The sequence below is a fragment of the Cetorhinus maximus genome, chromosome 3 (genome assembly GCF_964194155.1).
Source record: "Cetorhinus maximus chromosome 3, sCetMax3.hap1.1, whole genome shotgun sequence".
In the NCBI taxonomy this organism is placed as follows: domain Eukaryota; kingdom Metazoa; phylum Chordata; class Chondrichthyes; order Lamniformes; family Cetorhinidae; genus Cetorhinus; species Cetorhinus maximus.
Genome location: NC_135881.1, coordinates 146,540,662 through 146,684,840, shown reverse-complemented (window position 1 = coordinate 146,684,840; position 144,179 = coordinate 146,540,662). Strand labels below are relative to the sequence as shown.

The 144,179-nt window shown below is 42.7% G+C and overlaps 1 protein-coding gene across 1 annotated transcript; it reads left to right on the top strand.

The window, feature by feature from the left end:
• Positions 1 to 43,989: 43,989 nt before the first annotated feature.
• ice1 (KIAA0947-like (H. sapiens)) lies at positions 43,990 to 140,234 on the top strand. The gene is made up of 19 exons (XM_078539096.1): positions 43,990 to 44,412; positions 61,937 to 61,995; positions 63,334 to 63,368; positions 65,563 to 65,581; positions 66,466 to 66,577; positions 66,915 to 66,991; positions 67,084 to 67,121; positions 70,150 to 70,232; positions 75,642 to 75,678; positions 75,771 to 75,830; positions 79,751 to 79,831; positions 86,067 to 86,467; positions 90,043 to 95,208; positions 108,441 to 108,609; positions 114,501 to 114,661; positions 121,391 to 121,581; positions 122,547 to 122,653; positions 132,182 to 132,280; positions 136,862 to 140,234. Exons 1-19 carry the CDS (start codon positions 44,164 to 44,166, stop codon positions 137,056 to 137,058), a joined length of 7,341 nt encoding a protein of 2,446 aa, XP_078395222.1. The 5' UTR covers positions 43,990 to 44,163; the 3' UTR covers positions 137,059 to 140,234.
• The last annotated feature ends 3,945 nt before the right edge of the window (positions 140,235 to 144,179 follow it).

The window sequence follows — 144,179 nt, the reverse complement described above, 5'->3', positions numbered from 1 at the left end:
GGCCTGCAGCAGGTGGACAGAGAACCAACGTGAGGGAAAAACCTACTTCATTTTGTCCTCACCAGTCTAGCTGTCCCAGTTGCATCTGTCCATGATAGTCTTGCTGGAGTGACCACCACACGGTACTTATGGAGAGGCAGCCCCACCTTCACTGTAAGGACACGTTCCCTCATGCTTTGTGGCACTACAACAGTGCTGGATGGGATAGATTCAGGTCAAATCAAATCTAGCAGCTCAAAACTGGGCATCCATGAGGGTGTTGGCCATCAGCAGCAACAGAATTGTATTCAACCACAATCTGTAATATAATTGCCTGACATAAAACTCACTCTACCATCAAGCCAATGCATTAATCCTGGATCAATTAGCAGTAGAAGAGAGCATGCTAGGAGCAATACCTGGCATACCTAAAGCTGAGATAACAACCTGGTAAAGCTGCAACACAGGACTCCAAACATGTTAAACAGTGGAAGCAGCATGTGATAAACAGAGCTAAACAATCCCACAACTAAAGGATCAGATCAAAGCTCTGCAGTCCTGCCACATCCAACCATGAATGGTGGTGGATAATTAATCAACCAATGAGAGGAAGAAGCTCCATGAACATCCCCATCCACCTTGGTCCCACTCTAGTAAAGACCAACCTTGCAGCCCTGATGCCACCTCTGGAGGGGTTCCCCTCCCTCCTGCCTCACTTGTGGCAATTGCCTAAGCTTACCTGCTTGGGCCTGGCAAGAAAGCAACTCTAACCCACCCGTGAGTGTGTTTCCCTTGGTGTCTCAGCAGCAGCCACCTCTGTCACTACTGGCGAGGCTGTGGAGCTGCCTGCCCTCTGATTGGGCAGGCACCATGGAGGCCTGCCCAACTTTCTTAATTGGCCGTCTCCCCCACCTCCCCCTCCAGAGGCGGCATTGGGGCCACAAGAGTGATCTTTACCACTGACAGCGCCCTCCTCGGGCCCACTCTGGAAAGCTACTTCCTTGCAGCTGACACGGCAGGGTGATACCGATCCCCTGCTAACAAAATGACGGCAGCCTGTGAAAATGACCCATAATTGGGCCTTTGTGTAGACTGGCTGCCTGCCTTCGGAGTTGGCAGGCAGCCCGAACCACTGCCATTCCTGCCACTGAGAATCTTTCTCAGCTGCAGGACTGCATCAGGGAGCTGTTCCAATGTGGCTCCCAATCATTTTACCAGCCCACCACCCACTCCCAGCCCCACCTCCTTGCCCGCCCCTCGAGGACCAGCAAAATTCTGCCCGTGTATACAGAGGGACCTGGGTGTCCTTTTACACGAATCACAGAAACTTAACATATAGGTAAAGCAAACAATTAGAAAGGCAATGATACGTTAGCTTTTGTTACAAATGGATTGGAGAATAAGAATATAGAAGTGTTACTAGAATTATATAGGGTACTGATGAGGCCACACCTGAAAAACTATGTGCAATTTTGGCACTTTTAGCCCACGGGACATCTTAAAGTGCTTTACACTCAATGAAGTACTTTTTCAAGGGTAATGTAGGAAATGTGGCAGCCACTATGCACATAGCAAACTTATGGCACTACGATAATGAACAGGTAATCTGCTTTGTGATGTTGATTGAGGGATAAATATTGGCCAGGGATAACTCCCCTCCTCTTCTTCCAAATAGTGCTACAGAATCTTTTACATCCACCCGAGTAGGCAGAAGGAGCCTCGGTTTAACATCTCATTCAAGAGACAGCGCTTCCGAAAGTGCAGCACTCCCATAGTACTGTCCTGGAATGTTTGCCTTGATATTTGTGCTCAAGCCCTGCAGTTGGACTTCAACCTGGAACCTTGTGGCTCAGAGGCAAGAGTGCTGCCAACTGAGCCACAGCTGATAGAGGTAAAGGAGAGAGGCACAGTTTAATCATGAACAATCAGCATAGATTTGTTAAGGGGAGGTCATGCTTGACTAACTTGATGTAATTTTTGAGGAGGTAATACGGAGGGTCAATGAGGACAACGGATTTGACGCAGTCTATAGGCATTTTAGTAAGGCTTTTGACAAACTCAGATCCTGGAATAACTGACTAACCATGCAGCAACTCTGATCCAGGAGTAAATCTGACTGATTCTGGAGTAACTCTGATCCTGGAGTAACTATGAATGATCCTGGAGTAACTGACTGATCCTGGAGTAACTCTGATCCTGGAGTACCTGATCCTGTAATAGCTGACTGATCCCAGAGTAACTGACTGATCATGGAGTAACTCTGACTGATCCTGCAGTAACTGACCGATCATGGAATAACTCTGATCCTGGAGTAACTCTGACTGATCCTGCATTAACTGATTGATCCTGGAGTAACTCTGATCCTGGAGTAACTCTGACTGATCCTGCATTAACTGATTGATCCTGGAGTAACTCTGATCCTGGAGTAACATCAGTGATCGTGGTGTAAATCACTGATTCTGGAGTAACTGACTGACCATGGAGTAACTTTGATTCTGGAGTAACTGAGGCTGATTCTGGAGTAATTCTGATTGATCCTGGAGTAACTCTGACTAATGCTGGAGTAACTGACTGGTCCTGGAGAAACTCTGATTCTGGAGTAACTGTGGCTGATTCTAGAGTAATTCTGAATGATCCGGTAGTAACTCTGACTGATCCTGGAGTAACTCTGACTGATCTGGAGTAACTCTGCTGTTGGACAGACTGATACTGGAGTAATTTACTGATCCTGGAGTAACGCTGACTGATCCTGCAATAACTCTGCTCTTGGAGTAACAGACTGATCCTGGAGCAACTCTGCTCTTGGAGTAACCGACTGATCCTGGAGTAACTGATTGATCTTGGAGTAACAGACTGATCCTGGAGAAACTGACGGATCCTGGAGTAACTCTGACTGATACTGGAGTAATTCTGACTGATCCTGAAGTAACTCTGCTCTTGGAGTAACAGACTGATCCTGGAGAAACTGACTGATCCTGGAGTAACTCTGACTGATTCTGGAATAACAGACTGATCCTGGAGTAACTCTAGGATCAGTCTGTTACTCCAAGAGAGGAGTTACTGCTGGATCAGACAGAGTAGCTCTGCTCCTGGAGTAACAGGCTAATCCTGGATTAACTCTACTCCAGGAGTAACTCTGATGCGGGAGTAACTCTGATCCTGGAGTAACTCTGATCCTGGAGTAAATGACTGATCCTGGAGCAACTCTGCTCTTGGAGTAACCGAATGATCCTGGAGTAAATGATAGATCTTGGAGTAACAGACTGATCCTGGAGAAACTGACGGATCCTGGACGAACTCTGACTGATCCTGGAGTAACTCCGACTGATCCTGGAGTAACTCTGCTCTTGTAGTAACAGACTGATCCTAGAGTAACTGACTGATCTTGGAGTAACAACTGATCCTGGAGTAAGTGACTGATCCTGGAGTTACTCTGACTGATCCTGGAGTAACTCTGCTCTTGGAGTAACAGACTGATCCTGGAGTAACTGAGTGATCTTGGAGTAATAGACTGATCCTGGAGTAACTGACTGATCCTGGAGTAACGCTGACTGATCCTGGAGTAACTCTGCTCTTGGAGTAATAGACTGATCCTGGAGTAACTGGCTGATCCTGGAGTAACTCTGACTCATCCTGGAGTAACTCTGCTCTTGGAGTAACAGACTGATCTTGGAGTAGCTCTGCCCCTGGTTTAACCGTCTGATCCTGGAGTAACTCTACTCCTAGAGTAACTCTACTCCCGGAGTAACTCTGACAGATCCTGGAGTAACAGACTGATCCTGGAGTAACTCTGCTCCTGGAATAACTCTGATCCTGAAGTGATTCTGATTGATTCTGGGGTAAAAAACTGATCCTGGAGTAACTCTGATCCTGGAGTAACTCTACCAATCTTGGGGTAACTGACTTATCCTGGAGTAACTGATTGATCCTGGAGAAACTCTGACTGATCCTGGAGTAACAGACTGATCCTGGAGTAAGTGACTGATCCTGGAGTAACTCTGAATGATCCTGGAGTAACTCTGCTCATGGATTAATAGACTGATCCTGGAGTAACTGACTGTTCCTGGAGTAACTCTGACTGATCCTGGAGCAACTCTGCTCTTGGAATAACCGACTGATCCTGGAGTAACTGAGTGATCTTGGAGTAACAGACTGATCCTGGAGTAAGTGACTGATCCTGGAGAAAATCTGACTGATCCTGGAGTATCTCTGCTCTTGGAGTAACAGACTGATACTGGAGTAGCTCTGCCCCTGGAGTAACCCTCTGATCCTGAAGTAACTCTAGTCCTAGAGTAACTCTGCTCCCGGAGTAACGCTGACAGATCCTGGAGTAACAGACTGACCCTGGAGTAACTCTGCTCCTGGAATAACTCTGATCCTGAAGTGATTCTGATTGATCCTGGGGTAACAGACTGATCCTGGAGTAACTCTGATCCTGGAGTAACTCTAACAATCTTGGAGTAACTGACTTATCCTGGAGTAACTGATTGATCCTGGAGATCCTGGAGTAACTCTAACAATCTTGGAGTAACTGACTTATCCTGGAGTAACTGATTGATCCTGGAGAAACTCAGACTGATGCTGGAGTAACTCTGCTCTTGTAGTAACAGACTGATCCTGCAGTAACTGACTGATCTTGGAGTAACAGACTGATCCTGGAGTAACTGACTGATCCTGGAGTACCTCTGACTGATCCTGGAGTAACTCTGCTCTTGGAGTATTAGACTGATCCTGGAGTAGCTTTGCCCCTGGAGTAACCATCTGATCCTGGAGTAACTTTATTCCTAGAGTAACTCTACTCCCGGAGTAACTCTGACAGATCCTGGAGTAACAGACTGATCCTGGAGTAACTCTGCTGCTGGAATAACTCTGATCCTGAAGTGATTCTGATTGATCCTGGGGTAACAGACTGATCCTGGAGTAACTCTGATCCTGGAGTAACTCTGCCAATCTTGGAGTAACTGACTTATCCAAGAGTAACTGATTCATCCTGGAGAAACTCTGACTGATCCTGGAGTAACTCTGCTCTTGTAGTAACAGACTGACCCTGGAGTAACTGACTGATCCTGGAGTAACAGACTGATCCTGGAGTAAGTGACTGATCCTGGAGAAACTCTGACTGATCCTGGAGTAACTCTGCTCTTGGAGTAACAGACTGATCCTGGAGTAACTGAGTGATCTTGGAGTAACAGACTGATCCTGGAGTAACTCTGCTCTTGGAGTAATAGACTGATCCTGGAGTAACTGACTGATCCTGGAGCAAATCTGACTGATCCTGGAGTAACTCTGATTCACCCAGGAGTAACTCTGCTCTTAGAGTAACAGACTGATCCTGGAGTAACTGACCGATCCTGCAGTAACTCTGCTCTTGGAGTAACAGACTAATGCTGGAGAAAATGACTGATCCAGGAGTAACTGACAGATCCTGGGGTAACTGACTGATCCAGGGGTAACAGACTAATGCTGGAGTAACTGACTGATCCTGGAATAACTCTGACAGATTCTGGAGTAACTCTGACTGATCCTGGAGTAACTCTGCTATTGGAGTCACAGACTGATCCTGGAGTAACTGACTGATCCTGGAGTAACTCTGACTGATCCTGGAGTATCTCTGCTCTTGGAGTAACAGACTGATCCTGGAATAACTCTGCTCCTGGAATAACTCTGATCCTGAAGTGATTCTGATTGATCCTGGGATAACAGACAGATCCTGGAGTAAATCTGATCCTGGAGTAACTCTACCAATCTTGGAGTAACTGACTTATCCTGGAGTAACTGATTGATCCTGGAGTAACTCTGACTGATTCTGGAGGACCTCTGCTCTTGCAGTAACAGACTGACCCTGGAGTAACTGACTGATCCTGGAGTAACAGACTGATCCTGGAGTAAGTGACTGATCCTGGAGAAACTCTGACTGATCCTGGAGTAACTCTGCTCTTGGAGTAACCGACTGATCCTGGGGTAAATGAGTGATCTGAGAGTAACAGACTGATCCTGGAGTAAGTGACTGATCCTGGAGAAACTCTGACTGATCCTGGAGGAACTCTGCTCTTGTAGTAATAGACTGATTCTGGAGTAACTGACTGATCCTGGAGTAACTGACGGATACTGGAGTAACTCTGACTGATACTGGAGTAACTGTGACTGATGCTGAAGTAACTCAGCTCTTGGAGTAACAGACCGATCCTGGAGTAACTGACTGATCCTGGAGTAACTCTGACTGATCCTGGAATAACAGACTGATCCTGGAGTAATTGACTGATCCTGGAGTAACTCTGACTGATCATGCAGTAACTCTGGTCTTGGAGTAACAGTCTGATCGTAGAGTGGCTCTGCTCCTGGAGTAACAGGCTAATCCTGGAGTAACTCTCCTCCTGGAGTAACTCTGCTGCTGGAGTAACTCTGATCCTGGAGTAACTCTGATCCTGGAGTAACTGACTGATCCTGGAGTAACTGACTGATCCTGGAGCAACTCTGCTCTTGGAGTTACCGACTGATCCTGGAGTAAATGATTGATCTTGGAGTAACAGACTGATCCTGGAGAAACTGACGGATCCTGGAGGAACTCTGGCTGATCCTGGAGTAACTCTGACTGATCCTGGAGTAACCCTGCTCTTGGAGTAACAGATTGATCCTGGAGTAATTGACTGATCCTGGAGTAACTCTGACTGATCCTGGAATAACAGACTGATCCTGGAGTAATTGACTGATTCTGGAGTAACTCTGACTGATCCTGGAGTATCTCTGCTCTTGGAGTAACAGACTGATCCTGGAGTAATTATCTGATCCTGGAGTAAATCTGACTGATCCGGGAGTATCTCTGCTCTTGGAGTAACAGACTGATCCTGGAGTAGCTCTGCCCCTGGAGTAACCCTCTGATCCTGGAGTAACTCTACTCCTAGAGTAACTCTGCTCCCGGAGTAACCCTGACAGATCCTGGAGTAACAGACCGATCCTGGAGTAACTCTGAACCTGGAGTAAATCTACCAATCTTGGAGTAACTGACTTATCCTGGAGTAACTGATTGATCCTGGAGAAACTCTGACTGATGCTGGAGTAACTCTGCTCATGGAGTAACCGACTGATCCTGGAGTAACTGAGTGATCTTGGAGTAATAGAATGATCCTGGAGTAACTGACTGATTCTGGAGCAACTCTGCTCTTGGAGTAACCGACTTATTCGGGAGTAACTGAAGGATGCTGGAGTAACTATAGCTGATCCTGGAGTAACTCTGCTCTTGGAGTAACAGACTGATCCTGGAGTAACTGACTGATCCTGGAGTAACTCTGACTGATCCTGGAATAACAGACTGCTCCTGGAGTAACTCTGCTATTGGAGTAACAGACTGATCCTGGAGTAATTGACTGATCCTGGAGTAATTCTGACTGATCCTGCAGTAATTCTGCTCTTGGAGTAACAGACTGATCCTGGAGTAGCTCTGCTCCTGGAGTAACTGGCTAATCCTGGAGTAAGTCTACTCCTGGAGTAACTCTGATCCTGGAATAACTCTGGTCCTGGAGTAACTGACTGATCCTGGAGTAACTGACTGATCCTGGAGCAACTCGCCTCTTGGAGTTACCGACTGATCCTGGAGTAACTGATTGATCTTGGAGTAACAGACTGATCCTGGAGTAACTGACTGATCCTGGAGTAACTCTGACTGATCCTGGAGTAACAGACTGATCCTGGAGTAACTCTGACTGATCCTGCAGTAACTCCTCTCTTGGAGTAACAGACTGATCCTAGAGTAGCTCTGCTCCTGGAGTAACAGGCTAATCCTGGAGTAACTCTACTCCTGGAGCAACTCTGATGCTGGAGTAACTCTGATCCTGGAGTAACTGACTGATCCTGGAGTAACTGACTGATCTTGGAGCAACTCTGCTCTTGGAGTAACCGAATGAACCTGGAGTAAATGATTGATCTTGGAGTAACAGACTGATCCTGGAGAAACTGACGGATCCTGGAAGAACTCTGACTGATCCTGGAATAACAGACTGATCCTGGAGTAATTGACTGATCCTGGAGTAACTCTGACTGATCCGGGAGTATCTCTGCTCTTGGAGTAACAGACTGATCCTGGAGTAGCTCTGCCCCTGGAGTAACCCTCTGATCCTGGAGTAACTCTACTCCTAGAGTAACTCTGCTCCCGGAGTAACTCTGACAGATCCTGGAGTAATAGACTGATCCTGGAGTAACTCTGCTCCTGGAATAACTCTGATCCTGAAGTGATTCTGATTGATCCTGGGGTAATAGACTGATCCTGGAGTAACTCTACCAATCTTGGGGTAACTTACTTATCCTGGAGTAACTGATTGATCCTGGAGAAACTCTGACTGATCCTGGAGTAACTCTGCTCTTGTAGTAACAGACTGATCCTGGAGTAACTGACTTATCTTGGAGTAACAGACTGATCCTGGAGTAAGTGACTGATCCTGGAGTAAATCTGACTGATCCTGGAGTAACTCTGCTCATGGAGTAATAGACTGATCCTGGAGTAACTGACTGATCCTGGAGTAACTCTGACTGATCCTGGAGTAACTCTGCTCTTGGAGTAACCGACTGATCCTGGAGTAACTGAGTGATCTTGGAGTAACAGACTGATCCTGGACTAAGTGAATAATCCAGGAGAAACTCTGACTTATCCTGGAGTAACTATGCTCGTGGAGTAAAAGACCGATCCTGGACTAACTGTCTGATTCTGGAGCAACTCTGCTCTTGGAGTAACCGACTGATTCTGGAGTAACTGAAGGATGCTGGAGTAACTTTGGCTGGTCCTGGAGTAACTCTGCTCTTGGAGTAACAGACTGATCCTGGAGTAACTGACTGATCCTGGAGTAACTCTGACTGATCCTGGAATAACAGACTGCTCCTGCAGTAACTCTGCTATTGGAGTAATAGAATGATGCTGGAGTAATTGACTGATCCTGGAGTAACTGACTGATTCTGGAGCAACTCTGCTCTTATCTTAGACTTATCTCTGACTTATCTTGGAGTAACAGACTGATCCTGGAGTAAGTGACTGATCCTGGAGTAAATCTGACTGATCCTGGAGTAACTCTGCTCATGGAGTAATAGACTGATCCTGGAGTAACTGACTGATCCTGGAGTAACTCTGACTGATCCTGGAGTAACTCTGCTCTTGGAGTAACCGACTGATTCTGGAGTAACTGAGTGATCTTGGAGTAACAGACTGATCCTGGACTAAGTGAATAATCCAGGAGAAACTCTGACTGATCCTGGAGTAACTCTGCTCGTGGAGTAAAAGACCGATCCTGGACTAACTATCTGATTCTGGAGCAACTCTGCTCTTGGAGTAACCGACTGATTCTGGAGTAACTGAAGGATGGTGGAGTAACTTTGGCTGATCCTGGAGTAACTCTGCTCTTGGAGTAACAGAATGATCCTGGAGTAACTGACTGATCCTGGAGTAACTCTGACTGATCCTGGAATAACAGACTGATCCTGGAGTAACTCTGCTATTGGAGTAACAGAATGATGCTGGAGTAATTGACTGATCCTGGAGTAACTGACTGATTATGGAGCAACTCTGCTCTTGGAGTAACCGACTGATTCTGGAGTAACTGAAGGATGCTGGAGTAACTTTGGCTGATCCTGGAGTAACTCTTCTCCTGGAGTAACTGGCTAATCCTGGAGTAACTCTACTCCTGGAGTAACTCTGATCCTGGAGTAACTGACTGATCCTAGAGTAACTGACTGATCCTGGAGCAACTCTGCTCTTGGAGTGACCGACTGATCCTGGAGTAACTGATTGATCTTGGAGTAACAGACTGATCCTGGAGAAACTGAGGGATCCTGGAGTAACTCTGACTGATACTGGAGTAACTCTGACTGATCCTGAAGTAACTCTGCTCTTGGAGTAACAGACTGATCCTGGAGTAACTGACTGATCCTGGAGTAACTCTGACTGATCCTGGAATAACTGACTGATCCTGGAGTAACTCTGCTATTGGAGTAACAGAATGATGCTGGAGTAATTGACTGATCCTGGAGTAACTGACTGATTATGGAGCAACTCTGCTCTTGGAGTAACCGACTGATTCTGGAGTAACTGAAGGATGCTGGAGTAACTTTGGCTGATCCTGGAGTAACTCTTCTCCTGGAGTAACTGGCTAATCCTGGAGTAACTCTACTCCTGGAGTAACTCGGATCCTGGAGTAACTCTGATCCTGGAGTAACTGACTGATCCTAGAGTAACTGACTGATCCAGGAGCAACTCTGCTCTTGGAGTTACCAACTGATCCTGGAATAACTGATTGATCTTGGAGTAACAGACTGATCCTGGAGAAACTGACGGATCCTGGAGTAACTATGACTGATACTGGAGTAACTCTGACTGATCCTGAAGTAACTCTGCTCTTGGAGTAACAGACTGATCCTGGAGTAGCTCTGCCCATGGAGTAACCATCTGATCCTGGAGTAACTCTACTCCTAGAGTAACTCTGCTCCCGGAGTAACTCTGACAGATCCTGGAGTAATAGACTGATCCTGGAGTAACTCTGCTCCTGGAATAACTCTGATCCTGAAGTGATTCTGATTGATCCTGGGGTAACAGACTGATCCTGGAGTAACTCTGATCCTGGAGTAACTCTACCAATCTTGGGGTAACTTACTTATCCTGGAGTAACTGATTGATCCTGGAGAAACTCTGACTGATCCTGGAGTAACTCTGCTCTTGTAGTAACAGACTGATCCTGGAGTAACTGACTGATCCTGGAGTAACTCTGACTGATCCTGGAGTAACTCTGCTCTTGGAGTAACCGACTGATTCTGGAGTAACTGAGTGATCTTGGAGTAACAGACTGATCCTGGACTAAGTGAATAATCCAGGAGAAACTCTGACTGATCCTGGAGTAACTCTGCTCGTGGAGTAAAAGACCGATCCTGGACTAACTATCTGATTCTGGAGCAACTCTGCTCTTGGAGTAACCGACTGATTCTGGAGTAACTGAAGGATGGTGGAGTAACTTTGGCTGATCCTGGAGTAACTCTGCTCTTGGAGTAACAGACTGATCCTGGAGTGACTGACTGATCCTGGAGTAACTCTGACTGATCCTGGAATAACAGACTGATCCTGGAGTAACTCTGCTATTGGAGTAACAGAATGATGCTGGAGTAATTGACTGATCCTGGAGTAACTGACGGATACTGGAATAACTCTGACTGATACTGGAGTAACTGTGACTGATGCTGAAGTAACTCAGCTCTTGGAGTAAAAGACCGATCCTGGAGAAACTGACTGATCCTGGAGTTACTCTGACTGATCCTGAAGTAACTCTGCTCTTGGAGTAACAGACTGATCCAGGAGTAACTGACTGATCCTGGAGTAACTCTGACTGATTCTGGAATAACAGACTGATCCTGCAGTAACTCCTCTCTTGGAGTAACAGACTGTTCCTAGAGTAGCTCTGCTCCTGGAGTAACAGGCTAATCCTGGAGTAACTATACTCCTGGAGTAACTCTGATGATGGAGTAACTCTGATCCTGGAGTAACTCTGATCCTGGAGTAACTGACTGATCCTGGAGTAACTGACTGATCCTAGAGCAACTCTGCTCTTGGAGTAACCGAATGATCCTGGAGTAAATGATTGATCTTGGAGTAACAGACTGATCCTGGAGAAACTGACGGATCCTGGAAGAACTCTGACTGATCCTGGAATAACAGACTGATCCTGGAGTAATTGACTGATCCTGGAGTAACTCTGACTGATCCGGGAGTATCTCTGCTCTTGGAGTAACAGACTGATCTGGAGTAGCTCTGCTCCTGGAGTAACTGGCTAATCCTGGAGTAGCTCTACTCCTGGAGTAACTCTGATCCTGGAGTAACTCTGATCCTGGAGTAACTGACTGATCCTGGAGTAACTGACTGATCCTGGAGCAACTCTGCTCTTGGAGTTACCGACTGATCCTGGAACAACTGATTGATCTTGGAGTAACAGACTGATCCTGGAGAAACTGACGGATCCTGGAGTAACTCTGACTGATACTGGAGTAACTCTGACTGATCCTGAAGTAACTCTGATCTTGGAGTAACAGACTGATCCTGGAGTAACTGACTGATCCTGGAGTAACTCTGACTGATTCTGGAATAACAGACTGATCCTGGAGTAACTCTGACTGATCCTGCAGTAACTCCTCTCTTGGAGTAACAGACTGATCCTAGAGTAGCTCTGCTCCTGGAGTAACAGGCTAATCCTGGAGTAACTCTACTCCTGGAGTAACTCTGATGCTGGAGTAACTCTGATCCTGGAGCAACTCTGCTCTTGGAGTAACCGAATGATCCTGGAGTAAATGATTGATCTTGGAATAACAGACTGATCCTGGAGTAATTGACTGATCCTGGAGTAACTCTGGCTGATACGGGAGTATCTCTGCTCTTGGAGTAACAGACTGATCCTGGAGTAGCTCTGCCCCTGGAGTAACCGTCTGATCCTGGAGTAACTCTACTCCTAGAGTAACTCTGATCCCGGAGTAGCTCTGACAGATCCTGGAGTAATAGACTGATCCTGGAGTAACTCTGCTCCTGGAATAACTCTGATTCTGAAGTGATTCTGATTGATCCTGGGGTAACAGACTGATCCTGGAGTAACTCTGATCCTGAAGTAACTCTACCAATCTTGGGGTAACTTATTTATCCTGGAGTAACTGATTGATCCTGGAGAAACTCTGACTGATCCTGGAGTAACTCTGCTCTTGTAGTAACAGACTGATCCTGGAGTAAGTGACTGATCCTGGAGTAACTCTGACTGATCCTGGAGTAACTCTGCTCATGGAGTAATAGACTGATCCTGGAGTAACTGACTGATCCTGGAGTAACTCTGACTTTTCCTGGAGTAACTCTGCTCTTGGAGTAACCGACTGATCCTGGAGTAATTAACTGATCCTGGAGTAACTCTGACTGAGCCTGGAGTAACTGAGTGATTTTGGAGTAACAGACTGATCCTGGACTAAGTGACTAATCCAGGAGAAACTCTGACTGATCCTGGAGTAACTCTGACTGATCCTGGAGTAACAGACTGATCCTGGAGTAACTCTGCTATTGGAGTACCAGACTGATCCTGGAGTAATTGACTGATCCTGGAGTAACTCTGGCTGATCCTGGAGTATCTCTGCTCTTGGAGTAACAGACTGATCCTGGAGTAGCTCTGCTCCTGGAGTAACCCTTTGATCCTGGAGTAACTCTACTCCTAGAGTAACTCTGCTCCCGGAGTAACTCTGACAGATCCTGGAGTAACCAACTGATCCTGGAGTAACTCTGCTCCTGTAATAACTCTGACCCTGAAGTGATTCTGATTGATCCTGGGGTAACAGACTGATCCTGGAGTAACTCTGATCCTGGAGTAACTCTAACAATCTTGGAGTAACTGACTTATCCTGGAGTAACTGATTGATCCTGGAGATCCTGGAGTAACTCTAACAATCTTGGAGTAACTGACTTATCCTGGAGTAACTGATTGATCCTGGAGAAACTCAGACTGATGCTGGAGTAACTCTGCTCTTGTAGTAACAGACTGATCCTGCAGTAACTGACTGATCTTGGAGTAACAGACTGATCCTGGAGTAACTGACTGATCCTGGAGTACCTCTGACTGATCCTGGAGTAACTCTGCTCTTGGAGTATTAGACTGATCCTGGAGTAGCTTTGCCCCTGGAGTAACCATCTGATCCTGGAGTAACTTTATTCCTAGAGTAACTCTACTCCCGGAGTAACTCTGACAGATCCTGGAGTAACAGACTGATCCTGGAGTAACTCTGCTGCTGGAATAACTCTGATCCTGAAGTGATTCTGATTGATCCTGGGGTAACAGACTGATCCTGGAGTAACTCTGATCCTGGAGTAACTCTGCCAATCTTGGAGTAACTGACTTATCCAAGAGTAACTGATTCATCCTGGAGAAACTCTGACTGATCCTGGAGTAACTCTGCTCTTGTAGTAACAGACTGACCCTGGAGTAACTGACTGATCCTGGAGTAACAGACTGATCCTGGAGTAAGTGACTGATCCTGGAGAAACTCTGACTGATCCTGGAGTAACTCTGCTCTTGGAGTAACAGACTGATCCTGGAGTAACTGAGTGATCTTGGAGTAACAGACTGATCCTGGAGTAACTCTGCTCTTGGAGTAATAGACTGATCCTGGAGTAACTGACTGATCCTGGAGCAAATCTGACTGATCCTGGAGTAACTCTGATTCACCCAGGAGTAACTCTGCTCTTAAGAGTAACAGACTGATCCTGGAGTAACTGACCGATCCTGCAGTAACTCTGCTCTTGGAGTAACAGACTAATGCTGGAGAAAATGACTGATCCAGGAGTAACTGACAGATCCTGGGGTAACTGACTGATCCAGGGGTAACAGACTAATGCTGGAGTAACTGACTGATCCTGGAATAACTCTGACAGATTCTGGAGTAACTCTGACTGATCCTGGAGTAACTCTGCTATTGGAGTCACAGACTGATCCTGGAGTAACTGACTGATCCTGGAGTAACTCTGACTGATCCTGGAGTATCTCTGCTCTTGGAGTAACAGACTGATACTGGAGTAGCTCTGCCAATGGAGTAACCCTCTGATCCTGGAGTAACTCTACTCCTAGGGTAACTCTGCTCCCGGAGTAACTCTGACAGATCCTGGAGTAACAGACTGATCCTGGAATAACTCTGCTCCTGGAATAACTCTGATCCTGAAGTGATTCTGATTGATCCTGGGATAACAGACAGATCCTGGAGTAAATCTGATCCTGGAGTAACTCTACCAATCTTGGAGTAACTGACTTATCCTGGAGTAACTGATTGATCCTGGAGTAACTCTGACTGATTCTGGAGGACCTCTGCTCTTGCAGTAACAGACTGACCCTGGAGTAACTGACTGATCCTGGAGTAACAGACTGATCCTGGAGTAAGTGACTGATCCTGGAGAAACTCTGACTGATCCTGGAGTAACTCTGCTCTTGGAGTAACCGACTGATCCTGGGTAAATGAGTGATCTGAGAGTAACAGACTGATTCTGGAGTAACTGACTGATCCTGGAGTAACTGACGGATACTGGAGTAACTCTGACTGATACTGGAGTAACTGTGACTGATGCTGAAGTAACTCAGCTCTTGGAGTAACAGACCGATCCTGGAGTAACTGACTGATCCTGGAGTAACTCTGACTGATCCTGGAATAACAGACTGATCCTGGAGTAATTGACTGATCCTGGAGTAACTCTGACTGATCATGCAGTAACTCTGGTCTTGGAGTAACAGTCTGATCGTAGAGTGGCTCTGCTCCTGGAGTAACAGGCTAATCCTGGAGTAACTCTCCTCCTGGAGTAACTCTGATGCTGGAGTAACTCTGATCCTGGAGTAACTCTGATCCTGGAGTAACTGACTGATCCTGGAGTAACTGACTGATCCTGGAGCAACTCTGCTCTTGGAGTTACCGACTGATCCTGGAGTAAATGATTGATCTTGGAGTAACAGACTGATCCTGGAGAAACTGACGGATCCTGGAGGAACTCTGGCTGATCCTGGAGTAACTCTGACTGATCCTGGAGTAACCCTGCTCTTGGAGTAACAGATTGATCCTGGAGTAATTGACTGATCCTGGAGTAACTCTGACTGATCCTGGAATAACAGACTGATCCTGGAGTAATTGACTGATTCTGGAGTAACTCTGACTGATCCTGGAGTATCTCTGCTCTTGGAGTAACAGACTGATCCTGGAGTAATTATCTGATCCTGCAGTAAATCTGACTGATCCGGGAGTATCTCTGCTCTTGGAGTAACAGACTGATCCTGGAGTAGCTCTGCCCCTGGAGTAACCCTCTGATCCTGGAGTAACTCTACTCCTAGAGTAACTCTGCTCCCGGAGTAACCCTGACAGATCCTGGAGTAACAGACCGATCCTGGAGTAACTCTGAACCTGGAGTAACTCTACCAATCTTGGAGTAACTGACTTATCCTGGAGTAACTGATTGATCCTGGAGAAACTCTGACTGATGCTGGAGTAACTCTGCTCATGGAGTAACCGACTGATCCTGGAGTAACTGAGTGATCTTGGAGTAATAGAATGATCCTGGAGTAACTGACTGATTCTGGAGCAACTCTGCTCTTGGAGTAACCGACTTATTCGGGAGTAACTGAAGGATGCTGGAGTAACTATAGCTGATCCTGGAGTAACTCTGCTCTTGGAGTAACAGACTGATCCTGGAGTAACTGACTGATCCTGGAGTAACTCTGACTGATCCTGGAATAACAGACTGCTCCTGGAGTAACTCTGCTATTGGAGTAACAGACTGATCCTGGAGTAATTGACTGATCCTGGAGTAATTCTGACTGATCCTGCAGTAATTCTGCTCTTGGAGTAACAGACTGATCCTGGAGTAGCTCTGCTCCTGGAGTAACTGGCTAATCCTGGAGTAAGTCTACTCCTGGAGTAACTCTGATCCTGGAATAACTCTGGTCCTGGAGTAACTGACTGATCCTGGAGTAACTGACTGATCCTGGAGCAACTCGCCTCTTGGAGTTACCGACTGATCCTGGAGTAACTGATTGATCTTGGAGTAACAGACTGATCCTGGAGTAACTGACTGATCCTGGAGTAACTCTGACTGATCCTGGAGTAACAGACTGATCCTGGAGTAACTCTGACTGATCCTGCAGTAACTCCTCTCTTGGAGTAACAGACTGATCCTAGAGTAGCTCTGCTCCTGGAGTAACAGGCTAATCCTGGAGTAACTCTACTCCTGGAGCAACTCTGATGCTGGAGTAACTCTGATCCTGGAGTAACTGACTGATCCTGGAGTAACTGACTGATCTTGGAGCAACTCTGCTCTTGGAGTAACCGAATGAACCTGGAGTAAATGATTGATCTTGGAGTAACAGACTGATCCTGGAGAAACTGACGGATCCTGGAAGAACTCTGACTGATCCTGGAATAACAGACTGATCCTGGAGTAATTGACTGATCCTGGAGTAACTCTGACTGATCCGGGAGTATCTCTGCTCTTGGAGTAACAGACTGATCCTGGAGTAGCTCTGCCCCTGGAGTAACCCTCTGATCCTGGAGTAACTCTACTCCTAGAGTAACTCTGCTCCCGGAGTAACTCTGACAGATCCTGGAGTAATAGACTGATCCTGGAGTAACTCTGCTCCTGGAATAACTCTGATCCTGAAGTGATTCTGATTGATCCTGGGGTAATAGACTGATCCTGGAGTAACTCTACCAATCTTGGGGTAACTTACTTATCCTGGAGTAACTGATTGATCCTGGAGAAACTCTGACTGATCCTGGAGTAACTCTGCTCTTGTAGTAACAGACTGATCCTGGAGTAACTGACTTATCTTGGAGTAACAGACTGATCCTGGAGTAAGTGACTGATCCTGGAGTAAATCTGACTGATCCTGGAGTAACTCTGCTCATGGAGTAATAGACTGATCCTGGAGTAACTGACTGATCCTGGAGTAACTCTGACTGATCCTGGAGTAACTCTGCTCTTGGAGTAACCGACTGATCCTGGAGTAACTGAGTGATCTTGGAGTAACAGACTGATCCTGGACTAAGTGAATAATCCAGGAGAAACTCTGACTTATCCTGGAGTAACTATGCTCGTGGAGTAAAAGACCGATCCTGGACTAACTGTCTGATTCTGGAGCAACTCTGCTCTTGGAGTAACCGACTGATTCTGGAGTAACTGAAGGATGCTGGAGTAACTTTGGCTGGTCCTGGAGTAACTCTGCTCTTGGAGTAACAGACTGATCCTGGAGTAACTGACTGATCCTGGAGTAACTCTGACTGATCCTGGAATAACAGACTGCTCCTGCAGTAACTCTGCTATTGGAGTAATAGAATGATGCTGGAGTAATTGACTGATCCTGGAGTAACTGACTGATTCTGGAGCAACTCTGCTCTTGGAGTAACCAACTGATTCTGGAGTAACTGAAGGATGCTGGAGTAACTATGGCTGATCCTGGAGTAACTCTGCTCTTGGAGTAACTGACTGATCCCGGAGTAACTCTGACTGATCCTGGAATAACAGACTGATCCTGGAGTAACTCTGCTATTGGAGTAACAAACTGATCCTGGAGCAATTGACTGATCCTGGAGTTATTCTGACTGATCCTGCAGTAATTCTGCTCTTGGAGTAACAGACTGATCCTGGAGTAGCTCTGCTCCTGGAGTAACTGGCTAATCCTGGAGTAACTCTACTCCTGGAGTAACTCTGATCCTGGAGTAACTTACTGATCCTGGAGCAACTCTGCTCTTGGAGTTACCGACTGATCCTGGAGTAACTGATTGATCTTGGAGTAACAGACTAATCCTGGAGAAACTGACGGATCCTGGAGTAACTCTGACTGATACTGGAGTAACTCTGACTGATCCTGAAGTAACTCTGCTCATGGAGTAACTGACTGATCCTGGAGTAACACTTACTGATCCTGGAGTAACTCTGCTCTTGGAGTAACAGACTGATCCTGGAGTAACTGACTGATCCTGGAGTAACTCTGACTGATCCTGCAGTAACTCCTCTCTTGGAGTAACAGACTGATCCTAGAGTAGCTCTGCTCCTGGAGTAACAGGCTAATCCTGGAGTAACTCTATTCCTGGAGTAACTCTGATGATGGAGTAACTCTGATCCTGGAGTAACTCTGATCCAGGAGTAACTGACTGATCCTGGAGTAACTGACTGATCCTGGAGCAACTCTGCTCTTGGAGTAACTGAATGAACCTGGAGTAAATGATTGATCTTGGAGTAACAGACTGATCCTGGAGAAACTGACGGATCCTGGAAGAACTCTGACTGATCCTGGAATAACAGACTGATCCTGGAGTAATTGACTGATCCTGGAGTAACTCTGACTGATCCGGGAGTATCTCTGCTCTTGGAGTAACAGACTGATCCTGGAGTAGCTCTGCCCATGGAGTAACCATCTGATCCTGGAGTAACTCTACTCCTAGAGTAACTCTGCTCCCGGAGTAACTCTGACAGATCCTGGAGTAATAGACTGATCCTGGAGTAACTCTGCTCCTGGAATAACTCTGATCCTGAAGTGATTCTGATTGATCCTGGGGTAACAGACTGATCCTGGAGTAACTCTGATCCTGGAGTAACTCTACCAATCTTGGGGTAACTTACTTATCCTGGAGTAACTGATTGATCCTGGAGAAACTCTGACTGATCCTGGAGTAACTCTGCTCTTGTAGTAACAGACTGATCCTGGAGTAACTGACTGATCCTGGAGTAACTCTGACTGATCCTGGAGTAACTCTGCTCTTGGAGTAACCGACTGATTCTGGAGTAACTGAGTGATCTTGGAGTAACAGACTGATCCTGGACTAAGTGAATAATCCAGGAGAAACTCTGACTGATCCTGGAGTAACTCTGCTCGTGGAGTAAAAGACCGATCCTGGACTAACTATCTGATTCTGGAGCAACTCTGCTCTTGGAGTAACCGACTGATTCTGGAGTAACTGAAGGATGGTGGAGTAACTTTGGCTGATCCTGGAGTAACTCTGCTCTTGGAGTAACAGAATGATCCTGGAGTAACTGACTGATCCTGGAGTAACTCTGACTGATCCTGGAATAACAGACTGATCCTGGAGTAACTCTGCTATTGGAGTAACAGAATGATGCTGGAGTAATTGACTGATCCTGGAGTAACTGACTGATTATGGAGCAACTCTGCTCTTGGAGTAACCGACTGATTCTGGAGTAACTGAAGGATGCTGGAGTAACTTTGGCTGATCCTGGAGTAACTCTTCTCCTGGAGTAACTGGCTAATCCTGGAGTAACTCTACTCCTGGAGTAACTCTGATCCTGGAGTAACTGACTGATCCTAGAGTAACTGACTGATCCTGGAGCAACTCTGCTCTTGGAGTGACCGACTGATCCTGGAGTAACTGATTGATCTTGGAGTAACAGACTGATCCTGGAGAAACTGAGGGATCCTGGAGTAACTCTGACTGATACTGGAGTAACTCTGACTGATCCTGAAGTAACTCTGCTCTTGGAGTAACAGACTGATCCTGGAGTAACTGACTGATCCTGGAGTAACTCTGACTGATCCTGGAATAACTGACTGATCCTGGAGTAACTCTGCTATTGGAGTAACAGAATGATGCTGGAGTAATTGACTGATCCTGGAGTAACTGACTGATTATGGAGCAACTCTGCTCTTGGAGTAACCGACTGATTCTGGAGTAACTGAAGGATGCTGGAGTAACTTTGGCTGATCCTGGAGTAACTCTTCTCCTGGAGTAACTGGCTAATCCTGGAGTAACTCTACTCCTGGAGTAACTCGGATCCTGGAGTAACTCTGATCCTGGAGTAACTGACTGATCCTAGAGTAACTGACTGATCCAGGAGCAACTCTGCTCTTGGAGTTACCAACTGATCCTGGAATAACTGATTGATCTTGGAGTAACAGACTGATCCTGGAGAAACTGACGGATCCTGGAGTAACTATGACTGATACTGGAGTAACTCTGACTGATCCTGAAGTAACTCTGCTCTTGGAGTAACAGACTGATCCTGGAGTAGCTCTGCCCATGGAGTAACCATCTGATCCTGGAGTAACTCTACTCCTAGAGTAACTCTGCTCCCGGAGTAACTCTGACAGATCCTGGAGTAATAGACTGATCCTGGAGTAACTCTGCTCCTGGAATAACTCTGATCCTGAAGTGATTCTGATTGATCCTGGGGTAACAGACTGATCCTGGAGTAACTCTGATCCTGGAGTAACTCTACCAATCTTGGGGTAACTTACTTATCCTGGAGTAACTGATTGATCCTGGAGAAACTCTGACTGATCCTGGAGTAACTCTGCTCTTGTAGTAACAGACTGATCCTGGAGTAACTGACTGATCCTGGAGTAACTCTGACTGATCCTGGAGTAACTCTGCTCTTGGAGTAACCGACTGATTCTGGAGTAACTGAGTGATCTTGGAGTAACAGACTGATCCTGGACTAAGTGAATAATCCAGGAGAAACTCTGACTGATCCTGGAGTAACTCTGCTCGTGGAGTAAAAGACCGATCCTGGACTAACTATCTGATTCTGGAGCAACTCTGCTCTTGGAGTAACCGACTGATTCTGGAGTAACTGAAGGATGGTGGAGTAACTTTGGCTGATCCTGGAGTAACTCTGCTCTTGGAGTAACAGACTGATCCTGGAGTGACTGACTGATCCTGGAGTAACTCTGACTGATCCTGGAATAACAGACTGATCCTGGAGTAACTCTGCTATTGGAGTAACAGAATGATGCTGGAGTAATTGACTGATCCTGGAGTAACTGACGGATACTGGAATAACTCTGACTGATACTGGAGTAACTGTGACTGATGCTGAAGTAACTCAGCTCTTGGAGTAAAAGACCGATCCTGGAGTAACTGACTGATCCTTTAGTAACACTTACTGATCCTGGAGTAACTCTGCTCTTCGAGTAACAGACTGATACTGGAGTAACTGACTGATCCTGGTGTAACTCTGACTGATCCTGGAATAACAGACTGATCCTGGAGTATCTCTGCTATTGGAATAACAGACTGATCCTGGAGTGATTGACTGATCCTGGAGTAACTCTGACTGATCCTGTAGTATCTCTGCTCTTGGAGTAATAGACTGATCCTGGAGTAGCTCTGCCCATGGAGTAACCCTCTGATCCTGGAGTATCTCTACTCCTAGAGTAACTCTGCTCCCGGAGTAACTCTGACAGATCCTGGAGTAACAGACTGATCCTGGAGTAACTCTGCTTCTGCATTAACTCTGATCCTGAAGTGATTCTGATTGATCCTTGGATAACTGACAGATCCTGGAGTAACTCTGATCCTGCAGTAACTCTACCAATCTTGGAGTAACTGACTTATCCAGGAGTAACTGATTAATCCTGGAGAAACTCTAACTGATTTAGGGGTAATTCTGCTCTAGTAGTAACAGACTGATCCTGGAGTAACTGACTGATCTTGGAGTAACAGACTGATCCTGGAATAAGTGACTGATCCTGGAGTAACTCTGCTCTTGGAGTAACCGACTGATCCTGGAGTAACTGAGTGATCTTGGAGTAACAGACTGATCCTGGAGTAAGTGAATGATCTTGGAGTAACAGACTGATCCTGGAATAAGTGACTGATCCTGGAGTAACTCTGCTCTTGGAGTAACTGACTGATCCTGGAGTAACTGAGTGATCTTGGAGTAGCAGACTGATCCTGGAGTAAGTGACTGATTCTGGAGTAACTCTGACTTATCCTGGAGGAACTCTGCTCTTGCAGTAATAGACTGATCCTGGAGTAACTGACTGATCCTGGAGTAACTCTGACTGATCCTGGAGTAACTCTGCTCTTGGAGTAACAGACTGACCTGGAGTAACTGACTGATCCTGGAGTAACACTTATGACCTTGGAGTAACTCTGCTCTTGGAGTAACTGACTGATCCTGGAGTAATTCTGCTCTTGGAGTAACAGACTGACCTGGAGTAACTGACTGATCCTGGAGTAACACTTATGACCTTGGAGTAACTCTGCTCTTGGAGTAACAGACTGACCTGGAGTAACTGACTGATCCTGGAGTAACACTTATGACCTTGGAGTAACTCTGCTCTTGGAGTAATTGACTGATCCTGGAGTAACTGACTGATTATGGAGCAACTCTGCTCTTGGAGTAACCGACTGACCTGGAGTAACTGACTGAACCTGGAGTAACACTTATGACCTTGGAGTAACTCTGCTCTTGGAGTAACAGACTGACCTGGAGTAACTGACTGATCCTGGAGTAACACTTATGACCATGGAGTAACTCTGCTCTTGGAGTAATTGACTGATCCTGGAGTAACTGACTGATTATGGAACAACTCTGCTCTTGGAGTAACCGACTGATTCTGGAGTAACTGAAGGATGCTGGAGTAACTTTGGCTGATCCTGGAGTAACTCTTCTCCTGGAGTAACTGGCTAATCCTGGAGTAACTCTACTCCTGGAGTAACTCGGATCCTGGAGTAACTCTGATCCTGGAGTAACTGACTGATCCTAGAGTAACTGACTGATCCAGGAGCAACTCTGCTCTTGGAGTTACCAACTGATCCTGGAGTAACTGATTGATCTTGGAGTAACAGACTGATCCTGGAGAAACTGACGGATCCTGGAGTAACTATGACTGATACTGGAGTAACTCTGACTGATCCTGAAGTAACTCTGCTCTTGGAATAACAGACTGATCCAGGAGTAACTGACTGATCCTGGAGTAACTCTGACTGATTCTGGAATAACAGACTGATCCTGCAGTAACTCCTCTCTTGGAGTAACAGACTGTTCCTAGAGTAGCTCTGCTCCTGGAGTAACAGGCTAATCCTGGAGTAACTATACTCCTGGAGTAACTCTGATGATGGAGTAACTCTGATCCTGGAGTAACTCTGATCCTGGAGTAACTGACTGATCCTGGAGTAACTGACTGATCCTAGAGCAACTCTGCTCTTGGAGTAACCGAATGATCCTGGAGTAAATGATTGATCTTGGAGTAACAGACTGATCCTGGAGAAACTGACGGATCCTGGAAGAACTCTGACTGATCCTGGAATAACAGACTGATCCTGGAGTAATTGACTGATCCTGGAGTAACTCTGACTGATCCGGGAGTATCTCTGCTCTTGGAGTAACAGACTGATCTGGAGTAGCTCTGCTCCTGGAGTAACTGGCTAATCCTGGAGTAGCTCTACTCCTGGAGTAACTCTGATCCTGGAGTAACTCTGATCCTGGAGTAACTGACTGATCCTGGAGTAACTGACTGATCCTGGAGCAACTCTGCTCTTGGAGTTACCGACTGATCCTGGAACAACTGATTGATCTTGGAGTAACAGACTGATCCTGGAGAAACTGACGGATCCTGGAGTAACTCTGACTGATACTGGAGTAACTCTGACTGATCCTGAAGTAACTCTGATCTTGGAGTAACAGACTGATCCTGGAGTAACTGACTGATCCTGGAGTAACTCTGACTGATTCTGGAATAACAGACTGATCCTGGAGTAACTCTGACTGATCCTGCAGTAACTCCTCTCTTGGAGTAACAGACTGATCCTAGAGTAGCTCTGCTCCTGGAGTAACAGGCTAATCCTGGAGTAACTCTACTCCTGGAGTAACTCTGATGCTGGAGTAACTCTGATCCTGGAGTAACTCTGATCCTGGAGTAACTGACTGATCCTGGAGTAATAGACTGATCCTGGAGCAACTCTGCTCTTGGAGTAACCGAATGATCCTGGAGTAAATGATTGATCTTGGAATAACAGACTGATCCTGGAGTAATTGACTGATCCTGGAGTAACTCTGGCTGATCCGGGAGTATCTCTGCTCTTGGAGTAACAGACTGATCCTGGAGTAGCTCTGCCCCTGGAGTAACCGTCTGATCCTGGAGTAACTCTACTCCTAGAGTAACTCTGATCCCGGAGTAGCTCTGACAGATCCTGGAGTAATAGACTGATCCTGGAGTAACTCTGCTCCTGGAATAACTCTGATTCTGAAGTGATTCTGATTGATCCTGGGGTAACAGACTGATCCTGGAGTAACTCTGATCCTGAAGTAACTCTACCAATCTTGGGGTAACTTATTTATCCTGGAGGAACTGATTGATCCTGGAGAAACTCTGACTGATCCTGGAGTAACTCTGCTCTTGTAGTAACAGACTGATCCTGGAGTAAGTGACTGATCCTGGAGTAACTCTGACTGATCCTGGAGTAACTCTGCTCATGGAGTAATAGACTGATCCTGGAGTAACTGACTGATCCTGGAGTAACTCTGACTTTTCCTGGAGTAACTCTGCTCTTGGAGTAACCGACTGATCCTGGAGTAATTAACTGATCCTGGAGTAACTCTGACTGAGCCTGGAGTAACTGAGTGATTTTGGAGTAACAGACTGATCCTGGACTAAGTGACTAATCCAGGAGAAACTCTGACTGATCCTGGAGTAACTCTGACTGATCCTGGAGTAACAGACTGATCCTGGAGTAACTCTGCTATTGGAGTACCAGACTGATCCTGGAGTAATTGACTGATCCTGGAGTAACTCTGGCTGATCCTGGAGTATCTCTGCTCTTGGAGTAACAGACTGATCCTGGAGTAGCTCTGCTCCTGGAGTAACCCTTTGATCCTGGAGTAACTCTACTCCTAGAGTAACTCTGCTCCCGGAGTAACTCTGACAGATCCTGGAGTAACCGACTGATCCTGGAGTAACTCTGCTCCTGTAATAACTCTGACCCTGAAGTGATTCTGATTGATCCTGGGGTAACAGACTGATCCTGGAGTAACTCTGATCCTGGAGTAACTCTACCAATCTTGGAGTAACTGACTTATCCTGGAGTAACTGCTTGATCCTGGAGAAATTCTGACTGATGCTGGAGTAACTCTGCTCTTGTAGTAACAGACTGATCCTGGAGTAACTGACTGATCTAGGAGTAACAGACTGATCCTGGAGTATGTGACTGATCTTGGAGTAACTCTGCTCTTGGAGCAACCGACTGATCCTGGAGTAACTGAGTGATCTTGGAGTAATAGACTGATCCTGGACTAACTGACTGATTCTGGAGCAACTCTGCTCTTGGAGTAACTGACTGATTCTGGGGTAACTGAAGGATGCTGGAGTAACTATGGCTGATCCTGGAGTAACTCTACTCTTGGGGTAACAGACTGATCCTGGAGTAACTGACTGATCCTGGAGTAAATCTGACTGATCCTGGAATAACAGACTGATCCTGGAGTAACTCTGCTCTTGGAGTAACAGACTAATCCTGGAGTAACTCTACTCCTGGAGTAACTCTGATCCTGCAGTAACTCTGATCCTGGAGTAACTGACGGATCCTGGAGTAACTGACTGATCCTGGAGCAACTCTGCTCTTGGAGTAACCGACTGATCCTGGATTAACTGATTGATCTTGGAGTAACAGACTGATCCTGGAGAAACTGACAGATCCTGGAGTAATTCTGACTGATACTGGAGTAACTATGACTAATCCTGAAGTAACTCTGCTCTTGGAGTAACAGACTGATCCTGGAGAAACTGACTGATCCTGGAGTAACTCTGACTTATTCTGGAATAACAGACTGATCCTGGAGTAACTCTGACTGATCCGGGAGTATCTCTGCTCTTGGAGTAACAGACTGATCCTGGAGTAGCTCTGCCCCTGGAGTAGCCCTCTGATCCTGGAGTAACTCTACTCCTAGAGTAACTCTGCACCTGGAATAACTCTGATCCTGAAGTGATTCTGATTGATCCTGGGGTAACAGACTGATCCTGGAGTATCTCTGATCCTGGAGTAACTCTACCAATCTTGGGGTAACTTACTTATCCTGGAGTAACTGATTGATCCTGGAGAAACTCTGACTGATCCTGGAGTAACTCTGCTCTTGTAGTAATAGTCTGATCCTGGAGTAACTGACTGATCTTGGAGTAACAGACTGATCCTGGCGTAAGTGACTGATCCTGGAGTAACTCTGACTGATCCTGGAGTAACTCTGCTCATGGAGTAATAGACTGATCCTGGAGTAACTGACTGATCCTGGAGTAATAGACTGATCCTGGAGTAACTGACTGATTCTGGAGCAACTCTGCTCTTGGAGTAACAAACTGATCCTGGAGTAATTGACTGATCCTGGAGTAACTCTGACTGATCCTGCAGTAATTCTGCTCTTGGAGTAACAGACTCATCCTGGAGTAGCTCTGCTCCTGCAGTAACAGGCTAATCCTGGAGTAACTCTACTCCTGGAGTAACTCTGATCCTGGAGTAACTCTGATCCTGGAGTAACTGACTGATTCTGGAGTAACTGACTGATCCTGGAGCAACTCTGCTCTTGGAGTAACCGACTGATACTGGAGTAACTGATTGATCTTGGAGTAACAGACTGATCCTGGAGAAACTGACGGATCCTGGAGTAACTCCGACTGATACTGGAGTAACTCTGACTGATCCTGAAGTAACTCTGCTCTTGGAGTAAAAGACTGATCTTGGAGTAACTGTCTGATCCTGGAGTAACTCTGACTGATTCTGGAATAACAGACTGATCCTGGAGTAACTCTGACTGATCCTGCAGTAACTCCTCTCTTGGAGTAACAGACTGATCCTAGAGTAGCTCTGCTCCTGGAGTAACAGGCTAATCCTGGAGTAACTCTACTCCTGGAGTAACTCTGATGCTGGAGTAACTCTGATCCTGGAGTAACTCTGATCCTGGAGTAACTGACTGATCCTGGAGTAACTGACTGATCCTGGAGCAACTCTGCTCTTGGAGTAACCGAATGATCCTGGAGTAAATGATTGATCTTGGAGTAACAGACTGATCCTGGAGAAACTGACGGATCCTGGAAGAACTCTGACTGATCCTGGAATAACAGACTGATCCTGGAGTAATTGACTGATCCTGGAGTAACCCTCTGATCCTGGAGTAACTCTACTCCTAGAGTAACTCTGCTCCCGGAGTAAATCTGACAGATCCTGGAGTAACAGACTGATCCTGGAGTAACTCTGCTCCTGGAATAACTCTGATCCTGAAGTGATTCTGATTGATCCTGGGGTAACAGACTGATCCTGGAGTAAGTCTGATCCTGGAGTAACTCTACCAATCTTGGGGTAACTTACTTATCCTGGTGTAACTGATTGATCCTGGAGAAACTCTGTTCTTCTAGTAATAGTCTGATCCTGGAGTAACTGACTTATCCTGGAGTAACAGACTGATCCTGGAGTAATATACTGATCCTGGAGTGACTGACTGATCCTGGAGTAACTCTGACTGATACTGGAGTAACTCTGCTCTTGGAGTAACCGACTGATCCATGAGTAACTGAGTGATCTTGGAGTAACAGACTGATCCTGGCGTAAGTGACTGATCCTGGAGTAACTCTGACTGATCCTGGAGTAACTCTGCTCATGGAGTAATAGACTGATCCTGGAGTAACCGACTGATTCTGGAGTAACTGAAGGATGCTGGAGTAACTATGTCTGATCCTGGAGTAACTCTGCTATTGGAGTAACAAACTGATCCTGGAGTAATTGACTGATCCTGGAGTAACTCTGACTGATCCTGCAGTAATTCTGCTCTTGGAGTAACAGACTCATCCTGCAGTAGCTCTGCTCCTGGAGTAACAGGCTAATCCTGGAGTAACTCTACTCCTGGAGTAACTCTGATCCTGGAGTAACTCTGATCCTGGAGTAACTGACTGATCCTGGAGTAACTGACTGATCCTGGAGCAACTCTGCTCTTGGAGTAACCGACTGATACTGGAGTAACTGATTGATCTTGGAGTAACAGACTGATCCTGGAGAAACTGACGGATCCTGGAGTAACTCCGACTGATACTGGAGTAACTCTGACTGATCCTGAAGTAACTCTGCTCTTGGAGTAAAAGACTGATCTTGGAGTAACTGTCTGATCCTGGAGTAACTCTGACAGATTCTGGAATAACAGACTGATCCTGGAGTAATTGACTGATCCTGGAGTAACCCTGACTGATCCGGGAGTATCTCTGCTCTTGGAGTAACAGACTGATCCTGGAGTAACTGACTGATCCTGGAGTAATTGACTGATCCTGGAGTAACTCTGCTCTTGGAGTAACAGACTGATGCTGGAGTAAACGACTGATCCTGGAGTAACTGACTGATCCTGGAGCAACTCTGCTCTTGGAGTAACCGAATGATCCTGGAGTAAATGATTGATCTTGGAGTAACAGACTGATCCTGGAGAAACTGACGGATCCTGGACGAACTCTGACTGATCCTGGAGTAACTCTGACTGATCCTGGAGTAACTCTGCTCATGGAGTAATAGACTGATCCTGGAGTAACTGACTGATCCTGGAGTAACTCTGACTGATCCTGGAGTAACTCTGCTCTTGGAGTAACTGACTGATCCTGGAGTAACTGAGTGATCTTGGAGTAACAGACTGATCCTGGAGTAAGTGACTGATCCTGGAGAAACTCTGACTGATACTGGAGTAACTCTGCTCTTGGAGTAATAGACTGATCCTGGAGTAACTGACAGATCCTGGAGTAACTCTGACTGATCCAGGAGTAACTCTGCTCTTGGTGTAACAGACTGATCCTGGAGTAACTGACTGATCCTTTAGTAACACTTACTGATCCTGGAGTAACTCTGCTCTTCGAGTAACAGACTGATACTGGAGTAACTGACTGATCCTGGTGTAACTCTGACTGATCCTGGAATAACAGACTGATCCTGGAGTATCTCTGCTATTGGAATAACAGACTGATCCTGGAGTGATTGACTGATCCTGGAGTAACTCTGACTGATCCTGTAGTATCTCTGCTCTTGGAGTAATAGACTGATCCTGGAGTAGCTCTGCCCATGGAGTAACCCTCTGATCCTGGAGTATCTCTACTCCTAGAGTAACTCTGCTCCCGGAGTAACTCTGACAGATCCTGGAGTAACAGACTGATCCTGGAGTAACTCTGCTTCTGCATTAACTCTGATCCTGAAGTGATTCTGATTGATCCTTGGATAACTGACAGATCCTGGAGTAACTCTGATCCTGCAGTAACTCTACCAATCTTGGAGTAACTGACTTATCCAGGAGTAACTGATTAATCCTGGAGAAACTCTAACTGATTTAGGGGTAATTCTGCTCTAGTAGTAACAGACTGATCCTGGAGTAACTGACTGATCTTGGAGTAACAGACTGATCCTGGAATAAGTGACTGATCCTGGAGTAACTCTGCTCTTGGAGTAACCGACTGATCCTGGAGTAACTGAGTGATCTTGGAGTAACAGACTGATCCTGGAGTAAGTGAATGATCTTGGAGTAACAGACTGATCCTGGAATAAGTGACTGATCCTGGAGTAACTCTGCTCTTGGAGTAACTGACTGATCCTGGAGTAACTGAGTGATCTTGGAGTAGCAGACTGATCCTGGAGTAAGTGACTGATTCTGGAGTAACTCTGACTTATCCTGGAGGAACTCTGCTCTTGCAGTAATAGACTGATCCTGGAGTAACTGACTGATCCTGGAGTAACTCTGACTGATCCTGGAGTAACTCTGCTCTTGGAGTAACAGACTGACCTGGAGTAACTGACTGATCCTGGAGTAACACTTATGACCTTGGAGTAACTCTGCTCTTGGAGTAACTGACTGATCCTGGAGTAATTCTGCTCTTGGAGTAACAGACTGACCTGGAGTAACTGACTGATCCTGGAGTAACACTTATGACCTTGGAGTAACTCTGCTCTTGGAGTAACAGACTGACCTGGAGTAACTGACTGATCCTGGAGTAACACTTATGACCTTGGAGTAACTCTGCTCTTGGAGTAATTGACTGATCCTGGAGTAACTGACTGATTATGGAGCAACTCTGCTCTTGGAGTAACCGACTGACCTGGAGTAACTGACTGAACCTGGAGTAACACTTATGACCTTGGAGTAACTCTGCTCTTGGAGTAACAGACTGACCTGGAGTAACTGACTGATCCTGGAGTAACACTTATGACCATGGAGTAACTCTGCTCTTGGAGTAATTGACTGATCCTGGAGTAACTGACTGATTATGGAACAACTCTGCTCTTGGAGTAACCGACTGATTCTGGAGTAACTGAAGGATGCTGGAGTAACTTTGGCTGATCCTGGAGTAACTCTTCTCCTGGAGTAACTGGCTAATCCTGGAGTAACTCTACTCCTGGAGTAACTCGGATCCTGGAGTAACTCTGATCCTGGAGTAACTGACTGATCCTAGAGTAACTGACTGATCCAGGAGCAACTCTGCTCTTGGAGTTACCAACTGATCCTGGAGTAACTGATTGATCTTGGAGTAACAGACTGATCCTGGAGAAACTGACGGATCCTGGAGTAACTATGACTGATACTGGAGTAACTCTGACTGATCCTGAAGTAACTCTGCTCTTGGAATAACAGACTGATCCAGGAGTAACTGACTGATCCTGGAGTAACTCTGACTGATTCTGGAATAACAGACTGATCCTGCAGTAACTCCTCTCTTGGAGTAACAGACTGTTCCTAGAGTAGCTCTGCTCCTGGAGTAACAGGCTAATCCTGGAGTAACTATACTCCTGGAGTAACTCTGATGATGGAGTAACTCTGATCCTGGAGTAACTCTGATCCTGGAGTAACTGACTGATCCTGGAGTAACTGACTGATCCTAGAGCAACTCTGCTCTTGGAGTAACCGAATGATCCTGGAGTAAATGATTGATCTTGGAGTAACAGACTGATCCTGGAGAAACTGACGGATCCTGGAAGAACTCTGACTGATCCTGGAATAACAGACTGATCCTGGAGTAATTGACTGATCCTGGAGTAACTCTGACTGATCCGGGAGTATCTCTGCTCTTGGAGTAACAGACTGATCTGGAGTAGCTCTGCTCCTGGAGTAACTGGCTAATCCTGGAGTAGCTCTACTCCTGGAGTAACTCTGATCCTGGAGTAACTCTGATCCTGGAGTAACTGACTGATCCTGGAGTAACTGACTGATCCTGGAGCAACTCTGCTCTTGGAGTTACCGACTGATCCTGGAACAACTGATTGATCTTGGAGTAACAGACTGATCCTGGAGAAACTGACGGATCCTGGAGTAACTCTGACTGATACTGGAGTAACTCTGACTGATCCTGAAGTAACTCTGATCTTGGAGTAACAGACTGATCCTGGAGTAACTGACTGATCCTGGAGTAACTCTGACTGATTCTGGAATAACAGACTGATCCTGGAGTAACTCTGACTGATCCTGCAGTAACTCCTCTCTTGGAGTAACAGACTGATCCTAGAGTAGCTCTGCTCCTGGAGTAACAGGCTAATCCTGGAGTAACTCTACTCCTGGAGTAACTCTGATGCTGGAGTAACTCTGATCCTGGAGTAACTCTGATCCTGGAGTAACTGACTGATCCTGGAGTAATAGACTGATCCTGGAGCAACTCTGCTCTTGGAGTAACCGAATGATCCTGGAGTAAATGATTGATCTTGGAATAACAGACTGATCCTGGAGTAATTGACTGATCCTGGAGTAACTCTGGCTGATCCGGGAGTATCTCTGCTCTTGGAGTAACAGACTGATCCTGGAGTAGCTCTGCCCCTGGAGTAACCGTCTGATCCTGGAGTAACTCTACTCCTAGAGTAACTCTGATCCCGGAGTAGCTCTGACAGATCCTGGAGTAATAGACTGATCCTGGAGTAACTCTGCTCCTGGAATAACTCTGATTCTGAAGTGATTCTGATTGATCCTGGGGTAACAGACTGATCCTGGAGTAACTCTGATCCTGAAGTAACTCTACCAATCTTGGGGTAACTTATTTATCCTGGAGGAACTGATTGATCCTGGAGAAACTCTGACTGATCCTGGAGTAACTCTGCTCTTGTAGTAACAGACTGATCCTGGAGTAAGTGACTGATCCTGGAGTAACTCTGACTGATCCTGGAGTAACTCTGCTCATGGAGTAATAGACTGATCCTGGAGTAACTGACTGATCCTGGAGTAACTCTGACTTTTCCTGGAGTAACTCTGCTCTTGGAGTAACCGACTGATCCTGGAGTAATTAACTGATCCTGGAGTAACTCTGACTGAGCCTGGAGTAACTGAGTGATTTTGGAGTAACAGACTGATCCTGGACTAAGTGACTAATCCAGGAGAAACTCTGACTGATCCTGGAGTAACTCTGACTGATCCTGGAGTAACAGACTGATCCTGGAGTAACTCTGCTATTGGAGTACCAGACTGATCCTGGAGTAATTGACTGATCCTGGAGTAACTCTGGCTGATCCTGGAGTATCTCTGCTCTTGGAGTAACAGACTGATCCTGGAGTAGCTCTGCTCCTGGAGTAACCCTTTGATCCTGGAGTAACTCTACTCCTAGAGTAACTCTGCTCCCGGAGTAACTCTGACAGATCCTGGAGTAACCGACTGATCCTGGAGTAACTCTGCTCCTGTAATAACTCTGACCCTGAAGTGATTCTGATTGATCCTGGGGTAACAGACTGATCCTGGAGTAACTCTGATCCTGGAGTAACTCTACCAATCTTGGAGTAACTGACTTATCCTGGAGTAACTGCTTGATCCTGGAGAAATTCTGACTGATGCTGGAGTAACTCTGCTCTTGTAGTAACAGACTGATCCTGGAGTAACTGACTGATCTAGGAGTAACAGACTGATCCTGGAGTATGTGACTGATCTTGGAGTAACTCTGCTCTTGGAGCAACCGACTGATCCTGGAGTAACTGAGTGATCTTGGAGTAATAGACTGATCCTGGACTAACTGACTGATTCTGGAGCAACTCTGCTCTTGGAGTAACTGACTGATTCTGGGGTAACTGAAGGATGCTGGAGTAACTATGGCTGATCCTGGAGTAACTCTACTCTTGGGGTAACAGACTGATCCTGGAGTAACTGACTGATCCTGGAGTAAATCTGACTGATCCTGGAATAACAGACTGATCCTGGAGTAACTCTGCTCTTGGAGTAACAGACTAATCCTGGAGTAACTCTACTCCTGGAGTAACTCTGATCCTGCAGTAACTCTGATCCTGGAGTAACTGACGGATCCTGGAGTAACTGACTGATCCTGGAGCAACTCTGCTCTTGGAGTAACCGACTGATCCTGGATTAACTGATTGATCTTGGAGTAACAGACTGATCCTGGAGAAACTGACAGATCCTGGAGTAATTCTGACTGATACTGGAGTAACTATGACTAATCCTGAAGTAACTCTGCTCTTGGAGTAACAGACTGATCCTGGAGAAACTGACTGATCCTGGAGTAACTCTGACTTATTCTGGAATAACAGACTGATCCTGGAGTAACTCTGACTGATCCGGGAGTATCTCTGCTCTTGGAGTAACAGACTGATCCTGGAGTAGCTCTGCCCCTGGAGTAGCCCTCTGATCCTGGAGTAACTCTACTCCTAGAGTAACTCTGCACCTGGAATAACTCTGATCCTGAAGTGATTCTGATTGATCCTGGGGTAACAGACTGATCCTGGAGTATCTCTGATCCTGGAGTAACTCTACCAATCTTGGGGTAACTTACTTATCCTGGAGTAACTGATTGATCCTGGAGAAACTCTGACTGATCCTGGAGTAACTCTGCTCTTGTAGTAATAGTCTGATCCTGGAGTAACTGACTGATCTTGGAGTAACAGACTGATCCTGGCGTAAGTGACTGATCCTGGAGTAACTCTGACTGATCCTGGAGTAACTCTGCTCATGGAGTAATAGACTGATCCTGGAGTAACTGACTGATCCTGGAGTAATAGACTGATCCTGGAGTAACTGACTGATTCTGGAGCAACTCTGCTCTTGGAGTAACAAACTGATCCTGGAGTAATTGACTGATCCTGGAGTAACTCTGACTGATCCTGCAGTAATTCTGCTCTTGGAGTAACAGACTCATCCTGGAGTAGCTCTGCTCCTGCAGTAACAGGCTAATCCTGGAGTAACTCTACTCCTGGAGTAACTCTGATCCTGGAGTAACTCTGATCCTGGAGTAACTGACTGATTCTGGAGTAACTGACTGATCCTGGAGCAACTCTGCTCTTGGAGTAACCGACTGATACTGGAGTAACTGATTGATCTTGGAGTAACAGACTGATCCTGGAGAAACTGACGGATCCTGGAGTAACTCCGACTGATACTGGAGTAACTCTGACTGATCCTGAAGTAACTCTGCTCTTGGAGTAAAAGACTGATCTTGGAGTAACTGTCTGATCCTGGAGTAACTCTGACTGATTCTGGAATAACAGACTGATCCTGGAGTAACTCTGACTGATCCTGCAGTAACTCCTCTCTTGGAGTAACAGACTGATCCTAGAGTAGCTCTGCTCCTGGAGTAACAGGCTAATCCTGGAGTAACTCTACTCCTGGAGTAACTCTGATGCTGGAGTAACTCTGATCCTGGAGTAACTCTGATCCTGGAGTAACTGACTGATCCTGGAGTAACTGACTGATCCTGGAGCAACTCTGCTCTTGGAGTAACCGAATGATCCTGGAGTAAATGATTGATCTTGGAGTAACAGACTGATCCTGGAGAAACTGACGGATCCTGGAAGAACTCTGACTGATCCTGGAATAACAGACTGATCCTGGAGTAATTGACTGATCCTGGAGTAACCCTCTGATCCTGGAGTAACTCTACTCCTAGAGTAACTCTGCTCCCGGAGTAAATCTGACAGATCCTGGAGTAACAGACTGATCCTGGAGTAACTCTGCTCCTGGAATAACTCTGATCCTGAAGTGATTCTGATTGATCCTGGGGTAACAGACTGATCCTGGAGTAAGTCTGATCCTGGAGTAACTCTACCAATCTTGGGGTAACTTACTTATCCTGGTGTAACTGATTGATCCTGGAGAAACTCTGTTCTTCTAGTAATAGTCTGATCCTGGAGTAACTGACTTATCCTGGAGTAACAGACTGATCCTGGAGTAATATACTGATCCTGGAGTGACTGACTGATCCTGGAGTAACTCTGACTGATACTGGAGTAACTCTGCTCTTGGAGTAACCGACTGATCCATGAGTAACTGAGTGATCTTGGAGTAACAGACTGATCCTGGCGTAAGTGACTGATCCTGGAGTAACTCTGACTGATCCTGGAGTAACTCTGCTCATGGAGTAATAGACTGATCCTGGAGTAACCGACTGATTCTGGAGTAACTGAAGGATGCTGGAGTAACTATGTCTGATCCTGGAGTAACTCTGCTATTGGAGTAACAAACTGATCCTGGAGTAATTGACTGATCCTGGAGTAACTCTGACTGATCCTGCAGTAATTCTGCTCTTGGAGTAACAGACTCATCCTGCAGTAGCTCTGCTCCTGGAGTAACAGGCTAATCCTGGAGTAACTCTACTCCTGGAGTAACTCTGATCCTGGAGTAACTCTGATCCTGGAGTAACTGACTGATCCTGGAGTAACTGACTGATCCTGGAGCAACTCTGCTCTTGGAGTAACCGACTGATACTGGAGTAACTGATTGATCTTGGAGTAACAGACTGATCCTGGAGAAACTGACGGATCCTGGAGTAACTCCGACTGATACTGGAGTAACTCTGACTGATCCTGAAGTAACTCTGCTCTTGGAGTAAAAGACTGATCTTGGAGTAACTGTCTGATCCTGGAGTAACTCTGACAGATTCTGGAATAACAGACTGATCCTGGAGTAATTGACTGATCCTGGAGTAACTCTGACTGATCCGGGAGTATCTCTGCTCTTGGAGTAACAGACTGATCCTGGAGTAACTGACTGATCCTGGAGTAATTGACTGATCCTGGAGTAACTCTGCTCTTGGAGTAACAGACTGATGCTGGAGTAAATGACTGATCCTGGAGTAACTGACTGATCCTGGAGCAACTCTGCTCTTGGAGTAACCGAATGATCCTGGAGTAAATGATTGATCTTGGAGTAACAGACTGATCCTGGAGAAACTGACGGATCCTGGACGAACTCTGACTGATCCTGGAGTAACTCTGACTGATCCTGGAGTAACTCTGCTCATGGAGTAATAGACTGATCCTGGAGTAAGTGACTGATCCTGGAGAAACTCTGACTGATACTGGAGTAACTCTGCTCTTGGAGTAATAGACTGATCCTGGAGTAACTGACAGATCCTGGAGTAACTCTGACTGATCCTGGAGTATCTCTGCTATTGGAATAACAGACTGATCCTGGAGTGATTGACTGATCCTGGAGTAACTCTGACTGATCCTGTAGTATCTCTGCTCTTGGAGTAATAGACTGATCCTGGAGTAGCTCTGCCCCTGGAGTAACCCTCTGATCCTGGAGTATCTCTACTCCTAGAGTAACTCTGCTCCCGGAGTAACTCTGACAGATCCTGGAGTAACAGACTGATCCTGGAGTAACTCTACCAATCTTGGAGTAACTGACTTATCCAGGAGTAACTGATTAATCCTGGAGAAACTCTAACTGATTTAGGGGTAATTCTGCTCTAGTAGTAACAGACTGATCCTGGAGTAACTGACTGATCTTGGAGTAACAGACTGATCCTGGAATAAGTGACTGATCCTGGAGTAACTCTGCTCTTGGAGTAACCGACTGATCCTGGAGTAACTGAGTGATCTTGGAGTAACAGACTGATCCTGGAGTAAGTGAATGATCTTGGAGTAACAGACTGATCCTGGAATAAGTGACTGATCCTGGAGTAACTCTGCTCTTGGAGTAACCGACTGATCCTGGAGTAACTGAGTGATCTTGGAGTAGCAGACTGATCCTGGAGTAAGTGACTGATTCTGGAGTAACTCTGACTTATCCTGGAGGAACTCTGCTCTTGCAGTAATAGACTGATCCTGGAGTAACTGACTGATCCTGGAGTAACTCTGACTGATCCTGGAGTAACTCTGCTCTTGGAGTAACAGACTGACCTGGAGTAACTGACTGATCCTGGAGTAACACTTATGACCTTGGAGTAACTCTGCTCTTGGAGTAACTGACTGATCCTGGAGTAATTCTGCTCTTGGAGTAACTGACTGATCCTCGAGTAACTGACTGATCTTGGAGTAACAGACTGATCCTGGAGTAAGTGACTAATCCTGGAGTAACTCTGATTCACCCTGGAGTAACTCTGCTCTTAGAGTAACAGACTGATCCTGGATTAACTGACTGATCCTGCAGTAACTCTGCTCTTGAAGTAACAGAATAATGCTGGAGAAAATGACTGATCCGGGAGTACCTGACTGATCCTGGGGAAACTGACTGATCCAGGGGTAACAGACTAATGCTGGAGTAACTGACTGATCCTGGAGTAACTCTCACTGATCCTGGAGTAACTGACTGATCCTGGAGTAACTCTGCTCTTGGAGTAACAGATTGATCCTGGAGTAACTGACTGATCCTGGAGTAACTGACTGATTCTGGAGTAACTCTGACAGATGCTGGAGTAACTCTGACTGATCCTGGAGTAACTCTGCTCTTGGAGTAACAGACTGATCCTGGAGTAACTGACTGATCCTGGAGTAACTCTGACTGATCCTGGAATAACAGACTGCTCCTGCAGTAACTCTGCTATTGGAGTAATAGAATGATGCTGGAGTAATTGACTGATCCTGGAGTAACTGACTGATTCTGGAGCAACTCTGCTCTTGGAGTAACCAGCTGATTCTGGAGTAACTGAAGGATGCTGGAGTAACTATGGCTGATCCTGGAGTAACTCTGCTCTTGGAGTAACTGACTGATCCCGGAGTAACTCTGACTGATCCTGGAATAACAGACTGATCCTGGAGTAACTCTGCTATTGGAGTAACAGACTGATCCTGGAGCAATTGACTGATCCTGGAGTTATTCTGACTGATCCTGCAGTAATTCTGCTCTTGGAGTAACAGACTCATCCTGGAGTAGCTCTGCTCCTGGAGTAACTGGCTAATCCTGGAGTAACTCTACTCCTGGAGTAACTCTGATCCTGGAGTAACTTACTGATCCTGGAGCAACTCTGCTCTTGGAGTTACCGACTGATCCTGGAGTAACTGATTGATCTTGGAGTAACAGACTAATCCTGGAGAAACTGACGGATCCTGGAGTAACTCTGACTGATACTGGAGTAACTCTGACTGATCCTGAAGTAACTCTGCTCATGGAGTAACTGACTGATCCTGGAGTAACACTTACTGATCCTGGAGTAACTCTGCTCTTGGAGTAACAGACTGATCCTGGAGTAACTGACTGATCCTGGAGTAACTCTTACTGATTCTGGAATAACAGACTGATCCTGGAGTAACTCTGACTGATCCTGCAGTAACTCCTCTCTTGGAGTAACAGACTGATCCTAGAGTAGCTCTGCTCCTGGAGTAACAGGCTAATCCTGGAGTAACTCTACTCCTGGAGTAACTCTGATGCTGGAGTAACTCTGATCCTGGAGTAACTCTGATCCTGGAGTAACTGACTGATCCTGGAGTAACTGACTGATCCTGGAGCAACTCTGCTCTTGGAGTAACCGAATGATCCTGGAGTAAATGATTGATCTTGGAGTAACAGACTGATCCTGGAGAAACTGACGGATCCTGGAAGAACTCTGACTGATCCTGGAATAACAGACTGATCCTGGAGTAATTGACTGATCCTGGAGTAACCCTCTGATCCTGGAGTAACTCTACTCCTAGAGTAACTCTGCTCCCGGAGTAAATCTGACAGATCCTGGAGTAACAGACTGATCCTGGAGTAACTCTGCTCCTGGAATAACTCTGATCCTGAAGTGATTCTGATTGATCCTGGGGTAACAGACTGATCCTGGAGTAAGTCTGATCCTGGAGTAACTCTACCAATCTTGGGGTAACTTACTTATCCTGGTGTAACTGATTGATCCTGGAGAAACTCTGTTCTTCTAGTAATAGTCTGATCCTGGAGTAACTGACTTATCCTGGAGTAACAGACTGATCCTGGAGTAATATACTGATCCTGGAGTGACTGACTGATCCTGGAGTAACTCTGACTGATACTGGAGTAACTCTGCTCTTGGAGTAACCGACTGATCCATGAGTAACTGAGTGATCTTGGAGTAACAGACTGATCCTGGCGTAAGTGACTGATCCTGGAGTAACTCTGACTGATCCTGGAGTAACTCTGCTCATGGAGTAATAGACTGATCCTGGAGTAACCGACTGATTCTGGAGTAACTGAAGGATGCTGGAGTAACTATGTCTGATCCTGGAGTAACTCTGCTATTGGAGTAACAAACTGATCCTGGAGTAATTGACTGATCCTGGAGTAACTCTGACTGATCCTGCAGTAATTCTGCTCTTGGAGTAACAGACTCATCCTGCAGTAGCTCTGCTCCTGGAGTAACAGGCTAATCCTGGAGTAACTCTACTCCTGGAGTAACTCTGATCCTGGAGTAACTCTGATCCTGGAGTAACTGACTGATCCTGGAGTAACTGACTGATCCTGGAGCAACTCTGCTCTTGGAGTAACCGACTGATACTGGAGTAACTGATTGATCTTGGAGTAACAGACTGATCCTGGAGAAACTGACGGATCCTGGAGTAACTCCGACTGATACTGGAGTAACTCTGACTGATCCTGAAGTAACTCTGCTCTTGGAGTAAAAGACTGATCTTAGAGTAACTGTCTGATCCTGGAGTAACTCTGACAGATTCTGGAATAACAGACTGATCCTGGAGTAATTGACTGATCCTGGAGTAACTCTGACTGATCCGGGAGTATCTCTGCTCTTGGAGTAACAGACTGATCCTGGAGTAACTGACTGATCCTGGAGTAATTGACTGATCCTGGAGTAACTCTGCTCTTGGAGTAACAGACTGATGCTGGAGTAAATGACTGATCCTGGAGTAACTGACTGATCCTGGAGCAACTCTGCTCTTGGAGTAACCGAATGATCCTGGAGTAAATGATTGATCTTGGAGTAACAGACTGATCCTGGAGAAACTGACGGATCCTGGACGAACTCTGACTGATCCTGGAGTAACTCTGACTGATCCTGGAGTAACTCTGCTCATGGAGTAATAGACTGATCCTGGAGTAAGTGACTGATCCTGGAGAAACTCTGACTGATACTGGAGTAACTCTGCTCTTGGAGTAATAGACTGATCCTGGAGTAACTGACAGATCCTGGAGTAACTCTGACTGATCCTGGAGTATCTCTGCTATTGGAATAACAGACTGATCCTGGAGTGATTGACTGATCCTGGAGTAACTCTGACTGATCCTGTAGTATCTCTGCTCTTGGAGTAATAGACTGATCCTGGAGTAGCTCTGCCCCTGGAGTAACCCTCTGATCCTGGAGTATCTCTACTCCTAGAGTAACTCTGCTCCCGGAGTAACTCTGACAGATCCTGGAGTAACAGACTGATCCTGGAGTAACTCTACCAATCTTGGAGTAACTGACTTATCCAGGAGTAACTGATTAATCCTGGAGAAACTCTAACTGATTTAGGGGTAATTCTGCTCTAGTAGTAACAGACTGATCCTGGAGTAACTGACTGATCTTGGAGTAACAGACTGATCCTGGAATAAGTGACTGATCCTGGAGTAACTCTGCTCTTGGAGTAACCGACTGATCCTGGAGTAACTGAGTGATCTTGGAGTAACAGACTGATCCTGGAGTAAGTGAATGATCTTGGAGTAACAGACTGATCCTGGAATAAGTGACTGATCCTGGAGTAACTCTGCTCTTGGAGTAACCGACTGATCCTGGAGTAACTGAGTGATCTTGGAGTAGCAGACTGATCCTGGAGTAAGTGACTGATTCTGGAGTAACTCTGACTTATCCTGGAGGAACTCTGCTCTTGCAGTAATAGACTGATCCTGGAGTAACTGACTGATCCTGGAGTAACTCTGACTGATCCTGGAGTAACTCTGCTCTTGGAGTAACAGACTGACCTGGAGTAACTGACTGATCCTGGAGTAACACTTATGACCTTGGAGTAACTCTGCTCTTGGAGTAACTGACTGATCCTGGAGTAATTCTGCTCTTGGAGTAACTGACTGATCCTCGAGTAACTGACTGATCTTGGAGTAACAGACTGATCCTGGAGTAAGTGACTAATCCTGGAGTAACTCTGATTCACCCTGGAGTAACTCTGCTCTTAGAGTAACAGACTGATCCTGGATTAACTGACTGATCCTGCAGTAACTCTGCTCTTGAAGTAACAGAATAATGCTGGAGAAAATGACTGATCCGGGAGTACCTGACTGATCCTGGGGAAACTGACTGATCCAGGGGTAACAGACTAATGCTGGAGTAACTGACTGATCCTGGAGTAACTCTCACTGATCCTGGAGTAACTGACTGATCCTGGAGTAACTCTGCTCTTGGAGTAACAGATTGATCCTGGAGTAACTGACTGATCCTGGAGTAACTGACTGATTCTGGAGTAACTCTGACAGATGCTGGAGTAACTCTGACTGATCCTGGAGTAACTCTGCTCTTGGAGTAACAGACTGATCCTGGAGTAACTGACTGATCCTGGAGTAACTCTGACTGATCCTGGAATAACAGACTGCTCCTGCAGTAACTCTGCTATTGGAGTAATAGAATGATGCTGGAGTAATTGACTGATCCTGGAGTAACTGACTGATTCTGGAGCAACTCTGCTCTTGGAGTAACCAGCTGATTCTGGAGTAACTGAAGGATGCTGGAGTAACTATGGCTGATCCTGGAGTAACTCTGCTCTTGGAGTAACTGACTGATCCCGGAGTAACTCTGACTGATCCTGGAATAACAGACTGATCCTGGAGTAACTCTGCTATTGGAGTAACAGACTGATCCTGGAGCAATTGACTGATCCTGGAGTTATTCTGACTGATCCTGCAGTAATTCTGCTCTTGGAGTAACAGACTCATCCTGGAGTAGCTCTGCTCCTGGAGTAACTGGCTAATCCTGGAGTAACTCTACTCCTGGAGTAACTCTGATCCTGGAGTAACTTACTGATCCTGGAGCAACTCTGCTCTTGGAGTTACCGACTGATCCTGGAGTAACTGATTGATCTTGGAGTAACAGACTAATCCTGGAGAAACTGACGGATCCTGGAGTAACTCTGACTGATACTGGAGTAACTCTGACTGATCCTGAAGTAACTCTGCTCATGGAGTAACTGACTGATCCTGGAGTAACACTTACTGATCCTGGAGTAACTCTGCTCTTGGAGTAACAGACTGATCCTGGAGTAACTGACTGATCCTGGAGTAACTCTTACTGATTCTGGAATAACAGACTGATCCTGGAGTAACTCTGACTGATCCTGCAGTAACTCCTCTCTTGGAGTAACAGACTGATCCTAGAGTAGCTCTGCTCCTGGAGTAACAGGCTAATCCTGGAGTAACTCTATTCCTGGAGTAACTCTGATGATGGAGTAACTCTGATCCTGGAGTAACTCTGATCCAGGAGTAACTGACTGATCCTGGAGTAACTGACTGATCCTGGAGCAACTCTGCTCTTGGAGTAACTGAATGAACCTGGAGTAAATGATTGATCTTGGAGTAACAGACTGATCCTGGAGAAACTGACGGATCCTGGAAGAACTCTGACTGATCCTGGAATAACAGACTGATCCTGGAGTAATTGACTGATCCTGGAGTAACTCTGACTGATCCGGGAGTATCTCTGCTCTTGGAGTAACAGACTGATCCTGGAGTAGCTCTGCCCATGGAGTAACCATCTGATCCTGGAGTAACTCTACTCCTAGAGTAACTCTGCTCCCGGAGTAACTCTGACAGATCCTGGAGTAATAGACTGATCCTGGAGTAACTCTGCTCCTGGAATAACTCTGATCCTGAAGTGATTCTGATTGATCCTGGGGTAATAGACTTATCCTGGAGTAACTCTACCAATCTTGGGGTAACTTACTTATCCTGGAGTAACTGATTGATCCTGGAGAAACTCTGACTGATCCTGGAGTAACTCTGCTCTTGTAGTAACAGACTGATCCTGCAGTAACTGACTGATCTTGGAGTAACAGACTGATCCTGGAGTAAGTGACTGATCCTGGAGTAACTCTGACTGATCCTGGAGTAACTCTGGTCTTGGAGTAACCGACTGATCCTGGAGTAACTGAGTGATCTTGGAGAAACAGACTGATCATGGAGTAAGTGACTGATCCAGGTGTAACTCTGCTCTTGGAGTAATAGACTGATCCTGGAGTAACTGACTGATCCTGGAGTAACTGACTGATCCTGGAGTAACTCTACTCCTGGAGTAATAGACTGATCCTGGAGTAAGTGACTGATCCTGGAGTAACTCTGACTGATCCTGGAGTAACACTGCTCTTGGAGTAACTGACTGATCCTGGAGTAACACTTACTGATCCTGGAGTAACTCTGCTCTTGGAGTAACTGACTGATCCTGGAGTAACTGACTGATCCTGGAGTAACTCTGCTCTTGGAGTAACAGACTGATGCTGGAGTAAATGACTGATCCTGGAGTAACTGACTGATTCTGGGGTAACTGACTGATCCTGGAGTAACTCTACTCCTGGAGTAATAGACTGATCCTGGAGTAAGTGACTGATCCTGGAGTAACTCTGACTGATCCTGGAGTAGCTCTGCTCCTCGAGTCTTTCACTCTGAGGTGCGGGGGTCTGACTGGTTCTGTGGAGTTGCCTGAGCAGTGCCGGTTATTATTTAATATATTCCTATATTTGGTTTTTTTTGTGCATGTGTTTTTGTGGGTCGGACAGCGGTCTCTGCTGCTGTATCTGCTGCTGCGTTGTGACTGCTACTCTTTGACTCTGTGTTCACTGATGAGAGTGCGAGCTCAACAGCCGCCGCCCGGGTCCTTCTTCTTTGCGTCGCGTGTTTTGCACGTAAGTTGTGCGACTCGGGCATGGCGTCGCTGCGGGGCCGGAGCGGGGACTGAGGCTGAACGTGGAGTGGAGCCGCTCCCTGAGAACATGATGCCCGGAGAATCCCGTTCACAGGCGGCTGAGGTGGTGGCGGACGCTGTGACCGCGGGCTCAGCCTCCTGTGTGAACTGTGACACCTTACAACAGGTAAATGGCCAATGCCTGTGATTCCGAACCTACAACATCGGAGCAATGGCTGGAAATCGGAAGCAGCACATAATAGTGAGCAATGGATTATAATAGAGGACGTGTATGGGCATTGAGATTAAAGGATTGAAATAGAGCAATACTTAATGATAGCGGTCAGTGGATTATGATGGTGAGTATAGAGTGCATTAGGCTGAGACAGAGCAATGGTCTGAAATAAGAAACAGTACATTATAATACAGACCAAAAAATATAATAGAAGCAGCAGTGTATTATAATATAGAGAACAAAGGATTATAATAGTATGGTCTTGCATTATAAAGACAAGCAATGCATTGCAATACAATTGTCAATGATAATTAACTGTCGATTAGAATGTAAGGAAATACATTATAATAGACCATTTGATTATAATGCTGAGAAAGAGTGACGGGCCCCCAGAGTGAAGACAATGTGGTCGAGTGGTGGATTGTAACAGCAAGTATTGGATTGTAATCAAGATGATTGTATTTTCATGGAAAGTAATGCATTAAATTAGAGATGAGCACAGATCATATTAGGTATTACATAAAGAAAGACTTGTATTTACATAGTGTCTTTCAGGATGTCCCAAAGTGTTTTACCACCAATGAAATACTTGAAATGTAAGTCACATTGTAATGTAGAAAGGGTGACAGGCTATTTTCACACAGCAAAGTCCTGTAAAAAGAATGTGATAATGTCCAGATCAACAATGTTCATGATGTTAATTAAAGCATAAATGTTGACCTGAGCACCCAGGAGAACTGCCCTACTCTTCCTTGAATAGTGCCATAGGATCTTTCATATCCACTTGAGAGGGCAGACAAGGGCTAGTTTATCTCATTGGAAAGATGACACCTCTGACCATGGAGCAAGAGGACTGTATCCTAGGTTTTGTATTCAGCTATCTGGTGTGGGACTGTTCTGATCTGAGGCCAAAAGGCTGAGCTACAGCCAATGTCTGTTTTACAATAGGGAGTGAGCATTACATTATAATGGAGCATGGATTACAAAAGAGAGCAATTTATTACAATATAAACATTAAATTATAATACCCATCATTGCATTATAATAGTTTTACATTATACACAGTGATATTAAATTATAGTAGAGTATAAGATTATGATTCAAAGGACATTAAATTATAATAGTCAATCAAATTATTGTATATACAGTATTGATTTGACTTGCATTTTGAAATAGATTTTAAAAAAGAAACTATGTTATAATTTTGTTGTTTTCCTGAAATAAAAAAACAGCGTAAATGCCATTTTTGAATTATATGGCTTGTAGGTCTAAAAACCATATAATTTAAAAATGGCATTACACTGTTTTCTTATTTCAGGAAAATAATCTATGTATACAAGGGTGATGTGCCCAGCCTGATTCTGTAAAGTAATAATATGAAACCATTATCACTTCATTGAACTGCATTGTAGTTTCCTGCTGTGACTGCTTATCTTCAAACTGTACCCATTTAGTATAACTTAAAATGCATATTAATATAAACTTTTGCAGACTTTGTGTCTCTCATAAAAAGTGTCTGGTTTCCTTCAATAATAGAATCTCAGGCATAGATGTGTTTTGCTGTTTTACGAATATATGAACATAGGAAATAGGAGCAGAAATAGGCCATTCGGCCCCATGAGCTGCTCCGCCATTCCATAAGGTCATAGATGATCTGTTTGCATTTTGAACTCCACAATCCCATCTCTCCGTGATAACCTTAGATTCTTGTTAGGCAAGGAAATCAATCTACCTCTGCCATAAAAATATTCAATGACTCGGCCTTCTGAGGCAGAAAGTTCCAAAGTCGTACAACCCTCTGAGAGAAATAATTTCTCCTCATCTCTGTCTTAAAAGGCCAAGCCCTAATTTTAAAAGTGTCCCCTAGTTCTGGACTCACCCACAAGAGGAAACATCCTTTCCACGTCCATCTTGTCAGGACCATTCAGGATCTTTTATACTTCAATCAAGTCACCCCTCACTCTTCTAAACTCCAGTGGAAACTCCAGACAACCCGCTCATCCCAGATATCAACCTAGTAAATCTCCTCTGAACTGCCTCCAATGCATTTACAGGAGACCAAATAAAGAGACCAAAACACAGTATTCGAGATGCAGTCTCCCCTCTGCCCTGTATAACTGAAGAATAACATCCTTTCTTTTATGTTCAATTCCTCTCATAATAAAGGATAGCGTTCCATTAGCCTTCTTGATTATGTGCTATACCTGTATATTAACTTTTTGTGATTTGTGCACCTAGATCCCTCTGCACCTTAGAATTCTGCAGTCGTTCCCCATTTAATTAATACTCTGCTTTTTTATTCTTCCTGCCAAAGTGAGCAACTTCACATTTTCCCACATTATACTCCATCTGCCAGATTTTCACCACTCACTCACCCTATCTATATCAGTCTGCAAACTCCTTATGTCTTCTTCATAACATACTTTCCTACCTTTCTTTGTGTCATCTACAAATTTAGCTACCATGCTTTTGCTCCCCTCATCTAAGTTATTGATGTAAATTGTAAAAAGCCAATACTGTATGTCCTTCCTAAAATGGTCAAAACTGCTTACGGGACTCCAAGTGTGGTCTAACCAGAGTTTTGTGGAGTTGAAGCATAACTTTTACATCCTTGTATTCTGGTTCTTTAGATATAAAGGTCACTACTCTTCCAATTTAATACAATAATTTTTATTTGCTTTATTTATGCACTTACAAATGCATCACTAACTTTTTCTTCAAAGATTAGTCTTTTTCTTCAAAGACTAGTATTTTAAACTTAAATAAGGGCAACTATGTGGGTATGAAAGCTGAGCTAACTGAAGTGAACTGGGATACTTGGCTAGGGATAGATCAATAGAGGAGCAGTGACAGACATTTAAAGGAATATTTCAGAATACTCAGGATAAGTATATTCCTGCTATAAAGAAAAATTCTAAAGGGGGGACCCACCATCCGTGGTTAACTAAAGAAGTTAGGGAAAGCATCAATTGTACAAAGATGAGTGACAGGTCAGAATATAAAGAACAGTAGAGAATGGCAAAGTTTAATCAGGAGAAAGAAATTAGATTATTAGAAGAAGCTAGCTAGAAATGTAAAAATGGATGGCAAGTACAGGTGTGGATCTACAGGTATTTCAAAAGGAAAAAAGTAAGCAAAGTAAGTGTTGGTCCTCTAGTGAGTGAGAATGGGGAGTTAATAGAAGATAAAAAGGAAATGGATGAAATGAGCAAATATTTTACTTCTGTCTTCAATATAGAGGGTACAAAAGCATTCCAGTAATAACTGTAAATCAGGAGGTGAAGGGAGAGAGGAACTTGGTGAAATTACAATCACTAGGAAATGCAGTTCTGAGCAAACTGATGGAGCTGTGGGCTGACAAGCCTCCGGGTCCTGATGGAATTTATCTCAGGATCTTAAAAGAGGTGACCAGTGAAATCGTAGATGTGTTGATATTAATTTTCCAAAATTCCCTAGATTCTGGAAAGTTTCCACCAGACTGGAAAGTAACAAATATAACCAAAATTCAAGAAAGATGGGAGGCAGAAAACAGGAAACAGTAGACCAGTTAGCTTGATGCCTGTTTGAGGAAAGTATTAGAATTGATCATTAAGGAGGTTATAGCTGGGCACTTAGAAAAACTCAAGTTAATTAGGAAGAGTCAGCATGGTTTTGTGAAAGTGAATTTATATTTAACCAATTTATTTGGATTTCTTTGAAGGAGTAGCATGTGTTGTGGATAAAGGGGAGCCTGTAGATGCGCTGTACTTGGATTTCCAGAAGGCATTTGATAAGGTGCCACATCAAAAGTTATTGCGGAAAATAAAAGCTCATGGTGTAGGGGGTAACATATTAGCATGGATAGAAGATTGGCTGGCTGATAGGAAACGGAGTGTATGTATAAATGGGTCTTTGTCTGATTAGCAGGATGTGACTAGTGGGGTCCTGCAGGGGTCTTTGCTGGGACCTCAACTTTTTACAATACTGTAGCCACGGTATTTATATGGATGTGAGTGCCGCTGGCACAGCCAACTTTTGTTGCTCTTCCTAATTGTCCTGGAGAAGCTGGTGGTGAGCTGTCTTCTTGAGCCCCTGCAGTCCATTTGGTTTATGCACATTCATTGTGCTGGTTTGAAGGGAATTCCAGGCTTTTGACTCAAAGACAGTGAAGGAACAGTGATATAGTTTCAAGTCAGGATGATGTGAGGTTTGAAGGGGAACTTGCAGGTGGTGGTGTTCTCATTCGTCAGTTGCCCTTGTCCTTCTAGGTGGTAGAGGTCGTGGGATTGGAAGGTGTTGAAGGAGGCTTGGCGAGATGCAGCAGTGTCCCTTATGGATGATGCACACTGCTGCCACTGTACACCGGTGATAGAGGGAGTGAATGTTTAAGATGGTGGATGGAGTGCTGATCAAGTGGCAGCTTTGTATTGGGTGGTGTTGAGCTCCTTGAGTGTTATTGGAGCTGCACTCATCCAGGCAATTGGAGAGCTTTCGATCATGCTCCAGAATTGTCCCCCGGTAGATGGTGGACAGGCTTGGGGGAGCCAGGAAGTATGTTACTCACCACAGAATTCCCAGCCTCTGACCTGCTCTTGTAGCTACAGCATTTATATGGCTGGTCCAGTTCAATGGTAATCCACAGGATGTTGATAGTGGGGGATTCAGTGATGGGAATGCCATTGAATGTCATGGGGAGATGTTTAGATTTTCTCTTGTTGGGGATAGTCATTGCCTGCCACTTGTGTGGCGCTAATGGTTACTTGCCACCTATCAGCCCAAGACCTTGTCCAGGTCCTGTTGCATTTGGACATGAACTGCTTCAGTATCTGAGGAGTTGAAAATTGTACAGAAAACTGTGGAATCACAAATGAAGTTCCCCACTTCTGACTTGATGATGGAAGGAAGGTCATTGATAAAAGAACTGAAGATGGCTAGGCCTTGGACATTACCCTGAAGAACTCCTGCAGCGATGTTCTTGGCCTGAGATGATTGGCCTCCAACAACCATAACCATTTTCCTTTGTGCAAACTATGACTCCAATCAGTGGAGGGTTTTCCACCTGATCTCCATTGACTCCAATATTGCTTGGGTGTCATGAAGCTAGGCTCAGTCAAATGCTGCCTTGATGTAAAGGGCAGTCACTTGTCTCACCTTTCGAATTCAGTTCTTTTGTCCATGTTTGGACCAAGGCTGTAATGAGGTCTGGAGCCGTGTGGCCCTGGCAGAACCCAAACTGTGCATCAATGAGCAGGTTACTGCTGTGTAAGTGTCACTTGATAGCATTTTCGATGATACCTTCCATAACTTTGCTGATCAGTGAGAGCAGACTGAAAGGGGTGTTAATTGGCCAGGTTTGATACCCTGCTTTTTGTGGACAGGACATACCTGGGCAATTTTCCACATTTTGGATAGATTCCAGTGTTGTAGCTGCAGTGGAACAGCTTGGCTAGGATAGTTCTGGAGTGCAAGTATTCAGTACTATTGCCCAGATGTTGTCAAGACCCAAAGCCTTTGCAGTATCCAGTGCATTCAGCTGTTTCTTGATATCATGTAGAGTAAATTGAATTGACTAAAGACCTGTATCTGAGATGCTATGGCATTCGGAGAATTGCCAGGATGAATCATCTATTTGGCACTTCTGGCTGAATATAAGTGCAATTGCTTTAGCCTTCACTTTTGCACAGATCTGCTGGGCTCCCCCAATCATTGTGGAGGGGGTTGCTCCTGGAGCCTTGTCCTTTGGTTAATTGTTTAATTGTCCACAACTGGATGTGGCAGGACTGCAGAGCTTTGACCTGATCCATTGGTTGTGAGACCGCTTAGCTCTGTCTATGACATACTGCTTCCACTGTTTTTAATGCAAGGAGTCCTGTCGTGTAGCTTCACCAGGTTGGCACCTTATTTTTAGGTGTGCCTGATGCTGCTCCTGTACTCTTCATTGAACCAGGCTTGATCCCCTGGCTCGAAGATAATGATAGAGTGAGGGATATGACGAACCATGAGGTTTGCCAATGTGGCTATATGCAATTCTGCTGCTGATGGCCCACAGTACCACATGGTTGTCCAGTTTTGAGTTGCTAGATCTGTTGTGAATCCATCTTATTTAGCATGGTGGTAGTACCACACAACACGATGGACGGTATCCTCAATGTGAAACAGGACTTTGACTCCACAGGGTCTATAGTATGGCTCTTACCAGCTCTAGCATGGAGAGATGCATCTGTGAAGTTCAACCGATGAGGACAAGTTAAGCAAATTTTTCCCTCTTGTTGGCTCCCTCATCACCTGCTGCAGACCAGTCTAGTAGCCATGTCCTTCAGGACATGGCCAGTTGGTCACTTGTGATGCTATTGAGCCACTTAGCAATGGACATTGAAGTCCCCCACCCAGAGTACATCCTGTGCCCTTGCTACCCTCAGTACTTCCTCCAAGTGGTGTTTAATGTAGAGGAGTACAGTTCGGGAGCGCGGTAGGTGGTAATTAGCAGCAGGTTTCTTTGCCCATGTATGACGTGACGCCATGAGACTTTTTGTTTGGTGCCACTGTTGAGAACACCTGGGGCCACACCCTCCTGACTGTATGCCACTGTGTTGCCACCTCTGGTCACTCTGTTCTGCCAGTGGGGGTGATGAAGACATTTGGGACATTGGCTGTAAGGTATGATTTGGTACCCAAACTGAATTAGAGCCATATGGAGAAAATACACAAACTAGCATTGTATTCCCTGGGATTTTGAAGGCCATGGAGTATTTGATTGAAATTTTCAAGCTATTGAGGGGAACTGATAGGGTGGATAGAGAGGAATTCCTCAGGAATGAAATTGAGAAGCATTCCTTCTTTAGAAGGAAAAGGGTGGTAAAAGTTTGGACCTCTCTTCTGCAAACTGAAATTGATGCCAGAGTAATTGTTAATGTTAAAACTGAGATTGATAGCTTTTTGTTAGCCAAAGGTATTAAGGGATATGGCAAAGGCATGGGTATATGGAGTTCGGTTGCTTATCAGGCATGATCTCATTGAATGGCAGAACAGGCTTGACGGGCTAAATGATTTACTCCATTTCCTATGTTTTTGGATAGCAATTTAGTCTCTTTTGGGTGAATATAAATGATTCCATGGCACTATTTGGAGGAGGAGCAGGGGAGTTCTACCCAGTGTCCAGATGATATTTAAACCTAAACCAAAATCTCTAATGAGAAAACATGTAATTTGGCAATTTATCCCTTGCTGGATAAATGTGGAACCTTGCTGTGCAAGTTAGCTGCCATGATTCCTACATTACAACAGCAAATGCACTTCAACAATACTTTATTGGTTCTAAAGTGTTTTGGGGCGTCCTGAGGTTGTGGCAGACATATATAGAGGTATATTAGTTCTTTCTTATGTGAGGGACTAAGACCTCACCCTGTATATTTTTTTAATAAAATATACAGAGATATATTCCTTGCTATCTCTAAAAGACCTAACATGGCTGAATCTATGTCTGTCTGTGACCCCGAACAAAAGAAGCTACCTGGCAGTATCGGAGAAACTTGCACCTCATTATCCCTGAAGAGCCACTAACAACCCCCCTGTGGGTTGCACAGACCAAATTCAAAGAGAGCTGTACATAGGCCATTTGCATTGCATAACACAGCCTGGCAACAGGAGTCTAATTGTCTGCTAAGACAAAAGGCCCCACAACCTTCCTTTTAATTCTTAGCGGTTGAGACATTCATATATCTCAGGAATCCAGACAAGGGATACACATCCCTTGTCAGAGACAGTGTTGGGAGGTTGGAGTAATGTGACATGGACCTCTGGTTTGTGGAACTAGTAATATTGCCTTGTTGGACTGCAAAATCTTTTTACCATCTAACTAGCAGCATCACAGAAAAGGAGCTCTGGCCCAGGCTGGACACCTGGCCCCATCTTCATTATTTCTACTGGAAATTCTATACCATTGCCTACAAGACTGATTCATCTCTGCATGTCTAAGTCATCATGTGAAGTCAACACCACCGGAAAAGTGAATTGTCCAGCATCGGTTTTCAGCTCACCGACCTCTGTGAAGGAATACATCATTGGACTTTGATTCCGGACTCTGGAACCTACATATAACAATGTTTCTTTTCTCTGTGGTTTCTGCATTATAAATCTTTCTTTTCTCTGTCTCCCTTTTACTGAATGAATGCAAAGGAGGCAACGTTTCGACCCTCCTCCCGCATTTTGTGTGTGTGCAAATGATCTAACCCTTTGAGTTCATCCTATCTCGAGTTTGCTGTGGGGTTATTAATAGAAATTGGATCACACCAAACCTGAGGAGTTGGGAAATATGCCACCACTTATAAAATATTTTCTAAAAAGTGCATATATTTCCCTTGTTCCAGCTGTTATCTCAGTACTTTGTAATGCTGCTGGACTATGACATTAGCATTATGTTACCATTATAGGGGTGGACTGGCAGACTTGGAGAGTTTTAGAGCTGGTGAAGTATAGAATAGTTTTCATACTGAATTTACAACACAGCAGCTTTAAATTCAGGTTTGTTTGTACGACTGCTGTTTTAGTCACTTGAGCAGCTGTGCTGAGGTTAATCACAGTAACAGATTGAAGTGAAGTTAGAAAACAAATAAAAGAAGCGAGAATGATACTGAGACTAAAATTGCTGTTTCATAATGCGACAACTACCTGAAGGAGAAAGTAAACTGTGATAGATATATTTGTACATCACTGCAGCCTACACGAAAGAAAGATTATGACAGCCTTGGTTTAACATCTCATCTGAAACGCAGCACCTCTGACAGTTTGGCACTCCCTTGGCACTACACTGGAACGTCAGCCTAGATTTTGTGCTCAATTCTCAACAATTAACTCAGTGGTAGATATTAGTTTGTAGCTACTACTGTGGCAGAAGCATAAGTACTTTAATTATATGTGAACCTGCCATTGCAGGATGCTGCTGCATGCTTTGTTATGTGTGTACTGTGATCTGACCAGGTGACTTCAATGTAGAGCTGAGTTGACTGCTGTACACATTGTCCCAGGTCAACTGGTCAGCAGCCGTGCTGGGCACATTGCTGTTGCCCGCAACAATTTCTGCACCCGGACCTTTTTCAGCCAGGATATCCAATTCTGGCTGTAGCAATGATGGATCAATGCAGCCTTTCAAGAGGAGCACTGGTGAGCACAAGAGAAGGCAGGCAAAGAGAGGACACGCCCTTGTTTTACAACATTAACTGCGGTATTCAGGGAAGTCCTTAAAGCTGTGAAGACTTTCAATGAGTGGGTTAGTGGGTGAGTGGGTTAGTGTGTGGGTGGGTGGTGGGATGGGAGCGGGTGGTTGGGTGGGGGTGGTGTTGGATTTGGAGTGTAGCCGGGTGTGTAGTGGGTATTTGGGTTGGTGGGGTAGGTAGTTTGGGGGGGATGATGGGAAAGAGGGTTGGATTGTGGGGGAATGATTGAGGGGGGTCAGTTGTGGTGCTCAGTTCAGTCACGCTTGCTAATCACTGAGTTATACCAGAGATTAACCAGCGTAACACTTTCAGGATAAGCATCCAAGTAAGTCCCGCATATCTAGCCCAAGCCTCCGACACTGAAATCCGTGTAAGAGACTCTCGTGTACTGTCCTGGGCAGCACAATTCAGCCCATCTGAAGTTTAAACTTTCCAGGCAATTACAGCGCCTGTGCCTGCACCAGGACTTCCGCAGGTCCCGATGTGCATCACAGACTTAAGTCCAGATTGCGCTGCTCTGGATCTTGGAACATTCAGACCTTTATGAAGCTGCAGAAAATAGTGGACACCAAATGCTTTGTAGGCTTAGGCCAGTTGTGTTTTCCAAAGATAATGTTCTTGAGTGTGACAAAGCACACAACAGGAATCCTGCCACATTGAAGACAAGATTGCAAAGAAAAAATGCACTTTTGCAGTGGCTTGAGGGATGCTTGTAATTAATCACTGGACTCTCCCTGATCTTGCAATGGGAAGTCTGGATTTGCTGATAACAATTGCCACTCTGATTTACGTGAAGTGCCTGTAACTCTTGTAGACTTAAAACAATTAACTAAATTAACAATAACAAGGGATAAATCAAGCACAGCCCCTAATTCAGGTCAGCTGTAAAACCAAGGACAAAGTTTAAAGGAAACTTACCAACATTAAACCAAAATGTGATTAAAGGGGTCAACAAAACACCCCAGTCCCCGCGGTGCCGTGAAGTGCCTGTAACTCTTTCGAGTACATTCACAGTTCTTGACTTTTTTTTTCAAAGTCCTGGAGTGGGACATGAACCCACAACCTTCTGACTCAAAGGTGAGGGTGCTATGAACTGAGCCCTAAACCTTGTGCTTGTGAAATTGGAAATAATATGCAGCTGGTGGTTTGATTAATGTTGGACATTTGTGGGTTAGCAATTGTTAACAGTCCACATAAGGACAGGGAGAGAAATACATCAGAGGACCATTCAAATTGTAGAACTTTGTAGCCCGTTGTTTAAAGTCATTGTAGTAAATTGTTGTACAGGGTCAAGCATAAATCAATGACTTTAGGAATAATTGGCTTTAATGAATGATCTATAGTATCAAATAAAGCAACCTGTTATCAATTTTATAGTGCCGTGCAAGACAAATAAATATTCTTGGATTAACATTTCGCTAGGTTGCTACTCACTGCATCTACAACCTCTTCATTACCCTATGAACACTATCCTGCCAACTTGTACTCATCTAGCTGTGCAATTTTTTCTCTTCCCCCCCCACCCCCCCCCAATCAGTTGGGTACCATACAGGAAACATCCCATGTTCGTAACTTATCAATTCTGCAGATGTGGATTTTTTTTTCATTGGCCTGTCCCTAAGGTTTAGGAAGCTCCACATGTTTGCTTATTGGATCTGATTATTTGGTCAGATTTCTGCTCCTTGTTCAGCTAGAACCACCCTACCTTTTAGAGCACTAGCTTGCAAGGTTATCTGTAGCTGCTTGGGAAAATACTGGGTCCCATCCATGAGCCAGGCTGGCAGGTCAACAATCAGGAGCGCTCTGTAGACCTGGTGAGACAGGCTGGGTAAATAGATGTCAGATAGTCTGGGATGTGAACTAGTTACTTGTCTTTGTGAACATGCATGATAAAAATGAGCAGTGAAATATTTTATAGATTTGCTGTTTTTAAATATGCAGTTTTGTAAAAATTTTCCATCTGTATTGTCTGAATTGTTGTGCAATTCACCTTTTCTCATTTTACATTGTTACTTTGATGGAGTTCTATCCATAAAACTTCAGGAGTTGAGCCAAACACTTTCCTGTGCAGGAAAATGAGGAACGACAATATAAACTAAATGGCACTGTTTAAAGGGGGTTCAGGAACCAAAAGTATTCACAAACGTGAGCCTTTGAAGGTGACTAGGCATGTTGGTAAAGTTGTTTTTAAAATAAAACATATACAATCCTGGGCTTTATAAATAGAAAGAGATTGTGTGTAAAAGCAAGGGAGTTGTGCTAAACTTTTAAAAAAAACACTTTATGCCTCAGCTGGAGGACGGCTGGTTTGTGATGCAGAATGACGCCAACAGCGCGAGTTCAATTCCAAAGCCAGTTGAGGTCATCTGTGCTCCGCCTTCTCAACTTCAACCTCGTCTGAGGTGTGGTGACCCTCGGGTTAAACTCACTACCAGTCGTCTCTCTCTGATGAGAGAGCAACCTATGTTCCTCTGGGCCTACGGCGACTTTCATTTCATTTCACCATGTTCACTTCTGGGCATCACACTTTAAGAAGGATGATCAAGACCTTAGTGTGAGTGCAGAGGAGATCTACTTGAATGGTACCAGGAATGAGAGACATCTGTTATGTGACAGGACTAAGGAAACTGGGGTTATTCTCCTTGAACTGGCACAGGCATGGTGGGCCGAATGGCTTCATTCTTTGCCATATTCTATGAGTGAATCAAAAAATATATTGTTAGTGGCAAAAGATATAAGACCATAAGATGTAGGAGCAGAAGTAGGCCATTCGGCCCATCAATTCTGCTCCACCATTCAATGAGATCGTGGCTGACCTGATAATGCTCAACTCCACTTTCCTGCTTTTTCCCCGTAACCCTTGATTCCCTTACTGATTAAAAATCTGTCTATCTCAGCCTTGAATATACTTAATGACCCAGCTTCTACAGCTCTCTGTGGTAAATAATTCCACAGATTTACTACTCTCTGAGAGAAGAAATTCCTCCTCATCTCTGTCTTAAATGGGCGACCTCTTATTTTGAGATTATGTCCTCTGGTCCTAGACTCTTCCACAAGGGGAAACATCCTCTTAGCATTTACCCTGTCAAACTTCCTAAGAATGTTATATGTTTCAATAAAGTCGCCTCTCATTCTTCTAAACTCCAATGAGTACAGGCCCAACCTACTCAACCGTTCGTCATAAGGAAGTCCCTCCATACCTGGGATCAACCCAGTGAACCCTCTCTGAACTGCCTCCAATGCCAGTATATCTTTCCTTAGATAAGGGGACCAAAACTGTTCACAGGATTCAAGGTGTGGTCTAATTAGTGCCTTGTATAGTTTTAGCAAGACTTCCCAACTTTTATACTCAATTGCCTTTGAAATAATGACCAGCTTTCCATTTGCCTTCCCTATTACCTGCTGGATTTGTAGGTTAGCTTTTGGGATTCATGCACAAGGACTCCCAAATCCCTCTGTACTGCAGCTTTCTGCAATCTTTCTCCATTTAAATAATATTCAGCTCCTCTATTCTTCCTGCCAAAACACATAACCCCACATTTTCCCACATTATATTCCATCTGCCAAGTTTTTGTCCACTCACTTAACCTGCCTATATCCCTCTGTAGACTGTCATCCTCACCACATGCCTTCCCATCTATTTTTGTGTCATCCGCAAACTTGGCGATAGTACATTCACTCCACTCATCTAAATCATTAATATATATCATGAATATTTGTGGCCCCAGCACTGACCCCTGTGGCACTCCACTAGTTACAGATTGCCATCCTGAAAATGCCCCCCTTACCCCAACTCTCTGCCTTCTATTGGTTAACCAATCCTCTATCCATGCTAATATACTACCCCCATCACCGTGGGTTCTCATCTTATTAAGTAGCCTTATGTGCAGTACCTTATCGTATGCCTTTTGGAAATCCAAATGTATTACATCTACTGGTTCATCTTTATCTATCCTGCTTGTTACATCCTCAAAGAATCCTAATAAATTTGTCAGGCATGATTTCCCTTTCATGAAGCCATGCTGACTCTGCTTGATTATATTATGTATTTCTAAATGCTCTGCTATTACATCCTTTATAATAGACAATAATGTTTTCCCAATGACAGATGTTAAGCTAACAGGCTTATAGTTAATTGTTTGTTGCCTCCCTCCCTTTTTGAATAAGGGTGTTACAATGGGAGTTTTCCAATCCTCTGGGACTTTTCCAGAATCTAAGGATTCTTGGAAGATTATTACCAGTGCATCCACTATCTCTGTAGCCACTTCCTTTAATATCCTAGGATGCAACCCATCAGGGTTCCCAGCTTTGATCTCCTTGTAACCATGTCTCCGTAATGGCTATAAGATCAAACCCATTACCTCTATTTGTGCCATTAATTCATTTATTTTGTCCTGAATACCGTGTGCATTTAAGTAAAAAACCATTATTTTTGCCTTTTTACATTTTTTTTCCGCCTTTGACCCTATTTGCTGCTTTTTTTATGTTTATTACCAGTGCATCCCCTCATGTCACACTCTGGGTATCAATACCTAAATAGCTGACCTGCAATGCTACCATATCCCTTTGCTTTATTAGTCCACGCACCCCCTCTCCAGAACCCCCACGCCCCCCTTCTGGAATATCTTCTGGAAATTTGCTTTTGACTGTGCATGCTCTGGTAGGTATCTAGGGAATGCTTACAAGACTGCCATTCAATCAAATCGTCCCATAGCATCATCAAACATAAATACATTTGAAATGGTTTATTCCACTTATCTCCAATTTGGTTGCAGCTTTGAAATTGATCCCTGTTTGTTTTTTATAAAGTGCACTGGTTGTTTGTCATTAAAACTTCTTGCTTCCTGCATTTTGACTATGGTTAATGAAATCTGTAGATGTTGTATATATTTATTGTATTACAATGTTTACAGTTGTCAAAGGTGGATTTTGATAAGACTACCACTTTAGCTTACTTTGATAAACTGACAGCTCTGCACAGTACAGAAACTTATCAAACAAAACAATGCTCCCTATTCTAGCATTGGTAATATTGCTAATATTGCATCAATTTGCCAGATTTATTTATTAAATATATTTAATAAAACTGGTTTGTCAAGCTTGGGTTTCATGTCTGTTACACTTTGTGTCACACTTATACCTCCATTTCTCACATCCTTTAAAAAAAAGAAAATAAAAGCAGTAATCTGGAAGGTTTTGGGGAACTCTCCAGCAACAGAAAATATCAGTCAGGATATCTGCAGCTTCTTAATTGACTTAATTTATGTTTTAAAAGACGGTTAAGGCAGGTTTCTCATCTGCGACATTAATTGCAGTTAAACTCTGAATGAGAAAACTCAATGTTTACTTAGACTTCCCAGCCATAAAAGCACATCATAACTTGCTCTGCTCCAATTCCCACAGTTCTTCTTTCACATGGACAACTTACAGCTTTGCGTTTTCTTTTTATAATATGCATCAGCATCTGTAAGCCCCCTGTCTTGCTATATTTAACATTATCTTTCCTCTCTTTGGCTTCTTGCCACTGTTGATTTCTACATGCTGTACTTTCAATGAGTAATTGCTCATTACAGAAACCACCCAAGTAATTATTCTATTCTTATTTGCTCTTCTGAAACAACAACTTGCATTTTCGTAGCTCATTTAACATCAATCCAGTTATTAGCTCTCCCTTACTTCTTTTGAAGATTTTTCTCTAAAATGATCAGTAGTGACTCACCTTTCAAATACAGCACTAACCATTCAGTTTCTAATATCATCTTGCATTTACTTGCATCTTTATCTTCAGGCCTTAAGCACTTCCCTTAACACCTAAACAGATATTTGCCACAATTATTCTCCAGTCTCTTTTACCTGCCCCCATTATTTGGTAATATCCCACAGCAGTCTCAACTCATGGATCTCATTTTTAGCAAGAACCTGCCAGAATCTTTGGCCTGCTCCTTTAACTTATGTAGTATTGCTGCTCATGTAAATCTGTTTGCCTTTTGACTTGAACCTGGAAGTTGCACTGCCCACATGTAACTGATGCATAGCTCTGTGTTGTGAGTTTAACATATCTTCAAAATTCCTTTCCTGTGTTTTCTTTCAGCTGCTGTGATCCCTTGAAACTTTCTTCTCCCTAAGGCGACCACTTTGCTGATCTTGAGTAGGCCCAGGTTGTTCTCCAACATAACAGTAGATATCAGACTCCCTGGTTGCAGTTCAATATCAACAAATCCTAAAGGTTCTACACCAGAAATAATTTTATTTAGGTGGCTGCTTCTTTATTCTCTCCAATTGCTGACATGCATCCAGCATTGGAGTGTTTGCCAAAGGTTCTTGGATGGCTTAAGTAGCAGCATTTCCCCAAAATGTCTTAGATTTTTACAGGCACGTTTTCCTGACCAATAACAATTGACTTCTGATTAACAGCAGGATGTGTTCCTTGTAATGCACAGATAGCTTTGAATGTGTGCATGCTATAGTACTCCAAGTGGACAGGCTGAATCTACATGTTCCTTATGCCTGGATTGTTGACTGGGCACAGTCTTCTATCTTGAAATTCAACTGAACAAGAAGCATTATTCTAAAACATAAGTAGTTATACGAATATAAACCTGAGCCCTCAAGGAATGATAATGTAAAGCACTAAAAGCTCCAGGAAGGTTCTGTAATTCTTAGGTTGGTCAAATTTTTAAGATTTCAGTTTATGCATAGTATTATAGCAGCATTGATACACTGATATCAGGAGTAGCTTATTATGGTAATTTTAATATAAAATTATTTTAGAACCTCCCTAACATTTTTAAAATGTTATCTCCAGACAATTGCTGGAGATATTCAACAGATGAGGCAGCATCTGTGGAGGGAGAAACCAAATTAAACATTTCAGGTCAATGACATGAACTCTTTTTCTCTCTCCACAGATTCTGCTGGACCTGCTAAGTAATTCCAGCTTTTTTTGTTGTTGTTTTAGATTTTCAATATCTGCCTTATTTTGCTTTTGTATTTTTATTAAAAACAATTGGTTTCTGTTCTTATCCATTTTTTCCTATCTTAGGGACTCGAAACACTGACTCTGTTTCTCTTTCCACAGATGCTGCCAGATTTGCTGAGTTTTTCCAGAACTTTTTGCCTTTATTTCAGATTTCTAGCATTCGCAATATTTTGTCTTTATTTTCCTATCTTACGTTGTTTTCAACTTTCACTTCCTTAGCATATTTTAAGGATACGGTAGATTTTATGTTATCTATACATAACATTTATTTTTGAATTCAATTTAACTTGTTCTTGTGTGGTGTAATATATGCAGCATTCCTCCTCTTGGGAGTTTCTCACACATTCTCTCCAGAATGAAATTGAACTGTGATTCCAGGATTAGATTCTAACTTTGGTGTCCGTGCTTTGTCCCAATACTAAAGTTGCACCTTTTGATTCACCAATCAATATTGTAGGTTGTAAAGTCAGTTAGATATTCTAGAATTTTGGTTGAGGGATAAGGGGATATTTTTTACAGAACTGTACTTCAAAAATTTTCCCTAATTTGGGTAGTGCGCTCGATAGGGCATTGAACTGAAAACATTTTGAAAGCATCAGGTTAAGAATCAATATCATGGCAGAGTACGTTGAAAACTTTTTGGTGTGCCTTAGTTATGTGGTCTTTTCCTCCATAGTTCACTGCACTAAAAATGTTGATTATTTCTGGGGATACTGTTCTACAGGGCACATCAAAGTGACCATTTTTCACATCTGTGAGTGTCAGCAGGCAGGATAATTGTAGAGGGGTGAAACATAGTTGACTCTAACCCTGTCTTTGCTTGACATTCACATGCGTACATTTTCCAGTGGGGCTCACTCGATAGCTGCCATGGATCGGAGTCCTGGCTGATTTTTTAGGGAGGGATAACTGAAGATTGGTAATGAACTTGGTGGTTCCCAGTTATGTCATCTAAAATTCTACACAAAGTACTGAGGTGATACGAGCATTAGATGTATTCTATAAGGTAACATCTCTGCAAGAAGGTTTACAGATTTTGTGTAAGCAGTATATTTGTTTTTTTGCAAAACTATCAGAGTGTTCGCTTTTGTTTAACACAGAAAAACACCACTTGAGTCCATGTGAACAGATTGCAAATTAATTGTGAAATATGGGCAGTGTTGGCCAGAAAAAGGACATTTTAAAGCAAATTAGACCATAGCAAGGCTGAAATTGATTACCTTATTATGACATTAAAAAGATTGTTTTTAGTGTTAACATACTTGTATTTTCTAAATTTTGACGTATTTTTTATTTTTCCTTTCAGAATTTAAATGAATATGTAACTGCATTAATTGCACTAAAACAAAAAATCATTGACACAGAGTGAGTATATCAGTGTATTTTATACTCTCAATTTTTTTTGCTCTTACTTTGTCGAGAAATATGAACAATTTTTAAAAGCCCTCCATTGTTTCAAATACATTTTACCGCATTGGCAGTTATTGAAACAAAAAATCTAAGTTAGACTGTTCCTTTATATGGCTTTGATCATGGTAAACTATCCCACGTCCTTCTTGAACTGTCTGCTCTTTAACATGGTTGACCACCCCATCCTCTTCCAATGCATCTCCTTCGTTGTCCACCCGTCTAATTCCATTTTTATCTATCCAGCCATAGCCAGAGAATCAGCCTGGGATAGCTTCTCTTCTGGATTTCACACCATTGCCTCTCTAGTCTCCCAAAGATCTATCCTTAGCACCCCTCCTGTTTCTCAGCCACGTCCTGCCCGTCGCTGACATCATTCGAAAGCACATCAGGTTTCACAAGTACATTGATGATATCCAACTCTAATTCACCGCCACCTCTCTTGACTCCTCCACTCTCTTTGATTTCTCACACTGCTTGTCTGACATCCAGTGTTGTATGGGCAAAGATTTCCTCCTAAAAGATATTGGGAAGACTGAAGCCATTGTCTTTGGCCCCCACCACAAATTCATTCCCTAGCCACCAACTCCATCCCTCTGTCTGGCAACAGTTTTAAAACTGAAGCAGCACACTTATATTTGACACCAAGACAAGCTTCTAATTGCACAGTCACTCCATCGTCAAGATCTCCTAGTTTCACTTCTATTTGTGGTACCTGACTCAGTCCTTGCCTCAGCTCATCTGCTAGAACCCTTATCCATGCCTTTGTTATCTGATGCACTGCTGGCCATTTCCACCCTCCATAAACTTGAACTCATCTAAAACTCAGCATGTATATTAACTTGCATCACGTTCTGTACACCCATCAACCCTATACTCGCTAACTTCCATTGGCTTCCAGTCCTGCATCACCTCAATTTAAAAATTCTGATCCTTGCGCTCCTGAAATTTTGATATTTTATGTATCCCCAATTTTAACTGCTCCATCATGAGTGGTCATACTTTAAGCTGCCAAGTCCCTAAGCCCTGGAGTTCCCTCCCTAAAGTTCTCCATCCCTCTACTTTGCTTTCCTTTTAAGACACTCCTTAAAACTACCTCTTTTTTGAGATTTTGGCCATCTGGCCTAATATCTTTTTATTGTATCTCATTGTGAAATTTTAACTGATGATGCTCCTGTGAAGCACGTTGGGCTATTTTACTGGATTACAGACTCTATTAATGCAATTTGTTGGTCTTGTTGAAAGACCGGTGGAAATATTTTGTGTAACAGTGAAATGTTTCTTTTCTCTTTCCAGCCATGTTCTCACAGAATACCAAAAAAAGTGTGACGATATCCTTTTCATACAAGATAATTGTAATAAACTCAGTGGCACTCTTTGATTTCAGAAATTTAAAACCTCTGAGTTTCAATTTTGTATTTGCCTCTCTCTAATAAAGGTTAATGTTTGACTGAATTTGTTTACTCATTGATCCCCTATGATGTCCTCAAGGCCAAAGAAGAGAGGAAAATCAAGTGAGACAATGAAGAGAAGGCAGACTCCAATCGTGCTTCCTCCCACTCTATTTACTTTATCTAACCCAATCAGCTTATCCATATGTTCTTTTCTCTGTTATGTACTTATCTAACTTCCCCTTAAATGCATCTATGCTATTCACTTCAACTACTCCATGTGGTAGCGAGTGCCCCTTTCTCATCACTCTAAGTAAAGGGATTTCTCCTGACTTTATTGGACTTTGAGGAGTGAGGAATAAACAGAAAATGATATTTGCATCTTAAATGCTGAAACTCCACTGGGGGAGGTACAGCAAAAGTAAATTGATCATATAAACAACTGAGATTTGGGAATGGAAGGATCTAGTATCTTGCATCTTAAACAAGTTTTAGAATGTAGATAAATAATATTACAAATATATTTTGTCAGTTGTGATGTGTTGCTTCAGTAAATTTGATGTATTATAGCAGTGGGTGAGCTGCTGTCTTTTTCAGGCTACAACAGAACACCCAGTAAACAGAAACTACATTGTAGGTGCCGAGCTATCTGTGAGACTTATTTACATTCGCTTGGTACAATTTGTTTTTACAGCTCCTCTTAATATATTTGCACTTATATTTTTAGAATTGGGAGATTTTAAGATAAAAGAAAAAATAGTAAACTTAGGGGATTTTTTCACAGAGGGCTATGGAGCTGATTACTAGAAATAGCTTGGAAACAGGGTTCACAATAGAAAGTAAATGGATAACTTGGACAATAGCAAATGGAGCTAAGTGGATACCTTTTGGAGAGCTGGTGTAGACACCAAAAGTAAAATGGCAGCTTCCTGTGCTGTAAAATTCCAAGTGGCTCTTTTTATCTCCTTTATCTGGATGAGGTTAGAAATTAATTGCAGGCAGGGAATGAATAAGAGCCCCATTCTGTGTTCTGGGGCACTGGACTATCTAGTTTTTTATCTTTTTCCACTACTGTGGTTTATGGGCTTTGATTTTTTTGAAATCTGAATTGTTTGTACAGTGTGTTCTTTTATTATAGCTTTCTCATGATGGTATAATAACAAAATTTGGAGGATGGAATTTCCACTCAGTTGCACTTTTTTTTGCTCAGTATAGCCAGAATTGCTGTTACTGATGCAAAAGATTTCAGAATTTCAAGTGCAATTTGTATTCAGTACAACTCTTGCTTCTGCAACCTTTTGTACTAGTTTTTTTTTAAATGTGCTGGAAACAGGCCCCATCTAGCATATTGGTCATGAGCCCCAGGTGAATTAATCGCCATTAGAGGTTTCTGCCAATTGTGCTCATTCTCACACCTTCGGGTGGGCTTTAAAACCTATTTTTGGATTTATTGATACTGAAAGGTAAGTTTTGTTTTTTAATTTGGAAAGAAACTAATGTATCTCAATATAACTAGAGTTTTTAAAAAATTGAATTTCAGTAATTTAAATTGGGTTACTCAGAAATATGGTAGATTGCTACTGTGATAAAAAAATGCTTTTTTTGGTGATAAACTAATTTCAGCTCTCTAAATTCAACCAAGTTACTACATTTAAATAAATGACGGAAAATTTTTAAAGCAAACTATAAAATAGGTTATAAAATGCTGTGCAATTGCACTGATTCATGGCAGATTTTGCATTTGGCAATGCACAAATAAGTTTGGATGAAAACTCTGGGTGGCGGTGGGAAATCTCTTCAAAACAGACTCAATTTTGGGTGCACCAAGCACTCAAAGTGGAAACTGAATCCAAGAGTAAGTATTTTGATGAGGTTTGTCTTCAGATTTCACTGTGAAGTACACTGACACACACAATATTCACACATTGTTGAAAATAATGTTAAGTGTGGTACAAAGTAAATCTAGTGTATCAGTCTTGTGATATGTCAAACAATTCAAGTGAAGGAAATGTGAATGTAATAAAAATGCTGTATAACATTGATACTGACAGATTTTAGTATTTACATTCTCCTTTACAACTGAGTTAGTGCACATGTAAAAGGTTTACCTGTGTTTCCCTTAACAAATGATTACAACTTCAAAAAACAGAAAGGTGAGACAATATTTTATTTTTTCATTGTTTTTGATATGAATATAATGTGATGTTTTAGAGTTGAGGGATTAACTTTCAGCGCTGAAGTTTTATTTTTTGAGCATTTCTGTTTATCTATCTGCTAAAACCACATTGCTCGATTTCATAGGCAAATTAAACATTTTTTAACTTCCGAATAATTATATCTAAAACAACAGATTGAGCACCCTGTCATTACTGTGAAAATTGCTTCATTAGAGTTATGAATTGATTGGAAACCACAGGGAAATTAAAACAACTTATCTGTATTTTTTTCAGAAAGCAAAATAACCAAATAAGTGAGCACCACGTGCTCTGACCTGGGGATTGAGAAACTTGTATAAAATGATCGTAGTAGTTAGAGAGAAAAATAAGTCTTTTTTGACATACTTATGTCCATCTTCCATTTATGCAGATGTTGACTGGTCTTGGTTGTTCTCTGTTCTTCGGTGCTCTTCAGTATTTCACCCAAGTGATTGTAATTACTGAATGAGCCCATACAGAATATGTTATCAGACTCTTTGACAGTCAGTAACATCAGCACGAAACTTGATTGGCCCTCCCCCGAGGTAATTTACTTGCACTTTCCTAAAGAGATCACTGAATACACATCAGGAGTGGGACCTCTTCCCTTCCCTATCTAATGGACACTGTGGTCAATTATAGCCACCCTAAGTTTGATCAGCTAACTCAGGACCGAAAAAGAACTTCAGCATTGCTTTGTTCAACATATCCTTTCATTCCATTTCTGAGGTGACTGTAGTTAAGTCCTGGTAATTTTGCAAATATGTTTTTTATTATTCACAGTCTGGTTTCATCCCATGCTCCCTTGTAAGTGTTACTTTTTTAATGTTACTTCTCTGTAGGGATTGTAAAACACTTCGAGATCAACTGGATGAGTTGTTGCAGAAATTTTCACCTCTGGAAAAATGCAAGGAAGAAATGGATGCCATGAGGGTAGAACTGGAAGAAAAGAGGGTAATATGGTCATAGATGAAAAGAGTTGTTAACCATAAAGTTGAAAGGGCTGCAGAGATTATTTTCTCTTGGGAGCATGTTAGTTACTAAATCTCATTGGTTACATGCATGAGATATTTGAGAGATTGTGCTAAATCTTTGCCCTTATTTTATAGGCAAAATTTATTTTATATGTTTGCTGAAAATTTGTATTAAAATAAAAGCACCTCACATTGACAACACATGAAATTGAAGAGTATTGACCAACAGAAACTCCCCCCATTTTCCCCGAGTTAAAACGAAACAACCATTTCAAGGTTTTTAACTCATTTCTTGTCTTCGTTGGTTTTCTTGGTAGAGCTCCGTCAAAATGTACCAGCAGACCCATTTGGAATTTAACGAATTGCAGCAAGAACAGATAAGAAATGATGCTGTGTGAGTACAGAGTTTTATATTTGTTGATTTTTCTTGTTTTAGCCTTCATGATATTTTGGATTTGATTTTTTTTTCTTAACCTTGTGTTTTAGGAAGAAGAAATTGGAAAGCCGAGTAAAAAGACTAGAAGGTAACTAATCATGAAATGCACTATTCTGTTTTCAGAAGTTTACTTTGTTTGGTTTGGCACTTTGCATCCAGGAACTAAACTGTACAATGACCTGATAGCTATAAGTTGTAAAAATGGGAGTGAGCTGTTACATTTCACACCTTGAAAAACAATTAGTTATTATTATCTGTATTTTGTCATACGACTCTCCGTTCTGTTGGTAAATACTCACTCCAAGCTTCTAGTAAAAACTTAAATGGGGCGAGAAATTCATCCTGGCTATGAAGGCCCAGCGCTGCTCTGCTGGGGCGCGATGCACCATCAGCTGTTTCTGTTGTGGCCATGCAGTATTCTGTCCGGAAAAGGCCCCATGTCTTGGTGTCCCTTGCATGTGCCAGAAGGCTGTGAATCAACACTATCCTGACGTCACATAGCCGAACCAAATTTGAAACACGCAGGTCCAGGCAATGTATTCCTAAATCACTCTGCAAACAACGAGCACAGCACAGTGGGCCCTCCACTAATGTTCCTTAGAGGCCAGACACCAAAATTACAGGTAAAGGAATTTTTAAGAACTTCTCCTATTGTAAAGTGGAAGTACTGAGGATTGTTTTTGAAGATATTATGGTGACTTCTTAGATTTTCCAGAAAGTGTTGCATTGTGACAGGGAGAGCAGCGGATATGGTGACCTGTCCACACAAAGGCTACAAATAGCAGTGCCTCTGCGTAGGCAGCACAACAGAGGAAATAGAGCAGAGGCTGCAGAGAGAGCCGGATTCCTCCATCTCCTTGACAGTGAGGAGGCTATCCGGCAGACCGACCAACGCACCCAGCATCTCGTTATGCACACCTGTCAAGCTCTTTGCTGTATGCTGCTGCAGCAAGGTCCTCATATGAGCCCTCTGCAGGAGAGCCTGCCCATGACTTTGCTCTCCAGGGAGCTGTCAAGCAAGTCGTTCAGTTCCCCGACTTGGCTGCAGCCCATTCATACCATGGTGACTCATCATGTGCTGATCCCAACTCTATGTAGCCTCCAAGGTATGTGCAGTGCCAGTACCTGAGCTGGTGTATGCAAGTGTCAGATCAAGTGATGGGTCCTCTTCATTGATACTGTGCTCTCTTATTTTCCTTGGACTGCTTAGGTGGCAGTTCTCGGGTGTCTGAATGTAGGGAACCAGAAGTGAAGATTGGGGTAAGGGAAGGAAGCAAGAGGTTCATGATCACATTATCAACAACTTACCTTGATAGCAGGATGAGGGTGTGCTGGGAGGTAGAAGGGCATAATGCAGGAACATACTGTCACCCTTAACGTTCTCAGTGACACCGGATGACACGGACTGTGTCACTGTCAGCTCCATGATGCTAAGAGCCATCTCCTCTATGGAGCTCAGGAGATGCAGGTGTCCTTTTTCCCCACCAACTCTGCACTGCTCCTTTCTATTGTGTGCCATGATATTCGATATTCTGCAAGAGAGAGAGAGAGGCAGAATGTCAGTGATTGTGCAGTAATGTGTTTGAATGATGTTCCCGCCATAGCTGAAAAGCTGGAGGTATGTGGAGGTGCAACAAGATGTGGGCATGAAGCTGGAAGCATTAGTAGGTATGTAAGAGTGGTGTATCTGGATATTAGTTATGAGCCCTGAGTGCCAGGAAGTGAAGCTGGGTGAGTTATGGGTTTATGGTGCATTGAGCAGCTTGATAGGCTGATGGTATGGTGGTTAGCACCAATGCTGGAAGCATTGAAGGTTCTGCCTTCATTTATGTTCCTGCCTTATGCCCATTTTCAACTCCCAGCACTCCATAATCCTGTTATCTGGCAAGCTGCTGATAGCATGATCATGACCTTGACCAGCCACATGAGGCCATTAAACTGCTTGTGGCACTGTTGCCAGAACCTCGGGAGCGTTGATTTCCCTGGTCACCAGCTCCTGCTGTCTTCTTGGTGGCTTTTATGGACCACCTGGCACCCCCTGTATAGCTATAGTGCCTCTTCTGCCCACCACAAAGGCCTACAGTGCTGCATTCATCACCCTGGAACCCTCTCTCTACCTTAGTGTTCACTTTTCTATCATTTAAATTCCATCAATGTTCACCGCAGCTTCCTTTTAAGAGGGACAGCCTGCCTCTAAGAAGAGCAGGCTAGCTGCACCATGCTGTATCTCACAACTCTGCTCAGGCCCCACTGAGTGCAGAGGCAGCTGGCAGTGTGAAGAGAAAGGTAACAGTGCAGTAGCTTCTCAGCCACAAGCTGCAATCATGCAGATGTAGTGGATGCGCCAAATTTGCACACTGCCCAACTTGATTGAAACCAAAATAAAAACAGAAAATGCTGGAAAAACTCAGCAGGTCTGACAGCATCTGTGGAGAGAGAAAGAATTAACGTTTCGAGTCTCTATGACCCTTCTTCAGAACCCTGAAGAAGAGTCATACTGTCTTGAAACGTTAACTCTGTTTTGCTCTCCAGGGATGCTGTCAGACCTGCTGAGTTTTTCCAGCATTTTCTGTTTTTATTTCAGAGTTCCAGCATCCTCAGTATTTTGCTTTTGTCTTGATTGAAACCGACACTGGCAGGTCACAAATCGCACCCCTCTGCACCCCGCCCCCCAGAAAATGAAGGCAGATGAGCTTACAGTCCATAGTATAAAAGCAAAATACAGTGGATGCTCTGAAGAAGGGTCATATGGACTCGATACATTAACTCTGTTTCTCTCTCCACAGATGCTGCTAGACCTGCTGAGTTTTTCCAGCATTTTCTGTGTTTCTTGTAGCCCATAGTGTTTTGATAAAAATGATTGCAGTCACAGCATTAAAACAAATCCTGAAGTGCCCCTTCCCAGATAGCAAAGAAGACCAAGGTTGGTTGTCGAAATGTTTAAGTGTTCAAAACAGAAAGCATTTCTTTTATGGAGCACCTGGGGTCTTACGACTCCGTCAACAAAAGCATTCCTGTGACTCAGTACAAGTATGAATCATTTTCAGGATTTCTCATTTGACTGTCCTCTGATGTCATTATAACAAAGTTTTTTTTTTCCTTTCTTTCCAACAAAGAAACAACAACAAAACAAAATGCAGAAATAAAGCAATTGAAAAAGGAGAAGACAACATTGGAAAGAAATCTGAAGAAAACTCAGGTACAGTTGAAGTACTTTTAGGCTAAAGAAAAGTGAAGCCAAATTTGAGAATTTACACTGCCCATGGAGAGTTCTACCCAATGCTTTAATAGACAAGAAAATAAGTGGGGGTGGGGGGAGGGATGTATGGTGGGTGGGGTGGTGGCAGTGGTGGGTGCTGCATGCATCCCAGCCACTGAAAGTCACTAAAAGGAGCACATTTTTAAATTGGCCCTTGCATGTAGAATCAAAATGGAAGCTTCCAAAAAAAAGTTATTGGGATAGAATGGGGTTTTTCATCTAATTCGTGACGAACCATCAGCTTCCATTCTCTGATTTTTGGACTATTAAATGTGTATGCAAGATCATGTTTCAGAAAAGAAAATCATTAAATGGAAGGTCAAGCCTGAGGAGTGCTCTTAATTCAAGAGCATGATAGAGAATGCTTTCCCTAAAATTGTTTTGTTTTTTATGAAGTTCTTAGACCTGGGAAATTCAGTCATTTCCCCCTTCCCCTTATTACACTGCTCTCTGAAGTCACAACAGAGTACGCAGCCAGCAGTGTAGTATCTTACGATTCTGTAGTTTGAGTCATCCTGGAGCAGGTCTGAAATCAGGCCCTTAATGTTTGCAATACAGGTGCTTTGGGCTGTTCGCATTTGGATGATACATTGAACCAGGGCCTCACCTGCTTGTTCTGATAGACTTTAAAAATCCATGGCGCTATCTGAAGAACAGCAGGGGAGGGAAGTTCTCCTGTTATCCTTGCCCACTTATTTATCCCTCAACCAACACCACCAAATACCGATTAATTTATCTCATTACTATCTCCGGGGCCTTCCTGTGCAGAAATTGGTTGCTGGATTTGCCCATATCACAACTGCGAGTAAAGAGGACTTCAGGAGAATGTCCTTTATCAGTATCATCTTGGTCCAACTAGAAAGGAGGTGTTGCTGGATCTGATGCTAGGGAATGAGGTGGGTCGAGTGGACCAAATGTCTGTGAGGAACACATGGGTAGGAGTCATCATCATATCATAAGGTTTAGACTAGTAACCCAGAAAAGCAAGGAACAGAATAAAGTAGAATGTCTAAATTGAAAGAAGACTAATTTCAATGGGATAAGAAGGGACCTGGCCAGGGAACCAAAGACTGATGGGAAAAACAGTAACAAACAGTGGGTGATCTTTTGAGGAGGAGATGCTTCAGCTACAGGCTAGGTACATTCCAAAAAGGGAAAAATGGTAGAGGAACAAAAACTAGGACTCCTTGATTGATGAGGGAGACGGAGAATATGATGAAACAGAAAAAAAAGGGTGTATGATGCATGTCGAGTGAATTCTTCAAGCAAGATCAAATCAAATACATTAAATTCAGTAGGTTGAGAGGGAAAGTGAAGAGGAAAATAAGACTGACAAAGAGAGGATATGACAAAAGAATGGCAGTTGACATAAAAGGGAACCCAAAAATCCGCTACCGGTATGCAAATAGTAAGTGAGTAGTAAGAGTTGAAGTGGATCCTATTAGGAACAAAGAGGGTGATACATACTTAGAGGTGCAGGGCAAGGCCAGGTGCAGAAGCAAGTCAGCAGGGAAATCACAGAGATGTGTAAGAACTACAAAGTGGTGATAGTGAAGCGTTTTAATTATCCAAATATCGAATGGGATAATGTTAGGGTAAAGAGGGGGAAGAGTTTCTGAAATGTGTTCTGGTGAACTTCCTTGATCAGTCATGTTTGTGGCCCAACTGGAAAGGAAGCATTGCTGGATCTGGTGCTGGAGAATGAGGTGGGCCAAGTGAACCAATTGTCTAGTGGGGGGAACACTTGGGTAAGAGTGATCATTGGATCATGAGGTTTAGACTAGTAACGTGGAAGAGCATGGGACAATCTAAAGTAGAACATCTAAATTAGAAGAGAGTTAATTTCAATGGGATGAGAAGGGATCTGGCCAAGGTAAAAAGGAACTAAAGACTGACAGGAAAATGGCACACTTGTGATGCTTAAGAAAGAGACTCAGGTATAGGCTAGGTCCATTCCAACTAGGGGAATAGGTAGGGGACCCAAAATCAGGGCTCCTTGGATGACGAGGGAGATAGAGAATGGGATGAAACAAAAAAAAAGGGTGTATGATGCATGTCAGGTGAATTCTTCAAACGTGAACCAGGTCAAACACAATAGGTTGAGAGGGGAAGTGAAGAGGAAAATAAACTGGCAAAAAGAGAATATGAGAATAGAATGGCAGTCAACATGAAAAGGAATTCAAAAATCTTCTGCCGGCATGTAAATAGTAAGTGGATAGTAAGAGTTGGAGTGGTCCCTAATATGGACAAAGCGGGTGATATATGCTTAGCGGCACAGGCAAGGCTAGAATACTTATTGCATTCTTTGTATCAGTGTTTACTAAACAGGAGGAATCTGCCAAAATAATGGTAAATGAGATGGTAAATGTAAAGAATGTGGTAAAAATTGAGTGGCAGGAGGTAGTGGAAAGGCTGGCTGTGCTTAGAGTGGTTAGTTGCCTGGATCTGGATGGTTTGCATTCCACTTTGCTGAAGGAAGTGGGGGTTGAGATAGCGAAAGGTCTTACCATAATCTTTCCTAGCTATGGGGTAGGTGCCAGAGGATTAGAGAGTTGCAAATGTGACACCGTTATTCAAGAAAGGATGTAAGGACAGCCCTAGTAACTACAGGCCAGTCAGTTTAACATCAGTGGTAGGTAAGGTTTTAGAAACAATTATCAGGGAAAATATCAACAAGCACATGGGGAGGTTTGAGTTAAATGAGGAGAGCCAGCATGGATTTGCAAATTATCACGCTTGACTAACTAAATTTTTTGACGAAGTAACAGAGAAGGTTGATGGAAGGTCTCTAAATGGATTTTAAGAAAGGGTTTGACAAAGTACCACATTAAAAAGCTGGCTAACGACATTGTGGCTTGAGGAATAGGAGGGTCAGTGTCAACTTGGATAAAGGAAATTGACTTGAGGACAGAAAACAGTCCTAAGTGGTTATTTTCTCAGACTGGAGGATTGTGGAGACTGGTGTTCCCCAAGAGTCACTGCTAGGACCTTGATTTTTATATATATAAATGACTTGGATATTGGAATACAGAGTTAAATTTCAAATTTTGCCAATGATACCAAACTTGGAGGAGTGGCAAACAGTGAGGATAATACTAATCAATTGCAATAAGACATAGATAGGCTAGCAGAACGGGCAGACAAGTAGCAGATTGAATTTAATACAAAAAAGTGTGAGGTAATGTATTTTAGCAGATGGAATAGGGAGAGGCAATATAAGCTTAATTGCACAGTTCTAAAGAGTGTGCAGGAACAGAAGGACTTGGGGGTGCATGTACATAAATCTTTGAAGGTGGCAGGGCCTATTGAGAGAATGATTAGTCAAAATTATGGGATCGTGGGTTTCACAGATGGAGGTATGGAGTACAAAAACAGGGAAGTTATACTGAACCTTTACAAAGCTGTGGTTAAGTCACAACTGGAACATTGTGCTCTGTTCTGGTCACCACACATTAGGAAGAATGTGTGGATCCTTGAGAGGGTGCAGAGGAGATTTACCAGAATGTTTCCAAGATTTCCGCAAGAATATTAGGTCAGAGAAGCTGTGGTTGTTCTGCTTGGAGTAAGAGAGATTGGGGGGAGATTTGATGGAGGTGTATAAGATTATGATAGATTTGGATAAGGTAGACAAGAAAAAACTCTTCCCATTGGCTGTGGTGACTAGGGAACACAGATTTAAGATTTCAGGCAGTGAATGGTAATGATCTAGAAATCGCTGTTCACGACAGTGATGGAAGTAGAGATGATCAATGATTTCAAAAGGGAATTGGATGGCCACTTGGGGGAAATAAGCTTACAAGGCTATGGGATAGAGCTGGCAAATGGGACTGACTAGATTGATCCACCTAGACTCGATGGCCAAAGGGTCACACCCTGTGCCATAAATTACTATGACTCTTACAATTTCAAAACTAGCACATTGGCAATGAAGCATGTTGGGACATCTTGAGGACACGAAAGACACTATATAAACGTAAATTCTTTATCTTGCGTATTGGCCTGTAACCTCCACACTCCCCAGCATCAGATTTGGTGGGGGGGGGGGGGGGGGGTACCCCAAAGATGCGCTGGGAATCCCTCTGGCCAGCTCCCAGGTATGGGTTTGCACGGCAAAGTGCTAACTTCCTCTGGACAATTGTGCAGCGCTGGGAACCATCCGAAAATGCGATTTATACCAATAGTTACCCAGAAAAAGTTAGGAGAATTAAAACCTCTTCTAACTTCTGAGTAACTATTGTAAAGGCCCAGACTAACCCCACAGGACGCCCCCACACCCCTGACCCACCTCCACGGGAGCCCCCCCACCCCCCCGCCCCGACCTTCGAATGTCCAAACACCCCACCTCCATGAACGTCCGGCCCACTTCACCCCCTCCTTATGTCTGACCCCCGGGCCTCCTCCTCCACGAAAGTCTGGCCCGCTGCACCCCTTCCCGATGCCCAACCCCCCGGGCCTCCTCCCCCATGAATGTCTGACCCGCTGCACCCTGTCCCGAAATCCGACCCCCGCCAGGCCTCCACCCCCATGAATGTCTGACCCACTGCACCCCCTCCCGATGTCTGGCCAGTGCCCCCCACACCCCCCGGATTTCGCCCGGCGTGAGTTGGAAGGTCAGATGAGATAGGCATGGAAGTAATTTGGAGCAGGTAAGTGATGCTGATTGCCACTCTGAGGAAGTTACAGCCCAATATTTCTCTTTAAAATGAGAATAATACCAATACCCACAAATTTGTCATTTCCTTCATGTTGCTTCTTTCCTAAATCACAATCTTCATTGCACACTGCCCTCCTCTGTATAATTAGTGAACAATGTATTGCCACATTAAACCATTGCTGATCTGTGACTTAGTGAGCTGTATCAACCATAGCGAGAATAAACTTGAATTTATTTTACGAACACCTGTACTTGTTTTTCCTACATTCTTAATAGTTTCTTTATTTTAAGCACAAGTATCAATTTGTATCAAATATACTTCAAATAAAACTGCTTTTATTGTATTTGGGATTAGAGGCTAATGTTTGGGGATTGAAATTGGGGAAACAAAAATGAGACCAACAAACTTAAACCATATATACTTTTTTCTAGTACACATTATCATTACCGTTATGAATTTAAATGTAACAGCAAAAACAAGATTGTTCTGGGTGCTGTAGTACGATATGATTAAACTTGCCAAGTTGGATGCTGGGGGACAATACGCAGGAGTATGGAGAATAATGGGATGCCACAGCATTGTGCCACGTTCGTCACATCTTTAACTGAAAGTTGTTATAGAGGTGTCCCTTTGTGCTTAAAGGGTTGATACTTTGCTATTTTGAAGTTGGTAATGTCTTTTTTTTAATTAACAGGAAAAACTGATGCTACAGCAGAAGAACGGTATAAAAGGTAAAGTCCACAATCTTCATTCTGAAAAACTTTTTCACTAATTGTGTATCAAATGCACGTTTTTAAAACACCTGCAATATGATGTCTTACAGTTTTAAAAGATGCACAGACACAGAATGCCGTGCAGGAAGTACCAACGAAAATTGATACAAGTAAGCAATTCAGCATCCTAACACTCAAAATATTTAGTGCATGTATATTGTGTTTCTCTTTTGATTTTAATGGAGTTGTTGATCATGCTTAAGGATTGTATAAGCGCAGTCATTGGGGAAGAGTTTGAGTCATTGCTACAAAAGTGTTGATTAAGCATGTACTGATCATATTGCTATGAATGGCCAAAAGTAAATCTGCTCTTCTCATTTATAAACCTGATGATGTGCCTCTCATGCCCATTGTGAATGCTGGATTTTTTTTAAGATAGAAAATTTTGAGATAGATCAATAATGAGCTAAGATGTGTATAACCTGCGCTTGCTGAATTTAATTTATAAGTTCAAGATAGTTATTTTTTTCTCTAGATAATCAAAGGTAATGTTTGAGAATGTTTTGATAGATCAGATGAAGTTAGATGGGAAATGATAAGATGTGTATTTGTGAAAAAAAGAGAGAAATCCCTGAAATAGGGATGTTGTTTTAGATGCTTTGTTTATACTTCTGAAAATAATTTCAAAAAATGTTAATGATTTAGAATTTTTGCAATCCTATTTTTCAAAATACATGAATTACCCTAATGTATAAAAAAAATTCACAGCATCAACTCTTAATGCTCAAGGAACCACCTTTGTAAAATGTCAGTGTAAATCGAAAGCAAAACACTTCAAGATTTATATTTCCCAAGACCAGCATTTTTTTTGGAAGCATTGACTTTGATAGAATTGCAACACTCCTGTGTTAGAATTAAAAGATCATAGTTAATTTCCTGATTTTGTGTTCCCGCCTGGCCCACAAAGAGCACATATTGAAGGAGACGGTGGAGTTGTGGTAACATCACTGGACTTGGAGTCCAGGGACCCAGGCTAGTTCTCGAGAGACACTGGTTCAGATCCCACTGTAGCTGGTGGAATTTAAATTCAATTAATAAGTTTAAAAATAAATGTGGAATTGAATGTTAATCTCAGTAACGGCAATCAATTATCGTCGATAGACTGCAGTCCGAAACGGGAGAATTTATCATAGAGAACAAGGAAATGGCAGAGCAATTAAACAACTACTTTAATTTTGTCTTCACGGAGGAAAGACATAAATAACTTCCCAGAAATGCTAGGGAATCAAGGGTTTAGTGCGAAGGAGGAATTGAAAGATATTAGTATTACAAAAAAAAGTGTTGGAAAAATGAATGGTACTGAAAGCCGATAAATCCCCAAGGCCCGATAATCTATATCCCAGGGTACTCAATGAGATAGCCATGGAAAGAATGGATGCGTTGGTTGTAATCTTCCAAGATTCTGTAGATTCTGGAACAGTCCTGGCAGACTGGAGGGTGGTAAAGGTAACCCCACTATTTAAAAAAAGGAGGGAGGGAATCAGGGAATTACAGACCGGTTAGCCTAACATCAGTGGTAGGGAAATTGCTAGAGTCTATTATAAAGGATGTGACACCAGGACACTTAGGCCAGAATTTTTCCCTCGTCAGGTGGGCTCGGCGGGGGCGGTTGGGAAGCCGACCCCCACCTGCAATTGGCTCCACACTGAGATTTCACGTGGCCAGGCTAATTAAGGCCTGCCCTGCGTGGATCGCGAGCAGCAGCGCTCAGTGCTACCTGTGTGGGCAGGGGGAGGAGGGAGAGCCGGCCTGGAGCGCTGTTCGCGCATGCGTGCGGTAGAGCGCTTCAATCTCCCTGAGGCATGGAGCCGCCTCGGAGATTGAAGCGCTTTTTAAGAAAATTAATAAAGACAGTAAAAAAAATTTTTAAAGTCCCCTCATGTGACTTTGTCGCATGAGATGGGGCATGTTTTTAATTCTAAAATAAAGTATCTATTTACTGTTTATTTGCTTTAGGAAACTTCATCCCGCTTGTGGGTGAGGTTTCCTTAAAAAAAGGTAAAGGCTGCTTGGCCTTTTCGCCTGCCCGCCAACCGTAAGGTATGGGCAGGCAGCGTAAATTTGATTTTAATTAGCCTGTTAATGGCCTTAATAGGCCTTTCAGTTATCGGTGGGTGCGCAGCCGACTCCGGCATCAACATCATCGCGCATCATTTTATGCTCGGGCATATCGGGCGCACGCCCGTATGCCCAGCATAAAATTCTGCCCTTAGAAAATATCAACGGGATTAGACAAAGTCAACACGGATTTATGAAAGGGAAAACATGTTTGACAAATCTATTGGAGGTTTTCGAGGACGTAACTAGCAGAATAGATAAGGGAGAACAGTGGATATATTGTAATTGTATTTTCAGAAAGCTTTTGATGAAGTCCCACATAAGAGGTTAATGTATAAAATTTAAGCACATGGGATTGGGAATAATATATTGTCATGGACTGAGAATTGGTTCGCAGACAGGAAACAGAGAGTAAGAATAAATGGGTCTTTTTCGGAGTAGCAGACAGTGATTTGTGGGGTACCGCAGGGACCAGTGCTTGGGCCCCAGCTATTCACAATATATATCAACGATTTGGATGAAGGGACCAAATGTAATATTTCCAAGATTGCTGACGACATGAAACTTGGTGGGAATGAGAGTGGTGAGGAGGATGTTAAGAGGCTTCAAGGCGATTTAGACAAGTTGAGTGATTGGGCAAATACATGGCAAATGCAGTATAACGTGGATAAATATGAAGTTATCCACTTCGGTAGGAAAAGCAGAAAGGTAGAGTATTATTTAAATGGTGATTGGGAGATGTTGATGCACAAAGGGACCTGGGTGTCCTTGCACACCAGTCACTGAAAGCAAGCATGCAGGTGCAGCAAGCAGTTTAAAAGGCAAACAGTATATTGGCCTTGAATGCAAGAGGACTTGAGTACAGGAGTAAGGATGTCTTACTGCAGCTGTACAGGGCCTTGCTGGAGTATTGTGTGCAGTTTTGGTCTCCTTACCTAAGAAAGGATATACTTTCCATACAGGGAGTGCAGCGAAGGTTCACCAGACTGATTCCCGAAATGGCAGGATTGTCGTCTGAGGAGAGATTGGGTTGACTAGGCCTGTATTCACTGGAGTTTAGAAGATTGAAAGAGGATCTCATTGAAACGTATAAAATTCTGTCAAGACTGGACAGACTGAATGTAGGGATGATGTTTCCTTTGGCTGTGGGGCTCTAGAATAAGGGGTCACAGTCTCAGGATACGGAGTAGGCCATTTAGGGCAGAGATGATCAGAGACTTCTTCATTCAGAGGGTGGGGAACCTGTGGAATTCTCTACCACAGAAGGCTGTGGAGGCCAAGTCACTGAATGTATTTAAGGAGGAAATAGATTTCTAGACTAAAGGCATCAAGGGATATGGGGAGAGAGCGGGAGTATAGCTTCGAGATAGAGGATCAGTCATGATCATATTGAATGGCAGAGCAGGCTCGAAGGGCTGAGTGACCTACTCCTGCTCCTATTTTCTATGTTTTTATGATTGTCATAAAAACCCACCTAACTCAATAAAGCCCTTTAGGGAAGGAGGCTTGGCATCTTTACTCTGTCTAGCCAATATGTGACCACAACCCATGTGGTTAACACTAAAGTGCTCCCTGAAATAGCCCAGGAAGCCACTCAGTTGCACCAAACTGCTACAGATAAGTCATACCTGATGACTGCAGTGGCTCAAGGCGGCCGATCATCACTATTGTCTCGCGGGCAATTAGGTACGGGCAAGAAATGCTGGCCTAGCCAGTGACAACCACATCCCATGAAAGAATTTTTAAAAAATGGAAACTCAGGCATCTAGTGCCACAGTTTTTTGACCATTATTTTAAATGGTGAATCTGCATATCTGAATTTATGATACATACTTCGGCTGGCAAGCCTCCCACTGGGAGCAAGGCATTGGAAAATTACTCCAAACATTTACATGTGCATGTTTGATTTCTTCTTTATTGTTTTGTAAATCTTAATTGGTGAAGATGTGTTTATTGTTAATTGTACCCACAGATAAAGTAAAAGTGTTATTGGAAGAAATATGGATGTGTATTGAAAAGCCTAATGTACAAGAGAAGCCAAACAAGAGCCCAGGTATGTTGAGTCTAATTTTGATTATTTGACTCTGTCATCTAATGTAAAAAAAAAGGGATAGCATGAACATTCCTCACCTTTATCAAATCAGAGAATGGTTACAACACAGAAGGAGATCATTCAGCCCATCAAATTCACACCAGTTCTCTGTTAGAACAGTTCAGCTACTCCCATTTCCCCACCCATTCCTTGTAATCCTGCATATTTTTGGTGCTTATCCAATTCCCTTTTGAAAGCCACAATTGAATCTGTCCCCACTGCCCTCTCGGGCAGTGCATTCCAAGACTCTAACCATTCACAGTATAAAAAAATGTTTTCTCTTCCCTGTCTCTCACTGTGAGGGTTACACTAAATCTCTTCCTCTAGCTCCAAGCCTTCGGTCCTTTTGTCAGTCACCCTTAATCTGTGTCTTCTGGTTCATGACCCTCCAGCCCAAGGGAGCAGTTTTTCTCTATCTGCTCTGTCTAGACCCCTGATCGTTTTGAACACCACTATCAAATCTCTTGTCTTTAGGGGCAACATGCCCAATCTCTCCTTTTAACTGATGTCCCTTATCCCTAAAGCCATTCTCGTATATCTTCTCTGTGCTCTCTCTAAAGCCTTCACATCCTTCCTAAAGTGTGGTGCTCAGAATGACCACACCGCTCTAGCTGAGACTGAGCCAGTGTTTTATAAAGGCTCAACATAACCTCCTTGTTTTTGTACTCAGTGCCTTTATTTAAAAAGCGCAGGAATTCTGTATGCCCTTTTTAACCACTTTTTCAACCTGCACTGCCATTTTCAATGATTTGTGCACAGATACCCCTAGGACTTTCTGTTCCAGTATCCCTTTAGAATTGTAGCCTTTGTTTTATGTTGCCGCCTCTAATTCTTTCTGCCAAAATATATCCCTTCACATTTCTCTGTATTCAATTTCATTTGTCATGTTCTTCCCATTCCACAAGCCTGCATTTAACCATTACAGTTCCTCACAGTTCACAATATTTCCAAGCATAATGTCATTTGCAAACTTTGAAATTGTGTCATATGCACCTAAATCCAGGTGATTAATATATCAAGAAAAGCAGTGGTCCTGGTACTGACCCTTGTGGAACACCGCTATATACCTTTCTCTAGTCCGAAAAACAACTGTTTATCACTACTCTCTGTTTCTTGTCACTCAGTCAACTTCATATCCATGCTGCCACTGTCCTTTTTATTTCATGGGCCTCAACTTTGCTGGTAAACCTAGTTTGTGGCACTTTATCAAATATCCTTTGGAGGTCCAAATGCACCACATCAACCACATTCCCCTCATCAGCTCTCTCTGTTACTTCATCTAAAACATCAATTTGTTCATTAAACTCAATTTGCCTTTAAAATATCTGTGCTAGCTTTCATTAATTCATCAACCCTTGTCCAAGTGACTTAATTTTGTCCCAGATTATCATTTCTAAAAGCTTTCCCAACACCTAGGTTAAACTGACTGACCTTTGATTGCTAAGTTTAGCCTTATACCCTTGTTTGAACAAGGGTGTAACATTTACAATTTTTCCAGTGTTATGACCTCTGTAGAACCCTCTAACTTTCAAAGAGAAATTCAAACTTCCAGTTATGAGCTGAAAGGATGACACATCAAGATTTCGCATTTTAAAATTAATTTACTGTATCAAATGACCAAAAAACACGATTGACTAAACACGTTCTTGTGTAGGCAACTTGTACTTTAAACCATAGAACTAAACAACATCTTGTTACTAATCACTCTCTCCAGAATTGCAAGTATCATAACAAACAGTTGACATTTGCTCCCAGCCTCCAGTGGGTTTCTTCCGTTCTACTTTCCCAGCTGGTTAACTTCTAATCATCTAGTCCCAGAACTCAGACACACACACACACTCTCCCTCTGTCTCTCGCGCCCTCTGTCTGTCTGTCTCTCGCGCCCTCTGTCTGTCTGTCTGTCTCTCGCGCCCTCTGTCTGTCTGTCTCTCGCGCCCTCTGTCTGTCTGTCTGTCTCTCGCGCCCTCTGTCTGTCTGTCTGTCTCTCGCGCTGTCTGTCTGTCTCTCGCGCCCTCTGTCTGTCTGTCTCTCGCGCCCTCTGTCTGTCTGTCTGTCTCTCGCGCCCTCTGTCTGTCTGTCTGTCTCTCGCGCCCTCTGTCTGTCTGTCTCTCGCGCCCTCTGTCTGTCTGTCTCTCGCGCCCTCTGTCTGTCTGTCTCTCGCGCCCTCTGTCTGTCTGTCTCTCGCGCCCTCTGTCTGTCTGTCTCTCGCGCCCTCTGTCTGTCTGTCTCTCGCGCCCTCTGTCTGTCTGTCTCTCGCGCCCTCTGTCTGTCTGTCTCTCGCGCCCTCTGTCTGTCTGTCTCTCGCGCCCTCTGTCTGTCTGTCTCTCGCGCCCTCTGTCTGTCTGTCTCTCGCGCCCTCTGTCTGTCTGTCTCTCGCGCCCTCTGTCTGTCTGTCTCTCGCGCCCTCTGTCTGTCTGTCTCTCGCGCCCTCTGTCTGTCTGTCTGTCTCTCGCGCCCTCTGTCTGTCTGTCTCTCGCGCCCTCTGTCTGTCTGTCTCTCGCGCCCTCTGTCTGTCTGTCTCTCGCGCCCTCTGTCTGTCTGTCTCTCGCGCCCTCTGTCTGTCTCTCGCGCCCTCTGTCTGTCTGTCTCTCGCGCCCTCTGTCTGTCTGTCTGTCTCTCGCGCCCTCTGTCTGTCTGTCTGTCTCTCGCGCCCTCTGTCTGTCTGTCTGTCTCTCGCGCCCTCTGTCTGTCTGTCTGTCTCTCGCGCCCTCTGTCTGTCTGTCTGTCTCTCGCGCCCTCTGTCTGTCTGTCTGTCTCTCGCGCCCTCTGTCTGTCTGTCTGTCTCTCGCGCCCTCTGTCTGTCTGTCTGTCTCTCGCGCCCTCTGTCTGTCTGTCTGTCTCTCGCGCCCTCTGTCTGTCTGTCTGTCTCTCGCGCCCTCTGTCTGTCTGTCTGTCTCTCGCGCCCTCTGTCTGTCTGTCTGTCTCTCGCGCCCTCTGTCTGTCTGTCTGTCTCTCGCGCCCTCTGTCTGTCTGTCTGTCTCTCGCGCCCTCTGTCTGTCTGTCTGTCTCTCGCGCCCTCTGTCTGTCTGTCTGTCTCTCGCGCCCTCTGTCTGTCTGTCTGTCTCTCGCGCCCTCTGTCTGTCTGTCTGTCTGTCTCTCGCGCCCTCTGTCTGTCTGTCTGTCTCTCGCGCCCTCTGTCTGTCTGTCTCTCGTGCCCTCTGTCTGTCTGTCTCTCGCGCCCTCTGTCTGTCTGTCTGTCTCTCGCGCCCTCTGTCTGTCTGTCTGTCTCTCGCGCCCTCTGTCTGTCTGTCTGTCTCTCGCGCCCTCTGTCTGTCTGTCTGTCTCTCGCGCCCTCTGTCTGTCTGTCAGTCTCTCGCGCCCTCTGTCTGTCTGTCTGTCAGTCTCTCGCGCCCTCTGTCTGTCTGTCTGTCAGTCTCTCGCGCCCTCTGTCTGTCTGTCTGTCAGTCTCTCGCGCCCTCTGTCTGTCAGTCTCTCGCGCCCTCTGTCTGTCAGTCTCTCGCGCCCTCTGTCTGTCAGTCTCTCGCGCCCTCTGTCTGTCTGTCTGTCAGTCTCTCGCGCCCTCTGTCTGTCTGTCTGTCAGTCTCTCGCGCCCTCTGTCTGTGTCTGTCAGTCTCTCGCGCCCTCTCTGTCTGTCTGTCTGTCAGTCTCTCGCGCCCTCTCTGTCTGTCTGTCTGTCAGTCTCTCGCGCCCTCTGTCTGTCTGTCAGTCTCTCGCGCCCTCTGTCTGTCTGTCTATCTGTCTCTCGCGCCCTCTGTCTGTCTGTCTGGCTCTGGAGCTGGCCCTCGCCCTCTGTCTGGCTCTGGAGCTGGCCCTCGCCCTCTGTCTGGCTCTGGAGCTGGCCCTCGCCCTCTGTCTGGTTCTGGAGCTGGCCCTCGCCCTCTGTCTGGCTCTGGAGCTGGCCCTCGCCCTCTGTCTGGCTCTGGAGCTGGCCCTCGCCCTCTGTCTGGCTCTGGAGCTGGCCCTCGCCCTCTGTCTGGCTCTGGAGCTGGCCCTCGCCTCCTGTCTGGCTCAGGCCTTGGCCTTCGCTCTCTGTCTGGCTCTGGCTCTCGCCCTTTCTGAAGGTTACACTGTAGATTTCTTCCTCTAACTCCAAACTAGGCAAATCTTCCAGCCTGTTTTAACACCTCATGAAACCAGTCTTCAAACTGAACACAAGCTCCCATCTGCATGGCAAATGGTAGAGTCAGCATTTTCTCTGCTTAGAATTAGCCAGGCCAGCATATTATTATCTTCTTGCTTACTACATCTCAGTTGGCTGCAGACCAGATGAGACAAAACTGCAAACCCTCTCTTTCTGGAATATGCCTGGATTTTAACGGGTAGCCTGTCTCCAGGTCTCAAAATGGCTTCCTCCATCCTCTTCCCTATGGCAATGGGAAACACACAAGCTTGGCACTGAAGCAAAAATATTAATCAGTTATCTTTGATTACAGCTGTCTTTCATCTTAGGAGTAAAGGGATAAGTTCCAGCACAACTGTTTACAATTTTATATTGATACCACCATGCTGGGACTTCAGGAGAATCCAGGTTTATCCGTTATAGGTTAGGAACAGCTGTCAAGTGTAAATACCTTGCACCTCCCTTTCAATAAAACAGCTGCACTTGATATTAATAAGTCATCAGGACCAGATGAAATGCATTCAAGGCCAAAGGGCAGAAAGGACGGAAATCTCCGAGGTACTGGCCATAATCTTCCAGTCCTCCTTCGATATGGGGTGATGCTAGAGGACTTGTGTTACAACTACGAGGTTTATAAGATTATGATGGTTTAGGATTGTATCTTTTGGTTTATGAGATTACTATACTTTGGGACCGAAACTTCAGAGGTAGATTTGATCTCTAACAATTAAACCACCCAGACTTACTTGTCAGGCAGACTCTGTGGCACAGGTCACATGACTGCCTTTCGCCTATCCTACCTTTTGAAGCTACAGTCCTAAAATATAGTAATCTCATAAACCAAAAGATAGAATCCTAAGACATCATAATTTTACAAACCTTGTAGCTGTAACACAGGTCCTCTGCCACCACCTCATATGTAAGGGGGACTGGAAGATTATGGCCAGTACATTGGAAATTTCTGTCCTTACTGCCCTTTGCCCTCGGATGCATCCCATCTGGCCCTGATGACTTATTAACATCAAGGGCAGACAACCTTCTCTTTTATCAATTTTTAGCCCATCCAGTATCTCAGTTGTTGCCTCCTACACTATGGCAACATCTTCTTTCTTGGTAAAGGCAGATGCAACTTTTTCATATACGTCCCCCGTAATGCCCTCTGCTTCCATGCACAGATCCCTTTTTTGATCCCTAATCAGCTGCATGCCTCCTCTTATCAGCCGCCTTACTATTTATATACCGAAAGAAAACTTTTTGATTCCCCTATGTTAGTTGCCAGACCCTTCTCATACTCTTTTTTTTCTTTTTTCACTGCCCCTCTGAAGTTTATGTTGTCAGCCTGATTCTCACTTCTGTATCATCCTGACATCTATCATATTCCCCCGCCCCCCTTTCCTGTTTCATTACCTTCTAACTCGTTCATCATCCAGGGAGCCCTGGCTTTGGTTGCCCTAACTCACATGAACTGTGTCCCAACCAACTCCTCTTTAAAGGCACCTCATTGTCCCATTACAGTTTTTGCCTACCAACCTTTAATTCCAGTTCACCTGGGGCAGGACTGTTCTCAACCTACTAAAATTGGCCCTCCTCCAAATAAGTATTTTTGCTCTTGATTGCACCTTGTCTTTTTCCATAGCTAATCTAAACCTTATAATCCCTGTTCCCTAAATGCTTTTCTACTGACATTTGGTCCACTTGACCCACCTCATTCCACAGAACCAAATCCAGCAATGCATCCTTCCTCATTGAAGTACACCATCAAGAAAATTCTCCTGAGCACACTCAGAAACTCTTCTCTTTCTCTGCTTTGTACATTGTTGTTTTCCAGTTTATATTAGATAATTAAATTTGCCCGTTATCACTACTGTATTGTTCTTGCACCTCTCTGTAATTTCCCTGAAAATTCGTTCCTGTAAGATTTTTTCCACTGGTTTTGTGGCCTATAGAATTCACCAAGTTATGTAATGACACCTCTAGTCTTGATTCTTAATCAAAAAGCTCCTGGTTCTTACGTTGATGGATTTTTGGGATGTGGGAAACCTGTTTTCAAAAAGCACAAATGTTTGAATATGTTTAAAATTATTGTTAACTTTTTTTCAATCTAAACTGTCCTAGGCAAGAAAGGACCTTCGCAGAAGAAACGTAAGACCCTTAGAAGCAGTTTAAGTAACCCAAGTCACAGCAGTCTCCTGGAAACTCCAGAGCTGCCAACATCCTCACCCCCACATCAGCTGGAGTGTGACCAAGAGGAAAACAAACTCTCAAAGATGGATGAGAGTTTGACTGATGAAGGATTGCAAAGCAATGATGATAGTGCCTTCCATGATGACAAAACTATAGAATTGACCAGACAGAAAGATCCTGATGATAGTCCAACTGGTTCAAGTACTGATACTGACGGTGGTGATGATGATGAGCAAGATGCTTTAAGCCGACAACTTCAAGAGATACTTGACTGGACTGAACCTCTTCCTCCACAGCTGTCTCCGCTGCCGTGTTCCCCTTCATATAAAAAGGCAGGTCTAAGCAAAAAGCTGGTAGTTGTTATAGAACAATTTAATTTTATATATTTTATCAAATACTCAATTAGTTATTCCAATGATTGGTTTCGCACCTAATCTCTTTTGGGACCTTGGGCTACCATATTTCAGAACATTACAGTGCAACATCAAATATTTCATTGTCATTGATGTAATCGCTGCCAAGGTAATTTGGGCAGAGCTCTGAGGGACAACGGGGAACTACCACTCATTTTGCTTTCTGAAATTATCTGGAAAAATTGTAAAAGTGGTTGAGATAGAGTTATTTAGTGTATTAGCTCTCATTTTGAAACCTGGGCCTGAATCCAACCCATAGATAAAAACAAAATACTGCGGATACTGGAAATCTGAAATAAAAACAGAAAGTGCTGAAAAAGCTCAGCAGGTCTTGCAGCATCTGTGGAGAGAGAAACAGAGTTAACGTTTCGAGTCCATATGACTTCTTCAGAGCTAAAGAGAGGTAAATAAGTCTCTTTACCTCTCTAGCTCTGAAGAAGAGTCATATGAACTTGAAACATTAACTCTGTTTCTCTCTCCACCAATGCTGCCAGACCTGCTGAGGTTTTCCAGCATTTTCTGTTTTTATTTGAATCCAGCCCAGACTGAAAGGGTTGTAGCAGCCTTCCACTGCGCAGTTCTTGTTGAACATAAGAAGTCACCTTGTACTGTGGTTTTATAATTCAGCACTCATGGAAATTAAATTAGTAATTCCACGCACAGAACCAAGAAAGATGGGAGCTAATGATAATGGCGGGAGGAAACTGCTCCTCTAAGGCTAAGATTATGCTGGAGTTGATAAATAGGGAGCTTTACTGTATAACTGGTCCAACACTAGTATTGTTTTCCATGATGAGAACAAAAATTATGCAAATGTATAATATCTTTCCAAAAAAAATTAAGTGGCTATCAGGAAAGATATCCTCTCCATGTTGCATAGAAACTGGGCGTTCGGCTACTCAAACCTATTTTGACTATTCTATTATAATATGGCTGATCTGTACCTCAACTTCATTTGCCTACCATTTCTCTATAATTTCTCAATATCCTTATCTAACAAAACCTACTGATCCCAGTCACCCGGCATCTGCAGTATTTTGGAGGAGAAGCTTCCATATGTTCACCATTCTGTGGAATCTCACCAGTGTATGAGTTGGAGAGAAATTTTGAAAGAGCATTGAAGTTCAGTTTTTACTTAAAGAAGCTGTAAAGATCAATGATGTGACCCAAAATCCAGAAATGTACAACATTGATTCTCTTCTTGCCCCAGGCTATTTGTGAAAAGAATTTGACATCTCCACAACCCAATTACAAAGATGGTATGCAGGGGGATGATACTACTGAGAGTTCAAAATACACTGTGGTTTCAGTAGTATCTAATCTTGAAACAGTGGAACCGGAATTTAAAAGGTCAAAGCCATGCAGTAAAGAAGAATACAGATTAGGTGCTTGTGTTTTGAAAGTGGACAGGCATGAGCTTTTATAACAAGAAGCCTGTGTTTGTGGATAGCTAGGTACAACATTTGAAGCTATGAGGTGGCTGAAATTCATTGTTTGAGAAAGAAAAAGGGCCAGGTGGTAAGTTAACTTCCAAAATTAAGTGTTTAAAAACACTCAATATTAACGGCGTGTTGGAAATCCAGCTCCAACACACCGACTTCAGTATTAGTTGCAGCGCATCAGATACATGCGAGGAAGCCCCCTCAGGAGAAGCGGTTGCGCATTTAAATATGTTAATAGGTGAAAAGAGCTTTTTAAGCTGGGGTTTTGACTTTTAAGTGTGGGTACGCAGCTTCCTGGAAATCACTAGTGAAAGCAAGCAGGGGTGGGGGATGGGGTGTTGAGTGAGCAAGAGGGAGGAGGTTGGCATGATGCTATCAGCAGAATTAAATTGAATGTGCAATTGTACTCACCCTTTCTGCCCTGCTTAGGTCATTAAACTGCTTTGGGCTTTGTACCCTGCACTTCTCCTCAGCAATGTCCAGCCATGCCTTCTTGCTCTTGTTCCTCCCATCAGCAGGGAAAAGCCACGACAGACGGCAGCATCGGGTCTAGGGAGGCATCTGTGAAGTGAAGTTAAGCCTTGGGACTTCATAACTCCAGCTGATCCCTCTGTTCACCCAGCTGCACAATTCAGCAGTGCCCCTTTAAATAGCTCAGGTGATATTGTATCATGTGAGTCGTCATCACACCCGTTCACGCTCATTGTTTGGGGAATCCAACTAGGTTAAGATGCCACTGCTGAAACTTCCAAGGTCCTTGTGTGGTACCAGGTCTACCGATCCACTCCCAAAGAGAAAGAAAGCTAGTGGTTGATCTGCAGCCTAAAACTTACAGGTTGTTTATTGATTTCTGCAGTTTGTAACCTTCGAACATTAAGCTGCATTTATATATTTACACCATTTGCCTACAATAAGTACAAAGAGGGACAGATCCGGTTAGCTTTTAAACAACTCAGCTGTGCTCTAGATGTTCACAAGTAATGGCACGGAAGTTTTGTAATATTCTCTTACTTCCAAATTATCTTTAGATTTGATAGTACATGTGAAAATGTTTTTAATCGTATGGGAACAGACAGGAATTAAGTCCAGTTACACTTTTCAGCCAAATGTTATCCATATTGGCATAGCTGTGGGGAGGGATCAATTATTGGGCAGTTACATTTTAGAACTTAATATAATTCATCATATTTTGACAACCAATATTTATGTTTACAGTGGTCTAATGCATGGTATAGTGTTTGTATACCATTGCATGCTCCAAGCTTCACAAGAAGGAAGAGCACCCCATGTATGTGGTCAGCACAACTGAAGCAGTATAATTTCATGTCATGATATATTGAGGACATAAAAATCTATTGATACATAGGGAGCTTTTATCAAAGAAAATTTCAAATAGAATCTAAGATTCAAGAGAAATGAAATATTTATTGAAAGCCATAGAAGAACAAAGTATGCCTAAACCAATCGAAAATGAAAAATGGCATTCAGTGGTGTTTTTAAATCTTAAAAGTGCCAGTAGCTCAAAGAAATTTCACCTCACTGGGGCAACCTTTTTTTCCTCTTACCAGTTCTGCCCCCTGCCCTTGCTGGAAGCTGTTAACTCTTTGCTGAGGTGTAATGCTAGTGCAGTAAGCATCTTCTAACTCCTGGCTCAAGTAACTATTATTTGTGTGAGCTGAGGACTTGTTTGACTCTGTTGCTATCTACATCCATGACTCAGCATTTCCAACAACAGTGGTTATAGCAGTCATGAATCAGGAGTCTTTTTCCCTCCGCAGCCCAGAGACGCTAACTGAATTGTAGCATCCCAACCATTGCCCCGACTGAAATCAGAAATTCCGTACGGGCTGGACACTGACCCTGGGGTCTCCCTTATTCCTCTGACTCAGCTACTAAGTAAGGTATCATGGGAGCCTGACCTTGGTTTATTTGATATTTTTTAAATGATGAACGAGTAATGTCATACAGCTTCACCATTTTCTGTTTAATTTCTAAATAGAAACAACTTAAATGTCAAATATTGTAAATAAAATATTTTTCTCTTTTATGCAGCAAAACTTATTTGGAGATATTACAGATTCAAGTGATGACGAAGGTAGTAATCTTCCCAGAAGGAGCTGTGGTGAAAGTGTTCCGGAGATTGATCAACTGTATAGTTCTGGATGCACCGAGGTGCCGATAACTGATCAAGCGTCTATGGCGGAAGCAGGCATTTCAGCAAGAATGGTTGGAGAATTATCTGCAGAGAAAATGGATTGTTCTGAGGCAGAAACTGAAGGCCTGAATGAGCACTGTTTGAAAAAAGCTGAAGTAGAGGCTGAAATGTCAGATCCTTATTTGATTGTCAAAGATGCTCAGTGTAGAAATGAGAACAACATGGAAGTTCAGTCTTTACCTGAGGAAACTCAAACCAGAACTCCAGAAATGTACAATGTTAAGAATCTGACATCTCCACAACACAATTACAATGATGGGATCCAGGGGGACGATACTACAGAAAGTTCAAAAAACAATGTGGTTTCAGTAGTATCTAATCTTAAAACAGTGGAACCAGAACTTGATAGGTCAAAACCATGCAGCAGAGAAGAATGTGGAGCAGACATTTGTGTTAAAGAAGTAGAAAATGAGGAGCTTGTACCAGAAAAAGACAGTGCTTTTGGACAGCTTGATGCAACCTTTGAAACAATGGAGGTGGCAGAAATTCATTGTAATAGTTTTGCATGCGGCAGTCAAAGAGGTGAATGTACACTAGCTTCAGTGCTATCCCCTGATTTGGAGCACACCATATCAGAATCTGTGACAAAGGAGCAAATTGGCACCACCACTGTGGAGGAAGTAATACCATTTTCCCAGCTTAACAGTAAAGTGATACATGGTGTTGCTGAGGATAAGTCAGCTGAATACATTCCTACTGGGCACGTGGAAATGGAGGAAAACAATTGCAACCATTTTACATCTGACAGACAAAAAGGGGGATGTACACAGACTTTGTTGCAGCCAACTGACGTGGAGCTTCCTCAAGCAGAGTCACTGACAAAAGAGCAAAATCTTAACAAAATGCAGGAGGTAACACCGCCAGCTGAGGTTTACTGTTTTACGGAAACTGCTGTTTCTCGAGAACAGTCCAAGAACTGCATTTCTACAGGGTGTACAGAGATGGAAGAAATTAATTCTGGTACTTCGACATCTGATAATGAAAAAGATAAATGCACACTGACTCCGGTGCCAGCCTCTGATTTTGAGCAGACCCAAACTGAATTTCATGCAGAAGAGCGAAGTGGACTTGACAAAATGCAAGAGATAGCACCGCCATCTGATTTTGACCATTCTATAGAAACCAGCATATCTCAGGATAAGTCAAAGAACTTTGTTTTTACAAATGAAACAGAGATGGAGAATATTAATTCTGTTAGTTTAATATCTGATAATCATAAAGATAAATGCATACTGACTTCTGTGGTGTCCAAAGATATTGAAGAGTTTGTAGCAAAAGAGCAAAATGTAATTGACAGAATACAGGAGACAGCTGTACTTGGCAAGACTGACAATTCTGTCATAACTGATGGTGCCAAGGACCATATTTGTACTGGAGGTGTGGAGGTAAAGGATGTAGATTCCAAAAATTCTACTCCTGGTAGTCCTAACAGTTCAGAGCAGGAATGTATTCAACATGACAATTCAGTCTTAATAATAAAGGAGAAAGACAGTATCAACAAACTGAAGGAGGTCACTTCACTTGAATGTTCCATGGTAGCTGACACCACTCAAGAGATTTCCACTTACAGTAGGGATATGGAGATGGATGAAGTAGATTTGAACGGTTCTACATCTAACAGAGAAAAAGATGAATATATATCAACCTTAGTGCCACTCGGTACTGAGCTGACCCAAGCAGAGTCTACAAAAGGTCAAGATTATCTTAACGAGATGGAGCAGGCTTCTCCACTTGCTGAGCTGGACAGTTCAGTGATATCTGGTGTTATTCAGGATGAGTGCAAAGACTACCTTTTTACACAAGTTGTGGCAATGGAGGATGATAGTTCCAGTGAATCTGCATCTATTGAATGTACATTAATTTCAGTGGAGTCTTCCATTGAAGAACTTGAAACCAAGCCAATAAATGAGTATGACATGATTACCAAAACAAAAGATGGATCTTCATTTTTTAAACCAGACTGTTCTTTTGTGGTAACTAATCTTGCTGAGGACAGATCTACAGGCTATACTTCTACTATGGAAACCTCCAACAAATGTGAAAAGCTGAGTTTCCTTTCCACATGGTCAAAACCAACTGAAGATATTGAAAAGGTAATGTACATGGTTCGTGAAAGTCCAGTGGATAAGTGGAATGGAGGAAAAGATAAGTTGGTGGAAAACGAGGAAAACAGTGATATAGGAGTGATAAACAATCATAATTTAAAGTTGTCAGGAGAATGTTTGTCTTCTAATCAAATTGCCACACAGTTTGAAATTAATACTTATTCAACTCAATCCGCAAATGCAGATCTGTTACAGGACAGTGTGAGGCAAGAAGATTTTGTGGAAGTTGGGGAAAACAATGCATGTGATACTTTAAATAATAATTTAGCAGAATCTGAAGAAAATGCAAATTCAGAAAAAAGTGAGGATACACATTTGAAAAGTAGAAAGTTGCCTGGTAATGAGATACAGCTGCCACTTCAGGAACCTGGCACTGCCTCAACTCAGATATGTGAGACGAATCCACAGAACTCTGAGGCAGAAGTCTCAATGTTGGTTAGAAAAATCAAAAGAAAGCAATGGCATAGAAAGATTCTAACTCCCCAGGGAGAAACACCGGAAGCCATTGATCAAAATGTGGTTGAAGATGAAATCAGAGCTGAAGTTTGCACACCTGAAAATTTGAACCATGAGCTCAAAGTTCAGGCTGGAAATGAGAAACTTGAAACTGAACATCACACCCTCTCTGTTAATGGCCATGTTAATGTTCAGTGTGCTGAACTGCCTTTTGATTCTAAAAGTGTATCAGAATCTTTTGAAACTGTTTGTAATATCGAACGCATAACAAATGCTAAGGATGAGTCAATAGCCACCCATCCTGACTGCATTGAGAGTAAACTGATGACTTTGGATGAAGATTTTCAACAAGATGTCTGTCGAACCTCAGTGTGCAAAGCAAATGCTGACACAAATGTGAATTCTGAAAATGTAGGTGAAAATGGCAACAATACCAAGTCAGTAAGATGTGAAGCTTCAGCTTTAGATTTAGATACCCCTACGCTAAAAGTTTTCAACAATGAGCCTCTTTCAGAATTGAGCCCTAACACTGACGAGTTGTTAGAATGTACGCAAACAGAAAATAAAAATTTGGTGAAAAATAATTTGCTACAAAATGAACCAGAAGTTGAGGAGAAATTGAAAAATTCTTCTGAAGTCTGTTCCAATCAAGACAGTAACATATGCATAAAAGAGCAGTTTGGCATCCAGATAAAAAAGAATACCATTGGAATTGCAGATGAAATGTCCAATTGCATCTCAAGTGTAAAAAAGGTGAATAATTCAACAAATACACCTATAGAGGGAACCTCCAGTCATAAATCTCTTGTGCAAACAGTAGACAGTTCAACACAAACTGAAAATGATGGTTCACAAATAATGCTTTACACTAGCAGTGATCTATTAGCTGCAGCTAAATCTGTTCCTCAGATGGACATTGTTGAAGAAGGTAAAGTAGGAACACCAAAGGCAAAACGACATTCGAGTTATTGTGATCTGTGGAATCCATCATTTCCTGATGCTCCTTCAGACCATCGGAGACCCATTCATACAGTGGCATTACATGAAGAAGGGGCATTATTTGAAAGTACAGTTGACAATTCAGTGGATATGGAGTCATTTGGAACTTCAGAATGTGAGCAAATCCCTAAAAAGACTGTGAAAAGCAAAAAAATGCAATCGTGTAGAAGATTGCCAACTGCTTTGACAGAAGGAGATGGAGATGTGCAGCAAAATGGCATTTTACAAAAGTCAAATATACAGTCCACCTGCAAAAGTCGTGTAGTTTTAAGAAGAAACAAAAGAGGTTCAAATCCAGACAATCCACCTGTACAAGCCAGTGCTGACACTTCCGCTCCAGTGTTGTGCACGCAAGAGATCCATCAAGTAATGTTAGAAATGGGAAAACCCCTGCCACCTCTGCTGCCACCACTTGTAGCCACACCTCCAAGAACTGCAAGAGCTGCAAAACCAATATCCCCTCTTATCACAACATCTGGTGTAGCCTCTCTGTGCTCCCCTGCAGATGATTTGGCTTCTCCTTCAAAAGAGACCTCAAAGGCTGCTTCAGTTTCACCTCCTTTGGATTACACTCAAAGAAAGTCTCCCTTAATGCACTCGCCATCCCCATTAGAATTTGCAAGAACTGAAAGAATCCAATCTTCCCCATTACAATTTTGCACTGCGACTCCAAAACATGCTGTTCCTGTGCCTGGGAGACTACCTCAGTCTGCATCATCAACTGGTGGTTCAGCTTTACCTCAAGAGAACTCTGTAAAAATTCTGGATGCTATGTATCCCAACCTCTCTGCCCGTGCAAGAACTTTAAATATCCTCCGTGGAAATGTTCAGCTCAGTATCCGTGGCCCTGCAGATAGTGAGAACCAAGCTGGGGCTGTGAATCAAATCATGGGATTCAAAGCAATCAATTCTGCTGCAACTGCATTTGTGAAAGCAGGAAGCAATACCAGATCAGAAGGCACAAAAACTGATGAAAAAGATTTGGAGCAGCAACAGCCAGCTGTTGCTGCTCGCACATCAAGTACTGAGGATAAACCTAAAAAAAACCAAATGGCTACCAAAAGAAGTGCAGAAGGTGATGGAGCAGGAAAGGCAAAGAGACTGAAAACAGATAATAATTGTCAGAATGAAGATATTACTACTGATTTAATCACCCCACAAGAGTCCTCAACTGTAAATGTTATTGACACAACCAAACCACTTTTCAATGGGCTAGTCGAACAGACAACTGGATATAAAGCTGAACTTGAACATTTCTCCCAGCCTCTTGAATCTATTAATTCAAGTGAAGAGGCTGTAGCCAGTGCCTTAATGAAAATTACTAAATCTTGCTTTGACCTACTGCCGGTTATTCGCAGCCATGTGTTTGTTGGGAATATTCCTCAGATCCCAGTATTGCGTGATGAAGAGAAGGAAGTGATTTTTGAATTGAATGGCAATAAGGTAAGCACGTGTAACCAATTTTGTTACTGTGCTGCAGTAGCCAGTTGTTTTTGTCAAACTAGGCTCATGGTAGTAATTTAATGTACTACAAATGTTTAAAACAATGTTCGTGGATTAATGCTGATAATGGAGGAAGTTAAGGGTATATATAAATGCCACTGAAGGCTAAGTTTGTTATCCTGTGTGGTAATAATTAACTCCGCTTCAGAAGTAATTCTCCAGATATGCAGTGATAACCGACCATATACTGTTGCTGAAAGCAATTGATTGCTAATTCATTTCACTTGCTGTTTGTGGGATCTTGTGCATAAACTGACTGCTGCCTCAGTTTACATAACAGCAACTGCATTTCAAGAGTAATTTGCTGTTTGTAGTGCGTTATGTTCTGAGGATGTGATTACGTGTTGTACAATTGCAATTTTTTTCTTTCATATGATTTCTTTCTTTCATTCCTTTTATTTCTTTGTAAAATTAAACTCCTCAATGAAAATTTCTCAAAAAGGCAGCATCTAGTTAGTTTATGCAAACCAAAATAGCATTATTTTATTTATTACGGCTTAATCTCCTAATACATTAATGATCCTATTGTAAGATTGAATAGTTATGATTGCAAATCATTTTCCTTCGTCCAGTGTGTCAGACCCTTGTATTTCTATGTACTTTCCCCTTTTTAAGAAGTATTAATACTAATGTCACAAATAACATGGGATTCCAATTCTCAGCCATTCCAAAATTTAAAATTACACTTTTAGCTAGTTCAACATGCATAAAAAATAAATCCTTTTTTTTTTATCAAATGAACATTTTATTTCAAGAAACAAAGCAATAGTAACAAACAGGATACAGTTTGAAACAGGAAAACCACCTAACCAATGATCATGTATAAACATTTACATACATATGAACATATGATTTAGGAGCAGGAGTACGCCATTCAGTCCTCGAGCCTACTTTGCCATTTGATAAGCTTGTGGCTGATCTGATTGTGGCCTCAACTCTACTTTCTTGTCTACCCACTTTGACCCTCTTGTTGAGCAAAAATATATCTTGCTCACCCTTAAAAATATTCAACGACCCTGCCTCCAATGCTCTCTGAGGAAGAGAATTCCACAGACTGACTACTGTCTGAAAGAAAAAATTTCTCCTCATCTCTGTCTTAAATGGAAGATCCCTTATTTTTAAATTGTGCCCCCTAGTTGTAGTCTCTCCCACAAAGGGAAACATCCTCTCCGCATCCACCCTGCCAAGTACGCTCAAGATCTGATATGTTTCAATAAAATCACTTTTCATTCATTGCGATCTCAGCAATGCCCTGTATAATGTTTTATATTCCATTCCCCTTGCAATAAAATACAACGTTCCATTTGCCTTCCTAATCACCAGCTGGACCTGCATACTAACTTTTTTATGATTCATGTACCAGGACATCCAGATTTCTCTGTACTGCAGACTCCTGTAATCTCTCTCTCTTTAAATAATATGCTGCCTTTTTTATTCTTTCTGCCAAAGTGGACAAGTTCATATTTTCCCAAATTGCACTCCATCTGTCAAATGTTTGCCCACTCACTTAACCTATCTATGTACCTTTGCAGAATCCTTATGTCCTCTTCATAAGTTACTTTCTTACCTATCTTTGTGTCATCAGCAAATTTAGCAATCATACGTTTGGTTCCTTCATTCAAGTCATTGATATAAATTGTAAATAGTTGGGGCCCCAGCACTGATCCCTATGGCACTCCACTTGTCACATCTTGCCAACCCAAAAATGACCCATTTACACTTACCCCCTGTTTCCTGTTAGCTAACCAATCCTCTACCCATGCTAATATGTTACCCCCCCCCCCGCCTCTTATTTTACATAGTGACCTTTGATGTGACACCTTGTCAAATGCCTTCTGGAAATTCAAGTGCTGCACATCCACAGGTTCCACTTTATCCGTGTTGATTTTTACTTCCTCAAAGAACTCCAATAAATTAGCCAAGCATGATTTCCCTTTCACAAAACCACCTTGACTCTGCCTGAGTGCATTGAGATTTCCTAAGTGCCCCACTATAACCTCCTTAATAATAGGTTCCAGCAATTTCCATACAATAGATGTTAAGTTAACCGGCCTGTAGTTTCCTGCTTGTAGTCTCTCTCCTACTTGCTGTGCGTGGTGGTGGTAGAATTGGTTGAAACAGGGCCGCGACGTGAACGCTTCTACCTTGCACCAGTGCACTTGCTCTTTGCTATTCCACTGCCGAATACGCCTGCCCTGCATGGGAAAGATCTACTCATGCTAAGAAGATAGATGCTGTTCTGAATGCAAGCTGCCGACTTATCACAGGTTGTTTAAAACCAACAAACACCAACAGTCCATGTATATCCTGGTGGGTATCGCTCCCCCTGATATAAGAAGAATGGTAGCCAGCAAGAAAGAGCGACTCCGTCAATCATCAGATGGGAGGCACCCTCCACATGGTCATACACCTACACCCAGCCACCTAAAGTTAAGGAAGAGCTTCATGAACAGTGTTGTTCCATTATAATCAACCCCATCTGAAGCCCGCATCGCCTTGTGAAAAGACCAGCTCGCCAGTCTCGAACAACCCCCAGCAATGGAAATTCTACCGGATGAAAGCCTTCCCCCAGGAGCTAATTGTAACTGGGCAACCTGGAAGTGCCTTAACAGACTTAGGACTGGTGTAGGTTCGTTCAAAGGTGTCACTAAGCAAATGGGGATATATAACCAGCCTGACAACTTGTGAATGTGGAACTGAGCCACAGACTATGCAACATCTCCTGCAATGCCTATCGCTAGAGGAACCCTGCACTGTTGCTGATCTTGCCGAATTCAACAACAAGGTGCAAAAATGTGTCCAGTTCTGGTTGGGCCATGTATAGACTCTAACAACTAGGACTGGTGTAGGTTCGTTCAAAGGTGTCACTAAGCAAATGGGGATATAACCAGCCTGACAACTGTGGAACTGAGCCACTGGTTTGGTACTCCTTTCTTGACTAGAGTCATATTTGCTATTTTCCAGCAGCCACTTTTTTAAGACCCCTGGATGAAGTCCGTCAAGACCTGGGACTTCTCAACTTTTAATTCTAATATTTTTCTCAGTATCCTTTCCCTTGGGATTGTAATTGTTCAAAGTTTCCCCCCTCCCTTTCGCCTCCCGATTCATAGTTATTTCTGGGATGTTATTTGTATTCTCTTCAGTGAAGGCAGACACAAAATATCTGTTCAAGTCATCTGCCATTTCCTTATTTTCCATTATTAGTTCCCCATTCTTACTCTCTGGAGGACCAACTTTAATTTTTGTTTTTAATCATTAGTAAAGATGGCAGGGCAAATGATATGTTTCAACTGCAGAATATGGGAATTTCTATAGAAACCCGTTGAAACTCTTACTATCAATTTTTATATTTCCAGCTAGCTTTATCTTATACTCTAATTTTGCCCTCCTTATTAATCTTTTTGTTATTCTTTGCAGTTCTTTATATTCTGTCCAATCTTCTGACCTGGCACTCATCTTTGCGGAATTATACGTTTTTTCTTTCAATTTGATACTATCTTTAACGATTTTAGTTAGCCACGGATGGTGTGTCCTACCCTTAGAGTCTTTCTTTCTCACTGGAATGTATCTTTTCTGAGTATTCTGAAATATCTCCTTAAATGCCTGCCTTTGCATCTCTGCTGACCTATCCCTTAACCTAATCTCTGTTTATTTTAGTCAACTCTGTCTTCATGCCCTCATAATTGTCCTTATTTAAGTTTAAAACATAAGTCTTAGATCCATTCTTCACCCCCTCAAACGGAATGTGAAATTCAGTCATATTATGATCACTGCTACCTAGGGACATCTTAACTATGAGATCATTAATTAAGCCTGCCTCATTGCACATTATTGGATCTAGTGTAGCCTGCTCTCTGGTGGCGTTGAAATGTGCTGCTCTCTGAAACTGTTCCACAAACATTCTTATGAACTATCTTCCAGGTTACTTTTGCCAATCTGATTTGTCCAATCTATGTGTATAAAAATCACCCAGATTAATGCTGTACCTTTCTCATAAGCCCCCATTATTTCTTCCTATATACCCTGTCCTACAGCGTGTGGTTACTGTTAGGGGTCCTATAAACCACAAGTGACTTGTTACCTTTACTATTTCTCATCTTTACCCAAACTGATTCTACATTTTAATCTCCAGAACTAAGTTCATCTCCCTCTATTGTACCAATGTCATCCTTAATTAACAGAGCTGTCCCTATACCTTTTTCTAGCTTCCTGTCCTTCCTAAATGTCATGTACCCTTGAATATTGAGGTTCCAGTCATTGTCATCCTGCAGCTATGTTTCTGTAACAGCTATCAGATCATACATATTTATTTCTATTTGTGCTGTCAATTCATCTGTTTTGTTATGAATGGTATGTGCATTCAGCTACAGAGCCTTTAGTTCCTTTAGCCTTTAGTAACCTCTGGCCTTATCTGCTGGTGCGCTCTTGGGTCAATGCACCCTGTCCTTCCTGCCACACTCGGATCATTATTTCCCTTATTCCCACCTTGCTCTTTTGCCTTGCCATCTCTATTTAATTTATCACATCTTCCCAAACATAATCCCTCACCCCCACTTTTTAGTTTAAAGCCCTCTCTACTACCCTAGTTATGTGACTCACCAGAGCACTTGTCCCAGCACAGTTCAGATGAAGACCATCCTGACATTACATCTCTCACTTTCTCCAGTACTGGTACCAGTGCCTTATGAATAAACCCATTTCTCCCACAACAAACTTTGAGCCAAGCATTTATCTCTCTAGTCTGAATTACCAGTTTGCTTGTGGATCAGGTAGTGGTCCAGAGATTATTACCTTTTAAGTTCTGCTTTTTAATTTATCCCCTAGCTGCTCCCATGGTAGGACCTCTTCCTTGTTTTACCTATGTAGTTGGTACCTATGTGGACCACATCCACTGGACCTTCCCCCTCTCACTGCAAGTTCCTCTCCAGCCCCAAGCAGATATCCGAAACCCTGACATCGGGCAGGCAACACAGCGACTGGACTCCTGCTCTCGGCTGCAGAGCTCTGTGTCTATGCTCCTGACTATACTGTTGTCCCCAACTACCACTACATTCCTATTAACTCCCCCTGCTTGAATGGCCTCCTGTACCATGGTGTCATGGTCAGTTTACTCACCTGTCCGGCAAGCACCACCTTCACCCACACGGGCCGCAAGAACCTTGAACCTGTTGGGCAATTGCAAAGGCTGAGGCTCCTCCACTTCTACCTTGTGGACCCCCAAAGCTGCCTCATTCACAGTCACAACCTCCTGTTCCTGACCACTGGCCAAATCAGAAGACCCTTTTCTAAAGGATGTGACTGCCTCCTGATACAGAAAGTGTTCCAGGTAACTTCTCCCCTCCCTGATGCATCGTAGTGTCTGCAGCTCGGCTTCCAGCTCAATGACGGAGCCAAAGTTCCTCAAGCCGCGATGCTTACTGCAGATATGTTTGCCCTGGATCACCCCGGGGTCCAGAAATTCCCATATTCTGCAGTTGAAACACATCATCTGCCATCTTTATTATGTATTAATTAATTTATTTATGATTAATAAACACTGCTACTACCATAACCTTTACCACTGCTAGTAAACGTTACTGCAACTAATAAAACCTTGCAACAAGTAAAACCTTACAATTGCTAATAAATTACAAGAGTTTTGAAGATAAATGAGCAAAATATTTACCAAACAATCACCTAGCTGTTTTCCTGCGGTCACACTTGATTTCTCTCAGATAAAAGCAAAATACTGCAGATTCTGGAAATTTGAAACAAAAACAGAAAATGCTAGAAAAACTCAACAGGCCTGGCAGCATCTGTGGAGAGAGAAACAGAGTTAATGTTTCGAGTCCACTCTGTTTCTCTCTCCACAGATCTGCCAGACCTGCTGAGTTTTTACAACATTTCCTGTTTTTATTTGATTTCTCTCAGAACGTGGCCACTTTGCTCTGGAGCCACAGACTGGACCGGATTGGATAGCGTGGTGGTTACTTTCTCTGGGCCCTCTTTTTGCTCGCTCTTCAATTTCCCACAGTATACTCCATCTGCCACGTTTTTGCCCACCCACTTAATCTATCTGTGTCCCTTTGCAGACTCCTTATGCCTTCTTCACAGCCTACTTGCCTACCTATCTTTGTGTCATCAGCAAATTTAGCAACCATACATTCCATTCCTTATCAAAAAAAAATAGACATTGATCTATATCAATCATTGATATAGATTGTAAATAGTTGAAGCCCCAGCACTGATCCCTACGGCACTCCGCTAGTTACAGCTTGTCAACCAGAAAATGACTCATCTCTAAAATTTTAATATGCTTTCAATTACAAATTAAAAATTCATACAATTAATGGTCAGAAGATAGGGGAGATGGTCCCTGCGTGTTGCCAAACTTTTTGAGAAGAGGCTGAGATGGAAGTGATCATGGGCTCAACACTTGCCATGTCCAGTTATTGTAGGAGTAGTAATCGATAAAACAAGCAATTATTTTATTTCCAAATCAGTAGAGTATAATTCTAAGACTATCCTGCTGAAGTTTCAGATTTCTCTGATCAAACGGCACCTTGAACACTGCATTCTGTTCTGGTCACAAAAGCTTGAGGGAAACACCTAGAACAGTGCCTTGTAGCTGATCCCCAATATCAACAGGATGTATCAGGAGAAAAGGTTAGAAAAACTCAGACTCTAGCTTTGAAAGAAAACAAATGTGAGAGGACTTCATCAAAGTTTATAAAATATAAATTTAAGAGCAAGCTAGATGTTCTGATGGGATTACTGTAAGTTTCTGTGGAAAGATGAGCTAGATGGGATGACTGTCTTTCATGACCTCGACTTAGCTGTATGATCAAGTGAGTCCTTGAGCTATGCAAAGCAGGGGATTCCAACCTGTCAATGTCAAGGTTCAAATTTAACTTATGACCACTTGGTGAAATACCTGAAACTGAGTGGCCAAACTTCAATGAGAAATAATTCCTTAATGACGTGAGAGTGGGGTGAAAATGTAGCATGAGCACAAATTTTAAATAGCTTTCAATTAAAGGATCACCAATCTGCGTATTAACTGCTGATAATGAAGCTACAACATAGATACAGTACCTCCAATATCTAGTTCAAAATTGCTCCAGCAGATGGCAGCTAGGCTAAAGACTATGTCTTTACAGTGATTGAACCATAGCTCCTGGGCACAGTTTTCCAATAGGAAAAGCTGCAAATGCTGGAATTCTGGAACAAATACCAAACGTGCTGGAGATAAACAGTCGGCTTAATGATGCACTGGACTCCACCAACATCATGGAGCGTTTATAAAAAGTAAGCAACAGATTTAGCTAAATTTAGCTGTACCATAGGGTCATTCTTTGAAAACGCCTCAGTTAAAAAAAATTGGTATATGCAAAATCGTTCAGACTGTGCAAACTGAGTACATTGTTTTTCTATAAAGCTTGCTCTTCCCCTATAAAGCTTCTGTTTCAATCATTAGGTAAGAAGCTGTTGCTGGATACTGTTGAGGGGAATGGCCTCTCATGGGAAAGCAGCAACAGCCAAATTCGTTGCACCACGGTTGGCTCTGCTGCACAGGGGAGGAGTAAAAAGCGTGGGAATGTAATAGTTGTAGGGGATTCAATTGTAAGGGAAATAGACAGGCGTTTCTGCGGCCGCAAACAAGACTCCAGGATGGTGTGTTGCCTCCTTGGTGCTAGGGTCAAGGATGTCTCAGAGCGGCTACAGGGCATTCTGAAGGGGGAGGGTGAACAGCCAGTGGTCGTGGTACACATTGGTACAAACGACATAGGTAAAAAAAGGGATAAGGTCCTAAAAGCTAGAATATAGGGAGTTAGGAAGGAAGTTGAAAAGTAGGACCTCAAAGCTAGCGATCTTAGGATTACTACCAGTGCCACGTGCTAGTCAGAGTAGAAATAGCAGGATGAATCTGATGAATACGTGGCTGAAGGGATGGTGTGAGGGGGAGGGTTTCAGATTCCTGGGACATTGGGACCGATTCTGGGGGAGGTGGAACCAGTACAAACTGGACAGATTACACCTGGGCAGGACCGGTACTGATGTCATAGGGGGAATATTTGCCAGAGTGGTTGGAGAGGGTTTAAACTAAAATGGCAGGAGGATGGGAATCTATGCAAGGAGTCAGAGGAGGGGGAATCAAGGACAAGAACAAAAGACAGAAAGGGGAATAAGAAAAGTGATGGGCAGAGAAATCAAGGGTAAGAATCAAACAGGGCCTCAATGAAAAATAGTGAGAACGGGACAAGCAATGTTAAAAAGACAAGCCTTAAGGCTTTGTGCCTTAACGCAAGGAGCATTGGTAATAAAGTGAATGAATTAACCACGCAAATAGATGTAAACAGGTATGATATAGTCGGGATTACGGAGACATGGCTGCAGGGTGACCAGGGATTGGAGCTGAACATGCAGGGGTATTCAATACTTAGGAGGGACAGACAAAAAGGAAAAGACGGTGGAGTTGCATTGCTGGCTAAAGAGGAAATTAACGCAATAATGAGGCAAGATATTAGCTCTGACGATGTGGAATCTGTATAGGTAGAGCTGAGAAACACTAAGGAGCAAAAAACGTTACTGGGGGTTGTATATAGACCCCCAAACTGTAGTAGTGATGTTGGGAATGGAAATTAGAGACACTTCCAATAAAGGAACATCTGTAATTATGGGTGACTTTAATCTGCATATAGACTGAGCAAATCAAATTAATAACAATACTGTAGAGGAGGAATTCCTGAAGTGTATACGAGATGGTTTTCTGCACCAATACATTGAGGAACCAACTAGAGATCAGGCCATCCAGACTGGATATTGTGTAATGAGAAAGAAATAACTGGCAATCTAGTTGTGAGGCCCTTGGGGATGAGCGACCTTAATATGATAGAATTCTTCATCAAGATGGAGAGTGACTTAGTTGATTCTGAGACTCGGGTCCTGAATTTTAATAAAGGAAACTACGATGGTATGAGGCGCGAGTTGGCTATGATGGATTGGGAAACGTTACTTAAAGGGATGACGGTGGATAAACAATGGCAAACATTCAAAGAGCGCATGGGTGAACTGCAGCAATTGTTTATTCCTGTCTGGCCCAAAAATAAAACAGGAAAGTTGGCCAAACCATGGCTTACAAGGGAAATTAGAGATAGTATTAGATCCAAGGAAGTGGCATACAAATTGGCCGGAAAAAACAACAGACCTGAGGATTGGGAGCAGTTTAGATTTCAGCAAAGGAGGACCGAGGGATTGATTAAGAAGGGGAAAATAGAGTACGAGAGTAAGCTTGCGGGGAACATAAAAACTGACTGTAAAAGTTTCTATAGTTATGTGAAGAGAAAAAGATTGGTGAAGACAAATGTAGGTCCCTTACAGTCAGAAACAGGGGAATTTATAATGGGGAACAAAGAAATGGCTGACCATCTAAATACATACTTTGGTTCTGTCTTCACAAAGGAGGACACAAATAACATACTAGAAATGTTGGGAAACACAGGGTTTAGTGAGAGGGAGGAACTGAAAGAAATCAGTATTAGTTGGGAAATAGTGTTGGGGAAATTGATGGGATTGAAGGCCGATAAATCCCCAGGGCCTGATAATCTACATTCCAGAGTACTTAAGGAAGTGGCCCTAGAAATAATGGATGCATTGGTGGACATCTTCCGAGATTCTATAGACTCTGGAACAGTTCTTACAGATTGGAGGGTAGCTAATGTAACCCCACTATTTAAAAAGGGAGGTAGAGAGAAAACAGGGAATTATAGACCAGTCAGCCTGACGTTGGTAGTGGGGAAATTCTAGAGTCCATTATAAAAGATTTAATAGCTGAGCACATGGAAAACAGTGGCAGAATCGGACAGAGTCAGCATGGATTTACGAAAGGAAAATCATGCTTGACAAATCTACTAGAACTTTTCGAGGGACCCCAGCTATTCACAATATATATTAATGATTTAGATGAGGGAGCTAAATGTAATATCTCCAAATTTGCAGATGACCCAAAGCTGTGTGGGAGAGTGAGCTGTGAGGAAGATGCAAAGATGCTTCAGTGTGATTTGGACAAGCTGAGTGAGTGGGCAAATGCATGGCAGATGCAGTATAATGTGGATAAATGTGAGATTATCCACTTTGGTAGCAGAAACAGGAAGGCAGATTATTACCTGAATGGCTATAAATTGAGAGAAGGGAATATGCAATGAGACCTGGGTGTCCTTGTACACCAGTCGCTGAAGGTAAGCATGCAGGTGCTGCAGGTGGTAAAGAAGGCAAATGGTATGTTGGCCTTCATAGCGAGAGGATTGGAGTACAGGAGCAGGGATGTCTTGCTGCAATTATACAGGGCCTTGGTGAGACCACACCTGGAATATTGTGTGCAGTTTTGGTCTCCTTATCTGAGGAAGGATGTTCTTACTACAGAGTGCAGCGAAGGTTTACCTGGCTGATTCCTGGGATGGCGGGACTGACATATGAGGAGAGATTGAGTCAGTTAGGAATATATTCGCTGGAGTTCAGAAGAATGAGTGGGGATCTCATAGAAACCTATAAAATTCTCACAGGACTAGACAGGTTAGATGCAGGAAGGATGTTCCTGATAGTGGGGGAGTCCAGAACCAGGGGTCACAGTCTTAGGATACGGGGCAGACCATTTAGGACTAAGATGAGGAGAAATTTCTTCGCCCAGAGAGTGGTGAGCCTGTGGAATTCGCCACCACAGAAAGTAGTTGAGGCCAAAACATTGTATGTTTTCAAGAAGGAGTTAGATATAGCTCTTGGGGCAAAAGGGATCAAAGGATATGGGGAGAAAGCGGGAGCAGGCTATTGAGTTGGATGATCAGCCATGATCATAATGAATGGCGGAGCAGGCTCGAAGGGCCGAATAGCCTACTCCTGCTCCTATTTTCTATGTTTCTAAACTGGGCAATAAAGGTAGGAGTTTACCAGCTTTGAGGAAAAATGTATTAATAATAGATTCAGGGTATGAATGGTAAGTGGAAAATGTCTGAAAATTGGATACTTTCAGTGGCTGGAAGTGCATACATGAATATCGTGTTTTCAAAGGGTTTGGATGACAGAACCAGAAAAAAAACATGCCATAAATGCCATAAATTTGACCATTAGTTTGATAAGAAACTGGCATACACCACAATGATTTGACATATTAATAACCATTATAACTCTATCTGGATTGTGGCTTTCCTGTATATTCAATGGAGACAAGCTATTTGTTTTGTTGTGAAATTCCATCAGCCATGGTAATTGTTCAGCAAATGAGTAAGAGTGGAGCAGACCAACCAGTTAAATATGATCATGTGAAGGAGATCAGTCAATTTGAATCAGATGCAACGCATGTGAATCCATGACAACAAACGGTTTCCATGTTTCAAAAGCTGTGTATGTTTTGCAGCTTTAGTAATTGTTAAATATACAGTTTTAGTTTCCCTTTATGCCAGTTTGAATTTCAAAAGGTCTGGCAGTTATAATTTCACAGGGAATCACTGCTCCTCGGTTTTTCCTGTTCCATTGTGAGAAAATAAATGATTCAGAATCAGTCACATTGATAAAGATGAGCAATGGAATAAAATTGATTATTTTGCCATTGTAGTTTTCTGTCAAGGAAATGTTTATAATCTTTTGTAAAGAAGGGACAGAAGGATACAGCCACTGTAAATACATTTCTCCCAAAAAAACATTGTGGATGGAGACTGTCTCTGAACCATCAGGAAAATTTGAGGTTCAGCCCTCAACCTGTGCTGAGTTAATTGACCTAATTGATTGGGTGGCAGGGACCCTACAGTTGCCCTCAGTGCTCTAGATTTCTACTCCTGGTTTCTGCACAGCAATTCCTGGCCTAAATGTGTATGGATGCCATGTTGTGGTTGAAAACTACTGCTCCTCACATGAATAATGTTCCACTTGGGTAGAGTACCAGGAGACTAGCATCACCTTTGCAACATTCCACTGATGCCACATCCTCAATGAGAGAGATAATGGTGAATTAGACGAAGGTTAAAATGGCGTGGGTTAGGTTAACACATTTGTTAGGCAAATCCAATTCAACCATTCTTAAATTGTGAGATGAAAGTTATTGTGCTGCAATTCAAACTTCTGTGGCATTGCATGCAGGAGGTCAAGACCGTGTGTAGTATTTGAGACAAGCACCATTACAGGATGGGAGATTAACTGGACAGGGGAAGGGAAGTAGGTTGGTGGTGATGCGCATGGGAGAAGGAGAAGAACAAAGGGCGAGAAGGGGGTTATGGACAGGAACGAAGAGGAAAAATGACAGGGAGATGAGGATGATAAGGAAAGGAGGGTGGAAGGGGAGACAGATGGGTGGGGGAGTAGGATGAGCAAGAAGAGGAATGGGGAGGGTAAGCTAAAGGTGAGGGAGAGCTCACCTTCCCAATCACTGGACTGATTTACCTATTGCACAGCTGGAAATGGGAGCTATTATTATGCATATGTAGGGCTGGAGCGAGACAATGGTTCAAGTCCAATTTCATCCTTGTTGAATAGCATTAGTCCTACTTTTCTTCCGGGTGCCAGAGCAGGTACCAAGGCAGAAAATTATTTTATATGGATGGGGTCAAAAGATATGCCTAATGGGGTAGTTCACGATCATGTTTTTTTTTCAGTGGTTACAGTACAAATTTTCTTGCAGATTGTGGGAAAATAGCAGTGAGTCACAATTATTTGTAATGTAGAAGGGGGCAGGTCCAATTTTATTCTCTGGCAGTGGTAGGGGTTCCAGTTGTCCTGTTTTGGGGGCAGCCAAGGCTAGGTTTTCGTTTTAGGTGGGAGAGATGCCATGATTGGATCATACCTACTTATTTTTCTATTGCTGGGTAAGATTATATGGTTTTGATTCTGATCAAAAGCAATGACCCCTCTAAGCTGCTTGGCTGTGCACAAACCGTAAGTTCCTGAGTGTGTGCTGCCATGCAAAAACATTTAAAGGGGTCAAACACGTGAATTGCTTGCACCCTCCAATGGAAGATTAAAAGCCATGTTAGCTAACAGGTAATTAGAATGAAAGAAGGTTCTTCTGGAGAATAAATCACGGCATGGACCAGTTAGGATGAATGGCCTGTTTCTGTGGTACATGTCCTCTATAAAATGTCAGAGACAGTATAGTTTATTGGTGGTTGTTGATGCAGTAATCTCTTCATTTGTTTCTTTGATGGCAGGATTTGACAGAAGCTTTACTGATGGCTATCATCAAGAAACTGAAGGCTGAGCAAACAACCCTTGATGGTAACTGTCTTCAGGCACTTTCTCGAGTTTATGTTGCAATCTGCCGACAACAAGGAGATCTTGAAAGAGCTCGCCTCCTTTCTTACAGTATCTTAAAGGAAGGTAAATTTATGAATCTGAATTGCATACATGCTGATGTAAAATAAACTAATGGAACTGTTATTCTGGATCCCCTAGTGCAATTGAAACTGATATTAATCTGATATCCTTCAATAAGTAAAAACTGTACTACTTAAATGCATTTTTTATTATTTTATGGGATGCAGGCATTGTTGGCTAGGCTGGCATTTATTGCCCATCCGCTTTGCCCTTGGGAAGACTGGTGAGCCACCTTCTTGAACTTCTGTAATCTGTGTTGTTCCAGGATTTTGACCCAACAACAGTGAAGGAGTAACAATATAGTTCCAAGTTAGGGTTGTTATGACGTGACAGGTAATATGTGCCAGGTGGACCAAATCCACAAGGGAAACTTGGCCACGCTATTACAACGGTTTTGCAATTTGTATTTATTACAACAAGATTTGTGCACTGAATTCAGAAGTAGTGCATCACCCAATACCTCTAGTGATTTTAAAAATTAAATTAAAACATTTATTAACATAAGAAAAGAATTCAAACACAGACATAAATTACAGTTACTTAATATTATAACAAATCCCAAAAATTCCTAATTAACCTGACTCCCAACTACACACCCCATTTACGGCAACAGTCCAAATAGATTTTAAATTTAAATAAGCAATCCAGCAAGGTTACCACAGCACCCACTCGATAGTGAAATTCCAAAGACTTTTCAACATAACTTTAGTTACTGGACACAGCAAACTCCTGCAAAAGTGGCTAGCGGCTTTTCCCAAGACTGCTTTACACGGTGTACCTTTCAATATGTTACACAGCCACTCCCTACATAGCCTTCCGTTCTTCTTTATATATGTTTCTCTTTCTTTAATGTGTAAAATCCCATTGTTCTACATGTCTTTTGAAATTTACCTTTCCCATAATAAAAAAATCTTTCATGTTATCAAAATAGCCTCTTTCCTTTTGGGAAAAACAAACACATTAACCTTGCCCTATTTATCTTGTGAGTTGTAAAACACCCTACCATCCCTTCGAAAATCAAACAATCCCTTCACTTATCTAAAAATGCAAGTTTCATTCACACCTTATCTGTGGAACCCTCATCCTAGCTTATCTATTAGCATTTCAAATGCCTTTTACACCTAACTCTTTTGATAATTTTAACCTTATCTGACTCTAATTCAATTAAATCAGTCACACAGACAGAACTATCTACACTCACAACCATAAACCTACCTTACAATATCCAACAATACTGCTATGAAAAATATGATAGTTTCGTAACAGGGTGATGTGTGGATTGGAGGGGAACTTGCAGGTGGTGGTATTCCCATTCACCTGATGCCCTTGTTCTTTGAGGTGGATTTGGAAGGTGCTTCTGAAAAAGTCTTGATAGGTTTCTGCAATGTATCGTGCAGATGCATCTAGGAACCCATGATGTGCCCTGGGCCAGCAGCAGAATTGTTTTCCATCATAACCTGTAACTTCATGGTCCAACATATCCCTCACTCAATCATTACCATCAAGTCAGGGGTCCAATCCTGGTTCAATGAGGAGTGTAGGAGACCAAGTAAAGAGCAGCACCAGCCATACCTAAAAGTGAGATGCCAACCCGGTGAAGGTACAATACAGCGCTACATGCATGCTAAACGGAAACTGCATACCATAGTCACAAGTGATGTGCGCGTTCAGATACAGAGCCTTTAACTTTGTCCTTTTGCCATTTTTGCAACCCCTGGCCTTATCTGCTGGTGTACTCTTAAGTTTGTGTACTCCTGCCACACTTTGGAATTCATTAACCAAATCGCTATCCTGCTCTATTAGTTCATTGTTTCCCTTTGATTTACCATATCTTCTCTTATATGATCCCTTCCCCCCATTATTTAGCTTAAAGCCCTCTGTACCGCCCTAGTTATTCAACTCGCCAGGACACTGGTCCCAGCACGGTTCAGGTGAAGTCCATCTCAACAGTACAGCCCCCATGTTCCCCAGTACTGGTGCCAGTGCCCCATGAATCAAAACCCATTTCTCCCACACCAATCTTTGAGCCACATGTCCATCTTTCTAATCTTATTTACCCGATGCCAATTTGCTTGTGGCTAAAGTAATAATCCAGAGATTATTACCTTTGTGGTTCTGATCTTTAATTTAGCCCCTAGCTGCTCATACTCCCTAAGAAGAACGTCTTTCCTAGTCTTACCTATGTTGTTGGTACCTACGTGGACCATGACGACTGGATCCCCCCCCTCCCAATGCAAATTCCTCTCCAGCCTTGAGCAAATGTCTCATACGCTGGCATTGGGCCGACAACACAGCCTTCCAGACTCTCGCTCCTGGCTGCAAAAACTGTGTTTATCCCGCTGACTATAGTATCTCCTACTACCATTACTTTCCTATTTATTTACCCCCGACTTGAATGGTTTCCTACACCACAGTACCATGGTTGTTTGCTCACCCATTTTGCAGCCCCTGCTTTCAGTCATACAAGCTGCAACAACCTCAAACCTGGTGGGCAATTGCAAGGGCTGAGGCTCCTCCACTTCTACCTTCTGGATCCCCTTACTGCCTCACTCGCAGACACACACTCCTGTCACTTACCAAATCGGATGACCCTGTCCTAAAGGGTGTGACTGCCTTCTGGAACGAAGTTTCCCGGTAACTTTCCCCCTCCCTGATCCATCGCAGTGCCTGTAGCCCAGCCTCCAGCTCATTGACTCTGAGTCAAATTTCCTCTAGCTACTTTGCAGATGTGGTTGCCTTGGATTACACTGGCATCCAAAAGACCCCACATACTGCAGCTGCAACTCATCACCTGCCCTGCCAACCAAATTGTGTGTTAATTAATTTAATTTTCTTAAAATTAATAAAATCTACTACTATTAAGCTATACTACCACTAGTAAACCTTACTACAACTAATACAACCTTACAATTACTAATAAATTACCCGATGAGAAAAATACTCACCAACCAATCACTGAACTGTTTCCCTGTGACGTCACACTTGTTTTTCTCAGAACACGGTCGGTCCGTGACTGGCTGCTCTCATTGCTCTTTTATACTGTGTCTCTACCACTGTCCTTATGCTCTTTTGCACCATGTCTTAGCCGCTCTCCTCGCACTCTTTTAAACTGTATTTCCGTCGCCCTCATGCTTTCCTGCATCTCAGCTGCTCTCCTTATGCTCTTTTATCCTGGATCTCCACTGCTCTCCTCGTGCTCTTTTATACTGTGTCTTGGCCACTCTCCTCACACCCTTTTATACCTTATCCCCACTCCTCGTGCTCTTCTATACTGTGCTCCGCCGCTCTCCTTGCAGTATTTTATCTTGTGTCTCTGTCTCCCACCTCGCGCTCTTTTATCCTTGGTCTCGGTTGCTCTCATCAAGTTCTTTTATGCAAGGGCATTGCTTGGCAAGTAACATTCGTGTCACACAAGTGCCAGGCAATGACCATCTCCAACAAAAGAGAACCTGACCATTTTCCCTTGAGATTCAACAGCATTACCATCGCTGAATGCCCCACCATTGACCAGAAACTTAACTATGCTTGCTATATTAATACAGTGGCTTCAAGAACAGGTTAAAGGCTGGGAGTTCTACAGTGAGTAGCTCACCTACTGTCTCTCCAAAGTCTGTGCAGCATCTACAAGGCACAAGTTGGGAGCATGATGGAATGCTCTCCACTTACCTGGATGAGTGCAGCTCAACAACGCTCAAGAAGCTCAACACCATCCAGGACAAAGCCGCCTGCTTGATTGGCACCCCATCCACCATCTTAAACATTCTTTCCCTTCACCAATAACATAAAGAGGCAGCAATGTGCCTCTACACCTTCGACAGCACTTTCCCAACATACAGCCTCTACCACCTAGAAGGCCAAAGGCAGGACACACATGGGAGCAACACCATCTGAAAGTTTTACTCTAAGCCACACAACATCCTGACTTGAACTTGTACTGTCATTTCTTCACTGTTGCTGGTTAAAAATCCTGGAACTCCTCCCTCACAGCACTGTGGGTGTACACAGTGCAGCAGCTCACCACCACCTTCTCAAAGGCAACTGGTGTTGGCAATCAGTTTATGCTGGCCATGCCAGTGATACTTATCATTTAAAAAAAATGATAATAGACACTGCATCCACAAACCACTGGCAATTAATGAAGTGAATATTTAAAGTACTGCCTATCAAGCACCAAGTTTGAGCCCATTAATTCCATTTCCATTAACTAAGGCTTTAAGAGCTATTTTGAATACAGTTTTAATTTGTACTATGTATTAACATAAGAGCATAAGAAATGGGAGCAAGAGTAGGCCATTCAGCCCTTTGAGCCCACTCAGCCATTCAGTGAGATCATGGCTGATCTTCAACACCATTTTCTTGCACTATCCCCATATCCCTTGATGTTTTTAACATGTAGAAATCTATCAACCTCAGACTTGAACATACTCAGTGACTGAGCCTCCACTGCCCTGTGGGGCAGAGAATTCCAAAGATTCACCACCCTCTGCGTGAAGAAATTCCTCCTCAACTCGTCCTAAATGGCATGTCCTGTATTCTAGATAGAATAGGCCAGGGATTGCAAGAGCTTCATAATCATGACTCTCCTTTTGCACCCCTCCATCACCATTTTGTATTTGTAGGAATATTTATCAGCTGGCAGAAAGAAGGAAAGGGCTACATTCAATATGAAAAAATACTCTTTTTTGCAGCATCAACAGGAAAGTATATGGCCACTTTCTACCACCTCCTTTGAGCCATTGCATTTGAATGTGTGTGTTGGGGGAAAAAAGATTTGAAGAGTGGTAGAATCCAGTCTTGGAAAAGCTTTTTATTGCACTATAGGATAATTACTAGAAATTCATCAGTGGGAAATTAGCGTACAGTATTTATTTTCTTTTCGCAAATAGAATTTTTTTTCATTGCCTTAGTTTAGAACAACCAGCCACATTGCAGGACATGTCTTACGTTGGTGTGTTTAATATACTGATGGCTTGATATAGTGTTTTGGTACCTATGATTAAATTGCATTGAGTTTTACTTGACTATATCCCCTCGCCTCAGCACTGTGGGGTTGTGACCCATCCTCAGACTGCCTGAAATATCAATACAATATGTCTTGCCCCATAATTGATCGGATGTCAACTCCAATGCCGGTCTGCTAATCTTCCCTCTTTGCTGCTCAGCATGTGTCCTAAAATCCAAATCCCACTTGTGAACAACGAATGTTGCTGAACCCCTGCAAATTCAAGCAAATGAACCTAGTGCAAACCCAGCAGCATAGCATAGCACTAACTGTTCAAACTCCCAGAATCACTCTGACTCTTCCTATACTGCATAGAGTCAGACAGGGGAGGATACTACATTGTACGCTGACAAGGTGCCGAATAATGGAGAGCAAGAGACTGGCAGACCAGCACTGAAGTCAAAATACGACATTGCAACAACATTGATGTTAGGTGAGATTCATAAACACTAAATATCTTTCCCTGTAATAAATACAAGCAGCCTACAAATGCAGATGAGTGAGTCTAGACCAGAAGCAGAAATTGTGTATAATCAAAGACTTGATATTTTTAAGTTTTTGCCAGGTACCTCAGACTTTGATATATTGAGACTCCAGTATATTTCAAACAGTATCAGAAAGAATGTATACAGAACAAACATTCAATATTTTTAATTCAACTGGAATTGTTCTGTTTTATGTGGTGTGAAGCTGATGTCCAAAATTCTGCTTCTCCAAATGTCTTGTAGCACTGAACTTTGCTTGGTGTGTAGTTCTATTATGTTTCATCTCATCTGAAAATACTCTTTTTCATTGCAATTCTGTATGTGTCATATATGTTCAGGTCATAGATTTATACTGCCTTGCTCACAGCATATACCAGCCTTTCTATTTGATAATGCTATTTTTCCAGACTTTCCAGATTCAAGCAAACTGTTGTTGCTCATCTTGAGTGTTTGGCAGAACATATTTTCTACGCAAGGACCAGTTAATAAAGCTATGCAAGCTGTTGCCAAGCAACGTGCCAAAGGAGATGTTCTGAATTGTTTGAATGCATACCTCAATTGGGAAAAGGTACAGTCTGTTTATTATATTTTCAATCTTAGTGCGTTGTGGAAGTCTTTATTTGATTCGCTATAAGTAGCCAGAATCTTTCACTTTTCACAGTAGCATTTTCCTTCTTTGTTTTTTAATAGGAACAAAGATGTTGGCCAATAAATTTATCAATCAAGTAATTAGACACATATTTTTAGTTTTGGTGCAAGGAACTAGAAGGTGATATCACATTAGCTGCAGGCTGTTGTTAAGCCATCATTTTGGTGCTTTCATTGTCAGTAGCAATATAAGTGTCGTGTTGTCTGCAACTTCCCGAATTTCACTTTATTTGTAAGACTAATCATCTTTGCTAAGATAGTGTTGAAAGTAGAATTACAAATATTCCAGATCAGTCACCACAAGCATGGTAATTAAAAATGCAGAAGAAAAATAACAGACCTCTCATGGACACAAAAGCAAAATACTGCAGATTCTGGAAATTGAAAATAAAAGCAGAAAATGCTGGAAACTCTCAGCATGTCTGGCAGCATCTGTGGAGAGAGAAACAGAGTTAAAGTATCAGATCTGTGATTTTTCATCAGAATCTGTCATGGCACTGCTCATTTGTAGTCAGGGGTCTGCAGCATATTTAACTGCTGATCTAACCTGCAGTGGTAGGAAAAGGCCAGTGTAGACAAGTGCTGGTAATTGCACCTTTTTGTCACATATTGAAGTCAATCAGACAATAGTTGAAACTGCTTATAAATTTCTGGCTTCAGTAAGAAGATTCCATCAGGTAATGGTTGCCATTTTCCCTTTGCAGTTCAAAAACAATTGTCTCACATCTGTAAAAAATTGAGATGCTTTGAAGTGTGACAGATGTGTGCTGAATGCAAGATTTTTTTTAATGATATAAATCAACTTCCAACAGTATAAAATTACTGTCATGTCACAGTTGCTTATGCACATGGAATCGAGATTAAATGGACTCCTCAAGTCAAGTGGAATTAAAGGTGGGTAGAAGAGCTGTCACACATGATTAGAAGAGGTTATGGGGACAGCTTTAGCACTATGGGGATGGTAGAGCAGTGTTGGTGGAGGGAGGAAATGATGCAGAGAAAGGGAAGGCAAAACTAAGTGGGAGGAAAGGGATGGGGAGGTTGTTTGTTTTAATTTAAGGTTGCATTTTGCTCCCAGTATTGTGAGGCATGCGAATACCGCTATTTTGTCCGGCTGCAATACATTGCAGGAAGGGGCTATTTATGGACAGGATCGCTGTTTCAAAAAGGGGTAGCTAATTTGTTGGAGATGGAATTTGTTGTCATTTTGGTCTAGGGCTGGGATCCAATCTTAATGGGGTGAGAGATTGGCAGGTTAGAGTCAAATTTGTATTTTGGGAATGAGAGTGGGCCACAATTTGATCTGGTCAAGGCCCTACCAAGGGTCAGGTGGAAGAAACTTTGTTTAGGTGTAAGGGTGCCAACCCGGTTGGGGACATGTTCTGCTATCAGCTGAATGGAGGAGGAGGAATATCGAGGTCTCCATTACAGTCTGAGAGAGTTGGGGATGTGGGAAGTAAGTTTGGAAGACTGTTTTGGCTTATATGACATCAGGAGTATTTCGTTAGAGGGATACAGGGGTATGTTTTCCTGACTGAATATCTGCATTCATGGAAAGTTTCAGGAATTGGTTAGCAGGATGTGAGGTCAAGGAAGGTGAGTTAAAGTTGGAGCACTGGGTGTGATTCTGAGGAAACATTCTCTTCTGTGGCCACTATAGAGAGGGCTGTGAGAGCTGCAGTGTGGCTTCAGTTGAATCCTATTTGAAACTACATTCAGGGTAACTTTATACTGAGGTACGTATGAAAGGGAAACTATGTTGAGACTGGCCAAACTCATTTTATATAAAGCTCATTCAGGAATTGGAGCAGTGTCGCTGACTTTTTGTTGAGCACCATAATCCCACATTTGTCAAAATCAAATGGGTAGGCAAGTCACAAATATTTGCCCAAAGACACATATAGCAGAAAGACTCCCAAAGATTGCAGGTGAATTATAACGTAATGTTGCACAGCCAGAGGCCATTTGGTCTCTGGCATTTGTGCTGATTCTTTGATAGAAGTATCCAAATAATCACACCCCTCCTCTATCCCAATAGCTCTGCCTTTTTTTGTTCTCTTTGCATATTTATCCTTTCTCTCATATGTTACTTGAGTGCTTCCATCATCCTTTCCGGCAGTGTATTCCAACTCACTGCATTTAACAAAAAAATCCTCATACCACCTCTGGTTCTTTTGCTGAATACCTTAAATCCGTATCTTCTGCTTACCCACCCTCTGCCACTGGAAAAAAATTATCTTTATTTCTTTATTTAATCTATCAAAACCATTCATGATTTTGTACATTTTGGTATCGAATCTCCTTTTACAACAATCCCAGCTTCTCCAGACTCTCCACATAACTGAAGTCCCTAGTCCCTGGTACCATTCTAGTCATTTCTTTTGCATCTTCTCCAATGCCTTGACATCCTTCCTAAAGTGTGGTGCTCTGAATCAAACATAATACACCAGCTGAGGTCTAACCAGTATTTTATAAAGGTTTAGCATAATGCCGTTACTTTTGTGTTCTATTCATCAAACCAAGGATCCCATAGGTGTTCTTTTAACAGCCTTCTCTCAATTTATCTTGTCACCGTCAAAGATTTGTATGCATACCCCCCCAGGTCTCTGTTCCTGCACCCCCTTTGAATTGTACCATTTAGTTCACCTTGCCTCCCTTATTCTTTCTATCAAATTGTATCACTTTGCAATTCTCTGGTAACAACAACTTGTGTTTATATAGAGCATTTAACATTGTAAAACAAACCAAGGCACTTCACAGGAGCATATCAAGCAAAATTAGAAACAAAGCAACATGAGAAATTATGGCAGATGATCGGAAGCTTGATCAAAGAGATGGATCTTGAACGTCGTAAAGGGAGAAAGATGATGAGAGGCAGAGAGGTTCAGGGAGGGAATTTCAGAGCCTTGGTCTCTAAAAGGCCTTGGCAGTTAAAGGCACAGCAGTCAGTGATGGAATGCTTAAAATCAGGGATGTCCAAGAGGCCAGAAGTAGAACATTACAGTCATGTTGGAGGAGCCCATAAAGGCATGAAATGGCAAGACCATGGATTGACGTGAAAACAAAGATGAGGACTCCAAAATCAAGATGTTGTTCAACAGGGAGCCACAGTTGGTCAGCAAACAGTGATGGATGAAAGGGACTTGGTGCAAGTTAGGACATGTACAACAGAGTTTTGTATGACTTCAAGTTCACAGAGGGTAGAATGTGGGATGCTGGCCAGGAGTGTGTTGGAATAGTCAAGCATAGAGGTACAAAAGGCATGAATGAGGGTTTCAGCAGCAGCTGAGCTGATGATACAAAGCTGGGTGGAAATGTAAGCTGTGAAGAGGACACAGAGGCTGCAAAGAGATAGACAGGTTAAGTGAGAGGCAAACAAAATGGCAGATAGAGTATAACGTGGGGTCGTGTGAGTTTATTCATTTTGGGCATAACAATAGTAACGAATATTTTTTAAAAGGTGTCAAATTTGTAAATGTTGAGGTTCAGAGTTTTGGGTACACTCGTACAAGGAACAAAATTAGCATGCAGGTACAGCAAGCAAATGGTGGCCTTTATTGCAGGGGATTGGAGTATAGGAATAAAGAAATCTTACTAAAATTGATACAGGGTTTTGGCGAGACCACACTTGAAATGCTGTGTATAGTTTTCATCTCCAAATTTATGGAAGGATATACTTGCATTAGAGGCAGTACAGCGAAGGTTTGTTAAATTGATCCCTGGGATGAGAGGGTTGTCCTATGGCAAGAGGCAGAGTAAATTGGGCCTGTATTCCCTGGAGTTTAGAAGAATGATAGGTGATCTCATTCATACATACAGGGCTCTGAAGGGGCATGACAGGGTAGATACTGAAAGGCTGTTTCCAAAATGGCTGGAGAATCTGAAACATGGGCACAGTGTCAGGATAAAGGAATGATCATTTAGGACTGAGACGAGGAGAAATTTCTTCACTCATAGGGTTGTGAATCTTTGGAATTCTCTATCCCAGACAGTTGTGGGTGCTCCATCATTGAATATATGTAAGATTTTTGGCCTCTCGGGAAATCAAGGAATATGGTAAACAGGCAGGAAAGTGGAGTTGAAGACCATGATCACATTGAGTGACGGAGTAGGCTCGAAAGACCACGTGGTCTACTCCTGCTCCTATCTCCTGTTCTTGTGACAGGGATGGAGCCGGACAATACCAGCAAGATGAAAATCGGCAGCTTTGGTGATAAAAAGAAAAAAAAAGTTTGCATTTATAGTACCTTTAACGACCACCGAATGACTCTCTATAGCCAGTGAAGCACTTTTGAAATGCAGTCATGTTGTAATGTAGAAAATGCAACAGCCAATTTGCATACAGCAAGCTCCCACATAAAATAATGTGATAATGACCAGATAATCTGCTTTTGTAATGTTGATTGAGGCATAAATATTAGCAAGGACATTGGCAATAACTACGCTGCTCCTCTTCAAAATAATTCCATGGGTTTTTTACGTTCACCAGAGAGAGCAGGCATCTTGTGCGAAAGGCAGAACCTCCAAGAGTACCGCACTCCCCCATTGTTGCACTGGAGTGCCTGCCTTGATTTTTGTGCTTAAGTCCTGGAGTGGGACTTGAACCTGGAACCTTTGACTTGGAGGCAAGAGCGCTACCAACTAAGCCACAGCTGATTGCACAGATACTTGGTTGGAAGCTGACCTTGAATATGACAGAGGTTGTAGTATGATTCAGCCTGTCTGTTGCCAGAGGAATGGATAAAGTCACTGGTTAGATAATAGTGTCTGTGGCAGGGTCGCAGCCTTCCCAATGCTTAAGAGAAAATTTCTGCTCATCCAGTATTGGATGTCGGACAAATATGTCCAAATTTCATGTGCCACCTTGTTTGCAACTTTGTCTGTGTCCTCCTGAAGTCTTTTTACTAAATTTTTACTACATTTCTGAATTTGGTATCATCTGTAAACTTTGAAGATATTCTATGTATACCCTAGTCCAGGTCATTAACGTATATCAAAAAGAGCAGTGATCCTACTACTGACCACTGATGACCACAGCTCCAGTCTGAAAAACAATTATTCATCACTACTGTCTACTTTCTGTCCCTTAGCTAATGTTGTTTCCGTGGTGCAACTGACCCTTTAATCCCATGAGCTGTTATATTGCTAATAAGTTTATTGCGTGGTACTTTGTCAAATGCCTTTTGAAAGCCCATATACATGAACATCAACTTCACTACCCTCATCATTATTTCTTCAAAGAATGTGAACAAGTGAACCAAACATAATTTGCTTTTAACAAATCCATGCTGAATTTCATTTATTAGCTCATACTTTTCTAAATGGCAATTAGTTGTGCCGCACATTATTGCCTCTAAAAGTTTCCTCATTATTGATGTTAAGTTAATTGGCCTGTAGTTGCCAGGCTTATGCATCCCTTTTTCAAACAGGAGTGTAACATTTGCAATCCTCTGGTTCTCTGCACCACCCCTATATCCAAAGAGATTTTAGCCCGAGCCCCCACAAATTCAACCCTTACCCTACCCCCACATCAGTAACCTGGGATGCATGCCATCTGAACCAGGTGACTTTTCCACTTTGAGGACTGCCAATCTTTTAAATGCCAACTTTTGCATCTATTTTTATCCTATCCACTATCAATGTCACTACTGCCCCTTCCTTTATTGCCACATTGGCAACACCCTCATCTCTAGTGAAGACAGATGTAAAGTACTCATGTCGTACTTCAGATTTGATAAGGTATCCTTTTTTGGTCTCGAATTGGCCCCACCTTTGTGTACCTAATTGAGCCTAATTTGCTTATAAAAGACTTCTGGGTTTGCTTTATGTTACCCACTAATCTGTTCTCATACTCTGTTTTTGTCACTTTTATTCCTTTTAAGGTCTCCTCTCTACTTTTTATATTTAGTTTTGCTTTCTACTGTAATATAAACCTTACAATATCATAAGCTTCTTTTTTCTGACTCATTTTAACCTGTGTATCTTTAGTTAACCAGGGAGCTTTAGCTTTGGATGCCCTCCATTTCCCCCTCATAGAAATGTATCTGCTCTATGTCCGAACCATCTCTTCTTTGAAGGCCTCCCATTGTTCATTTACTGTTTTGACATCCAATTTTTAATTCCAATTCAACAGAGCCAGATACTTTTTTAGTTGGCCCTCCTCCAGTTAAATATTTTTATAATTGATTGTACCTTGGCCTTTTCCATAACTATTCTAAGTCTGACAATGTTATGATCACTCTTCCCCCAAATGTGCTTCCACTAAAGCATGCTGCGCTTGTCCTACTTCATTCCCCAGAATTATAACCAACACTGCTTCCTTACTTGCTGGGATAGAAATACACTGTTCAAGAAAGCTCTCTTGTACACATTTCAGGAATTCCTTCTTTTTACCCTTCCTTCATATAGTTACGGTATCAGCCTTTAATCATTAAAACAAAGGGGAGCCACAGTTGACGTTTAGATATCATCACATCAAAGAGTGAAAATGTTACCTAATCTGTTTACCTGAATTCAATCCCAATTTCCAGAGGTGAAAACATGTTGAGCTATCCACTGCTTGCCAATTTCTGTAGAGTTCATTGATGAAACTGTATCTTCAAAATACTGGAAATGTTTAATTTTTGATATTTAATTATTTGATTTTCAGAATCCACCTCTAGATGTTAGTTCTTTGGTTTCAAGTTTCCTTATAGCAATGCAGCAGAGTCCTAAAGTGAGATTCCAAATAAGTAATGAATACGGAATGGATTTTAATGGAGATATGTGGGAGCTGATTTATGCCATAGATCTGCTATGTTCTCAACAGCCATGGACATGGACACACAACTGCTTCATAAGGTACTTTACAGATAGCTTAGATTAATGAGCTCCAATACATGAAATATAAACAGAATACTATTGATTTCAAATAACCATATAACTATTTTAAGTGAATCTAACTTACGCATAGATTTTGCTACTTGATTAAATCAAAGTGATTACATAGCAATCATTATATTTTCCAAGTTGATATCGGTATACAACCCACCAGCTCCTACCAGGGCTCTAATTGCTATGAAAAGGCAAAGACTACATGGTACAGCTTGCTCCGTGGCTCAGCTTATAATTGAGCCGAGCAGTTAGCTACTTGCAGTTAGGTGCTACGGTTAGCGTCAGCACCCCAGGCTTGGACAGGATAAAAATAAGTCAACGTTCATACTTACGATTGCTATTCAGTGACATTTGCTGGACAGTACATGTATTTGGATATCCGTGGTCACTTGGGTGACAACTGAGCATTTTGAAGCCTTCAGAGGTGTAACCAGCACAAGTCAGTTTAACTAATAATTTTAATGTTTTGTCAGCATTTTCAAGGTTTCAGTCACATAGCAGCATCAAATTGAGAACTGTATTATCTGAAATGCATCTATAACATTGCCTTGCTTGTCAGCCTGGAAATCCATAATTCTATAGGGTCCTCCAGAAACTATGACAGTTTTGTTTTAATAATTGTTCATATTTATAATTTAAAATGGCTGCTCAATTCAAATTTGTGGCTAACAGCCAACCTCTCAGATAACCATAAGGAAATCAACAGCAGCTGGTTGGGCACACTGCTGCAAAATTTCCCTTTGCATGATATAACTAAGTGCATCCATTTTACTTTCAGTTCAGTGAAATGGCAAACGTGTAACAAGTTTAAGTGCTTTTCTTTGATAGTATTCCCCTGTATAATGCTATTTATATTTTTGTTGGAAAGTTTATAGTGTGCATTTTTCCGTTCTTGATGGTGGTTGATTTCTCTGTTATGATTTTCCTTTCAGGAAGGAGGTCTGGCCTGTGATGGATAAGTGGATGAAACACAGAAAAGGACAGAATAGTATTCTATACGTACGGGATGTCACAGTTGCAGGCATCATGAGACTTATTGGTAATTAACTTGACTGTATTTACCTTAGTTGAAGATCCTGCTAATCATGTAGTACTCCAAATACATTTCCTGCACCTCATTATAAGTTTTGCCACATATGCCTTTTGCTTTTTAAACCCTTGCTTTTATGGGAAAAATGTTTAAATGAAAGCAAACCTTCACTCAAAAGATGTTTCAAAATATTAATCCTGAATGAACATCAACTCTATTTTGTAGGGCAGCAGGTATTGAGATTTTTGTCTTTGTGAATATACTGCTTAATTTTAGAAGGTTCCCAATAGAGGTCACCAAATTAACTTGAACATCTTTTTTGCAAAGAAACAGAGTCCGTTTTCCAAAAGTAGTCACTAATGCAAAATCAAATGTTTCTGTCATCCAAAAAAATCACACAATTTTATTTAAATAATAGAGGAAACCAGATGGCTTTGGCAACATTTTAGTGCCCTGTCTACTATTTTAGAGATTAGCCAGTGCATTCATGTAAATTGACACTGTTATGACAGAGCTAGAATATATAAAAGGTTATTTTGATTGTCTTGCTAAATTTGGCTGTCATGGTATTTGAAAGAGAAATGGTGAATCTATGCTTACTGTTAGTGCATTGTTTCATTTGACACCTTCCATTTGTTGAGAAGAATAAGCTAATAGCCTGGAATGTTTATTTCCAAACAAGAGCAGTATGGTTTTGCTTTTTGAGCCCAAAGTTCCCATTTTCTTGCACACGCTCTGGAATAAATACAAGTGAAAGTTTTGATTCAGGCAGCCCCAGCAAGACTGCAGTTATTGCCTGTTGCCCTGAGATCGATAATAGAAAATACTGGAAACTCTTAGCAAGTCATGCAACATCTATGGAGAAAGGGAAACATTAAGGGTGTCGTAACTGGGGGGGTACCCTGAAGATGTGCTGAGGAACCCCCACCCGAAGTGCGCAGGTACGGTTTGCACAGCAATTGCCTGGGAAGTGCAAATATCTGTGGTACCTATGTGCAGTTCCCCAAGTGCCCAAACCCCCCCCACATTGTGGGCACCTGATTACTGCTCCCGAGTGCCCGAACACCCCTCCCCCCATCAAGCGCCTCACCCTCCCCTCCCGAGTTCCCGGCCTCGTCCACCCCTGAGGGCCTGACATCCACCTCTCCCGAGGGCCTGACGCCCACCACCAAGTGCCCAAATCCCACCACTCTTAATGACCAACCCGCCCAGCCCCCAAATGTTCTTGACGTCCTCTGAGGCTTTTTTAAAATTCATTTATGGGATGTGGGCTTCACTGGCTGGGCCAGCATTTATTGCCCATCCCTAGTTACCCTTGAGAAGGTGGTGGTGAGCTGCCTTCTTGAACTGCTGCAGTCCATGTGGTGTAGGTACACCTACAGTGCTGTTGGGAAGCAAGTTCCAGGATTTTGATCCAGTGACAGTGAAGGAACGGCGATATATTTCCAAGTCAGGATGGTCAGTGACTTGGAGGGGAACTTCAAGATGGTGGTGTTGCCATCTATCTGCTGCCCTTGTCCTTCCAGGTGGTAGTGGTCGTGGGTTTCAAACGTGCTGTTGAAGGAACTTTGGTGAATTCCTACAGTGCACCTTGTAGATGGTACACACTGCTGCTACTGTGCGTCGGTGGTGGAGGGAGTGAATGTTTGTGGATGTGGTGCCAATCAAGCAGGCTGCTTTGTCTTGGATGGTGTCAAGCTTCTTGAGTGTTGTGGGAGCTGCACTCATCCAGGCAAGTGAGGAGTATTCCATCACACTCCTGACGTGCCTTGTAGATGGTGGACAGGCTTTGGTGAGTCAGGATCTCACGATTCCTAGCATCTGACCTGCTCTTGTAGCCACAGTATTTATATGGCTAGTCTAGTTCAGTTTTTGGTCAATGGAACCCCCCAGGATGTTGATAGTGGGGGATTCAGTGATGGTAATGCCATTGAACATCAAGGGGCGATGGTTGGATTCTCTCTTGTTGGAACTGGTCATTGCCTGACACTTGTGTGGCACGAGTGTTACTTGCACAAGCCTGGAAATTGTCCAGGTCTTGCTGAATTTGGGCATGGACTGCTTCAGTATCTGAGGAGTCGCGAATGGAGCTGAACATTGTGCAATCATCAGTGAACATCCTTACTTCTGACCTTATGATGGAAGGAAGGTCATTGATGAAGCAGCTGAAGATGATTGGGCTGAAGAACTACCCTGAGGAACTCCTGCAGTGATGTCCTGGAGCTGAGATGACTGACCTCCAACAACCACAACCATCTTCTTTACTTCTCTACTAGGTATGTCTCCAACTAGTAGAAAGTTTTCCTCCTGATTCCTATTGACTCCAGCTTTGCTAGGGCTCCTTGATGCCACACTTGGTCAAATGTAGCCTTGATGTCAAGGGCAGTCACTCTCGCCTCACCTTGAGAGTTCAGCTCTTTTGTCCATGTTTGAACCAAGGCTGTAATGAGTTCAGGAGCCAAGTGGCCCTGACGGAACCCAAACTGGGCATTGCAGAGCAGGTTATTGCTGAGAAAGTGCCGCTTGATAGCACTGTTGATGACCCCCTTCCAATACTTGACTTATAATTGAGAGTAGTCTGATGGGGCGGTAATTGGCCGGGTTAGATTTGTCCTGCTTTTTGTGTACAGGACATACCTGGGCAATTTTCCACATAGCCAGGTAGATGCCAGTGTTGTAACTGTACTGGAACAGCTTGGCTAGGCACGTGGCAAGTTCTGGAACACAAGTCTTCAGTGCTATTGCTGGAATATTATCAGGGCCGATAGCCTTTGCAGTATCTAGTGCCTTCAGCCGTTTCTTGATATCAGATGGAGTGAATCGAATTGGCTAAAGACTGGCATCTGTGATGCTGGGGACCTCTGGAGGAAGCCAAGATGGATCATCCACTCATTACTTCTGGCTGAAGATTGTAGCAAATGTTTCAGCCTTATCTTTTGCACTGATCTGCTAGGCTCCTCCATCATTGAGGAAGAGGATATTTGTGTAGCCTCTTCCTCCAGTGAGCTGTTTAACTGTCCACCACCTTTGACAACTGGATAGAGCAGGAGTGCAGAGCTTAGATCTGACCCCTTGGTTGTGGGATCACTTTGTTCTGTCTTTCACTTGCTGCTTATGCTGTTTGGCACTCAAGCAGTCCTGTGTTATAGCTTCACCAGGTTTTCACCTCATTTTTAAGCATGCCTGGTGCTGCTCCTGGCATGCCCTCCTGCACTCTTCTTTGAACCAGGGTTGATCCCCTGGTTTGATGGTAATGGTAGAGTGGGGGATATGCCAGGCCATGAGGTTACTAATGTGTTCGAGTACAATTCTGCTGCTGCTGATGGCCCACAGCGTCTCATGGATACCCAGTCTTGAGTTGCTAGATCTGTTCGAAATCTATTCCATTTAGCATGGTGGTAGTGCCACACAACACAATGGAAGGTATCTTCATCATGAAGGTGGGACTTCTTCTCCACAATGGCTGTGCGGTGGTCACTCCTACCAATATTATCATGGACAGATGCATCTGAGGCAGACAAGTTGGTGAGGATGAGGTCAAGTATGTTTTTCCCTCTTAGAACATAAGAACAATAGGAATGTGTATAGACCATTTGGCCCCTCGAGCCTGCTCCGCCATTCAATAAGATCATGGCTGATGATTTTGTGTTTCAATTTCCACATTCCCATCTAATCACGATAACCTTTGATTCCCTTGCCTAATAAGAATCTATCTACCTCTGCCTTAAAAATATTCAATGAACCCACCTCCACCACCTTCTGAGGCAGAGAGTTCCATAGTTGCACAACTCTCTGAGAGAAAAAAATTCTCCTCATCTCTGTCCTAATTTTAAAACAGTGCCCCCCTAGTTCTGAACTCACCCACAAGAGGAAACATCCTTTCAACGTCTATCTTGTCAAGGCCGTTCAAGATCTTGTACACTTCAATCAAATCTCCCTTCACTCTTCTAAACTCCAGTGGAAACAAGTCCAGTCTGTTCAACCTTTCCTCATAAGGCAACACACTTATTCCAGGTATCAATCTAGTAAACCTCCTTTGAACCGCCCCCAACGCATTTACATCCTTCCTTAAATAAGGAGACCAAAACTGCACACACTGTTCAAGGTGCGGTCTCACCAGTGCCCTGTATAACTGAAGCATAACATCCTTACTTTTATGTTCAATCCTTCTCATAATAAAGGATAGCATTCCATTAGCCTTCTTAATTACTTGCTGTACCTGCATACTAACGTTTTTTGACTCATGTACGAGATCCCTCTGCACCTTAGAATTATGCAGCTGCTCTCCATTTAAGTAATACTGTGCTTTTTTGTTCTTCCTGCCAAAGTGAACAACCTCACATTTTCCCATATTAAACTCCATTTGCCAGATCTTTGCCTAGTCACTCAACCTATCTATATCCATCTGCAACCTCCTTGTGTCCTCTTCACAACATACTTTCCTACCTATCTCTGTGATCTGCAAATTTAGCTTCTATGTTTTCACTCCCCTCATTAAGTCATTGATGTAAATCGTAAAAAGTTGAGGCCTCAGTACAGACCCCTGTTTGACTCCACTCGTCACATCTTACCAATCAGTAAAAGACCCATTTATGCACACACCCTCTGCTTTCTGCCAGTCAGCCAATCTCCTATCCAGGCTAATATGTTACCCCCTACACCAAGTACTTTTATTTTCTGTAATAATCTTTGATATGGCACCTTATCAAATGCCTTCTGGAAATCCAAGTACAATATGTCAACAGGCTCCCACTGCGCATGTTACTCTTTGAAAAAAAATCCAATAAATTAGTTAAACATGATTTACCTTTCACAAAACCATGCTGTCTCTTCCCAATTGCCTTCAGCTCTTCTGAGTGCCCAGCTATAACTTGCTTATTGATCGATTCTTATTACTTCCTCATGACAGACATCAAGCTAACTGACCTATAGGTTCCTGTTTTCTGCACCCTCCCTTCTTGAATAGAGGGGTTATATTAGCTACTTTCCAATCTGATGGAACCCTTCCAGAATCTAGCAAACTTTGGAAAACTAACATCAATGCATTGACTACCTCATTAGCAACTTCTTTTAAGACCCTAGGATGTAGTCCTTTGGGACCCGGAGACTTGCCAGCCCGTAGCTCCATCAATTTGCTCAGCACCATTTCCCTAGTGATTTCAATTTCACCAAGTTCCTTTCTCCTGGTCACCACCTGATTTGCAGCTATTACTGGAATATTTTTGTATGCTCTATAGTGAATACAGAAGCAAAATATTGGTTCACTTCCGTCACTTCCTTATTATCTACTATTAACTCCCCACTGTCACTATCTAGAGGACCAACACTCACTTTACTTTTTTTCTTTTTAAGTACCTGAAGAAGCTCTTACTATCCATTTTTACATATTTAGCTAGCTTCCTCTCGCACTCTTAAGTTCTTTCTCCTGATTAACCTTTTAGCCATTCTCTGCCGTTCTTTATATTCTGTCCAATCATTTGTCCTGCCACTCATCTTTGTGGAAATGTATGCTTTTTCCTCAAGTTTGATGCTTTCTTTAACTTCTTTAGTTAACCACAGATGGTGGGACCTCCCTTTAGAATTTTTCTTTATATTAGGAATGTACTTATTCTGAATACTCTGAAATAACTGCTTAAATGTCTGCCACGGCTTCTCTATTGATCTATCCTCTAGCCTGGTTTCCCAGTTCACTTCAGCTAGCTCAGCTTTCATCCCCAAATAGTTGCCCTTATTTAAGTTTAAGATACTAGCCTTAGACCCACTCTTCCCCCTTTCAAACTGGATCTACAATTCAATCATATTGTGGTCACTGCTACCTAGCGGTGCCTTTACTCTGAGGTCATTAATTAATCCTGTCACATTGCACAATACCAAATCTAATATAACCTGCTCTCTGGCTGGTTCCAGAACATGCTGCTCTAAGCAACTATCTCGAAAGCATTCTAAGAACTCCTCATCCAGGCCACTCTTGTCGGTTCCCTAACCATCTGCCGCAGACCCTGTCTAGCGGCTATGTCATTTAGGACTCAGCCAGCTTGGTCAGTAGTGGTGCTACCGAGCCACTCTTGGTGTTGGAAATTGAAGTCCCCCACCCAGAGTAAATTCTGCATCCTTGCCACCCTCAGTGTTTCCTCCAAGTGGTATTCAACATGGAGGAGCACTGATTCATCAGCTGAGGGAGGGCAGTACATGGTAATCAGCAGGAGGTTTCCTTGCCCACGTTTGACTTGATGCCATGAGACTTCATGGGGTCCAGAGTTGACATTGAGGACTCCCATGGCAACTCCCTCACAACTGCATACCACTACCTCTGCTGGCTCTGCCCTGCCAACGGGACAGGACATATCCAGAGATGGTGATGTTGGTATCTGGGACATTATCTGTAAGGTATGATTCCGTGAGGATGACAATGTCAGGCTGTTGCTTGACTAGTCTGTGAGACAGCTCTCCCAATTTTTGCACTAGCCCCCAGATGTTAGTAAGGAGGGCTTTGCAGGGTCGACAGGGTTGAAATTGCTGATGTCGTTTCCAGTGTCTATGTCGATGCCAGGTGGTCTGTCCAGTTTCATTCCTGTGACGAGAATAAGATTTAGTGGTACGCTCACCTCTGTTTTTTGTTGTCAGGCATGGAAGGCTGATACCAGGTTCCAGCATCTCTTGTGGCTTTGGCATGCCAGCTGGGACTTGCAGCTTATGCACAGTTATTGCAGTGTTGACCTGCTGTACCATAATCAGAGCCGGAGGTAGAGGCTTCTCAGACTGCTGAACACTCTCATCACCTGTTCCACTGGAGCCATCGTGGTTATGGTGGTTGGCTGGTCTGACCTTTGAGGATATTCCAGGACCTGTAACAAGAATGGACAAATCTGCGCTGAAGTCCCATCAGGACACTTTTTTTGTTTGAGTACTCGGGAACATGCAGCTCTCTTTGGTTAATGACAGTGATTGTATTGACATTATCTGCTGTTTTGAGGAGACCCAAGGCCACACAGGCATCCCTGCTCCGGAGAGAGAGAGAGGCTAGTTATGGATAACGTACATCAGCTCGAAGATCTGCCTGCCACCATACCTCACTGGTTTCAGGATCATACCAATGACTGGAAGCCAGATTCCTCCAGTCCTGTAAATTGGTGTGTCCGTTGTTCGAAGCCAGAGTTCTTTCAGCCGACAGGACTGTAATGCTGGCTCCTGTATCTAATTTAAAATGTGTTAGATGACCATTGACAGAAATGTCCACATTCCAAAATGAGGAACCAAGACCCTTGACCTCACCCAAGAAGCATGGCTGTGTGTCTTCTGGGTTTGCAGACTCAACCTCGTGGATCACCTTTAGGCCTTCCATACGTCTCAGAGTTTTTACCTTGCACAGTTTGCCATTGTGTCCCATCCTATTGCATTGAAAGCATTGGGTTGCGCTTTCAGGACACTGATCTCGCCTATGAGGGCTGATCGCTCCACAGCGCAGGCATGGCCGCTCTGCTGGCCTGTTCCAGTATTGCTTTCCCTGACTTTGCGTCCCTGTGCCTTTGTGGCTTAGCAAAATGGACTGAGGGTCAACATTTGCCCGATGTTGTTTTCTCTCCTTTTAAGATTGTCCTGTACTGCTAATGGGGTTCTGCATGTCCAACTATCTGGGTTACCTTTTCCAGGGTTAGATCTTCCTTTGCTGACAGGTCTTCAGACTTTTTATTTAAACTGAAGTGATGCTGTATCCTAAGGATCTTTTCCTCTAAAGTCCCCAATTTTGAGATTGGGCTGGGCCTTGGATTAGGCCGAATTGACTTGGTAGTGTGGAATTTGATCCATGTTAAAAAATTTTGAAGCTGTGTGTTCAGCTTTAGGAGCTGTCTGAATTTCAAGATGGCGTTGCCGTTCACTCAGAAACAAAGGGATTTTTCATGCTTGCTGGTTTTTGCTGGCTCCGTACATGGCAACGGTGGTGGTCTTCAAAAAATATTAACAATGGCTGTCTGGATTGGCTCCCTGCAGACTTCTTTTGTTCAGCGTTTTACTTTTCAGACTCATGAGTCTGTTGAATTGGCGCTTCTGCTTGCTTTTTACTAAGCTGGTCAGTAGCGACGGTCTCGAAATATTTAATTAATTCTTATTTTTTTGGATGATCTCAGACGCCACGTGTTCAGGCTTTGACTCGGGGATCGGGTTTAGCGACAGGTTTCTTACAAATGGCACTTCTGACACTGAATTACTTTAAAGATTTCTCAAGACTTGCTGCAGCCTGGAATTTTAAAAAATTTAGCTCACTGTTGCAGGTTCTGTCGACTCTGCACACTGAAGCTGGACTTCCAAAGGAGATTCAATGAGGTCTTCTGCTGCAGTATGGAATTCTAAATCCTGCCTTCAGCTCCCAAGTCTTTTTCTGGAATCTTTTCTGGCGATTTTTCCTCTGCGCCTCAGCTTCTCCTATAGCTTCTTTCAGGCTAGAGTGCTTTGTTGAATTTTCTCTCAGTCACCCAGTATTTTGGTTTGTCTTTGCATTTTAGGTTTTTTTATCTGGGTTTTTATACCCTTGTTGCCTCCATGTTGTGGGGTGTTAGTTACAGATCAGTATGCCTTCAAGAAGTCTTCGTAGTCTTCTGTAGGTTAACTGTAAGTTTTTACTAATTCCCAGAACTATTTACACATGTATAGTAAGCTAGGAGCTGTCTCCATGCTTAGGTCTACACATATCTCTGCTCAACACACACTAACCCCTGGGTCTGGGTGATGTGCCTTCTTACATCGCTGTCTGAGCGGTACTGTACTCAGTCCCACATTAACCCTATTTGTGCCAGATCTTTATACTACATTTCTCTCTCCATGGATGCTGCGCATTGAGTGTTTCCAGCATTGGTGTTTTTAGTTCAGGTTTCAAGCATCCACGGTATTTTACTCATGTCCAACGATGAACATTTGACTCTGCTTTCTTGCTATGTGAACTTCAATTGTGGTGCACTTGAAGTATGTTTTTCTATAACATAACGTCCCCTCATGGATACGTGCGTGCATGGTTATATTGAGTGAAAAAGCAGTGTTAACTGCCACTATTGACATTTATTTGTGCCCTTTTCAATCTGATAACTAAGAGCAAATTTCTAAATATATTTTAACGTTTTTGTTATTATGTTCCTGTTAGTTTGTTGCAGCAATACAGGTAGTGTATATTTAGAGCTGGCATGAGGGTGCCCCAGGCAGGTTATGGTAGTGAGTTATGGTTCTGTGTTGGCATTTTGCTCTGTTTCATTTGATTCATCACTATAGGTGTGGTCCTGCCACTACTATATGTCTGTTGATTCTGTGGTCAAATTGATTAATGCATATCCTCTTTGTTGAGGAGAATTGTGAGGGTGATGCTTTTCAGCATGATGGGAACCATATTTTCAAGATTTTCTTTGGGAGGGGAAAGTAATTAAGTAAAAGTGACCATCTCGTATTATGTTGTGCGTAAAAAGTATTCAATATTCCAGGCCTTCTTTAAGACATCACAGAATTGTGTTGTTACACATATTTATGTTTAACTGGGTTTTATTTAATTAAAAGGACGCCTGGGTCAGCAAGGACTGAAGAAAGAATCATCAGTAGCTGTAAAAAACATGGCTGCAGTGATAAACAAGTTCCTCGAACAGGCTTTTCAAGAAGGTAAGTGTCCTTGTATATGGCACAATGAAGGAACTTTCTTGCTTAAGTTTTGAATCCTATTGAACACTGAATCATGTGACTTTGATGATTGCTTGTATACTACACAAATCCTGTTTATTAAATCATTAATAGAAGAAACTGGAACAGCTTATCTCTGTTAAAACCCAAGCTTAAAATCAGTATGATCAGTCTCCAGGGCAACCAGGGATGGGCAATAAATGCTGGCCCAGCCAGCGAAGCCCACATCCCATGAATGAATTTTTTAAAATTTTAAACCCCCACCCCATTGATTATTCAGTCTTGTTTTCTGCATTGTTGCACGGTGCACTTTCTGAACCGATGTTGCTATATGTCAAAAGCAGATAACACTTCACATTTTATTTGCAAGAAGGGCTTTGGGCAGATTTTTTCCCAGTGGCAGGGTTTCCTGCCTTGTCACCAGAGAAGTCAGCAGAGAATGCTTTCCCACTGATCAAGGCTGTCCCACAGCCATTTAATGCTCATTTGGGCGGAACATAAGGAATAGGAACAGGAGTAGACAGGAAGTCCCACCCCAGCTGCCAGCCAATATGATTCAAATGGGTCAAAATCATGGAATTCCCTACTGACAGCATTGTCAAACGCCTCTTGGACATTCTTGGGGGTTCTGAGGTAAGCTTCTGCTGTAGTAGGCTCCATCATGAAGGCTATGAGGGTTCAAGTAAAAGGCTGATCACAAACTTCTAAAGGGCAACAGGGAATGGCAATAATTGCTCACCTTGTAAGTGATGTCCATATGCTGAGGCTGAATTTTTAAAATGATAATCGGATGGCTATGTAAAAGAAAATACAAAACTTGTTTTAACTTTACAATGGAAGAGCAGTACCTTTAAAAGAATAATGGCCTAAGTGCAAGTGAGAGTGCATTTTTATATCATTAAAAGAAATAAAGACCTGCATTTACATAAGTATCTTTTTGTCTCTCAAATATTTCAAAGTATTTCATGTAAAGTTAATTATTTGAATAACAATGACTTATAATGGAGGTAAATATTGTGAGCATTTTTCACGCAGGAAGACCCCACAAAACAGCCATGAATATAACTATTGGATAGGTTTAGAGAAAGAGACTCTGCCATTCTTTGAATAATGTTGTGATATTCCCTAACATTCACTTAAATCTGAGACTAGGGTCAATCAACAATTTCAAAACTGATTTTTATCAACAAAGGCTATTGTGGGATATGGAACCAATACAGGTAAATAAAGTTAAGATACAGATCAACTATTATCTAACGGATTAACTGAAAAGGCTTGAAAAATTGAACATGTGGCAAATACAGTACGTATTACTTTGTAGCACCCTGTCTGAGAATTTCTCTTTGCTCACTGAATGAGGAAATGTCTTTTCTCTTTCTGAAATGGGCATATCTTGGGATTGTTTTATTGTTTACTGCAAATGTTTATGTGCTTTTGCATTTACTCCTGATCCTATGTTCCTAATTATATGAACAAGCATGCAGAGCCTTCATTTAACATCACATTCCAAGAACAGTGCCTCCAACAATACATTACTTAATAGAGTCGTAAGCCTTGGAATGTTTCTTGAAGCTACAACCTTCGCAGTATGAAAAACTGAATCAAATTGATGTCTAGTATGTAAACTAGTTTACACCAATCTAATTGTGGCATTAAAAGACACTCCACTGGCAGCTATTCAAGCATCTCATTAATACTGCCTATGCCCTCTCCTTGGAAAATGGAAAGTAAATGTACTTTTTCTTGAATAGATGCCAGGCTCTTGAAATTAATTTACAGCACATTTTCTATGCCTGTGGTCACTAATTTGATTACCTTGGGAAATAAAAGTTGGAATTTCTACACATATGACTTTGGGCAGCAAAAATATATATAAAAACATTTTTTCAGTTGTAGGAGACAGAGTTTGGTGTTGCCATTTGTATGCATTAATGAAAAAATATTAGTTCTAAATAAGCTTAACAGAAATGTTCATTTTTTGATTATTCATGTTTCATCAGTATGTTATGTTCTTTAGGTAGGAAAGTAAGTTGTGAAGAGGACATATGGAAGCTACAAAAAGATATAGATAGGTTAAGTGAGTGGGCAAATACCTGGCAAATGGAGTATATTATGAAAAGATGTAAAATTGTCCATTTTGGCAGGAAGAATAAAAGAGAAGCATGTAATCTAAATGGTGAGACATTGCAGAGCTCTGAGATGCAACGGGATCTGGGTGTCTTAGTGCATGAATCACAAAAGGCTAGTATGCAGGCACAGCAAGTAATTAGGAAAGCTAATAAAATGTTATCATTTATTGCAAGGGGAATTGAATACAAAGGTAAGGAGGTTATGCTTCCGTTATACAGAGCACTAGTGAAACCACATCTGGGGTACTGTATCCAATATGGGTCACCTTATTTAAGGAAGGATGTAAATGCATTGGAAACAGTTCAGAGAAGGGTTACCAGACTAATACCTGGAATGGGTGGGTTGTCTTATGAGGAAAGGTTGTATCTAGGCTAGGCTTGTATCCATTGGAGTTTAGAAGAGCAGGAGGCGACTTGATTGAAACATACAAGATCCTGTGGGGTCTTGACAGGGTGATTGTGTAGAGAATATTTCCTCTTGTGGGAGAATCTAGAACTAGGGGTCACTGTTTAAAAATAAGGGATCACCCATTTAAAACACAGATGAGGCAGAAAAATGTTTTCTCGGAGGGTCATGAGTCTTTGGAACTCTTCCTGAAAAGGCAGTGGAAGCAGATTCTTTGAATATTTTCAAGGCAGAGGTGGATAGATTCTTGGTAAGCAAGAGGGTGATACGTTATTGGGGTAGGCAGAATGCAGATTTGAGGTTACTATCAGATCAGCCATGATCTTATTAAATGACAGAGCAGGCTCAAGGGACCGAACTCCTGCTCCTTGTTCGTATGTTTATGTATTTGCATCTCCTGTTCATTGCAACATTTGGAATATCATAATACAATCAAAAGAGTTAACACGGTTTTATAAAAGGGAAATTGTCTTTCACACACATATTGGAGTCCTTTGAGGATGTAATAAGCAGACTGGATAAAGGGAAACCAGTAGATTTGGGGTATTTGGATCTCTAAAGCCATTCAATAAGGTGCCACACCACATCACACAATATAAGAGTTCATCATGTTCAGGGTAATATAGCATGGATAGAGGATTGGCTAACTAATAGCAAACAGAAGGACAAATGGATCATTTTCAGGTCGACAAACTGTAACTATTGGTTTGCTACAGGCATCAGTGCTGGGGCTTCAACAATTTGAGATCTATATTAATGACTTGGATGAAGTGACAGAATATGTTGTAGCCAAATTCACTGATCATACTAAGTTGTGAGGCGGACACACAGAGTCTGCAAGGGGAAATAGATAAGTTCAGTGAGTGGGCAAACATTTGGCAGATGATGTACAATGTAGGAAAATGTAAATTTGTTCACTTTGGTGGGAAGAATTAAAAAGCAGAATATCATTTAAGTTGAGAGACTGCCAAATGCTACAATACAGAAGGATTTGGGTATCCTTTTACACGAATCAAGAAAAGTTAGCATGTAGTTAAAGCAAGTAATTAGGCAAATGGACTGTTGGCCTTTTTGCAAGGGGATGGAACATAAAAGTAGGGAATTCTTGCTACAACTGTACAGGGCATGGGTAAGACCATACCAGAGTACTGTACAGTTTTGGTCTCCTTACTAAAGGCAGGATATACCTCTAGTGGAGTCAGTTCAGGGAAAGTTCGCTGGGTTGATTTCTGGGGTGAAGGAGTTGTCTTGTGAGAAAAGGTTGGTCAGGTTGGGCCTATACTCATTAGAGTTTAGAAAACTGAGAGGTGATCTTATTGAAACATATAACATTCTAAGAAGGCTTGACAGGGTAGATGCTGAGAGGATGTTTCCTCTCGTGAACTAGGGGGCTAAGTTTGAAAATAAGGGGTCTCCCATTTAAGACTGAGATGATGAGGAACCTCTTCTCTCACAGGGTCATTAGTCTTTGGAATTCTCTACCCCAAAGAGCAGTAGAGGCAAGTTCATTGAATATATTCAAGGCTGAATTAGACTGATTTTGATTTACAAGGGAGTCGAGGGCTATGGAGGCTGGCTGAAAAGTGGAGTTAAGGACACAGTCAGATCAGCCATGAAATTACTGAGCAGGCTCTACGGGCCAAAGGCCTACTCCTCGTATTTCTTATGTTTAACTTCCTTGATTGTTTTTAAACTGTCAGAAGCAATGAGTAGAAAGCTGGATGGCTTAGGAAATATCTTTTTCACTACCTAGAACTTAAGTTTGACTTAATAAAGAGAGTAAAATTAAACAGTGCTGGAGCTAACATTTTGTGGAAAGAGAGTATCTATTCCACTATTGATGAAGTATCTGGGCACTTTTTGCCTAGGTACACAGATTTGTCCAGATTTCACAGCATGTAGGAAAATGATCTAGTCCAAAGTTACTATTACTGATTGTGAACAGAAGAACAGAACTAACAATACATATTACATATGTTTCGCATTGAGTAGTTTGTGATCATGATTTCTGCTCTATGACATTTCCAGGTGTCCCATGGCCTGTACAGTTATCAGCAGTTTATGCAGTTTATGACCTAGCTCCTAGTAATCCTGAGGGAGCCCTGGAGGCCCTACATACATGGAAAGCATCAGTAACTGAACTAATCCCTTCTGCGGCAAGCAACTGCCTAATGGAACTGGAGATTCTTTGTCAAAGATTAAATTCTGAAGTAACAAATCCATGAGAAGTGCATCCAGCAAACTCTTGAAATGAAAAATTTGTCAACCAGAGGTGATCACTGTTGGGAAACTGATGTTCAAAAAATGTGTTTTCAGTTGGAGGTAATAACCTGTACCTTACAATACCTGATAATTAAACCAGTGTACAGTAGATATTAACAGTTCTAAATATGGCATTAGTATTAAACCCACCCCCTCTGCCACCCCCCACCCCCCAGAAAAGGCATTTTCTTAATGCAAAGATGGGATTTAAGTTTTGACGCATCCTGGAATTGTGATGCTGTGGTTTACCTGAAAATGAAGATATATTTACAGTATAATTTGTCAAGGATATCTATAAATTTTGTGTTAAACCTCACTTTTCTTCAGATTTTTAAAAAATTCTGCGCCCAAAACAGAAAAGATCAGACCACATTTATGATAATTAAACATTTCTATGAAAAGTTCAGCTTGTTGCAATAAATTTTCAGATTGCAGGAGTTCAAAACTTGTTTTGATTGATATGCGCAAACACTAGATTGTGTTTTTAAAATTTTTTAAATTGGCTAATCATTGAAAGTCAGGTGCTCCTTGACAAATGCTTGAAGTCAGGATTTCAAAGTGAACCTTAAACCATAATCCTGAAAAACTGTGAATGCTTGTACATAAAAGGATTTTTTTCAGATGCTTAACCTGCTGTAGAATTCTATCATTCCTTATTTTTATTTTGGGTAGCCAGCATTTGCAATCTTTTTAAATCTTAGCCATTCCCCCAGTGTTTTATTTTGCAGCATAAACAATGCTGATTATGACCATAATATGCATTATTGAAAACAGATCATTATTGGCCAGGTCAGGGCTGTGAGGGGTGTGCTGTACAAAATCATATTGTTCACTCTGCATCTTTGAAAGAGTACAGTTCTAACCGCCTGGGTCTGGTGAGTTGCAGCAGAACAATATGCTGCTCTTTCAGTCTCACTAATCCCCTTTTTTGTTGATTATATGTCATATCTTCCCCTATCATGATCTTAAACACCAATAGAATTATTGAATCTTACAACAGAGTGGCCATTTGACCTATTGTGTCTGAGCTGGTTCTTTGAACGAAGCTATCCAATTAGTCCCACATCCCTGGCCTTTCTCCATAACTATTAACACTAATGCCTAAAAAAAAAAATCAAGTGATAGCTACAAAACGAGGTAAAAATGTGCTGAGGACTATGGCCTTCACCCAAAATTACAAGTCTAGAAAATAATTTGGGTAAGTGAACAGAGAGAGAGATCATTTGTTGAATAGAAACCAATGGATATGCTTTTCTTCTACTGGAAAATAACTTCAAACCTCATTGCAAACAATTTCCAATCTGGAAATTTTTTTCACCTCTTTTACCCTAGTCAAAGATTTGGATAGCTATAGGGCGCCATATCCGGCCATACCATTTCTCGTGCTAAGAAAGGGAAAAAACTATCAGCCAGGAACTTTGCTCTGGATGATATCCATTGATTTCCCACTGAAAAGTGTGTCTCATCAGAATGGCATTTGGCCCAAAGGGATTTGAGGGCTACTGATGACCTTTGACACTGTACTCCTCTGAGTAACTGCCCACAGGAGAGAAAGCAAGAAGAGATGATTGAGGGTGAGAACATTTCTGGAGTTAAGGCATTTTTGTTTCCTTACCATTGGTGAAGTGTAATTTACCACATGCTCCCAAAACAATTGACCATTTGGTATACATTTTGTTTTACTATGTGGCCCCATTAGACAAACCACACAGCTTTTTCAATCCTGAAAAATGTTTCATACCTTCAGACTTTCTGAGAATTTCAGGATGTATACAGTAATCACTGGCCAGGGTGCATCAGGAGATTTTTTCTTTATCCTTGTCTCACCACTTGTCACAAATTCAAACTAGGTCAAACTTAGAAAAGATGACTTCACCCTCACCTTTCCTGACTTCTTTAATTGTGCAATGGGTAAATGCATTTCATAGTACAGCATGGATTCCTACAGACCAAGACTGTTTCAAGTTTTATGGTTTGTCTGGGCTTAATTTATTAATTTCAATGACGATCTGTTGGCATCAGTGTCCTTCATCTGTTGCCGATCAATGCTCAGTGACTTTTAGCTAAAATGTTTTCACATACGGCCAATGCTCAGTGTATAGACTCAGAAGGAAGAGCAGCCCTTGCATGATGCAACAGAACTGTATCCCTATCAATCATTGCCTTTGAAGAAAGGGAGAAAACTGTCATGAGAAAAAATGTGGGGGTGTGGTGTTGCAGAACAGAAACAAGTATTTTTGTCCCTTAGTATCATCCTTTGCCACCATCCATCCGTGTTTCATGCTGTGTGGTCAATCAATGAAAATGTTAACATCCTTAGTGTCAGCTCTGTCAATCGATCAAGTTCCCTGATGTGAAATTTGGACAGGATTGCCGACTGGGAATTGTGAGATGTGCACATTAGTCCGCAGTGTAGCATTTTTGAGGATATTGTGAGCTGGCCTAATGGGAGAGTGTGTGTTATGTTCTTGCTTATGTCACAAGTTAAATTATTTCCTAGTATGCCACCATTCCAAGTGGTATTTCTGGTTATGCTGCACTTACAAATACTGGGCACTTGAATGGTACAATAATAATAAAAATCTGGAACTTAATGATTTTTTAAATTATTTTGCCAGAGCTCATCCGACCACAGATTTACTTCCAAATGAAAATGACCTCATTTCACCTCAGACCACACATTGTTTAATGTTGTGTGTTTGTGCTTGTGCGCCCTGATGATTCAGCTATATTTGTTTTTAAACTGTTGGATAAGCAAGTCCGAATTTTTACAGAAAGTAACAATGTAGATATTGTGTTGAGTCCCTTAAGTCCCTGGATTGGCAGAGGTTAGTTTAAAATGATACTTTCTTATAGCTATGTACATATGGTTATTCATAGTGAAAAACGTGATTTTTTTTCTTCTGTGAATGCTTGTAATTAGATGAAACTTTGTTTCTAAATATTTTTGTTCCATTTGGGAATGTTTATTATATATAAAAGTCACAGGTGCAATGTAGGTTTTGGGTTGTGTAAAAAGATTGCTTGGTTATAATGTATAACACTGTTTTGTTGAGTTTTTTTAATAACTTTTTATACAAATTCTTCTGGAATTTTCATGTGCAACGCATTTTATATTAAAGTAAAATATTGAATCATGTTTCTTGTTTTTGTGAGCAATGTTCTGAGATAGGTCAGAAGTGAAATGTAAGGTAAATTGTAATAGAAAAATATGTCAATGACAAATACTTCCTTTTTCAGCTTTCCCCATGTTACGTGCTTCACAATATTGGTTGATTATCAACCATTGTTTTTTTATTTGGATTTGGCAGGTGATTTTTTTTTTACTGCTGGATATCAATGACATGTACTATTTTAAAATAATACACATTCGTAGGTTTCATGCCCTGATATCCGTTTGCCGTTCTTTGCTAAGATACCCAGGCAAAATACTGAGCTGAACCAGGGTTCTCTTCTCATCCATAACTTACTACATGAAATGTGCGACATTTGTTTAAAACATTCCAAGGTACTTAATGGGAGTGTTATTTGTGGATGGAACCAATCCATACAAATAAATATACAATGGAAATCCAAGAGCAGTTTTTGCACACCCTCATGTGTCCATCTTAGGTAATATTGACCAACTGGGGCCTGTTGGCTGTTGCCTACTTAGTCACCTAAAAATGATGTCTGGTGCATTTTTACATGAACAACCCCTTCTCCTAAATATGGCCATTCACAAGATGATGCTGTGTAATGAAGCAAATGTTTTATTAAACATAATGTTGGCATCTGAATGCTTTAACTTGTTCAGCTTCGTCAGACCTAATCAACATCTTAATATTCCCCTTGAGTTCATTCGGCATTACTGTTTAATACTTAGTACTGAGTAATCAGAATAAATACATTTAAATTTTTTTTTCCTCAGGCAGTCTTTAAAGTGATTGCAATGTTTTGACACACTGGACAGGTTTTGACTTGAAACCGATTACTTTATTACAGAGAGCTTTTCAGAAGCTACATGCTTGAACCAGGCCTCGACGAGAGCCATCCCCCCCCCCCGCCCCCTATGTTTAGGGCTCATTGGTCGGAGCCCCTAAAGACAATCATGTGACCCCTGATAGGCAATAGGAAAGGCTATATCTTCAATTACTGCATTTCCTCCCCCTTTAGTTTTTTTTACAGTTTCTGTTTACAGAGAATATTTGAATATCCCACAACATAAACACACACAACTCAGGCAATTGAAGATTAAGTCTCTGAGGTGGTTTCCTTATTTGGTTAGAGTGGCATAGCTCTACCACATGAGGTTCTTCCACAAGATCAACATGATCAGGAACTGCAGCATCAGATACATCATTAGAAAGTGGCAGTTCAGAGTTTGGCAACTCTACGAGACATCAGGCATGTATATTCTATATTGATCTGTCACCTCAGGGATTAATGGTTCGACACTAATCACGGGTGGAATAGCTGGTTTTTGGAATGTCTCTCTATTCCTAAGATGATCCACATGTTTTTAAACAATCTGGTCTTCCACTTCCATCTGGAGGAACAAGGGACCAATTTCTGAAACGATTGTACCAGGAACCCAACAGAGTCCACTTCCAAAATTCCACACGAGAGCTGTATCTTCTACAGTGAATCTTCGAGCTTTGCTATGAATATCATGATTAAATTTTTGATTACTCTGATTCTTCTCTATCTTCCCCTTGGAAACACCAGTCTTAACCTTATATGCAGGCAGCATTTCATCAATAATTCAGACAACGTTGAACTGGAGTTGAATAAGACATCGAGTTTCTAGGGTACATTCTGATGACCTCATTCCAGATTTGAAAGTTTGCACAGGGCTTTCAGCCAAACCATTTGATGAGGGGTGATATGGTGCTGTTTTAATATGTTTGATTCCATTTAAACTCATGAAATTCTGTACTGGTAAATACTGTACCATTATCTGAAATGATGACTTCTGGTAAGACATGTGTACTAAAACATTGACGCAGCTCTTAAATAGTCGCGCTCGATGTTGGCGATCCGACATCATACACATCCATCCATTTAGACTGCGCATCTACAATCAATAAAAACGTGGTACCTAAGAATGGTCCTACACAAATATGTAGTCTAACCCAGGGTCAACCAGGCCACTCCCACAGATGCAGTGGAGCTGAAATAGGCAACTTTTGTTGTTGCTGACAATGGAGGCAGTGCTTGACCATGCTTTCAATGTCACTGTCAATGCTTGGGCACCAGATGTAGCTTTGCCAAGCATTTTCATCTTTGATATGCCTGGATTTGCACTGTGAAGTTCTGTCAAGAGTGGTTCTCTTCCTTGTGAAGGGACAATGACTCTTAATCCTCACAATGTGATTCCATCTTGACAACTTTAACTCTTTTTCAGGCATGGAATAGTCACACCTCTTCAGATGCTGGTGAATTTGACCACCGTCGCAATACAAGGTCTCGGACTTCTGACAAAGTTGGATCTCTCTTCATCCAATTCCTAATTTGCTTTGTGCACACAGGTGAAGAATCCAAGAAATTCAGCACAAGCACAATTTCATGTGGCATTGGAGTATGTATAATGCTGCCTGGTAAAGGAAGACAACTGAGTGCATCCGCATTTGCAATATGCAAGTCAGAACGGTACATAAAAGTACACTCACACGCAGATAATATCAAAGCCCAATGTTGAATTCTTGCTGATGCTATTGGCAGAATGGCTTTGTCCTCACTGAATAAACCCATTAATGGTTTACGGTCCGACACAATGGTGTAATGTCGTGCAGATACTGGTGGGATTTCTTCACTCCAAATAAAACCTTCCTTTTCTAGCTGGGAATAACCCTTCTTGGCTACAGATGGGGTTGGAGATATAGCCAAGTGGCCTTTCTGATCTGATTTCTGTCGTCTTCTATTTGCCTCATCCTTCATGTTGATTTCACAGTCAGCCAAATTTCTCTCTGGTGAAACCTTAACTTGGTTCAGCTCGGTAGTTGAGCTACCCATGGCTTCATTATTAACTCACATCTTGCAAAGTTCCACAACTTTTCCTTCTAATGCCTCTTTTGTTTCATTCAGTTGATTCTTCAGCTCTTCTGTCTCCTTCTTGTATCTCTTGGCTTCCTCCTGGAACATTGAACATTGTTGAGTCTTCTCTGCCAACTGTTTCTTCAGCTTGTTCAGAATGGCACTAAATTCATTTTGTTTCTTCATGATTTTCCAGAGGAACCAACTCTGACCTGAGAGATCCTTGCAGTATTTGATGGTCCTTCGATTCTCATAACTCATTACGAAATACACTGTCACATTCCATTAGCAGTTCAGGAACTCCTCCTGTGCTCAAGCGAAATATTTCAAACCAGTTGAGCTTAATGTTTTGTAACCAGTCTTGGTCCAAAAGACTAGGTCCTTCGCCTGTCACTGTGATCACTGGAAGCTGGGCTGTCCGTTGCCTATAGGACACAGGTATTGTGACGATGCCCTTTACCTGTATGGATTCTCCAGTGTACGTCTTCAATTGAGCCGTTGTTTGCTCCAGATTCAGTGGCTGGGTACCTTCATTTAGGTATTTGAATATGTGCTCTTCACCACTGTGGCTGAGGCTCCCATATCTACCTCCATTATTAGTGGCTTCCCATTCACTTGGATTGTGACAGTAATAGGTTCAGTTTTTACTGCAGTGACATTGTACAGGGAATAGATGTTGGTATCGGCAGCTTCAGGCTCGGTTATGCTATTCAATTCAATCATTTTGGTCTTCTGCCTTATGGGCTGTTTAAGTTTCGCCCTGCATTGCTTTATTACATTACCGTCCTTATGGCAGTAATGGCATTCTGCCTCCTCGAATCTGCAGGTGACTGGTACGTTGTCACCCCCATATCTATAATAGATTAACCTCTGAGTCGCTGCTGAAATGTTTCTACTAGGCCTTTTTGTTTTTCTAGCAGCTTCGCTGCTGTGTCTCTGGTTGTTGCACATGCCTGGCAGTAGAACAGTGCCATGTTGTACATTTTGTAAAGACTGTGAGTCTCTCGCAGCACTTTCCATGGCTAATGCTATTTCTATGGCACGCTTCAAATCAATTTTGACTTCTGCG

Coding starts and splice junctions, on each gene's coding strand:
- ice1 (XM_078539096.1), top strand. CDS start 44,164: ATGAGAGTGCGAGCTCAACAGCCGCCGCCCGGGTCCTTCTTCTTTGCG. Junction 75,679..75,770: donor GCAGAAGAACGGTATAAAAG/GTAAAGTCCACA, acceptor GATGTCTTACAG/TTTTAAAAGATGCACAGACA. Junction 108,610..114,500: donor TTACAGTATCTTAAAGGAAG/GTAAATTTATGA, acceptor CTATTTTTCCAG/ACTTTCCAGATTCAAGCAAA.